General features: G+C 40.4%; 3 protein-coding genes and 2 long non-coding RNA genes across 9 annotated transcripts; 3 read left to right on the top strand and 2 right to left on the bottom strand.

The window, feature by feature from the left end:
- Window positions 1–530: 530 nt before the first annotated feature.
- On the bottom strand, window positions 531–24,571 carry LOC114140275 (von Willebrand factor D and EGF domain-containing protein). Of its 3 annotated transcripts, none has more exons than XM_028010037.1 (34): window positions 24,271–24,571; window positions 19,803–19,987; window positions 18,583–18,811; window positions 17,956–18,021; window positions 17,651–17,883; window positions 16,131–16,220; window positions 15,911–16,052; window positions 15,327–15,544; window positions 14,749–14,822; window positions 14,393–14,666; window positions 14,074–14,276; window positions 13,087–13,988; window positions 12,843–12,979; window positions 12,597–12,758; window positions 12,414–12,518; window positions 11,619–11,733; window positions 10,354–10,619; window positions 10,067–10,286; window positions 9,861–9,998; window positions 9,725–9,778; window positions 7,344–7,781; window positions 6,827–6,997; window positions 5,751–6,112; window positions 5,246–5,678; window positions 4,308–4,403; window positions 4,122–4,217; window positions 3,952–4,047; window positions 2,907–3,002; window positions 2,750–2,845; window positions 2,119–2,214; window positions 1,940–2,035; window positions 1,534–1,629; window positions 1,348–1,445; window positions 531–1,109 (listed from the first exon to the last, which is right to left on the bottom strand). In XM_028010037.1, exons 1-34 carry the CDS (start codon window positions 24,356–24,358, stop codon window positions 1,089–1,091), a joined length of 6,192 nt encoding a protein of 2,063 aa, XP_027865838.1. In that variant the 5' UTR covers window positions 24,359–24,571; the 3' UTR covers window positions 531–1,088. The 3 variants fall into 3 exon arrangements, with proteins under 3 accessions (XP_027865838.1, XP_027865839.1, XP_027865840.1); XM_028010038.1 differs by having other exon boundaries at window positions 7,344–7,778; XM_028010039.1 differs by lacking the exon at window positions 9,725–9,778 and having other exon boundaries at window positions 7,344–7,778.
- A 3,272-nt stretch (window positions 24,572–27,843) lies between these two features.
- Window positions 27,844–36,498, top strand: kynu (kynureninase). 3 transcript variants are annotated; one of them, XM_028009952.1, is made up of 15 exons: window positions 27,844–27,991; window positions 28,994–29,146; window positions 30,437–30,625; window positions 30,702–30,822; window positions 30,894–30,976; window positions 32,460–32,521; window positions 32,599–32,670; window positions 33,405–33,479; window positions 33,562–33,708; window positions 33,807–33,905; window positions 33,984–34,057; window positions 34,239–34,291; window positions 34,684–34,769; window positions 34,857–35,087; window positions 36,253–36,498. In XM_028009952.1, the coding sequence occupies exons 3-15, from the start codon at window positions 30,457–30,459 to the stop codon at window positions 36,373–36,375; spliced, it is 1,395 nt and encodes a 464-aa protein (XP_027865753.1). In that variant the 5' UTR covers window positions 27,844–27,991; window positions 28,994–29,146; window positions 30,437–30,456; the 3' UTR covers window positions 36,376–36,498. The 3 variants fall into 3 exon arrangements, 2 of the variants coding, with proteins under 2 accessions (XP_027865753.1, XP_027865752.1); XR_003594517.1 differs by lacking the exons at window positions 27,844–27,991; window positions 28,994–29,146 and adding exons at window positions 29,894–30,091; window positions 35,290–35,409 and having other exon boundaries at window positions 36,253–36,387; XM_028009951.1 differs by lacking the exons at window positions 27,844–27,991; window positions 28,994–29,146 and adding an exon at window positions 29,897–30,091.
- Window positions 36,499–41,488: 4,990 nt separating this feature from the next.
- On the top strand, window positions 41,489–68,631 carry LOC114141201 (uncharacterized). The gene is made up of 15 exons (XM_028011682.1): window positions 41,489–41,572; window positions 42,149–43,476; window positions 43,624–43,887; window positions 45,362–45,400; window positions 53,714–53,809; window positions 55,225–55,518; window positions 55,846–56,301; window positions 56,387–56,650; window positions 56,749–57,000; window positions 57,078–57,326; window positions 57,432–57,689; window positions 57,790–58,092; window positions 58,179–58,448; window positions 65,072–65,155; window positions 65,288–68,631. The coding sequence occupies exons 1-15, from the start codon at window positions 41,489–41,491 to the stop codon at window positions 65,352–65,354; spliced, it is 4,308 nt and encodes a 1,435-aa protein (XP_027867483.1). The 3' UTR covers window positions 65,355–68,631.
- A 2,365-nt stretch (window positions 68,632–70,996) lies between these two features.
- On the bottom strand, window positions 70,997–102,600 carry LOC114141194 (uncharacterized). The gene is made up of 2 exons (XR_003594794.1): window positions 102,288–102,600; window positions 70,997–73,171 (listed from the first exon to the last, which is right to left on the bottom strand). It is a non-coding gene; the product is annotated as an uncharacterized LOC114141194 (long non-coding RNA).
- On the top strand, window positions 77,776–82,951 carry LOC114141195 (uncharacterized). Its single transcript, XR_003594795.1, has 2 exons — window positions 77,776–80,265; window positions 80,392–82,951. It is a non-coding gene; the product is annotated as an uncharacterized LOC114141195 (long non-coding RNA).
- Window positions 102,601–121,896: the final 19,296 nt, after the last annotated feature.

Genomic DNA, 121,896 nt, shown 5'->3' with positions numbered 1-121,896 from the left:
ACATTATGATTTCATTCTCATGTTGTTTCAACCCTTTTTTTCTTGTTTTATTACGACTTTATCCTTGTTTGACTTCTTGTTGCACAACTTTAATCTCATTACTTTATTCTTGTAGGATTATGACTTTATTTTCCTACATAACTAAAATATTTTTCTGGACCATGTATCTCAGAAAACTGGAAAGAGTCCATGAGTTAACTCTTTTTTAAAAATTAAACCTCCTTAAAAACATTTTTGCAAAAAATAAGAAAATCATTTAGATTTTTTGTGGTTTTTCTATTGTGATCCTAAAAAATGCAAATATAAAAATGTTACATTTCTGTTTTGTTTCTAAGCCTTGTTTCAGATGAATAAATCCTTCTGATTTTACTGAAACACTGTTTTCATAATATATCTTCAACTTTTAGCATCTCCACATATTCCTAACTTCAGACCCACAATGCATCAGTTTTAGACTTTAAAGGTAATTTTATTAATATAGCATATTTTCACCAACAAGGCAATTCAAACCCATTTGAAGCCACACAGTGTAATAATTAAACCATGAAAAAACAAAGACTTTTATTGTGAAAAGTATCTCAGCTTATGCTGAGCTTCATTCATCAGGAACACAATCATGTTTTGGATCAGATCCACAAATTAACACTTTCATTTTAAAGAGAATGCATGAGTTTTATCTTGAAAAGTTACCCTAATCCACAGTCCGCTTTTGCTTTAGTTCAAATAATCTAGAATAAGTTAGTCAGAAGAATTTTCCCCTTGAAATATGGAGTATTTTTTAAGCATATCATTGGATATTTTAACCGATTTGAAAGTTCAAATAGTTCAAATTCCAGGAAATAGACCGATCCAATCAGAAATCCCTATAAAACACTTTTTTATTCTCCTACAAAACATCCAGTAAACAAAGATTTGATGGAAAGCAGCAGATTACAAAGTGATTAAGATATATACATCGAGGATATGTGACAATATAAAACATCCAAATAAATAAATACTGATAGAGAAAGTCAGATTATAGGCGAGGAACCTGAACATGGCTGGTTTCTACAGTAGTCAGAGAGTTTGGATCAATAATCCACTGATCTTCAGCCGCGAGTGACGGGGAGCTGAAACACAAAAATACGCTTCAAAGTAAAATATATGAATACAAAAATAATCTGAAATATCTAAAATATTAGAACATGCTGAAAATCATTCAAGAAATACAAACAGCTCAATAAAACTGACTATTTTCATATCTAATTTTGATCAAATTAATTATTAGGCTGTATTATTTTTTTCACTTTATTAATTTAAATTTTAGTTTCTTTTTTAAAGCGTTACCCAGCATGCTGTGCTCCTTACCCTCTGTGAACACCGAGCCCCGGCGAACCCGGCCCTGCAGGCGCAGACGTTTGGCCGAACGCAGTGGCTGCCGAACAAACATGGTGTCTCACAGCGAGCTGAGGGTGAAAATAGGTCAAGTCTCGGTCAGAACCGGAGAAACGCCAACGTTCCCCACATGCAGCAGCAGCAGCAGCTCGTACTCACGGATCTGACAGAGAAATCCCTGCCAGCCTGGCGGACAGTGGCAGGCGTTGGGACCGACACACTCCCCTCCGTTCAGACACGTCTGCAGGCAGCTGGCTGGCAGGAAAACTCATCATCAGTTCAGCATCAAACGCTTTCATTGGAGCAGCAGAACTAGCTTTATTCTTAAATTTCAATCAGGAGGCTGAATAAATTAATTCCAGTGGCCACAAATGGCCCCCACACCACAGTTTGGACACCCACTAGAACACAGCATTTTCATCAATTCAACTCAAACTCTTAACTATCCTATCAGAAGCTCACAAAGCCATGACATCATCACCTTCTGATGCTGAAGAAGGGGAGTAACGGGTAATTTAATCTGATTTCAGTCAGATTTCCAGAGTTTCCTGCTGCGTTTTCTTACGTTTGTCGCATCTCTTCCCTCGCCAGCCGGACGGACAGTCGCACACGTCTGGGCCGACGCACCTGCCGCCGTTCATGCACACAGGGTCACACACACCTGGCGGACAGCAGACAGGTAACCGAATGTGGAAATCATGTTTTCCAGATAATTTAAAGAGAAATTTGAGAGCAAAGACGGACTTTTCTCGCAGCGTTCCCCGGAGAATCCCTGCAGGCAGGAGCAGAGGTTGTTCCTCCTGCACACGCCGCCATTTTTACAGGGCGGACTGCAGACGGCTGAGAGAGAGAGATTATTATAGATTAAGATTAAACTATAAAACATCCAGCTGGGGTGCAGAACAGGATTAGGGCCACTGAAAAAAAGAATGCTGACTTTAATCTCAGAATTCTACATTTTAAAAACTTTTTCAAAATGTTGACATTTTTCTGACTTTTTTCTGAGAATGCAGACTTTTTTTTTCCAGTAATTACTTTAATGTTAAACTTCTGACTTTTTTACATTTTTTTCAGAATTCAGACTGTAACCTGAGAAATTTGATGTAAATCTTGGATTTTTTACTTTAATCTGACTTTAATCTCAGAAATCTGATGTTAATCTAATATTTCTGACTTTATTATTCTTACATTCTAACAACATAACTGGCATACCTAAGAATATTTGGTTATTTATTTGGATTTTGACAGGTCGATACATAATTAGAAAAAAAAGTCAGAGTTTTGGGATTAAAGTCAGAACTCTTTTAATTTTTAATAATTTTTTTTCATAATCCTGTTTGGTATGAAGTTGCGTTTTCCGGAGGTTTATATTTACCGTTCTGACACTGCGCTCCGTAGAAACCGCGGGGACACTCGCAGGCGTTGGGCCGAGAACACGCTCCTCCGTTCAGACAGACGGGCGAACATAGAGCTAGAGAAAACAGACAGGTTACCTGCTGGCTGGTTCCCGCCCTAAGACATCAGGGACTCACCTGTCTCACAGGACGGTCCGGTCCACTCTGGAGGACACCTACACTCGTCTGGGGACACACACTGGCCTCCGTTGTGGCAGTGACGGCTGCAGACCACTGCGGTAAACGTTAAGAACATCATCAGACCAGATTCAGGTCTGAGTTTTGGATTAGGGGAAGCAAATAATGGCTTATTAGATCAAAATTAGTTCTAATAATGTCTGCTTAGACTTTCTTTTAGTGTTGTAGTTTGGCCTCCATCCACCAGAGGGCGCCTCTGGTCATCCTTAAGTGGAGCCAGTTGGTACAGAAATAAAGATGGCAGGGCCATACCAGAATGGGAAACAGAGTCCAGTTTGAGGTGCAAAATGGACTTTATGCGTTTCTGTTTTGACATATAAACACTCAATAAGCTCTTTAAGTTTCACATGACTCATTCAGCCGAGCTGCAACGTCTCATATAAAATGGCTGATTTGCTACGAAGGCGAGGATGTGATGAGAGAAAAGCAGATGGCATAACAGAGTTTATTTTTCTCTTAATCAAGGATTAGACAATAATTATTTCTATAAATACTAATATTTTCCATATTCTTACTTTCTTTCTTCCACATTTATCCAGATTGTCCAGGAACCTGAATACTGGATTAGAAAATGTCAGCCGTCTTTTGAAAGTTGAGGTAAGGATCTACATGCTCATTTTCAGAGTTTTTGTTTTGGTAGCTGTGCTAACTGCTAATGAAATGCCAAACTGTGAACTTTAAACCATTTTCTCTGTTTTAAAATGGTGAAAATGGTTTATTTTTAACCCAGTTTTGTTTTTGTATGAACTTACATCATAGTTTTATAAGAAAAACTAAATGGTAAAACTGTGATTCTCCCATTTAAACAATTCAGAGGAGACATTTATTGCAAATGAAATAAAACAAAAGCTGAACATTTTGAAGTAGAGAAGATCTTTAACTTGATCTAAACCCAGACCAACAAACTGGATGGCCTTAAATCTTAATAGTTACCAAACCACAAATGAAACTCTTTGTAGAAACTTTATGAATATTCTGGACTCACTGGTTTCACATCGGGGACCAACGAACCCATACGGACAGGAACAAGTCTGCAGTCCCACACAGCTGCCTCCATTTTCACATGGAAACCTGCACAGAGCTGTGCAGACAGGAAGCTCTTACGTTTCTAATAAATGTCCAGGTATCTGACTGTTAAAGCAACTTCATGTTCACCTGCTTCACAAATCTCTCCATGGAAACCTCCGGGACACTCACACACACCTGGAGCAATGCAAACCCCGCCGTTCACACACTCCGGGTCACAAATCGCTGATGAAAAACATTTAAAAAAATCCAACAGTTAAAACAAAACTTAGATCTGAACAAAAATAAAATGGTTCTTCCACAGTTTTCATCTACCTGTCTGGCAGTTTGAGCCTGTATAGCCTGGTTTGCAGCGGCATGTGTTGGGTGCGGCACACTCCATGCTTCTGCCACATGTGTGCCTGCAAACAGCTTAAAAACCAAAAGGGGGCGCCACTGAGAAGGTAATCATGAGTAGAAGTAGAAGGATTTGTGGTTCAACACAAGATGCTAGCAAAGTTACTGTGAGACGTGCTAACTGAGTTCATCACAGATACTCATTCTGCAGCGCTTCATGCACAAGTCGGCCATGTTGGATTTGGAAATCGGGGATTTGGTCAGACTTCGAACATCAGATGTAGTTGCAATTATTTATACAAATTAAATGAATTGCATTATTGGATACCCAGATAGATTCTGAGAACAGAACTAATTAAAGCATTTAGGACGAAGTTGTGCATTTTATCAAGGGTATAGTCAAAGTTTGACAACATCCTGATGTGTAACTCTTGGATTTTTTGAGATGGAGTCAGTCTCTTGGGTTAAAGGTTAGACCAAACTTGGACTTTTTTCCAATCATAGTAAAGGACTGATGGATACATAAGTTCTTCAGTTTGGTCAAAGTCAAGCATTTGCATCAGTGGCGTGTCAAACTTTAAATCTGCATATAAGATATTGCTAGTAAATAAGGAGTGCCATATTCATGTTTTTGAGCAAATTGGGATATTTTAGTCTCATTTTTAAAAATTTTGCAATATTTTAGTCTAAAATTGTCTCAATGCTGCCATCTTTGGGTTGAACAGTGGTTACTGCAGTTGAATATTCCTGTTGGTTACAATGGTAAAACTGTGCTGATGCTCTGAGTTCAGGTGTAAAACCATCTCAGTAAAAATAACAAGAAAGTCGCTATATTTATTGGCAACAGTGATTTTTTTGTGCTCATTCCCACACTTGGTCACACACCACAACATTTGCTCTCTTGGGTTTAGCCTTACCCCGACATGCGTGTCCATCTCCAATGTATCCTGCAGGACACGTCCCACAGCGGAAGCCCCCGCCCACCGCCGGCTCGCACTGGACCCCAGGAAAGCAAGGCTTACTGGAGCAGGCTGTCACATGACTGTTGGCTGTTATGTCGCTCCTTATTTTGAGATGATTGGACGTAGGTTTATGTGGTGTGAAGATGAAGACTGCCTGGACAAGAGGTGTAGGAGTTGGTGCTGGGGGTGCTTGTGGACTCTCGGGTAGCGGATCAAATTCGTCTCCATCTGCGGAGAACTCTGATTCGGACAGAGTGTAGGACAGAGCTGTGAGGGCGGCGGTGAGAGGCAGCGCAGGCTTTGGAGGCGTCCAGGACTTGAGCTGTGGCTGAACTCCCTGTGGTGGCGTCACTTTAAGGGCTGTGGCTCGCTCAGACTTCTGGGTTATCTAAGGACGATGTTGTGGAGTTTAATACTCAGACTCACATCAGCTAATCTTTTAGAAAACAATTCAACTCACCTTGGGACCCGACTCTCTAAAGGTTCCAGTTCTTGACCTGGTGAATGTCCTGGTGACAGATCTGGAGATGGCAATCTCGTGAGTGGAGTGGGGATTGAATAAAGCATTGGACGATGTCCTTGGAGTGTCCCTGGAGGAAGAGGACACAGCTTCCCTTCTCCCTGTTCCACCGCCTCTCTGTGATGATAAATGCTGACGTGGTGGATTGTCTTGTGTGGCCACTGATAAAAGTGGACGCCTGATAGATTGCCTGGATGGGAAGCTTGGCAGGTGGATGTGAAGTTGGGAAGGTTTGGCTTTGCTTACATGCAAATATCGGCTGGATTTACCAAACATCTGCTGCTCAGGGAGGACATTGGATGCTGAGGAAAGACAGGTCAAATCAGTGCCTTTCTGCAAATATTCTCTTTGAATTTCTTCTCTGCTTGTGCTTTTGAAGTTCAAGTACCAGAAATATAATCAGACTTGCTGTGTTCATAATTGTCAAAGATTTTCATCAAACAGTTGAGGGATCAGGCCTTTTATCCATTCTGCCATAAAACTGAGAATGTTTCCAAAACAGAGCTTGTATTTAATCAGTGCTGCCACAAATTCAATAAAAACAAAGCCATTCAAGCGATTTATGCCTTGTTAGAGGTTTGAGGCATCTGCAGAAACACCCAAAATTGCTTTGAGACATTCCAGATAAAACAAGATCCACAGTAAAGGGATTAAAGCTGGAATCAAACTGTCTGCTCAGAGTTCCCTGGTCTCCCTGAAGAGCAACAGCATTAAGCAATCTGCTGTTGAAACTTTGTGGCCGGGTGGTTAGTACATTAAGGCAGTCTCTAACCACTCACAGTGATTTATGTGCTGCAATAAATGACATTTTTTAAATGAAAGAAAACAGAGAACATTGGGAAAATCAGACAATACAAAAGACCTCAAAAGCAGCAAATAACCTCTGAATGGATTCAGATTACTAAATAATTTCAAACATGCACAGAACTGTCAAAGGGGTAAAATGTAAATTTATTATTAAAAATTCCCAAAATGTATAGATTAGTTTGGGAACTTGAGGGAAATGCATCGCGTACCTTCCTTGGGGGTCTTCATGCAGATGCGACCATTGCCGTGAAGTCCAGGGGGGCAGCGACCGCAGACGTAGCCAACGTGTGGAGGCCTGCGGTTGATGCATTGGACCCCAGGGAAGCACGGCCTGCTGGCACATGTTGCTGAGACGAGGACAGCTGGAGACCGAACCGGACCTGTGGTCAGGAGAAAGACTGCATTATCACCTGCTCAGGTCCTTCAGCAAAATTTAGAGATAAACATTTTCTCTGGACAACATCTGAATTATATGGTGCGTAATTTAATGCTTGATGACATACAATCATTAGCCACTTCATTAGGTACCTCTTACTAGACCATTTTCTTGCCTTATGGGTTTCAAGAATATATACTGCTCAAAAAAATAAAGGGAACACTTTAAGTGTGAAACACCTGTTTAAGTGTTCCCTTTATTTTTTTGAGCAGTGTATTATTCCTCCATCGTGTAAACAATGAAACATTAAACATCTTCCTGATATGTAAAGTTTTTATTCTTCCATTTACCTGATTCTGATGTTTTAGTGGAAGTATTCCCGACTTCATTCCTGACTGTTGACTGGTCCAGCATCTCTTGCTTGGCTGTACTCTCTAAGTTGTCCTCAAAAGTGTTGCTGATGGTTTTGGATGAAACCGAAGGACCTGTTTGAGGTCTTCTTGGTTGGCCACCTATGTTTTGGGAAGCATTTGCTGCCACACTCTTGTTGATTTCCGCAGTCCTGACCTTTAAGTTGGGGGTAATTCCTGGGATATTCCTCAAATAGGTGGACTCTGCTTTGGCCCCAGTTCTTGGCGTCTCTTTGCCCACCTCTGGCTTCAAAGAGGTGGAGGCTCTGTGGAGAGAGTCCGTCTTTGTTGGGACTCGCAGCAGAACATCTGGTATCTTGTAAACAGTTGTAAGAGGAAAAGGTGTTGGGATGATGGCATCCGGCCTAAAGACTGCTGCTTGAGGGGAAAAAGAAGAAATTCACCTTGATAACTTCCAAGGACCTTTTTATGTAATGCTTGCTGTAGACAGTTTGCAGAAATGGAGCAATAAGATGATTTGAGACACAAGAAAGTTTTTAACAGGCCAGATCTTTAGAAAGAAAGAAGTTTGTTTAAAAGTCTCAACATTGATCATTCCTTGCGGCTTATCAACACATTTAGAGCCGCGAGTGAATTTGATTTATGACGACAGGTTTTAGACGAGGCATCAAGTCAAACTCATAAATCTGATGTGTCCTGACTTAACGCTGCTAAATGTTCTGGTCACTAACTCAGTGCATTTTCAGCATGTGTCAGAATGTTTTTCATGTTAAACTAATTGGTTAGCATACTGGAAGAGCTAACTGTTTTATTACCCCATTTTTACAAGAAGTTTGCTTGGTTGCAGTCTTACTGTGCTTTTTTTGGGCAGTTCTGATTTTCAAAGTCAAAACATGCATAAAATTGGACAATATTCAAGCTCATCTGATGCCTAAAGTTGCAAATCTTTGGCACTAAAAAAGGAAGCAAGAAAGTCAAACCAAAGTGTCCAAGTCAAAATTGACCATTTGTGGTTTGGCCAGTCTTTTTCCTAAAGGATTGTTTCGGTTGCATCTCTGCAGAAGCAGCAATATTCATACTATCCCAACCAACCTGTTCATTTGTGAAAAAGTAATTGCTTCCTAAACCTAATGATCGGGTTTGTTTGGTAACACCTGCTGCACGTTACCCAAACCTTTTTAAAAGTTCTACTTTCATCTCTTCAGGCCTTTGTGTTTTGGGTCAGCACTGGTTCTGGCCTTCGAACTCTACCATGGAGCCCTGGTCTCTCTTGCTTATTATTTAATCATGAACTCTGACCTTGGCTGAGGCCTGCAAAGCTTTAGCTGTTGCTCTATGACCTCCTGGATGAGTCGTTGATGAGCTTTTGCAGTATTTTTGGTAGGTTGGACTCTGGGAGGTTTTCTGTATGTGTGAACCACAGTGGTTCTGTGGAGTCCCTCTACCTCAGAAACTATTTCCAGACTAATGGATATCAATCTGATTTTCTCATCTGATTTTACATTTCTTTAGGTCTTGTCATGATGTGTTGCTTTCTGAGATCTTTTAGCCTACTTCATGCTGTCAGACAAGTTCTGTCTAAGAGATTTGTTGTTGTTGTTGTTACTTTTTAACATAAATCCATGTCTGTTTGGATTGTCATTTTTCTTAAATGTTTTTTTGGGGTTTTTGGTTCTGATGTCAATAGAGTATTTTTGGGAGATTTAAAATGCAAAAGCAGAAAAAAATAAATGAGAACACTGTACATGTGACGACAGAGAGACTAAGCTTAGCTGGAAGCAAGTGAGCAAAGCATCTGCATCAGCTACAATCAGACATCTGCTTTCCATTCACTACAAGCACTGTATCCCTGCTGAGGGCTCATCAGAGACTCTGCTGCGCTCCATTTATGTACCTGAAGTTTCCTCTCAGAAGACCAGACTCCAAGTTTTTCCCTCAATGGAAATAAATTCAGGAAAAGAGAAGCAAGCATAAACCAACATCACAGTCTTCATGATCAAATACAATTAATTTAGTAAAGAAACTGTGAACTGTGATAGTTTCATGTGGTTCCACAACCTCTGAACAGCTTTATTGGATAAGCTCGGTGTTTATCATTCTGCACAGATTCTATTTAAAACTTTGATTCAGAGGAAACATAAAACCATGGCAGGTAGCAGTTTCCTCTGCTCCTAAATTGGAATAGGATAAATTGGATTGATTATATATTTGTCTTGTGTAATACCTTGAAACGGCATTTGTTGTGTATTTGTACCATTAACATAAACCAAAGGCTATTGTGATTAGCTTTGCAGCTATTTGGGATGGTGGAGATTTGTCATTGTTTGGGCTTTTGTTGCAGAAAGACAAAAAGTTCCTACCAAAAGACAAGGATCCAGGGAAAATGTTCAACTCATGTTGGGCCTTTGTAGTTCCTGACAAGAAAAAATTGACTGTCCCAGATCCAAACCATCAACTTGTCTGGTACATATCACCCTGTTGGAGGAGTCCTCTTACCTGTACAAGTCGTTCCATTTCCCAGCATGCCTTTGGGGCATGGACCACAGCTAAAGGAGCCGATGCTGTTGATGCACTGGACTCCAGGAAAGCATGGATTCCTCTCACACTCATTGATGTCCTCCAGGCATGTTAAACCTGTGAAAGGCAACGTGATGAAGCGACTGCAGAGACGTCCCTGGATCGTGTCTGGTGTCCGTTCTTACCTCTCAGTCCAGCAGGACATTCACATCTGTAGCTGCTGGCGGTGCGGATGCACCTACCGGCTGAACATGGAGACGACAAACACTGATCCATGTCTTCGCCACAGAGTTCGCCCTGTTTACCCTCAGGACAAACACAAAGGTACTTCCCACTGCCAGCCGGAAAACTGACGTCCGTCACGCAGGTCCCTCCGTTCAGGCAACCGCATGGCACCACATCAACCTGGGTGACACAAAATGAGTTGACAAAGAATTGATTGTATGAATACAGCTGTTACCTTCAACTTTACCTGCGCCGTGAAGGTGCTCTGGGCGTTGCACTCATCAGAGAGCGTGAAACTGAAGGACTGATGAACTTCTTCCTTCAGGAGAACCAAAGGGACCCTCCAGATGAGGAGGCCAGCAGGAGACAGCGCAGCCCCCTCCGGTCCGTCCTCCAGCTGAAACAGGATCGCCGAGCCCTCTGGGTCAGACGCCGCAAACTGGAAGACGAAATTCTCTCCGGCAAATGTCCGCAGGCTGCTCTGAGGCCGGTGGAAAGATGGAGGCTTGTTTACTGGAAAACAGACAGAGACCTGACCGTTATCCAGTTGTATATCAAAGCAACACCTCTGGTTATCCCCACCTTCTCATTTACTGTTCTCCAACTAGAAAGATTTGATGACAGAAGCTTCCTGTGTTCAGAGAGGCTCTTTACAACCAGGCCCTTCCTGGATGAATCATTGTAAACATGCAAGTTCAGACTTGCAAAAAATTATTCCAACTACATGTGCAAAATGTTCTAGGAATGTCCTATTTTTTTAAATTCTGTACCCATCTTTGGTTTATCTCCCCAACTGATCATTGTTTCGTTACAATTGAAAGTGATTTCTCGTGACTTTAAGGCTTCAATGGAAATCCGACAAACCGGCTTCTTTTAACAGCTGCGTTAAATGTTTTTATTGTTAGTTGGAAAAACTAGACAAGACAGTCAATATGCATAAAAATCTTTAGAAAGACTTGATCGTCCTTTACAGAATATGTCAAACATTGACATTTGGTACCAACAGAACCAAGAAACTGAACCCAACCAAGTCATCAGTCACTCTGAAAGACTGTAGTTTGGTGTTGATCTCATGCTAAGCTCTGTGAAAAGGCCAATTGTTGTATTTGATTTGTGTGCAAGTCTCTAAAATCTGCTGGGACTTTAATTAGTCATGTTGAAGTACTTTATTCCTGTTGCTTTCCATTTTGATCTGGTTCTGATCTTACTGGCTTTACTCTTGATTCAGTTGGACATTTCCTGCAGGGTAGCCTCACTACTTCAGGATGATAGTCCCTCAGTGCTGCTCTGTGGATAAAACATGTGATTTACCCCCACTCCTCACCCAGGAGTGGTTAAACGACGGGTCAGAACATGCTGGGGAGACTCCTTTGATCTGCTAAAGGAGACAAACAGGATCCCAGCTGGACTCCTGGTGTGGTAGCAGCCTAAAGGAATCCTGCTAATTCACTCACTTCAATGCAGTTTTTCCTACTTCCTCACCTTGCATCAGCTGCAAGGAAATGTTTATACCTTGGTTTACAGACCAGGTGAATTTGGAGGTGTCAGGATGACACACGAGGCAGGGGCTGCTGGGGTTGACGCTTCCGGCTGCAAAACACATCCCGTCTATGTTACACGTCTTCTCCTAGAACCATAAAACACGAGGAAACAGATTTAACAGTTTTAATGGGATTCCACATTAGTTGTAGGAAATTGACTCTATTTACGCTTCATGAGCTATTTAATTAATCCCAGCCTCTCAAACAGCTGCAACTCTTTTTGATGCATGTCTGCGGCTGTTTGTGTTTTAACTCATTGCAATCCAGTAAAACGGTGTTCCCAGTAACAGGGAGACCCAAAGATCCCAGGTTGGGATTTGAATCCAAAACCACCTGATATATCGGTATCAACTGAAATTGGAATTTACTTTTTAAAGATCAGTGATCATCCAGAAAACTCCAGTCAGTGCACATAGCACTCCACTCTAACAGGGCTGTTTATGGAGAAAATACTCACACCCCTTATTAAATAATGGGTTAGCCCGGATTTACCAATTTTCTTTAGTTCTAAGGTCAGCTTAACTAGCTCCACACCCTGAACTGATCACAAAAATATTATTGTTTCAAATAGACTTCAAAATGATCAGCCCCTTTCATCCTGTGATCTTCCATGACCCGTCCATCACGAGTAGTGATCAACTGAAAGGTCTTGACTTGGATGGCTGGTTGAAACTGACCCACCAATATTACAGCCCTGATGCACCTTCGGTCATCAACTCCTACCCGGTATGAACTGTAGGTGAAAAACATTTGGTAAAGAAGTTACCTTTAACTTACAGAGTCCAGAGTGCGATGCCTCACAGACCTGGCAAACACTGTCATAAATCGTCAGCATCTTTGCCTGGCTGTACTGGAATCCATCATTGGTCACCTGGAATCCAAAAAAAGCCAATATAAGTATATTTTTTGAAGGATGGAAAACAAAAAGAGCTGCAGGTAAATGTAATGCCTTAATGTCCCATCGTGCATATGGCTTGTCGTCCATCATGAAGTCCTCTGTACTGATAGCTGCACTGCTCAGTGATGGAACAGCACAGTCTAAAGCCTTGGAGCTGAGAAAAGTTGCCTTTGTCCTCTGCTGCTCCTCTGGAACCCAACCGTTGTTCATGAACTGTAGAGGAAGCTCAGAAAAATGAGCAACAATGATCCTGTGTTGACGGCTGTTGGTTCGACATGCAACACTGCTTTGGCTCACCTTTAGTCTTGTGGTGAGGCAGCTCAGGTCAGCAGAGTCGATGAAGCCGAGGCCAAACACTCGAACACTGCGACAGTCAAAGGTTCGGATGTCACATAGTCCACTGTTTTCCAAATCGGTTATCTCAATAGGCTGACCTGTTGGAAGACGCGAAATATTTCCTAAAATCAGCACTTTTCTGGGGTTTTCATCATTGACATAATTCACACACACTAGAAAACTTGCAAAGACAACAGAGACTTACTGATGGCAAGACTGCAGTCATGGTTGCTGTAACTTGGATAACATTGGCATCCCCACTCGGTACACTCTCCATTTCCGTTGCACAAGTTCGGGCAGCGCAATGCCATCACCACTTCCCCTGAAGTACCTGGTGGAGTATGAACCTCCATGGCTCGCTGGGTGCGGTTGTCCAGCAGCTGCTTCTCACATTCGTTTTCCAGAAACGGCAGTAGAGCTTCATCCCAACCCAGGTCATCCTTTAGCTGCAGGTCCATCATACAGAGATCCACTGCTTCAACAAGATGGCGTCCCAGCAGACCTCCACACATGACACCAACGGTGGAGTTGACCAAGGCCATCTGGCAAACCTCCAGGGCTTTGGCTGAGGTCAGTCCAGTTGGTGTGGGCCACTGGGGTTGAACCTTTGGTCTAGCTTCTGCCAGGTGATCTTCAGGAAAAAAGTAGGCAAAATTTTCCAAATCTGTTTGGCTCAGGCTCTGAGCAGCGAAGATGGGCTGAAAATCAAAGGAAGCTTGTCTCTTTGGCCTGTCTGGTGAAAGCAGAAGATCTTCTCGCAACTCACCATCCAGTTCAAAATCATCCCCATGTTGATTTCTCTGTCCATTAATCCATAAGTGCCTTCCCTCCAGAGGATGACTACTCAAAGCAGACACTTCCAGGATGCTTTCGTCTCTTTTGGGACTCCTGATGTATTCCACTGTTGTATCCATGGAAGGAAAAACAGATGTGTAATCCACATTATCGTATGCAGAGCAGTCAGAGTGAGATAAAGGGCTCTGAACCATCCCTCTGCTATATTGTTGAGATGGAGTATACTCTTTGTGGCATTGACAGAAAGGACGCCTGGCCTTTTGCACGATCGGAGGCGGTGTATTGTCAAATAAACTCTCACCAGGAGCTATCCTAACATGAAAGAAGTAAAACCATTATATCAAATAACTTTAGAGACATCAGTCAAGAAAAAAGATCGTAAGCTTAAATTGCTGACCTCCAGTCCTCAATGAAGCGGTCCAAGTCATCAGGACCATAAAAGCCTCCATTGGAACCATGGAAGTCATTGTTTCTGTTGTGGTCGAAGGTCCCACACAATCCTTGAGTGTTGCTGAAGTCGATGCTTGGAGCTCGGACAGACAAGCTCATCCCCCAGTCGCTTACATCTGCCCTGACGAAGGCCCCGGAGGGAAACATCAACTATGACAGAAGAGTCATAGCCAACACTAAGTTAATATGGATTCAACTAAAGAAAATATCCATCATTCAAGCACAAAAGAAGCAAAAACACAGTGGTAAAATGTCCAGATACCTACGGTGACCTTCTTTCCCTGATGGGATTCCAGGATCCTAACCCGACTCCCCTCCTCACCAATGTTCTTTACAATAAGCTGAGGTCGGGTTTCTTGAAGCTGGCCATTGCACATGTCAACGATTGCTATGTCATTCCCCTCTTGCACAGCAACACCACAATTGCAGGCAACCGAGTAGTGTCTGCTGCCGCAGTCCCACTGGCGAGAATGGACCTGAAACCTCCTGGCAAGACTTCGGTACAGAAGAAAGGTACCAGTCTGGTGGTTCTCATAACGCCTGGAGGTAGCAGATTTAAGACAGGGACATACATTTAATAGGATTGATCTGTTTCTAGGGCCTCTTTTGAGGTTTTAATTACCTGCGATCGAGTGTGATGACATGTGGATCAGTCAAAGAGTAACACATAGAGGTGGGAATGTCTTGGACCATGACCTGGAGGAAGAGCAGATGAAGGCAGACACACGTCTAAACCTCAAGGTTTGATTTCAGTAAACTTATTGTAAATGCTTCGATGATTGTTTTGGACTAAAATAAAGTTTCATGAAATGTTTGCTGACCCTTCCTATAACATGAAAACCTCCACTTTATTCTTTTGAAAACATTAATGAATGGCGATTTGAAAAACTGACACCAACATGAAGATGGGGTTGCGCTATTGGAGAACTTTCCTTGAACACGCATCAATGTCCTTAAAATTTTATAAAATCGCCACACTGTCACTATCTCCTTCAAGCCTGTCACACTCCTTACAGTGTTGGAGGCCACAAACTCAACAACCATGCCTGCAATTTATTAGAGCCAATGGAAATTTGGAGGTGACAGTTAGGCTAACATGTACCTGGTGAGGACACACTAAACGAACAAGCAACCTCTGAACCTCAGTAGGATTTTAATTGCAAGACCCTCCTCACATCGTCACTGGAAACATGAGTTCACCTCCAGAGATGTTGGGGTATAGCTCCTCCAGAGTCTCGGAGCACCAGGTCCAGGCAAAACGGAGACCAGGCTCAGTCGATTTCCGTCGCGTGTGAAATCCGTCACAGCGGTGAGGACAAATGTTGCGCTGCCACAGGTGCCGTCCCTGCAGGTTTCTGGCTGGATTTCCACCTGGCAGGCCGACAACACCACATTGGGGACCTCATGCCTCAGGCTCTCTGTGGATGTCAACACCGAGTTGAGTTAGCATTAGCAGACGGATGTCCACTGAACTGTAATCACAGCTTCTCAGCAGACTTTGATGTGATGATTTACAGGATCGTTGAGAATAACAAAAACGAGTACCAAGGAGTATTATATGTTCACATTCATTATTTACTGTCATTGTCATTGTGATCTCTGCTTTGTTGTTATTTAAAACAAAGATCATCCAATTAAAACCACATTAAGGTTGACTGTAGGGCTACATTTGGTTACTCCTACTGCTGGGACTTTTATTCACTGCCAGAATTTGGATTTTGCATCCTTTGCTTTCCTCAGCTTCGTGTTAGTTGATGTGAAAACAGTTTTCCAGCAGACCTGACCTGGATTGTGGACACTCAGAGCCAGAGGGACTCCACACTGGCGGCCAAGGTTAGAGCTGAAGCAGGGAATGGGGACTGTGCTGTGGACGCTCACTTCATGCTCCATGTTGTTCTCTGCTATGTGAAGAGAGTCTGGAGAAAACTGAGGAAAAGTAAAGAGTTTAGCTGCTGGAGAACAGTTGGTTTAATCATTAAGAACATGGGAAAATTTGAGTTTTACCTTTAATCCTGCGTAGAAACTTTCACTTTCCTTTGCAGAGGATCTGGTGTTGTTGGCACTAACTTTGAAAATTGACACACTACATGAGAACTGCAAAGAAAGCAAAAAAAGATTTGTAGGAGAAATAAGACAAACGGTGAAAACTTGGTGTTGAAAAATTCCTCCAGGAAATGAAAACTGGATGTTTGGAAATCAGTGACAGTGAATGTTGGAAACAGGAAACTGAGCATTAGGTCTAGTCAAAGCTGCTTTGAGGCTGCTCCAGCTGGAAGATGTATGTGTAACGACCTCCTTCATCCTTTCTGCTCAGATTGAGTTTTACAAGAAACAAGTCAGCGTCTTTAAAGACTTAAAACATGGCTAATGGTTCAGTCCTACAGATCTGACCTCCGCTGTTTGTTTGAAAGGCTTCAAATAAAGTTGGTAGAAAAGGAAAAGTCAGTCAGCCCAACAGATGAAAGGAATCTTTAAAAAGAAAAAATCTAAATCTGCTTTTTTGTTTACAGATTTTTAATTCCCTCCATTTTGCATTTAAATTTCCTTTCTGATTCTCTTTCTCCTTGTCATTTTTTTACTTCATTAACTTTTCATATCCTTTTTTCATGCTTGTGTAAATTTGTTTTCTTTTTTCTTACATACTATAATTTCTGCACTTTTCTTTCCAAATCCTCTTGTTTATTCCATTTTATTTTTTCCTTTTCAGTTTTGCCTTACTTTTTTAATGTCTTTTTTTCCACTTCCTTTCTTCTGCTCTCTTTCACTCTTTCCTTATTTTGCTCTTTTTTCCTTTTTTCTCTTTTTGCTCTTCCTTTACTGTTTTCTTTTGCTCTTTTTGCTCTTTTGTTCTTGTTTCTTTCTTTTCTTTTCTCTTTCTTCTCCTTTCTTCTACTCCTTTTTGCTGTGTTTTGTTTTATATTTCTTTATTTTGATTTTCTTCTCTCTTATGTATTCAGTTCTCTAATGACGACATGGTTCTGCTGATCTCAGCAGTTTTTTTTCTAAAGTCTTATTAAATAACATCAGAAGCAAAAATGCAGATTAAAATGTTCTACCATAAAAAAAACAAACCATGAGGCCATAAAATCCCTCTCCTCTGTCTGCTTGTTCCTGGTATCCGTGTTTCTGGATTCACTCACTGGAAGCTGTAAACATTTCAGGTGTCTTCATTTCCTGCTCTTTCAGCCATTTTTATTCCATATCTGGTTTGATTGGATGTATGCTAAAGTTTGTCCATTCCAGAGGTGTTCTGCACCGTCTGTGTGTTTCAAAGAGCTTCCCTGGAATCCACTGTGAATGAAACCCATGTGGATCAAGGCTTTCCCAACCTGCTTTTGATTTAACTTCCCCTCCTTACACTTGCTCTCTCCTAACTCAATCTGAGAGACATTCCCTGCCTGCTTTTTTTCTGAGGCTGGTCAAAAAATATTAAAGTAAGTCTGTGTGATCCATATCTGATGCTGAGGCCTTCCACATGTGCTCCTCTACCTCCAGTAATCCCAGTACAATCTGGTGGGAATTACCGTCTCTCCCAGCCTGAAGTGGACGCCGTCCATCTCCACCAGGGAGAAGGGCTTCAGCGTTGACTCCTGCCTGATCTCGGCCTTCATCTTGTGGCCAATGTGTCGGGCCCAAACCACCTGGAAGCCCAGCGTCTGGCTCCAGGGCGGCGGGATGAAGGAGCACCGGAGGTGGACGCTGTGTCCGATGGGCTCTGGGGTGATCACCGGCCGGGAAGGCAAAGACGGAACCAAAACTGGGGACAGATGTACACATTTTAAGATATTTTGAATAAATATGAATGGCTTTAGTTTCCCGTAAGTCCTACCTTTGCATTGTCCGTTAACTTCCACTTCTCCTGGCAAACAGACTCTGGATCCCGATTCTGGAGCAACTGAAACAAGAGTTTAACCAGATATATTGTCATCACCATAGTCAAGCTCTTAGGAAAAAACACACACATTGGGATTTTTGGCAATAAGCTAATGTTTTTTAAAAACAACTCAAAAAAATCTTAAGTCGCATTCCACTGCAATGTTGCCTAGCAACCCCAGCCTAGGCCAGCCCGTTACCTAGCAACCCAAGCTTAGTTCCAGCTGGTTTTACCGCTGTACAATGGCTGCTGGAAAATACAAGTATTTTGTTGTTGACTTACTATTCAGAAACCATTTGCTGCACTTTTACTGTTTGTGCAGGAGGCTCTACTAAAGCTTTTCAAAGATGAAGGATTGTATAATTGCAGCCATTTTCACGTGTGAGTGTAAACACTGAGTTTTGAGAGCGCGACCAGCAGCAGCTTATTTGGATTTAAAGTTACAAAGGCCCTAAAGCAGCTCTTTCTGAAAGAAGCTCACAATAGGCAGAACTGACCAGATTAAAATGTCATTATCTAAGAATAATTTCAAGGAAGCATGACAGGTCATCTTTAAGAAAACAGAAACCTCCTGGTGTTCACCTTTAGCGCAGTATCCCATGCAGCCCTGCGTCGGCTGCAGGTGGTAGACCAGGAAGTCGCCGCAGTTCCTCACCGTGATGGGGATGCGGAAAAGGCAGCAGTCTTTGGCGCTGCCGTGGAAGAACTGCCATGTGGCGCAGGCGGAGAGCTGGCGGACTTGGCCGGGTCGCGGCAGAGACTTGTCCTTCAGCGACAGCCAGATTGGAGCCTGGGTACCACAGCGGTTCATCTGCAGGTGGAGAATCGAGAACCAGTCATTATCCACAGGAGGAGTTTGTTATTCCCTGCAGCTGGGCTGAAGGTGCTTATTAAACCAGTCTGCTGATTTTAATAAGCACCATGAGAAAGTTCAGGTGATGGAACCAGCCTCCCCTTCTACACTGAAGTTGGACTTTTACCAAGACTTGTGCAAAAGTCCTTCAGTGTTACATCAGACTGAGGTGAAACGATCTTTTATCCCACAATGGGTTAATTGAGCACAAATGACTCTCAAATGGTTTATTTTGAATAATATTGATACATTACAAGGCATTTATTTCACTGAATATTCCTACTATGTCAGTTTAGAGCTTGGTAAACTTTTAAAACTAATGAGTTGTTGATTTTCTTCCTTATGCATGTTGGTAGATTTCTGCCTCCATATTTTGCGTCAGGGTGGAAACAGGCTGGTTATCCTGCGAGGAAACCACCGAGACATTTAGAGGTCAGTCTGAGGAGAGAGGCTGCCTCCCTGTCTGTTACTAACATAGCAGGTTAGTGTTTCGATATGCACCATCTTCAGCACTTCGATCCAGGCTTGGTCCTCAGACAGGAAGGAGAAGCCTTTCTTATGAAAGGTGTATTCCAGTCAACATGTTAGATCGGTTGGGGTGTTGCACTTTAGCATTATCTTCTGCTAAATATTGTCTTTGTGTGACGCTTTAGTGTTAGGTAATACTATATAGCATGTTGGTGTAGCGCTTTAGCATTAGCTTCCACTATATATGATGTTGGCATATAGTGTTTTAGGATTTCCAGAAGTAATGTTTATGATTAGTTCTTTAGGTTTATCACAGCTAACGTTTTAGTTAGCTGTGATAAACCCCTGTTGGTATGATCAGATCAACACAATCTAATTTCAGTCTGTTTACAGTTTAGAAATAGAAACAAATGACACTTATGAGTTTACACATCTTAAGGCCCACTGCTGGAGTCTTCAGCATTGCCTGCTATTCTCCAACCTCAATGCAGCTGGTTGGCATCTCTGCCGGCTTGTTGTTGATCCGGAATCGGTACCAGCCGGCCAACAGTGAGTGGTCACAGATCAGGTCCTGGATGGCCGTGTTCTGGATCTCTGTGGAGTCGAAGTCGGTGCTGCGGTAGGGGCTGCGTAAGATCCGATGTCCTCCAGGGTAACACTCCGGAGCTGTGAAGAAGGATGACGAAATGCTGTAAACTTTCTCATGACTGGGTTTGCTTTTCTACTTTGAGTCAGTGTCATTCCACCTAAAATCCCTAACTTGAGCCTTGCAGACTCCAGTCTGAGACCATAATTAGGTCAGGTCTTTATCTACAGCTGTTTTCTGCAGAACGGACCTTTAGGTGGTAGACAAAACAAAACCAGCCCGTGGGAATCGGCACATGGATTTGCAACTCTTTGGTTTTATTGAGACTTTTATTCTCTCTCGTCTGTGACTTCATCTGGCTTGTTTTCTTACACGATTGAACATCTGGTCTCTAAATGTCAGTTAAATTAAATCCTGCTGAGAACGTTGGGAAAAGCCAGCATGTGAAGAAACTCAATGTGACCGGATGCATTTCTTCAAAGTATTGCAGATATGTTTCATATTTACCTCCAAATATCAGAGGAATCCCAAGTTTTACATAATAAAATACCGGTTTAGAAAACATTTTTGGCTTTTAAATCAGTGGATTTTAGCTAAATGCCTTCAATAAAAAATAAATAAATTCATTTTATTACATTAAGTACTTCATGTTTCTTATTCACATTCACTTAAACACTGGGACAGAGTATTAGGGTCAGGCTGGGATTTTACGAGTCATTACGAGAAAAAAGTTGTACTACAAAATCGACATAACGAAAACAAACATATAATATATATAAAATAGTCTTATGACAAAGTCAAAATAATACAAGAATAAACAAATTGTTGTAATTATAGGGGAATAGCCATATTATGAGAAAAAAGTTGTACAACTTGTAATTATACAAGAATTAAGTCAAAATTATACGAGAATAAAGTTGTATGTTTTAGCAACCTGTTCCCCTCCTCACCTGTGGAGGCGCTGCAACAGGAACCACTGAAGGAAACAACATAAAAACCTCGAAGAGACTCAGCACAACTCCCTTCTTCTCAAAATTTAAACACAAATGGAGTAACGTCATATTTTAGCAGTTGAAGGATTTCTTTTATTTTTTGCAAAAGACCACAATCAGACCAGATGTTTGTTTTGGTTGTATTTACCCAGAATGCTCTGCGCTGTAGTCCACTTCCTGGTTTTGGAGCAATCTCCGCTCCGCTTGATGTTCACATGCATTGAAACCGCACCAAACTTCACTTCAACCGAACCAAGACCGAGATTTGTAGGCGGACCAGAGTTGGATTACGCCTTCACACTTCCCCAAAGGAACCGGACTTTCTAGGCAAACGGACCGGAGTCGGTTAAAGCAGATTAAACAGGACTTGTAGTATTTCTGTTGTGTTGTACACTCAGAAAATGGTTCATTACGATTTCAGGCACCCAGAAGAGACGGTCCAATCTGGACTTCATTTGGTCCACATGCAGAATTGAGATGGTTTCAAATTACAAACAGCTGGTGCGTTTAAAACAGGCATGAGAGGGAAAATTATCCAATTAGGAGAGGAGTGATGCGTTCCCAAACTTTTAAGGAATCATTCCACAATTTGAAGATGCACTAGGCTGCTTAATAAACATCATATTGAGTGTTTGCTTGATGTAGTCTTTTCTTGGGAAGCACATCACTTCAAAAAGTTTCTAGTGAAAATATCTTGGTACCAATAGCTTCTCAGGAAGATGCAGGAGCGTGTTTAAAGTCAATAATGCCTTTTTATTGATGAAAAAGCACTAGTTCCCTTGGCAGATTATTTCACTTTTGACTAGTTCTAAGATTTTGCAGTGATAGATGCTTTTTGATATATTTTTAAACAATAAACTTAGTTGTTTTCTTAAACTTTTCCATTTGATCTATGAAATCTCTGAAGAGTAAAAACTTGCAATAATAAAACAGCACAAAATCCACATGATCTGGTTTTAAACGCCAACCTTCACTAAAGACGTACTCCAAGCACATTTTTGCGAATATAAAATGTGTCATGTTCCTTTTAAATAAGGGTTTGCACAACAAATTAACAACTACACATTTCACCTCGTAAAACTCAGTAGTTAAAGGAAAACGGAGACAGGTTTGCTGGTTTTAGTAACAGGAAGGACCTTTTCACCTCCTCAGGTGATCTCAGTTCCCAGGAATAACATTCCTCTCCTGGATTGCCTCAGGAACGGACGCTCAGTCCAACGGGGGATGACTAACACGGCGTTAAGGTGAAGACGAACCTGCTAATGTTGTGGATTTGTTGTCAAAGCAGCGATCTTTGCTCTGGAGCTGAAACAGACTTTGCTTCCTCTGAACAAACATTCAGGACGTCTCGAACAGTTACAGCCGATCCTCCTGTTGACAGCTTCTTGAAAGCAAATGCTTTTGTTTACATTGTCGCCTGTTTGAGCGCACGACCCGTCTGGGAGCTCCTCTGAAGAGGCGCGAGGTCAGAGGTCATCCAAACAGCCTCGTCTTCAGGGAGGATGATGGTCGACTAGACTGCAGCGGCTGGCTAAACCCCTGGATTAGAACGTTTATAGAACTGATGAATAGGCGGAGAGAAACAGGATTAGGGCTGAGAGGAAAAAACAGTCAACTTTTTTGGACCATCTGGAGATCAGCTGATACCTAAACGAGCTTATTTTATTTTAAATATTCTGAAAGAATCAAAGCAACACTGCAAGTATGATTTAATGAGGGAGTAAGATAACATGATGGAAAGCTCAAAAAGTTGATTTTACACAAAATGCAAGAATAAAATGTGAATATTTGGAGTAAGATTATTTACCTGCTTTATACCTGCACCATTCTGTTTCTACTGTGGTTTGTGTTGAATCATAACACAATCTAAACCACCTTCTTTCAGTTTGTCACAGTAAATGGGACCATAAATCTCCAGGGATTTGAACTAAAGCTGAACAGATTGCATGAATGAAGCGACTGTTTTCAAATAAACCTTCCAGATCCTTTTCAAAGAAAACATATTTGAACAAGAAAGTGGAAATCTATTCACCCAAAACATTTCTCTTTGGCTACATTCACACAACAGTTCTTGATTCTCACTTCTGATTTTGAAGAACTACATTGTTCATACGACGAACTTTTAAAGTTGTTGAGCAGCTGGAGCTGATAGTATGATCACAAAATCAGAAAAAGACAAAGAAAGATGAGGAAAAATGAAAGTGTGGGCATTGCTAGGTTCAGCCATTGTTTATGTCCTGATTTACAGCGTCTGGCTTATTCTGGTGCAGATTTATGACGCATGAAAAGTCAGATAAAATGTGACGAGCATTCTGACTGCAAGTGGCACAAATCAGATTGTTTGAAGAAATCATATAGACGTTACATTTGCAGCGTCAATGTAGCTGCGAAAAAGGTGAAATCATTTTTTTTAATGTGCAATTTTATTCTACATCACTCAGTCCTAGTCTGTGTTGTGCAGGAAACTCAATACAGTTCAAGGTAAAATACTTAATGAAGATTAAAAAAATCAAATATCTGTTGTTGGTGAGCTCCAAAGTATCACTCCACCACCATGTTGGTGGCAGACTGGAGTTAAAAAATGAACTCTGGTCCTAAAACTCTCTCTGTTCAGTTGAAGTGAACTCTGGAACGGTTCAAATGGAGATGTGAACGCCAAGCGGCCCTGAGACCACAACAAAAACAGAAAGTGGACTACAGCGCATGGCATTCTGGGTAAAAACAACCAAAACAAGCGCGCTAGTCTAGCGCTAGCAGGAGAAATGGCTTGTAGTCTTTTACCAGAAACAACCACTAAAATCTGATGCCACTCCATTTTTGTTTACATTTGATGAAGGAAGTTGCGCTCAGAGGTTTTAATGTCGTTTCCTTGCGTGGTTCTTGGTGCAGCGCCCCCACAGGCGAGGAGGGGAACAGGTTGCTCACAGGATTTGGTTGGCGTGATTGAATGCAGTGAGGAAGAGAACCACAGCAGCTGGAACTGGAGTAACTGATAATCTACTGGACAGTCAGTAAAGCATTTACATTTTTATCAGACAAGCTGCTAGTGAGCTGATGAGTCCCAAACATCCGGCTGCAGTCCTGCTTGTCTGAGCTTCATGGACAGTTATTGTTACTCCAGCTCATCCTGCTGTGCTCTCCACATGTTTGGTGTTGTTGCCCCTTAGTGTCTCATTTTATGACCCAAGGCCCTCTAAAGTCTCCTATAATCAGCTTTGATCTGCTCTCAGATGCCCTGCAGGCCCAGATTTTTAACCTTTTGACAGCAGCTCAACAGCAAGCCTGTTCTGCTCCTAATTCTCGGTGCTATCAGGTTCTGGATCGGATCTGTGAGGCTGCATGCATGCATCGGTTCCTTCTGCTGCACCTACCGTGTTGCGCCAGCGCTCCTAGTTGCAGAGCCCAGAGCAGGACGATGCGTAAACATCCCAGAACCGCAGCAAAGGTGCAACAATCCATGTGTGCAGCGCAAACAGCTGGATCAGTCTCTCTGGCCCATTGGAAGCAGAGGGGGAGAGGTTGCAAAAATGGCACAAGAGTCTCTGTTAATTAGAGGATGAGAGACTAAACTCTGCGTCCGGCTCTCAGGAGACTGGCTGGGAGATGAAGGAGGAGGAAGAGGAGGCAGGACAGCGCTTGTTGCTGGAGGGAGGGTCTTTGGAGATTCTCCGGGTCGTTCTCCTCCCAGGTTCAGTTTGTGTAAACATGAGGCTCTCGCTGCGTTTCCAGCTGCTTAGAATCACCTCCCATAACATTCACACCCCTTAAAACTTTGCATCACATTATGAACACAATATTTAATTGTTCTGGTCAGATTTTATATGAAAGGGGAACAAAGTAATGCATAATATATTTGTGAACACAGATGCAAGAGTGAGGGTTAAAATATTCGTTTTATTTAAAAACTCTAGAAATTTCCCCTTTGGTTCAGCTGCTTTTGATTTTCTGTAAAGACAAAAATAGAGTTAAATATCTTCAATCCCCGTATAAAAAAAACAAAAACAAAATCTCAAAACAGTTAACAGAAAGATGGACCTGGTGAGCCGATACAAAAGAATAAAAAGGAACAGCAGGGGGCCGACCCAACTGGTACCGTTTACTGAGACATTTGTATCAGAATCTAATTTAAAAAGATTTGGTAACAAGCAAGGAGTCTGCAAACTTCACAACCTAAAGAGTGATTATAGTCTGTCCACTCAACTTTTAAAAAAACTAACAAATCTTATCATTTTAAATCAATATTAACTCTAATGTTAAGTAGATCTAACTTTTAAACTCTTTTCTGATTTAAGTGGCTCTTTGGACCTTCCACAAAGGCTCTTAACTTTATTCTATGTAAAATGTATTCTTTTATTCTTTTTTGTTTTTAACCAAACGCAGGTTTATTTACCATCCACATTTTTAGCTAAATTTGATGTTTATTTTAAATTCTAAAGAATAAATAAAATGGTGGTCCTTTAAAACTGTGACAACATTTCAAATAGTCCATATTTATCTAAAAGTACGAGTCTTTTTTTCAAAAAGCTGTCTGACTAAACTACATAAACGGTTCTGGTGTCAAAGTAAGAAAAGCCAAAATATTTGACTGTTCCTCATCCAGTCCGGATCGGTCCGTTGGTTCTGCCTGGCTGCCGAACAGCTTTGCAGAAACATGAGGATAAAATTGAATTTGCTGTTGTTTAGTTTCTTGTTCCTTTGTATACGTTGGGTTTTCCATTCAGTAAAAGTCTTAAACAACAGGAAGTCATCTCATGTGATTGGAGGCGGTTTGTGACTGAGCCGATGTCCCTGCAGGAGGGTTGGGGGTGGGTTAGCCTCCTGACCGGGGTAAATATCAGGTGCTGGAGGCCACAGAGAGGAGAGAAAACACATACCTTTCCACTAAATAAAAGACCGGAGTGGAGCAGCAGGTGTGCTGGACTCGCCGTTCCTCTGAGAGATCCGTGAGAAACAACCTGCAAACTCTAAAAACAACAAGAAAATGGAATAATTCTGCTGATTTTCATGAAAATAATTCACATTATGACAAACAGTTCCAGAATAACCCTTCCTTTACTTCTGTTTCAAATGGTATAATTAGCATGTTTTATGTAAATATATAAAATAAGCTCATAAATCAGATTTTTAAAGACATGCTACATCTATTAGCATGTCGGGGTGTCTCAAGCTTTAATTTGAAAATTCTCACATTGATAAAGTTGAGCTTCTGGTTTTATCAGTAACAAACTGCCGACTCAGCATTTTGCAGAATAAAAGGCATTCATAAAAATGTAAAAATATATGTAAAGTCAAAAATCAAGATTCCTTTCATAATTCCTTTATGAGATGTTTTAAATGATGTGACGTCTGCGTTTATGCTGCAGTTTGCTTTTCTGAAACACATTTGCGGCAAAGAAAAGCTTATTGGACAAATCATTATAATTTAATTACATTTTATTCTCTTGTCCCTTGAATCTTCAGAGGTCAGCAGACAGAACGTTTTCTACCTCCTGGTTTGACTTCAGCGCCCAGAGAAGCGTCCGTTGTTGCCTCCTGACTGCTTCCAGATGTCCCACATCCTCGTTTTACTGCAGGAACAAGAGCGAGCGGCATGTCAGCTGCTGGGGAGCCGCAAACATCTTGCAGCCACATTGTTCCTTCAGTCTGAGTCACAACATGTCCTCCTGCTAATGGAAGCAAAATAAGACGAATGCAGCAGGAGGCAGGCGTGTTAGTTTGAGGCTCAAGACACTTCGACCATTTTCTAGGCAAGTTTTCAAACTTTAAGCACCAAACTTTGGAGTTAAAACAGTTTCAGTATCATTTATGACTCATAATGTCTTGTAGTACTCGACATTCTAACAAATTTAATTTAAAAAATCCCAACTTAAACTTAAACATATAAGACAGTGTGTGATTGAGCCATTAGGAATAATAAATAATCATTATTTAAATGCAAATTAAATGCTTCAACACAATATACAAAGAAAGTTAGAAAAAAATGATCTAAAACGTTTTCTCTGGCATTCAGCAAATAGTAATAAGTTTGGTCATTATAACTGACCTAAAACAAGAAAGATTCAGTCTGATTTAAGAAAAACAAATCTTTATTTGATGTATGGAAATATCTGGTTTCAACTGTAAATAACACTTTGTACGGTTAATCAAACGTTACATTGGACTTGAAGCATTTTAAGGTCAGTTTTCAAACTTTTCCAGGATCAAACTTTGGAGTTCAAACACAAAGTAAAAAATAAAATTTTATTCGCTATTACTTAATCTAAATTAGTACATACCTGCCAACGTTTGGATTTGGGAATACGGTAAACTTTTTAAGCTTTCCACTGCTACTCTCAGCAACAACAGTACGGGAAAGCGGCAACAGGACAGGACAGATCAAACCCTTTAAACACTGGACAGAAATCTCCACTTTTCAAAAAACAGTCAGTTCAATGCTTCAACTATAAACCTTAAGCTTCATCCATCATTACTGAAAAATCCCCAATTAATAACAACCCAAAGCCTGGTGGGGGGAAAATATAGCCGGTTGACACACCAGTCTGAAAAAACACTGGGGGAAACCTGACTTCCATTTATCTTTCTAGTTCAAAGCAGGAACATTGTCTGTCTCCAGTCTGTCTCTGGGCTGCTACTGGTCCGATCCCAGAGCCAGGAGCCGTTTCCATCCGCAGACTGACCCAACCAGTGGCAAGTAATGGTATAATACGGGAAATTTACTGCAAAATACTAATAGGAGATCACGACGGGAAATAGCGCGGTAAAATACGGTATTACGGTAGACTTGACGGGTTTCTATGAATGTAACCCAAACATTAACAGAGTATGGTCACTAAAAACATTTAATTAAAACTGTTGTGTTTCTCGGTAGCGCCAGTAGGGGGCACGCTTTACCGTCGGCTTGCGCGTACGTGCGTGAAGAGAGAGCAACGTCTGAGATCAGCAACAGAGAGCTCGCGGACAAAATTAAGGGATAACGAAAGAAAAAATAAAATTTTACAGTGTGTAAGAAATGAATGTTGGATGGTGTAACATCGTTAAAGAACTGCGGATATTAACGGAGGTTGAAAAGTGTCGCTTACTCTGGAAACTCCGGTGAGTCAAGATAATGGCGACGGTGGAAAAGTGTCGGTTATATTTTAACCCAAAAATGTAACCGACATTTTTGACGGTTACAAAAATGGCGGCTAACCTTAGCTTACCTCAGCTAAGCTAACTGCTAGCTGTTTTAACAGTTGGAATACGTGATAACAAAAGATGCGACTAGGTTAGTTAGCTAAGGTAACTAGTTAAATTAACCACCTGCTAGCTGACACTTTCTTATAACGGTTAAACAAGTCGGTTAAAACCCAGTAGGATTGTTTAGGAAAATTTTTAATATGTAATTCATGGTGTTATGTAGTTTAAAGGTGTTCATAAGGCTAATTATATAAAATATGGACTGCGTGACAATAAGATGTGCTGGAAAAGTTTTAAAACTTACCTGGAAAATGCTTGAAAATTGCTTGATATTCAAACGTCACAGTTTTGTAATATAATTGTAGTCTAATATTTGATTAAATTTTAAAAGTGTTATTTACAGTTGAAACCAGATATTTTCATACACATAAAACGATTTTTTGCTCCCTTTCTGAAATGAAATCAGACTAAACTGAAATGCCAGAAAAAGTTTTTTAGATTTCTTTCTGACTTTTTTTTTGTGTATTGTGTTTAAGCATTTAATTTGAGCAGGAAGGTCACTTACTTTACAATTTCTTTGAATATTTAATGACTATTTATTATTCCTAATAGCTCAATGACTTATTAATCGTTTTATATTTTATACATGAAATTATATATAAATTATGGGATTTTTTCTTTTGTTAAATTAGTGTTTTGTTGTCAGTCCAGTCAAATGTATAGGGTATTATAGAAACAATTCAAAACATAAAATGTAGTTATATTTTAATTTACTTTGCCTCCGTTGTAGAAGGTTGAGTGCTACAGCAAGACATTAATAAAAAACAGTAATAAATTACATTGAAACTTGGGATTTTAGTTAATTTCTGTTGTTTGAACTCCAAAGTTTAGAGTTTTTTGTTGTTTTATTTGTTGAAGCCCTAGAACTGACGTTTGGATGTGATGGTGAGCCAGACCGATGGACGACACACTGAAGATTCCTGCTGGTTGACCGGCCAGCTGCTTCAGGGAACTTCTGTGAACTCTTCTTTGAGTTTTTTGTGAACTCTTACCTACCTGGTTGGTGCAGAGGTGGGTAGAGCAGCCAAAAATGGTACTCGAGTAAGAGTAGCACTACTTCAACATATTTTTACTTTAGTAAAAGTAGAAAGTATCCGACCAAGAAATGACTCATGTAAGAGTAAAAACATTGGGTTAAAAGACTACTGAAGTACTGAGTTACTGACCAAAACATTAATCCTTTGATAGTCTTTTTGCTAAGTGATTTTTGTTTCTTTATTGCCAAAACATGATGTAGGATATTATTGTAGGACGGTGACGATTTGATACAGATTATGTTTATAACAACTGAAGGCAACATACTTATTTATTTATGTTAAAACATAAAACTGCCCCTTTAAAGTATTAGTGAAGACAATTTGCATATCCTCTTCTGCCCTCTGGTGGAGAAGGGCTAAACTTCTTTCAAGAGAATTGTACTGGTGTTTATTAGTTGCACATTTAAAGATTGATGAATACTGATTTTATTAAATTAATCCTACCCAGATTAAAAAGAAAACTGGATGAAAATAATGTGTCCAGCCTCATGAATGCAGTTTTGTTTGTCCCTTTGTGCCTTAAGCTCCATAAAGACCAGCTTTCCCAGTTTGTAAATGGGAACAAATCCCTGCTGTCTGGCTGAGATCCGGTGAAACTACTGGCTGTTTCTGCAACAGCAGCTGCAATGATTGGCTCTTTATGAGGAAGTTCACCCTGTTCTCTTCAAATTTCACACTTAAAACTGAAACCACATGAAAGAGGAAGCAGTTTTTTTCATAAGTATCCGTTACGGGGCTAAAATGTGATCCAGGCGTTTTGTTGAAGTGGTTAGCTGCTATCTGGAGCTGGAGGTCAGTTCATTGATGCAATGATTAACCTGAGAGTGAGCACAGAGAGGTTAAAGAGCGTCTCCGAGGGTTCAGTCAGCCTCTGTCCTGCCAGCAGAAAAGAAACTCGTCCATAACCCACCGAGCCGCAGTGAGTTACAACTTTCTCTTTAAAGAGTGCAGACAGAAAACTTGATTTGTGTTGCAGCATTCAGGGAAATAAGAGAAAAATAAGAAAAACGTAATGTAGATAAAAATTGATAACACAAGATCTTACAGAAGCAAAGAAACGAGCAGTTTATGCATTTATAAACTGGAACTAGAACTATTTTCATCAATAATAATTATTATATTATGTTGCTCAAAAGTCTCTTGTTATTGTTATCTTAAGACACTTCACCACAATTAGTAAGATTTAATTGTATTTGCAGTGATGTTGAAATCTTTTAATGCATCAGGTCACATCACCCACTGCTTCTCTTGGTTCACCTCTTAGGGTTTTCTGCTCCCTCACCAATGGACGACATTTTTGACCTCAGTCCCACAGCGGCGGTGAAACGAGTGTCCGCCTTGCTGGACTGCAGTCCAACTTCAGAGAAAGTAGCCGATTACTTTGACAAACACGACAAACTGCGGCACCTCAGAGAAAACTTCCTGGTGCCCAAAATCGCAGATTTGCCTCCCAGTGAGTAGAAAATATTTCAGTAGAGATGTGCTGGCCTGAAGGTGGACTGTGGTGATGATTCAGTTTGACTCTGCAGCTGATCTCTCTCTGGTGGACGGGAGCCAAGAATGCATCTACCTGTGTGGAAACTCGTTGGGTCTGCAACCCAAAAATGCACGGAAATATCTGGAGGAGGAGCTGGACAACTGGGCTAAGATGTTAGTTTGTTTCATTATTAGCTTTGTTAGTAAAGTATTTTATTCACATTCTCTTGCTGTCCTTTAAACAGAGCTATTCATGGTCACACTGTCGGCTCCAGGCCTTGGGCCTGGGCGGAAAACAATCTAGAAGACTTCATGGCCAATATTGTTGGTGAGTTCAGAGAAATTACAAAAAACCTCCAAATACACTGAAACAAGTTAGGAAGAAATGAAGATGGAAGCACAGAACAACAATTTAAAGTGACCACCTTCAGTAAAAAGAAATAAATATTATTGGGAGGAAAAGCAAAGTGTTATCCTTAATACAACCATTGCATTTCCTTTACTTTACTGTCCTTGAACTTCAAATGTACTTATAAAGTATCCAGATAAAACAAAAATACACTAGCTTATAAGATTACTACCATCAGTGACTGGGACACGCAATCCGCTAATATCAGAGCTAAATGTTTGTTTGCCGGTTTGGCATTTTTACTAACTTTTGCAGTATTTATGACATTTATCTGGATACATTTTAAAGCGCCAATTTACACAAATGTTTTATGAAGTTTTAGTTGAATAAAGTTGGAGATATACAGTATCTTTAAATTTTGGTTGATGACCTTCAAGTTGAATAAAATTGGTGTCAAAAGTTTGTGCAGCAAAAATTTTAAATCTATTAATAAATGTTACCAGAGGTCATGGAAGGTCAACCATCTGACATCAATGAACTCGGCTACATTTGTGCTGGTTAACTTTTGCTTTGCAGATATAACTGAAAGTTTGAAGGTCAACAGGTCATGCAGGTCATCAGAGGTCACTCTTACAAAATCAAGCAAATTTGTTGTCAATCATTTTGGTATGTGCAGAAAATGTTTTAGTTTGTGCTGCTTTTGCATTAAGAATATTGATGATGGGTTCTGGAAACTTTTTATTAGCAGCATGAGAGAAAATTTGTCCAGTAAAAACATTTGACACAAGTTCATGAGATTTGAAGAAGGTGAGGGAGGCAGATCTAAGAATGTCAGGAAGTTTGGTAAAAATATTTAGTGTTGGGTTTTTTCAGAAAGTACAATGAAGGAAGAAACAATTTCAATCAATCAATAAGTTAATTCATTCGATTGAACAAATTCAGTCAATGTACAAACACAAACTCTTACAACAATAACTCAACATGAGTGAAAAGGGAGCAGGAAGAAGAAGATCTTGTAAAAACGTTTCCCTTTCTCAATCATTACAAAATATATTTTGTCTTTTTTATGTTTCTTTTCCCAAAGTTCTTAAAGACACATTTAGGTTTAGTGTGAAAGTAAGGATGTTTGTGTTTAGTTCCACAAACATCTTGGCCAAATTTCAGACAACAATGAATTCTGGATAACTTCCAAAGAGCAGCACTGACTTCAAAGTGATCTAAAGCTGCATCTTCTGCACATTAAGCTGTGAAGCTTCAGGCAAGTTTTGTTAGTTACATCTGTGCCTCCGGTCTGAAGGTCAGTGACCAGACTGACCCTGAACTCACTGACTGACCAGATCAGTTTAAACCAGTAGATTTACCCAGACCTTTCTAAATGTTTACAACATTGAATGTGTTGACAGCACCTTGATTATCTAAGCTTACCAACTTGAACTAATAAGAAGGTTTTGTTTCATACCAGGAGCTAAAAGTGGGGAAGTAGCGCTGATGAACGGCCTGACGGTCAATCTGCATCTCCTAATGGTAACGCCTTGCAGAAATGTGTCTAAAGTAAAGGGTTCAGTGGAAAAATTGAGTCATCTGATGGTGTCACTCTGCAGCTGTCCTTCTACAAACCGACTCCAACTAGATACAAAATCCTTCTGGAGAGCAAAGCCTTCCCTTCGGATCATGTGAGTATGTCTGTAACCCTCCTTTGTTAGCTTCTGTCCTGTTACATTAAATCAAATACAATAAAATCCCCAAACAAACTACAGTAATGAGCAGTTGACAGCAGGTAACAGTGGTGTAGAAATTGCCCAAGTTGAAAGTCTTCAGTGACCAAAATGAGATTTTCTCTCCGGTCAAAGACACAAAACTGATATTATTGTGATTTTTTTTTACTTTGCCTTGCCAACAATAAATTAAAGGAGTAATATTAGTATTATATTTTGCTTTAATGTTTATAGGTATTTAACTTGATCATAAAATTGTTTTCTTTTTTGTTTCTCTATAAAATGTTTTAGTTAATTTCCAGCAACAAAAATGAGAATTTTCTTGTAAAAACTTTGCTGTGATTAGCTGAAGATAATAGATGTTTGTGCCCAAGTATGTTTGAATAAAAAGTTGTTGGATGTTTGTGGCATGACTGAGTATTTTTCTTGGTCATTTTTAGGAAAATTAAAAAAATTCTGTAGAAACTTTCTGAGATTAATTTCAAAATTTCTTCTACAAACCAACTCGTAGCTTGTTTTCTTCTTCTAAATCTTTTTAGTTTTAGAGCTAAGAAATGTAATTAATCTAAAAATTTCAATATTTTTGGCAGAAATGTTCATTTTTCTATCTACAATGGCCCTAATACACCATTGTAGTTTTTTTAAGCTGGACTTTCAAACTCTTCATGGTGAAATGTTTCTCCTGTTCTCAGTACGCCATCGAGTCTCAGATCCGCCTGCGAGGATTTCCACCCGAGAGCAGCATGCTGATGCTGTCTCCCAGACCAGTGCGTCCACAACACCTCACACCAGCATCCAATCGATTTAGACCTGAGTTCCCACAAATGTGATATTTTTCTCTGTCTTCAGGGTGAAGACACTCTGAGAACTGAGGACATCCTGGACGTCATCAAGAAAGAAGGCGACGTCATCGCCATGGTGATGTTGCCCGGGGTTCAGTACTACACTGGTCAGCTGTTTGACATGCACGCCATCACGAAGGCTGGCCACAAAAAGGTATCAGGAAGATAAAAAAAATGTTCCCATCACATTTAATTAGGATATTAGAGGTATGAAATCAAAAGTTAACTGACTGATATGTTGTGTGTCATCAGGGCTGTTTTGTTGGATTTGACTGCGCCCATGCAGTGGGAAACGCAGATCTGAAGCTGCATGAGTGGGATGTTGACTTTGCCTGCTGGTGCTCTTATAAGGTCTGCTGAAGAGAACCTGAATCAGACAGAAATGTAAGAAAGGAAACTGTTAATGATGATTGTGTTGTTGCTCTACAGTATCTGAACTCAGGTGCTGGCGGCCTCGCCGGGGCGTTCATTCACGAAAAACATAAAGACACCATCAAACCGGCGTGAGTAACACAACTGTTTTAAAACAAACAAATTTCTGTTTCATTTATCCCAGAAGTTGATTTTTGTGTTAAACAACCAAACTTTAAAGTACAAATTAAGTTTAAGCTGCTTATTACCCCATTGGCCAATTAGAATAAAGGGGGCCTGTCACTTTAATTGTTTAATTTGTGTCTCCTTCAGGCTGTTAGGATGGTGGGGTCATGACCTGGCAACTCGCTTTAGGATGACCAACGGTAAACTTTCCACTTTATCTAATGAGAGTTTATATAAAATGTGGCTTTTTGCTCCCATCTTGTGGCCAGTTTTGGTATTTCATGAAGTGTTGATGAATGTGGGAGGAAAATCCTATTTCATTCAATAAAAATTGCTATTCAGGCTATAAAATAGTTGTACTGAAGATAATTAGGGCCACTGGAAAAAAAAAACTATACTGACTTTAAACTAAAAATTTAGACTTTTTTCTCTGATTTTACTTTTAATTTCAGGTTTGTGAGTTTAATCTCTGAATTCAGATTTGTTTAAGTTTCTTAGGCTAAAGTCAGAATACTTATTATTTTTCTGTGGCCCTAATCCTCTTCCATCAGTATTGTGTTACATGTACGTTTCTACTGTTTTCTGCTCCCAGTGATGGAGCTGCAGCCTGGAGTGAGCGGCTTCAGGCTCTCAAATCAACCCATTCTTCTTGTCTGCCCTCTACAGGCCAGCTTAGAAGTAATAAACTTTACAAGACTTATTTCATAGATTCATGTCTTGAGATAAAAACTAGCTGTTTTTAAAGTCGCCTATAAAATGTTCCAGCTGTTTAACATGGCGAGCATGCAGTCGCTGCGGAGGAAGTCTGTACTCCTGACCGGGTACCTGGAGTACCTGATGAAGGAGTTCTACACAGAGGACCCGGCCCAGCCTCACAAAGCTTACGTCCGAATCCTCACGCCCTCTGACCCCCAGCAGAGAGGCTGCCAGCTGTCTCTCTCCTTCTCCATCCCGATCCGGAGAGTCTTCCAGGAGCTGGAGAAGAGAGGAGTCGCTGTAAGCACCTCGCCTTGACGCTATTTGTTTGTTTTTACCTCAGAGTGGCCATCTTTCTATTATTCCTATCTCAGTTTCATACAGTAGGGGCTCCTGCTCTTTTTCCAGCCGTTACAACTGTTTAATCTGTTGCTAACGTGTCGTAACGTGTTTTTCCGAACTGCCTTTAAACACAACATGAGCGCTAAGATTCTCCTGCCAGTTTTACACCAGCGGTCAGCGACGGAGACAAGCTGCTGTGCAGAGCGACACGCCGGCGTGTTAGAAACATGGCAGCAGATCAGCAGTAGGGAAAGAACTTTGCAGTTTATTACCAAACAGAGTAAGTTGAGTTATGCTGCTGGATGTTAACTAAATGATTGATTAATTAGTCCATGCCAATAAGCTTCATGTTAAGCTTGTTAACAAGAATAGATGGTAATTTTGTTGTCCATGTTCAGAGTTGGGTCGTACTAGTTACAGTTACTGGAATAACTTTTTTGGGGGGTAAGATAGGTGTAGTTCTACTGCACTGTATTGGTTATTTGCTTGTATGAGAACAATATTATGAACTATTGCTACTCTTACAACAGCGTATTAGGGCCATTATAGACCAAAGAAAGGTTAAAAGTAATCATTTTCTAGAATGATTTTCAGATTAATCTCAAAATTTGAGCTTTTTATCTGCAAATGTTTTGACTTTTCAAACTCAAAAAATTTCAGTGTTTGTTTAAGAAAATTTCTGAGGTTAATTAAACTAAATTTTCATAAGAAATTTCCTAGCATTTTTCTAGAAAATTTCCAAAATTAAATTTATTGGCAGAAATGTACTCCTTTTTTTCTATCTACAATGGCTGTAGCATGCATCGTACTTCCTGAGTAGCTTGATTTATCATAAAAAATAAACTTAAGAGATTGGAAATATTAGTTTCTTAGATTTCTGAGACATTTGAAGTAATGAATATGTGAAACTTAGCATAATTAATCAGTATTTTTAACATGTCACTGTTTACATAATTGTTTTTTGTATTAATACACATGGCTGTTTTATTTGAAAGATTACATAAACCTTTATATATTCATATTACTGTAAATATAAATCCTGTTTACTGTGCAGTAAACAGATAAAAATAAGATAAATTCCTCTTATTTTTTAAAATCTGAAGCTAAATTTTTCCTGTTGCAGTGTGACATGAGGGAGCCCAGCGTGCTGCGAGTGGCTCCGGTGCCGCTCTATAACTCCTTCAGGGACGTGCATCGCTTCATCGAAACACTGGGAAAAGCTCTGGCTGCCAGCAGCAGCGGCTAGACCCACAATGAGAAGAAAACAACTTCAGCAACCTCATCAAGCCCTGTGTGCTGCAACGGCCTGTCGATATGCAACCATCTTGTCAATGACGGATGAAAATGTCATTAAACAAATTATAAAACACCTGAGTCTGCTCCGATTGGTCAATCAATGAGTACAAAAGAGAATCACTGGCTGATAGGAGGGACATAGGTTCAGTTTCTCTCCTACTTAAACATGTTTAAGCTTTTACGTCTTATATTGAGGTGAATCTCTCATTTATTTACATTTATATACAAAAACTGAACCATTAGCTTGAGTATAATTAATAGTAGGCTGGATATGAAGTAGCTATTAGTCTGACTGTGAGCTTTTTGCTGGACTTTTATCAGTCACTAGTACCACCATGTTAGCTTACCTGTTGGGAGCCACCTTGATTTCGACCAATCAAGAAGCCAGACTGATTAGTCATTACCCTGACTAGCAGTACGTAGTTGTTGCTGAAACTATGTACCTTACTCTGAATAGTTATTATCCATTCCATTCGCCTGACTTTGAGTAGGTGTTAGCCATTTATTAGACTGACTAGTTAATGTCACTAAGTTTTCCTCTTGCTCAGATGTGATAGATAAAAAGACAAAAGTATTATTTTGATTATTTTATCCATTAGCATTAACTAATATTTTACCTTGATTCTTTTTACCATTAACCTGAAGCTTAATTTTGAAAAACGCTGTTCTAAACTTGAATTACTTCCTGATCCGTCCATCCACGAGGAGGATTTTCTTTAACAGTTTCACTTTCGTTTAGTGTGAGAAATTGGAAATCCGATGACGGTTTGGTTTGTTATCCAATTTTTAATTTTGGTTCAATACACGGAAAAGCTAAATTCTTTAGTTTTTTTGTTCCAAACGAAGAAACACGCCTGTAGGTCCACGGTCCTAGATTAACGACAGTCCGTATTTCAACGAGGAACTGCGGAACAATGAGTATTTTGTCGTTATTGCAAATAACATAGAGGTAAGATTTGAAGCTATTTTTAATGGATTTCAGTTTGCTCATGTGTTGAGGTGCAGTGTTTAGACTTCTTCCTTAAAAGCAGCTATTTTAACTTGTGATAGTTCTTTAAGTTACACGGAAGTTTAATCGGACTGAGTGTAGAAGTAGTTTTTCAGGAGATATCTGTATAAGTGGTTCTGCTTATTTACTAATGAATGACAGCCTGCGATGAGAAGTAGATGTTTATTTTGTATTTGTTTTCCTTTCGTTAGGTGAAATAAACCTGAAACAGTTCTAGTAAAATGAATCGTGTTTTGACACGTGGCTTGTTTAACTGCCATTTCAACCCCGTGTGAATATGGCAAGCCGTTTTAACATAAATTTGGTTTCGTCTGACTATCCGTAATTACATTCTAGACATCTAAAAATGCATCTTGACTAGACAAAACTACATTTTGACTATCCGGAATAGTAATTCAAGATGTCTGCATTTACATTCTGACTAGTAAGAATAATAATTCAAGATATCTTCAATTACATTTTGACGAGTCAAAATTCCTTTCAAGATGTCTCAAATTACGACACTGGATCCGTCAATTGACGGGACACATCCGTATTTACAATTTAAGATGTCTTGAACTTAATTATGACTAGTGAATATTACAATTTTAGATATCTGAATTAAGAATAGCGCGGAAGACCCTTTGTTCTGTCCAAACAGTTACCTGCAGAATTTTATGTTTCCTGCACAAAATTGTCAGTAAATGCCACAAAGTAGAAAGAGCTCGGCAATGTTGGATATGTGGAGAATGCAAAACTTCAACAACTATAAGACTGCTTCTCAAATCTGCAAAGAATTTCCTGTTTATTTATTTCCGACAAACCAAATTCACTTGAAAACAGCTTTGAAAAGCTAAAATTGCCTTTGTCAAAGCATTTTCAACATGAAAATTGTGCATTTTCAAACATCTTTTAAAGTTTTTTCTATTTTTTATTGTTTTATTAAAATTTCAAGTTGCTACTTTAGTCAGGGACATTTTCACTATACAGAATACATATTCAAGATATATCTTGAATAGAAATGCTATGCAATTCAAGATATCTCTAATTAATTCAGAGATATCTTAAAAGAAATTCTTACTAGTCAAAATTACAATTTAAGATATCTTTAATTTAGCTTTGTCTAGTCATTTTTTGCTTTTAAGATATCTATAATTTAGTTTCCACTAGTCAAAACTATATATCTGCTATCCAAATTAAGATATTTTGAATTATGTTGTCATTCGAGATATCTTTAGTTAGAATTATGATTAGTCAAAATTAAAATTGAGATATCTTGAATTTACTTTATAACTAGTCGTAATTTAATTGTAGATATTTGAAATGTGTGTTTCGGTTGGTTTGGATTTTCTTGTTGGCAAATATTAAAGGAAAACCAATACAGGAGAGTTATTTGTCTTTTAAAATATGTTTCAAAATGACTGAGGACGTTTTTACATTTGATTGAATTTTGAGTCAGCTATATCAGATGTAATGGATACTCGGACTTAAAACTCTTGTGTTCTTACACTATATCAACAACCATACACATACACTCATACATGGACATTTTCAAAATTATCTTTTGGAAATATTCAGACTTTGTATCTTTAAATGTAAATATTTTTTGTGACTGTAGTGTTTGTAAATTCTATGTGTATTTATATGCTTTAATATGTTTTATTTATGTATAATATGCTTTAAGTCAGTGGTGTTTGATAAAAACAGAATTTCATTTAATGTGTTTAAGCCAATATTAGAGTTTTTGGGGAATGTTACTAGTTTACATTAAGTGATTATTTTAAAAAAAATAGAAAAATATAATTAACCCTCCTATTATGTTTGTTTCTGAGGTACAGCAAAAATGTTCCTGGGTCAATTTGACCCTGGGAGTGTTTAATCATGCTATAGTGTCAGAAACCAAAAAATTCCTCCAAAACATTTTTGTATCTGCTTACTAACTCCAGTACTAACCATTTCAATCAATATTTGTGCAGTGATGTTTTTTTATTTATCAGAAATTAAGGATCAATAACGACAACCTGCTCATTTACTCATTTGGACATAAAAATGTCATTTAAATTTTTTATGTCCACTGAAAAAAAACATAGACACAAAAAAACAATAATTTCCTTGAAATTAATCTTTGGTACAAAATTTTAATATTACATTTTGATTTTTTTTTTTCAATGTGTATCTTTATTAATGAACTTGAGACACACATACTGTTCAGGGTCAAATTGACCCACTGATTAAAATCAAGATAAATGAGTCATGCAGAGAGTTTTTATGTTTTCCTCCACTTCTGCTGAGTGTCACTCAGTGTGGGTGGAGTTTTTCCACGGGAACTGAAAAGGTTCACGTCAAAAGTTGTATGAACACCTGCTTTCTTGCAGTTTCCTAGTGAAGTAAAGAGAATAGTGAGAAAGTGGGCTTGTGTGCGTCCACATTTGCATAGGTGTGTGTGGCGGCGTGTGTGTGTGTGTGGTGAAATATGGTTCATAGCTGCAAGGAAATATATAGAATTGGACATTTTTAAATATTTTTTCTGCACTTCAACTTGACTACCTGGTCAAAAAGTAGACGCAGGGGGTTGTTACAAATGTGTAAAATGAATACATCTTTAATTTATATGTAGAGTGCACCTATTAAGACAAATAGACAAATAGAAAAAGTTTCATGCAAAACTTTTATTTTAAACTTTAAAACGGGTTAGTTTGAACTGCAACATAACAGGAGGGTTAAATACATATCACTGAATTAGGAATGTTGTTTACTTGTGGGATGAACTACAAGAAATGTTCACTTTGTTGTTTCAGTAGCTTTCAAAGGAGCAGACTAGTTTATGGGGACCTTAAACATAATGAATGTGCTGTTTGTGTTCATGTATGCTGCCTTAACTAAAAACCTCTTTAAACTGTGTTTTTATTTTTTTTCAGATCAGTGAAGTTGGCTTTTTGTGAAAACAAACCTCTGAAGTTATGGCTTGCACAAAACAGTCAGCCTTGGAATATGTTAAGAATGCTAGACCTCACCTTGTTGGAGAATTAAAGAGTCTCTCAGTGATTCTTGAGAACTTGTATCAGCAAAAAGTTCTCATTGATGAAGAGGTCAGCAAGATAAAGGCAGAGAAAGATGACTATGATAGAACCAGAGCATTACTGGACTCAGTCATTAGAAAAGGTGAAGAAGCCTGTTACAGGTTTCTAAGGATTATTGACCAGACGAGGAGGAGAACCTTAGAGAGACCAACTCCTCTTTTCAAGAACAGTCATGAAGCTTCAACTGAGGCTACAAAGTTTGACCTGCACCACTGGATCAACTGCTTTCCTTTCAAAGAAGATCCAGAAATGCAGCAAAACTACATACGAGGTAATTAAAACTACAAATAAGTAGCAACACGTCAGAAAGCATAAAAACTGCAATTGATGTATCAAACTGGGAGTAAAAGGATTTTATTTTCTTTAGGTTTTAATAGGTGTTTCATTTAGAGCCAAATGTTTTGGAACTGATTTTGCAGCCTTAGGTGAAAATCTCTGTGCTTGGAAGCGTGTGAGAGCAACTTGTTATCTATCTTCTGACACAAGATCATGTAGATTACATCAAGAGGGTCTGACTACATAAAGTTGTTGGGAACATCAAAAGGATCATTCAATACACGTGTGTAATTCAGCCTTTGAAAGTTATACTAGTTAAAATTTTTGGGAAGAAGGTACCGCCCCTTTAATATTCACATAAGCTTAATATTTTTGATAACTTTTAATCCTCTATCCCCTAAGGGCCCCAGGGCTCAATCCTAGGACCCCTCTTATTCAATATCTATATTCTCCCCCTAGAGCAGGTTATAACAGGAAATATGATCAGCTACCATAGCTGTGCAGATGATACACAGCTCTACATTACAATGTCACCAGGAGACTCAGAGCCCATCCAATCACTGAAAAAATGCCTAGAACAGATACATGTGTTGATGTGCCAAAACTTTCTCCAGCTGAACAGAAACAAAACTGAAGTTATTATCTTTGGATCTAAAGAAGAATGAGCAAGAGTTATTACAACTAAAAACCAATGGTCAGGCCCGAAACCTGGAGTAGTGATGGACTCTGACCTCAATCCTCAGAGCCACAGAAAGACAGTTACAAAGTCAGCCTTCTATCACCTGAAGAACCAGGAATATATGGTACATCATCCCAGTTCTAAACTCCCTACACTGGCTGCCTGTAGCTCAGAGGATAGACTTTAAAGTACTGTTGTTAGTTTATATATCACTGAAGGGCATAGCACTCAATATATTAAAGATCTTCTGTTGTTGTACCAACGTACCAGACCTCTCAGGTCTTCTGGTTCTAGTTCTGCTCTGCATCCCCAGAACCAAACATGGAGAAACAGCATTCAGCTTCTATGCATCGCAAATCTGGAGCAAATTTCCAGAAAATTGCAAAGCTGCTGAAATACAGTGTGTTGGAAATGTTATGTATCAGTACCAACTTGTTGCCTCCATCTCCGATGAAGATTCCCATGTCTAACGGTGTGAAGGATGCATTGAAAATGCGCCAGCAAGAAATGTATTCCTGATGTTTGTGTTAGACTCTGTAAACAATATGAAAAACAGGAGGGAATGTTGGAAAAATTAGTATCTAAGTTCATTTAAATTATGAATTTAACTGAAAGGTTATGTTTTCATATTATTTTTCTTTTGAGACCCTTTTTCTTTTAATGATACATTTTTAACTGTTCTTTGGATGTTTGCTTGAAGATTAGAAAAGCTGCACAGTCTGATGGTTTTATCAAACTGCCTGTCAGAGACAGTAAGGAGCTGGATTACATGTTTTACTTTGATATGAGGGAATTAACCAACATCCCACCAATCACGAGTTTGGAGGATCTTCTTTTCACTGCATGCAGTGAACCAGATGAGGGCAAAGATGAAGTCTTACATGATATAAAGAGCAACTCTGATAACGTTACAGTCATTTTAGATGGAGTCACAGATTTCTCTACATCGGTTGTGAAAAAACTTGTAGACAAAGATTTCTTACCTGATGCTAAAATCATCATTACCTGCAGACCAGAAGATGAGGAATACCTCTGTCCTGAAGACTGGCTCAGAGTGGAGGTGAAAGGCTTCAGTGAGGAAACAATAAAGACATATTTGTCTTCAACTCTGGGTGAAGCTCACAGGAAGGTCCTGAGTAACGTGGAGCTGTTGACTCTTTGTCATGTTCCAATGTATGCGCTGATGGTGGCTGCCAGCTTTTCATCTAAAGACTCTCTGCAGCCCAGAACTGTGACTGAAATATACATCAATATTGTTCGATTTGGTCTTCAGATGAACAGCAACAAAACCAGGATCAGGAACCTCAATCAGTTCATCAAAACCAAGAGAAACGGAATCCTGTCTCTGGCCGAAGCTGCTTTTAATGCAACCGAAAGAAAAGCTGTGAACCTGGAAGAACTTTCTGAGGAGATTACTCAGAACTCTGAAGACAGATGCATCTTTTCCTTTCTGAAAGTACTGTATGTAAAAGTTCCTCCTACTGAAACCATAACTTTGTATGCTTTCCTCCATTACACCATGCAGGAGTTTTTTGCAGCTCTGTGGCTTTTGGAGAATCCTGATAAGATCAGGGATGTTTTCCAGCAGTGCCTCACTGAGGAAAATAAACACATGAAGCATCTGATCCCGTTCATGTGCCGTTTGTTGAATGACAAGAGTCCACGTTTGATGAGCTGTTTGATTCCAGCTGAGGAGATCAAGGAAACATCTAGATGGTTCTTCAAAGAGATAATTGACACATTTTTCCATCAGGCTGTCGCTAATATCAGTGAGCTTCATGTAGACACATTGTTCGTATACCAGTGTTTGTTTGAGTCACAGAGCTCCGAAGTCTGCATTTCCTTTCTGGACAAACTGGACTTCCATCTTGACCTCAGTGGAGAGAATCTGGACCCTTATTCCTGCTGTGCTGTGGCCTATGTGGTCACTCAGTCAAAGGAAAGGAAAATAAGTCTGAACCTTCAGGATGTGACAGTCACAACACAAGGAATGAGACATCTGTTTGGATGTCTTCAAAATGTTCAATGGTATGACTCAGCATGTTTTGTTTCATATTCACTGCCCATGATAAGGACATATACTGTTACAAAATGTATTCCAGATTAGTTTTGTAACACAATGCTAATATTGTATTACTTTTTTGTATAGTGACTGAGTTTTTCTTTAAACTACAGGGTTTACCCTCTGCCTCAGCAGTTGTGGACTGTTGTCTTTCTCAGTGAAGGGCTGACAGAATATATGACATTATTGCATCGCTGTGGAAACCAGCTGTATCTTCCAGTTGAAGGTAAAAAGCTGCTGTTTGATAGAGCTGTGAAGGTTATGCAGAAGTCAGCTACAAAGGTCAATGTCTGCCTCCAGTGGACCCAAAGAGGTCATGTCTGCCAGAGTCTGTGTGAATCCCTGCTACAGGCTCTGCCATACACACATGATCTCAGGTAAGAAACATTATTTTTGTACATTAGGAGTGGGCTACGAAACCCTGGTGCAGTCCAAGCAGATGTTTGGTATTTTAAATGAGGAGAAATTGACTTATCCTGTTATCTTGAAGACATTTCACCTCTCATCTTATAGACTTCTTCAGTTCTGACAGTTGTTTTGGAAGTATCAGGGTTATATAGTGTCATCACAAACATTCACACTGACAGGGCGACACAGGTCACTAACAAAACCATTAATATCACTATTGAGACGATCAAGGTACCATGGATCTGCCTCTAAGACCTCTATTCAATTTCCTGTTAGTGCCGTTGACTGATGATCCTATCTAGTCCTCAGTGTCGTTAAGATGTGCGCTGTTTTATTTAGATGTCTCAAGGTGTGAGTCTCTGTGAAATGGAGCATAAGGGCTGCACTGTGGGTGTTAGCAAGGTGGGGAACCTGAGGTCAGGTGCTCTGGTCAAGGTTAACTTTTTTCATGTAAAAAAAGGGAGTGGAAAAAAACATTTTTAGGGAGCAGTTTGGATCGTTAGTGGTAACAACACCTGACCTGTCTCCATATTAAGGGTTTAGATCTATGAAAGCTTCATCAACTCAAGAGTCAGTTAATACATTCAGAGAGAGGGAGGCACACCTGGCTGAATAACTAACTGACCATTGTAAGTGGGTGGGGACAAAGTTTGATGGCGGTTTGATTCTTCAGCAGCTCATGCTTTTACTGATAAACCAGCCCTTTTATTCCTTTGATTGGGGGAAAAACACCACTATGTGTTTGGTTTGCTCACAAAACTGGTGTTTGTAATTCTTTTCTTGTCTTCTCAAGGCAGGCAAAGGCTCCCATACAACTAAATAAATCTAGACTCCAAACACCATTAAAATGCTGATAGTTATAAATATAAAAAATCCCACTTTAGGTTTGTTTTTTATCAGTCCATAGTGGTTGTATTCAATAGCATAACAGTGATGTGATTAGGAACAGGTGAGGGATTAGACAACCTCAGGATTTAATTCTGGTAGTTCCTGTATGGGAAGCAGTGCTAGTGGAACAGTGGCTGTAGTTGATGCTGTTTCATGGTCTAGAGAGAAACTGCTGTCTTTGCAAACGGGAAAGAAACCAGCATAAACAGCGAATCAATCAGGTGAGTTCCGGGGCACATCTGAAAGTGTCGCTCCTGTTGTTCATGAGATGAACTGAAGTTTTGGTCGTTTCTCTCATGTTTGGTTTTAGTTTAGATGTTTTAGTTGAAAAACTCAAATCCTAAAATCCCAGAGATGATAATAACTCAGAGATCTGAAGCACAAGATGAGAGTTTGTGTTGAGAGTCAGTAACAGCTGCTCTGATCAAACATGTTGATGAACATGTAATTTCATCACATAGAAGACAGACAAGATGGAGTCCATCAGTAGTATGTGGTTGTATTGATGCAGCTCAGATCAAATCATCACTAAATGTTTCCTTCTTGTTGTTCCAGCTTTGATCCTCGAAGCTCAGTACGTCATGAACAAACCAGGTTGTTAGTGAATCTGTTGTGTGCAGCAGCAGAGAGAGAACAGCAGACGGGAGAGAAGATGCTGGAGATGCTAGCATCAGTCTGCAGATATGAAACATTCCCTTTATATTATAGTGGTAAACCTCAGAGTGACTTCCTGCTGGATCTGTACTCCCAGATGAAGGACAGAGAGACAAAATCAGGTCTGAGTCTCCTTCCATCATTACAGTCAGTTTTCCAGTCAGCTCCTTTATTCTGGACCATAAAGCTGTCAGAGAGAAAGACCTCCATCCTCCTGGAAGTGATGAAACTCCAATCAGAGAAGAAACTAGTGATACTGACAGACTGCTCACATGGAGAGAGTGAAGTGAGGAGTTTCCTGCAGTGTCTGCCTTTTATCTTACAGCTCAGGTACAGTCACTTTATTTCACTCTGATTGAATTATTCAATAACCTTTCAGTTTTCACTAAATGTCTTTAGTATTTAATATTCATCATCAACATGGGGATGTTTTTTATGTTGTGATATTTCTTACATGTTATATTCACACATTTTTACTTTATTCACATGGAGTTTTAATCCAGTTCCTTTATAAATGGATCCATTTTATGAGAAAACGTTTAGGATCCTGAGCTGTTTCTTGTTGTTTTGGGGTTTTATTTATTGATTCTAGTTTAATTATTATTCTCTGTTAGTCTGTTTCTTTCATTAGATCGGCCTTGTTTCTGTTGTGATCTAGTTCAGTATTTCTTAGTGATTGTAATGTGTCACGTTTATATCTTGTGTCTAGCACTGTAGTTTTATTATGTTCCTTTTATATAGTCCTTCTGTAGTGTCAGATTAATTTCCTAGTTCCCTGTCACTTTTTCTCTCACTCTGTCTCTCTCTCTCTCTCTTCACATCTGCACCCCATTTCTAATCAGCCATTTGTTCCTTGTTGTAGTAATCAGGTTCCCCAGTAAACCTTGTACCCATTCTCAGTCACTCCTTTCTGGTTCTTCCCGTTTTCTCCCTGTTGATTTCCTGCCATTCTTTAACCCTGGGTTCCTGTTTTTCTGTTCCTCTGACTCCCTTTGTCCATGTGATTATTTGATTATCTTTCGTAAGTTTTTTGTTCTTCATTTGTAGTAAAAACTTCATCATCACCTCATAGTAATGGCCAAATGATCTCTCATGAAGCAATGAAGCTTTCCTGCCCAAAGGTTTATGACTAGTTGCTTCATTCATTGCTCACTAGTGACATTTGCTGTTGGACTAAAGCTGTGGTGGCCTTTTCACTCAAATCTTACTTAAAAAATATTAGAATGTAGTCGGGTATGCAATAGTCACAATAACATTTTTTTTTTTTACCCCTCCAGGGGGTCTTTTTTGGGCTCTAGTGTCCCTTATGTGATAGTAGGCTGACAGGAAACAGGGAAGGAGAGGGGGGAAGACATGCGGCAAATGTCGTCGGGTCCGGGAGTCGAACCCGCGACGACCGCGACGAGGACTCAAGGCCTCCAAATACGGGTTGCGCTAACCGCTACGCCACCACGGCACGCCCTCAATAACATTTTTATATAACCCATGTTGGGTCTATTGGACCCAATAGAGCTTTGGAACTGATGTCACTGCGTGTGACGTCAGTTCCAAAGCTCTATTTAACTTAGCTGTGATCTTCCTGCAGCTAAGCTTGTTTTCTTTTATCTTATGGACTGAGTTGACAATAAAGATATTTGTTTTAGTATCTTAGAAGTGCAGTGATTGTTGGGGCAGACAAAGTGTTTTGTGTTTGTGACTTCCTGAAAAACTACAATTATTCTGACTTTATTTTCTGGGACTTCTGTTTCTGATCTTCAATAGTTACGAACAGAAAGAATTTTAACATCCCAGTAACTTTCAGTCTGTTTCTGTTGTGTCAAAATGAAGAGTCTTTGTTGATCAAACCACATGTTTTTTATTTCTATAACATTTCTGGAGGTGAGGGTCAATTATTTTTATTTAAACAGTACCCTATTGTGAGCGGTCATTTCAGAGTACTCCCAGATTGGGGAGGTTTTACTCTTTTTTGTTGTTTCCATGTCAGCATCTGCTGATGAAAAATACTCTTCTCAAATGCCAGTACCAAATTATCTGCAACAACCTACAAAGCATCAAGGCTCATGACGCTTTTATTTTGAAAACCGACTTTGAAGCAGTTAGGTGTCCAATGCAATGGGAGGCATCGTTTGTTGGTCAGGTGACTTTCAGCGAGAACACATTGAAGCGGGGCTTCATTTGACACAACTCTTTGAACTCGCTGGAAGCCTGGATTCAGATGGTCCATCACTGTCTCTGCTTCACTGCAACAAACAACCGTCACAAAAACATTCTCATTCCAGAACTTTCTGGTTCTTTCTTTTATTTTCAGTCTTAAATCCTTATAGATCTGTGGTCACTTTGTTAAACTGAGGTCCTGTTCTGTTTAAAAACTTGAATGAAAATACATTTTGTCAAGCATAGCCGCCATGGAGAAGCTAATTGAACACCTGCAGCTAAAAATAGATGACCTGGGGAACTGTGGTCGGCGTAAAAATCTAAAAATTATTAACTTACCAGAGAAAGTAGAGGGTGGCACTCTGCCTGTGGACTTTCTCCAAAAAAAATGTTACCTGATCATCCAGCATTGGAGATCGAACCTGCCCACAGGGCCCTGGATAAGCCGCCACGGAGTATCCTGGTTCGTTTCCTGCGATATTCGCACAGAGAGGCTGTTCTTAATGCAGCAAAGAAGAAGCGCGACATCTGCCATGGTGGCTCTCAACTGAGATTCTACCCTGATCTGTCCGCGGACGTCCTGAGGAGGAGGAGATAATTTGGTGCTGCGGTGACCCACTGCGACAAATGCCGTGGATTTGCCTATCCGGCTCGCCTCCGATGCCTTCATGAGGGCGAATCCGTTTTTTCGATACGCCTGAGGCTGCATTTCTGGACTCTCTTAAATGAGGTATTATTTTTATTATTCATTCTTTTCCCCTGCTTTGTTTAGAAAAAATGGAGGAGGACGGACTTTTTATCCATGCTGAGACCCATAGAACATTATTTTTTCCTTCTTTTTGAATTTACCATGTTGGGACGCTTCTCGGTGTGGTTCATTATTTTGGCCTGGACCATGGATGGTGCTTTGAGCATCGGTTGTTGCTGTGATCGAACCGTAAAAATGGGGAGTTTTATGCCGTTTTTTTTAAATAACTGACATTTTTTGGGGTTCTTTTTTTTTGTCGTTTGGGGACAGGATGGGGGGCGGGGGGGAGTGAATGCTGCTGCTTGCAGATTTGGTATTTTATTTATTTTATCTTGTGTTAAATGTCAGGAGCCTAAATATGTCTTTTCTATACATACATGGATGCCTATGCACAGACTAACCTGTTCAAATATGACTCCCAGTGTTAAAGAGTTGTTTTCTGCCCTTACAGTTTGTATGTATGGTTCTCTTAAGATCGTTACCTGGAATGTACAGGGACTGGGTCATGTGATCAAGAGGAAGAAGGTTTTGACTTACCTGAAACAAACCAAACTTGATATAGCACTATTACAGGAAACTAGGTTATCTGTTTCAGAACATTTGAAACTTAAAAGGGACTGGATGGGTAATGTATATTTTTCCTGCCATTCACAAAATAAGAAGGGTTCAGCCATTCTTATACACAAGAATCTTCCTTTTATTCTGGAGCATGAGGAGAAGGATTCAGAGGGGAGATTTATTCTAATCAAGGGCTGGATACATGGACAACATATAACTATTCTCAATGTTTATGCTCCTAATGACGACTTGCCTCAATTTATGTCACGAATGATTTTATTGTCTAATCATCATTGTAAAGAAATCGGTTTCTTGGCTGGTGACTTTAATTGCGCAATGAACGCATCTCTGGACAGATCTTCCTCTGCAAAACTGCCAAACCCGAAAGCTTCAGCTGTCCTAAAAAACTTGTGCACAGATACTGGTTTGATAGATATTTGGCGACATTTAAATCCTAAAGCAAGGAACTATACGTTTTATTCACATCCCCATAACACTTACTCCAGATTGGACTATTTTTTTTATCCCCAAGTCGCTTTTACATTCGGTTTGAAGCTGTAACATAGACCCCATACTTTTGTCGGATCATGCACCAGTATTTTTAGGTGTTGATCCATTATTTCGTATCCCTAGAACTTTCACTTGGAAATTCAATACATCCTTTTTAGATAATAAATCCTTTTGCAACTTCGTCCGGAGTAACCTATTGCAGTTCTGGCTCGACAACAAAAACTCTCCTGTATCTTCTGCTATAATCTGGGATGCAGCAAAAGCTACTTTGCGCCGTCATCTTATATCTTATTACTCTCACCAAAAAGTGGCTCTAGTAGAGAAGAGAAAAAACCTCGAAAAAGAGATGATCCGACTGGAGCAAATACACAAGCAATCACCAACATTGTCAAATTTAAAGGCACTAATGGCTGTTAAGTCTGAGCTTAATATAGACTACACCCGTCAGGGTCAGAAAATGCTACTTTATACTAAACAGAACCACTATGAATTTGGTAATAAGTCCAGTCGCATGCTTTCCCATTTATTGAAAAATCAAGATGATAGTCGCTTAATTAATACGATAAGAATGCAGAACAAGGACATCACATATGACCCAATAATTATTAACAGCACTTTCTGGGATTGTTATATCTCTATACAACATGGACATGGCTGACCCGGAAGATATCTCCTCCTATCTGAGCAGTGTATCTCTACCTTCTGTTACGGGAGAGGACCGTGCCTTCTTAGATGCTGCTATTACTCCGGAGGAAGTTTGGGCTGCAATTAAATCTTTGCCAAACAGAAAATGTCCTGGACCTGGTGGGTTTCCATTGGAATTTTTTAAGTTATTTTGGCCAGAGATTCAACCAATATTCATGCCCGCTGTTAATGACATTTTGAAAAATGGCATCTCCCCCTCATGGAGACAGGTCTCCATCAGTCTTCTTTTAAAAGAAGGTAAAAGTCCCCTGGATTGTTCCTCCTATAGACCTATTAGTTTGCTTAAAGTTGATTATAAAATTGTGGCAAAAGTATTGACCCGGAGATTGGAAAAAATCCTCCCTAAAATAAACCCAGATCAAGCAGGGTTTATAAAAATGAGATATGGCACAGATAATATACGACGCATTCTTAATGTTGTTCAGTACCTTAATACTCACAAAGAGCCAGCAGTAATTGTTTCCGTCGACGCCGAGAAGGCTTTTGATCGAGTTGAATGGCAGGTTCTTTTTCAAGTGCTACATAAATTCGGTCTGGGCCCAAATTTCATCAATCTGGTTAAAAGCTTTTATTCAGACCCAACAGCCTCAGTTAACACAAATGGCTTGATGTCTGAGCCCTTCAAGATACATAGGGGTTGTAGGCAGGGACGCCCCCTTTCACCTTTATTATTTACATTGTTGATTGAACCTCTAGCCGAGATTATCAGGACTAATCCGGATGTATCTGGAATCAATATAGGCGGTAGAAATCATGTAATTTCATTATTCGCAGATGATGTACTTCTGTATATGTGCAATCCTTAAAAATCAATTCCAGCTATCCTGGAGTCTGTGGCTACGTTCAGTGCTTTGTCAGGATATAAAATCAACTTAGGAAAATCTGTCGCCACCCCTTTCAACATCCCCCCAGAAAGATTTATGCAACCTCCTTTTCAAATGTCTATGAGAGGCTTCAAGTATCTGGGTATTTTTGTTACACCTGATCTGAATAATCTTTTTGAAACTAATTACTCACCTTTAATTCAGAAGATAAAAATGATTTCATAAAATTGGCTCCCCTGCCAACCTCTTTATTAGCGAGAATCAATACTATAAAAATGAACATTCTTCCGAGACTGAACTATTTATATCAAAATCTTCCCTGCTATTTATCCTCTGCACACTTCAAATCACTAAACTCACATTTATCTCGCTTTGTCTGGAACAAGAAACACCCAAGAGTCAAGTTTTCTATATTAACTAAGCCAAAACATCTTGGAGGTTTATCGTTACCATCCCTTCAGCTTTATTATTGGTCAGCACAACTTAAAATCATATCAAATTAGTTTATGAATAGAAAGAACTCTTTATGGTTAGATCTGGAATCCCGATCTTGTCTCCCCTTCAAACTTAATTCTCTTTTCTTTAGAAGTGGTATAGACCAAATAGTCCATCAAAACAGTAACTTCATTGTTTATAATACTTTGCTGGCCTGGTGAGATGTGAAAAAATATCTAAATATTTCCCCCACCCTCTCTTCTTGGTCATTGTTAACTTTGAACCCAGATTTATCAGCAGAAATTAGGAGCATTGGTTTGTCTGAATGGTCATCTAAGGGACTGTCAAATATTATGGACATACTGGACTCTGACTATTAAACCCTTTGAACAAATTAAAGCCAATTTCAATATTTCTAATAGTGATTTCTATAAATACCTACGGATCCGTCATTTTGTGAGCTCTCTCTGGAGGACAGGAAAATTAACCACAAAACTGTCAGAGTTAGAGAATATAATTGTCATGACCAAATGTCCTAAAGGACTTATCTCTAAGATATATAGTTTATTATCTGACTCTGACTGCTCAGGTTATGATGCTATGAGGCTGGTGTGGGAACATGACGTAGGGCTGACGTTCAGTCTAGCAGATTGGGAGGAAATCTGTAATGGGGTCTTCCCCAACTGCACCTGGGTTTCTATACATGAGCAGAACTTTAAATTCTTCTACCAAACTTATTATACATCCGTTTGCCTTCGGAGGATGTTTCCTGATGCTTCAGATCTTTGTCATAAAAACAAATACATAGGGGCATATTTATTCATTTATCTTGGTCTTGCAATGGTATTCAAATCTTCTGGAAAGCCGTTCATCTGATGATACAAGAGGTCATTGGTAAACAGTTCTCACTAACTCCCTCCTTCTGTCTTTTTAATCATGCTTCAGACTCTTTACTTACTCTTTACTCTTTACAACATTTACTTGTAATCCTCTTATTTCTGGCTAAGAAATGTATATTACTGAGATGGTCAGCACCACAGGCCCCTACAGTTGATATGTGGATATCACATATTTCTGCTAATGTCTCAGTCGAAAAATTGACCCATGATCTTCATCAAAAGTCGGACAAATTCTGGAGGATCTGGAACCCACTGCAATCTTTCTTACAGAGAATGTAATTATTTATTTAATTTTTAATCTTTTTTTCTTCTTCTCAATTTTACATTCAATATATCCTTCATTTGGTTGTCCGACCTTTTCGACTACTTTGAACCATGCCTGGGAATGTCTGTCTGTATTTTGTGTATGTAGGTTGTATGTAATGCTCCTTGGTGATTTGGTTGGGTTGTTTTTGTTTACTTTTGTTGATGTTCAAATAAAGTTATGAAAAAAAAAGTTTAAAAAAAAGCAATTTGTCATAAAAGGTGATTTATTAGCTTAATGTTTTGATTTAGTTATTGCTTAATAACCTATCAGTTCTATCCGTAGAGAGGATGCTCTGAGGTAGCAGTATATGAAAAACAAGACAGGATCTGAAACCTTAACATGAAAACATTTAAACATTATAAATCCAGTCTGAACTCAACAGCTCCTAACAGCTCATGTCTCAGAACCAGAAATTAATGTCTATAAATGAAATGTTTCTGCGTTGATCAGATGATAATACAAGTTCCTGGCCTGAACCTTCATGCACATGGACCAATGTGCAAACCGCTGAAATGAAACAGCAGATTAATTATTTTCATGTTAGGAGGTCTCATGTAAACCACATAACTGTGTTTCCACTAAAAGAAGCTGAACTAGAAGCTACAGGCTGGTTTGATTATGATCAGGAGATAAATTCAGAGAAAAACAGAAAAACTCTGTTGGGTCAGATTATCATCATCCTACTAGAGATTATCTCTGAATCAGATTGAAAAGAGTTAATTTGAAATCATCTGAGGTTTTCAATGTTCACTATGATGAAAGGTCAAAGTTTAACAGTCATACTTACTGTAGTTTTATCAGTGACCTTTCTGGAGACTTTTATAATTCTGGATGTGTTATTTTTTGTCTAACTTGTTTGTAAATCTGTTAATAAAACAAAGTGAACATTATAATTTGCCTTACTGCTCTATGGATCATATTTTTCCTATCTGAATTTCAGTTTAAACATTTGGTTCTAGACGTTGCATCTGATTGTAAAAACTGACTGTGTTCACATGAACAGTTCAAGATGTTAGCTTAGATGAGATGGCTCTGATCAAATCATCACTAAATGTTTCCTTCTTGTTGTTCCAGCTTTGAACCTCAGATCTCAGAACTTCATGAAGAAACCAGGTTGTTAGTGAATCTGTTCTGTGCAGCAGCAGAGAGAGAACAGCAGACAGGAGAGAAGATGCTGGAGATGTTAGCATCAGTCTGCAGATATAAAACATTCCCTATAGTGGAAGTAGATATGGAAGAAGATTATAAACCTCAGAGTGACTTCCTGCTGGATCTGTACTCCCAGATGAAGGACAGAGAGACTAAATCAGGTCTGAGTCTCCTTCCATCATTACAGTCAGTTTTCCATTCAGCTCCTTTATTCTGGACCATAAAGCTGTCAGAGAGAAAGACCTCCATCCTCCTGGAAGTGATGAAACTCCAACCAGAGAAGAAACCAGTGATGCTGACAGACTGCTCACATGGAGAGAGTGAAGTGAGGAGTTTCCTGCAGTGTCTGCCTTTTATCTCACAGCTCTGGTACAGTCACTTTATTTTATATTACTGGTATTCAAAATAACCATTGTCTGTAAATGATTTAATCTTTGGATTATTTTTAATATTAGAACAAAGTTAAAATAATCCAGTTATGTTTATTCATTGTCCGATATTATTAATGTTCTCCATATTTTGTCACATTGTTTAAATCTGTTTCATAGTTCAGAGGAAAATCTGTTCTGTTGATGTTAATATATTTGTTTTATAGTTTTATTTACTGATTATCTTTGTGTTTAATATTTATAAACATGAGTTCAGTTCAATCTACTTTAGTTTAATTTCCCAGTAAACCACCAGGATGTGAACTAATGTTTATGAGTTTCTAGATGTTGTTAGTTCAGCTTCAGGTTTGTCATTTTCTTCTTGCTCCAGCAGAACTGACTCCAGTCAGGATGAAGGTTGAGTGTTTTCAGGTTCCTCCTCCAGTCCATCCTGTCTAACTCCTCCCTCACGTTTCCAGTCCACAGAACAGCAACATGAACCATTACTGGTCTAACTGGTCTGAATGAAGGTCTCTGGTTGAACAAATGGTTCCCAGAGAACAATGAGGGAGAAACATTGAGCTGCAGCAGTTTGTGTCTCCAGCTGCAGATGTTGAGCAGCAGAACAGAGATTGATGTGTTAGATGAGGATCAAGGTGAAGCTTTAGCTCCTGTTGTTCATGAGATGAACTGAAGTTTTGGTCGTTTCTCTCATGTTTGGTTTTAGTTTAGATGTTTTAGTTGAAAAACTCAAATCCTAAAATCCCAGAGATGATGATAACTCAGAGATCTGAAGCACAAGATGAGAGTTTGTGTTGAGAGTCAGTAACAGCTGCTCTGATCAAACATGTTGATGAACATGTAATTTCATCACATAGAAGACAGACAAGATGGAGTCCATCAGTAGTGTGTGGTTGTATTGATGCAGCTCTGATCAAATCATCACTAAATGTTTCCTTCTTGTTGTTCCAGCTTTGATCCTCGAAGCTCAGTACGTCATGAACAAACCAGGTTGTTAGTGAATCTGTTGTGTGCAGCAGCAGAGAGAGAACAGCAGACGGGAGAGAAGATGCTGGAGATGCTAGCATCAGTCTGCAGATATGAAACATTCCCTTTATATTATAGTGGTAAACCTCAGAGTGACTTCCTGCTGGATCTGTACTCCCAGATGAAGGACAGAGAGACAAAATCAGGTCTGAGTCTCCTTCCATCATTACAGTCAGTTTTCCAGTCAGCTCCTTTATTCTGGACCATAAAGCTGTCAGAGAGAAAGACCTCCATCCTCCTGGAAGTGATGAAACTCCAATCAGAGAAGAAACTAGTGATACTGACAGACTGCTCACATGGAGAGAGTGAAGTGAGGAGTTTCCTGCAGTGTCTGCCTTTTATCTTACAGCTCAGGTACAGTCATTTTATTTAATCTAATTTAAATTTGTTATGAAAATGAATATCGTGAATATTTTGTGAAAGTTAACAGTTTTCCATATGTAATATTTACATCAATCTTTATCCATATGTACATAAATACACTCCATTCTGATTTAATTGGTAGTGTGTATAACTTCTCCTTTGTAACCAGATTAAAAAAGGTTAAGAAAGTAACTTCTTCCTACATGAAGTCAACCACAAATCATATGTGCCTTGGTCATCCACATGCCTAGTAACAACCAAGATTGAATTCATGCAGCTAAGATCAAACCATCACTAAATGTCTCCTTGTTGTTCCAGGTTTGATCCTCTGAGCTCAGATCTTCATGAACAAACCAGGTTCTTAGTGAATCTGTTCTGTGCAGCGGCAGAGAGAGAACAGCAGACGGGAGAGAAGATGCTGGAGATGTTAGCATCAGTCTGCAGATATAAAACATTCCCTTTAGATGACAGATGCATGGCTAATTTTGAATATGGATACAGAAAATATCAGAGTGACTTCCTGCTGGATCTGTACTCCCAGATGAAGGACAGAGAGACTAAATCAGGTCTGAGTCTCCTTCCATCATTACAGTCAGTTTTCCAGTCAGCTCCTGAAGTCTGGACCATCAAGCTGTCAGAGAGAAAGACCTCCATCCTCCTGGAAGTGATGAAACTCCAACCAGAGAAGAAACCAGTGGAGGTGACAGACTGCTCACATGGAGAGAGTGAAGTGAGGAGTTTCCTGCAGTTTCTGCCTTTTATCTTACAGCTCAGGTACAGTCAGGTGTCATCGTAGAGAATGTATTTCCCTGTATTTCACAACTTATTATTTTTTTGCAATTTTCTCTCTCTCTTTCAGTTCTCCTCCAGGGTTTTTCCAGAGTGTTTGTTCATCTCTATCAGTGAGATCGAGAGAGGAGATCCATCAGCTGGTTTCTCTATTGCAGCTTCAGAACTTCAACCTGCTGCTAACAGGAGTTTTACCCAGGAAAACCTGCAGCTCTGTGGGGAAAGTTCTCCCCCTGGTTGGATCTAAAGTGGATCTGATCCTCACAGACAGCCGGATGTCCGTCAGAGGAGCCGCTGTCCTCTTTAGATCTACAACACAGCTCCACAGTCTGAGGCAGGAACCTGAAGAACAACGTCTCTTTCTCACTTCTTATCTGCTGTTGAACCATCAGTTCTTGATGTCCATCATCTCTGTTCTTCTCTCTGATCCAGACTCTCCAGCAGTCTGGTCTTGTTCTTCTCTCAGTGGGTGAGAAGAGGCAGAGTGGCTTTTCCTCTGGTCCTAGAAGAGCTTTCTGTGGTTTCCACCAAAGCTCAGCCACAGAGAGTCTTGCTGAAGGTCGGCAGCAGTTTGGCGTCTCTGCTGAGGTTCTGGACAGTGGGACGGTTGGACCTGACCGAGTCCGGACTCCCTGTTCAGAGTCTCCTCAGTCTGCTGTTTCACGATGGTCCTCTCACACTCAGGTGAACGTCTTCATCATGTCTATCAGAAAGTAAACAGATCAGAAACACAGTAAGAGGTTAATCTGTGATCTCTGCAGACTGAGTGAAGAGAGACTCCAGCAGCTTCTGGTTCTCCTCCACGAGGTTCAGGACCAGAACCTGACGTCGTCCCTCTTGAATAAGGTCGGTGGAGACCTGAGCTCCTGCCAGTTGAGCTGGGAGCTTCTTCACTTCCTGCTGCAACAGCCGACAAGTCAGACCATCACCGTGAACCTGAAGAAGAACCGATTCTTGGAGGAGAGAGCTGCTGAGCTGCTGCCCTTCCTGCACAGGATGGTGATTCAAAGGTGGAGCTTTTGTTTTCTAAGAAATATTTGGTCTGATCTTCCATCAGCAGCCTGTGGTTCCTGGAAGTAACAGAGTGTTGTGGCAAATCCTCTCTCTGCTTTCAGGCCCAGTCCCAGCTTTGTTAGGACTTCCATCAGGGAGATCTTCAGGACTCATCCCAGTCACATGATATCCTGGTTGCTGAGGTCACTGGATCTTGTGATCAACCTGAACTGCACAGAGCTGGACTCAAAGGACTGCGACGCTCTGCTGTTCATCCTCAGACACAGCGACGGAGTGAAACTGAAGCTGCTGTGGAGCTCCATCCCAGCAGAGGGAATCCAGTCCATCCTCTCTGTGCTGCACAGAGTTTCTGATCTCAGGTCAGACATCAGAACCTGCTCCTCAGGCCTCCTTCCCACGATGAACCATTCCCTCCTGGTCATGACCTGGTCGGTTTTCTTTCTTCTCTCTTCCCACCAGTGTGGACAGGAATCTCCTGCTGAGGTTCATCCACTGCTGCGCCGCCTCCGACAGCCAGCAGGGGGCAGCATCGGGCCTGCTGAGGACTCTACGGCACAGGTTGGATCTGTCCTGCTCCTCCTGCGTGGCGCTACCAGAAGAGGATCAGACGGAGCCTCTGAGGTTGACGGCCGCCGACTGCGGGGCCGTCTCCACCGTCCTGAGACACAGCAGCAGGGACACGCAGCTGGACCTGAGAGACTGCGAGGTGGAGGACAGCGGGCTGGACCTGCTGTTTCCTGTCCTGGACGGAGTCCGTCTCAGGTCAGTATGAGAGCCGCCGACGCCGAAGCAGGGAGAAGTTTGTTGACCTTCACGTTGATGTTGTTTGGCTTGTCTTTCCCGTTTAGAGTCAACAAGACGGTCCCGGTCCAGCTTCTGTCTCTGCTTGCCGCGAACAATCAGAGGGACACCGCGAGACGAGCAACGTCCCTGTGCAGAGCCCTGGGAGGAGAACTGGACCTGAGTCACAGGCCACTGGATCAGAGGCTCTGTGGAGCTCTGGCTCTGATGCTGGACTACTCTGAAGATCTAACAGAGCTGGACCTCAGCCACTGCCAGCTGACAGACCAGCTGCTGCTCCAACTCATCACACATCTGCACAAAGTCCACAACCTGGAGTAAGTTTCCCAGACTGTTGCTTCTGTCAGACACAGAGATTACATTTTTATTCCTTTTTGGGAGTCGGAGGTTTTTTTACTCAGAATTCTCTCAGTATCAAGGTGAGACCCAACAGATTTACTTTCACAACTAGAGCCTTGTGGCTTTGGCTATGATTTGAAACTTCATGAAGTTTATTTTAAATTTAATGAACTTGGTCTAGAAAGGGGAAAGGGGAAAGTGGAAGGGTTTAAATGGAAAGAAGAGAGAAGAGTAGGGGAGAGACAGAAGGATAGAGAGAATACAAGTCTGCTTCTCCATCTGCAGAAGGAGAAAACAATAGAAGAGAGAAACAATAGTGACAAACAACATAAGAAAATGACAAGGTACAAGTTAATTCAAGATCTATCTAGCAGTAACCACAGTGTATCTGAGAACTCCTGATTTCAAAGACCTATTTTATATTAGTTTGTGAAATAATTTTTATAGGTATCTCCTGGTGTCATTTAAACTCAACGGACCAAAAACATGTGACCGCACGAACAGGAAATCAGCCAACACAGAATAACCAGAGTTCACTTTTTTATGTCTTTAGCGCTAGAAAAGAATGAGACGCTTACCCTTACGGGCTAATTTGTAGTAAAATGAATGTGACCGAATTTACACAGCATCTGATCAAAAACGGAAGAATCATTGGTTATATCTAAAAACATGCCCAGTGGTTGCCTGATGTCGTACGTCAGCTAAGTTGCTATTTCTCCAAAGGCTTTTGTGTAAAAGTGAAGAATTCCATGTGTGTAACAAACTGTGTCTGCGTGTCCTTGATAAGCGTCTCAACACTCCCCAAGTATACCTATAAAGAGAAGTGCTGGGCCAAGTGTGTGTGGTAAGCCACAGCCTTTGCCCACCAGGGCCAAAGGGAGATATCAGGAAGTAATTGAAAGGTTCCCTCAAGTATGAAGCTCCAGGTCCATCACTGCATGGACAACCATTGAGGTGGAGAAACCTACATTGCTGCCAGTGCAGCGTTAGCTTGGTGAAAACCAGCCCTTTGTTCTACACTTTGCTTTGTACAGATGATTTGGATCCTTGGGTGTTTAGAAACTGTTGATCTCTAGAGGCATGTTGAGATTTCACATTTTACCCAATTGCTAACATTTGCAAGTGATGTATATAATGTTCTTATTTTTCATCATGAAATTTTCCCACAGTAAATTTCCTGTGGGTAAACAAAACAAAGAGAGGTGCTGGGCCAAACAAGATGGCTGTTAATGTTGATTCAATATTTGGAATAGTCGCCTACATGGACTTGGTTGGACTGAGAAATTTGGGAAGATAAAAATGTTGCAAAGAATGTCAGAATTCTCATGAATCTTTTGCTTATGTGATTATTAATAGTAGTTCTGAATAATTTATTATTTAAACTATATAACAATAAAAATCTTTAATCGGGGCACCAACTCCAGCATGTCTGCAGTCATAAGTCACTCAGTGTCGCGAAGGCAGGAATTCAGATCACTGGCAGAAGAAACTCTTCACACAACAAGGAATCTCATCAGAATCTCTGGTGATTTTTGTAAGGAAAAACCAAATAAAGGATCCTTCTCAACAGGCAATGGAGAGGTCACTGCAGCAGGCTTCTGTAGGTAGACGTATCGAGAGTTTTCTCGTCTCTTTAGGAATGCAGAAATGCAGAGTTTGCTTGCTAGCCGTTCTCCAACGCACACTTCAAAGGTTTTGTAATAAATTCTCTTCCTCACTTGCAGGTTAGAAGAAATAGAGCCAGAGTTTTTGTAGGCTAAGTTCAAACACAAGTTATTGGGATTCTTGCTTTTTAGTTGGTACAAGTTCTTATCTGATTAAGTGTCATCAGATACTTGAGGAGAGTTTGGAAGTTATCTTTCCATCACAAAAGATGTTTAAATAGTAGATCTGATCAGTTAGTGAACAAAAATGGTTTCCAACATCTGTAAGGACTACCATCACCTCAGGGAGACTTATTGTATTTTTCTACAAACATTGCTTCCTCACTTCCCCTATGATTGTGCCATCACCTTTCTTCAAGGGGCCCAGGACATCCAAAGGTTATTCTTATCCACTTTTTTATCTGTGAAGACCAGATCATGCAGGGCCACGTAAAGGAGGGCCTCCAGGCAGGAATCATTTCTCCCTCCTTCTCTCCTGCTGGAGTTGGTGGCATTTCTAACTAGGAAAGAAGGATGGTTCATTTGGCCCTTGCATTTACTACAGAGGGCGACTGTGGCTGTATGGTGGAGTAGTCGTCTTGTGAACGGAAGGTTGTAGGTTCGATTCTAGCTTCCTCCTGCCACATGTCGATGTGCCTCCGGGCACATCGACATGTGGCAGATCTGCGTATTGGTGTATGAATGTGTGTGTTTGTGAGTGCGAATGGGTGAATGTGACTCTAGTGTAAAGTGCTTTGAGTGGTGACAATGACTGGAAAAACGCTATATAAGTTCAGTCCATTTACTATTTACAGAGGTCTTAATAACATTGCCATTAAGATTCATTATCCTGTCCCACTCACAAACACAGCTTGTCAATGCATTCAGGGCTCTGAATGCCATCATCGCTAAATTAGGTCTAAGGAATGCTTAAAATGTGGTTTGTATTAGGATGAAATAGAAAATGCCTTCAATATATAGTATTTCTATGTGTCCTATATGCTGATGATTGCAAGCTACTGATCTTCATGTACTGGTGCCACTTGGCCGTCTGATCACCACCAGCAGGGAAGGCGGGTCCAGTCTCTTGCCCAAGGACACAATGACACAGGTGGGCAGAGCAGTGACTGAACTGGCAACCTGCCATCATTTCCATTGTCTGCGATTAAGTTAGCATCAGAGGAATGGAGACATTTGAAGCAAAGAAACCTTTCACAAGAATCTGCAGTACCTTAAGACAGATAAAAGATTCTTCCCCAGGCAAGACAACTGGGCTCCCTATTTCTATTATATACATTATCTAATGGGCCTGTGACCAAAAATGTGAAATCTGGTGCACATTTTGCATGAAGGCTTTATGATTGCAATCATTCACTCCACTGGGGTGATTGATTCTTCTCTAGTCAGTCTGACAGTAACCTGGTTAGAGGTTGAGAACAGGATCATGGAGGTCAGCCAACAGGAGGTGTTCCTCAGGTTTCTCCTTCCCACCATCTACTTCTCTCTCACCATTTAACCACAGAGGTATTGAAGCCTTTCTGTGTTTCAAGATTTCTATGTTTCCAGACACCTGGTGGTGTTGAGACCCTCAAGGTTTTCCAGTCACACTTCTGGTAGAGGAACATGGCCAGGGATGTCAAGAAATTAGTCTCAGTCTGTTCCCAGCTTTCCATCCTGCTCAAGGTTTCTCTGCCTTCTTCCTGTTCCCCACTGGAATTCGTCACAGGTTTACCCACTTCCAACACCATGTCCCACCATACTCACCATTATTCACTGCTTTTCCAATATCACTCATCTGATTCCGCTAGTGAAGCTTGGGCACATGTAAGAGTGTGACGTCTCCTTCCCTTTACATGTAGGGAGCTGTCCATCATATGTAGTCATTTGATTCTCAGGTACACTGGAAGTAGTTTCATCCAGGATCTGCTTGGCCTCAGTCTCTCCTGGTTATGAAAGCAGTCATTCTTCATGTTTCCGGGATGGTGGAGGTCACTGCTCTGTCCAGTGTCACTTTCTTGCTTGTTCTTCCCCAATTAGCCTTTATGCCCTGGTCTTCTGTTCTTTTCTTTATTGGACTCTCTGCTCACTCTATGTCTATGTGCTGGAGCTATGCCATTGGTCATGGGGGCTGTCTGCTTATGTCCTTGAGTCTTATTTCATGGATCGAAGTGGATCATAGGAGCACCTCCCCACGTTAGCTCCTTTGCTCTATGAGTTCTTGCCCCTCAGCCTTCTCTCAGCACAGTCTCTGTACTGTTTATTGCCCCTTTGCTAATCAATGTGGCAGCTGATCATCATGCCAGTTCATCTTGTTTTACAAACACTAACAGAGTTATTTGGAATCAATCTCCTTTCCTCTGACGTTTCCTCTGTCCCTGCAGTTTTGCAGCTGACTATTCATTGTGGTCTCTCTTTGTAAAGAAATCAGAAATTAATTCTAGTGGCAGAATGACTTTCTCTCACTAGTCAGTTATAGTGAGATAGGAATTGAGTGGAATTGAGGAGGAATCTCATTGCTAGGCTAGTGCAACGTCAACCCAGCCACAACCATCACCAGGCCCAGCTCCATTGTCACCTAACCAAGATATGAGTGACTTCATCTCAAGAAGGGATCCTATCCACCTCCTTCCCCCAGCACATGCAAATAACAGTATTTACATCACCCTGGAAACCACTCATCTTTGCCAATTGCTTGGACAATAGCAGCAAACCCAGCCTGACCCTCTATGAAACAATACATATGACCATGGCTTTCAGGTACCTGCACTTCTCTCATCCCACCTCTCCAAGCCAAGTATTACCTGCAGGCCATTCACATTCCCGTAAGGTTCACTCTGCCTGAGCAGCAGAGGAAGGTTCCTCACAATGAACCTGTTGGTGTTCAAGCATGCTCCTCCCAAAACAGCTCTGCTCCATCACAAACACTTCAGGTTGGTAGCCTTTCTACTAAAGTGAAACTACACCCTAGAGAGACTACTCACCTAAATAATCACACAAAAACTTTCCCCCTACAATCTGTTCAACTCTTCCCTCTTTAAGCTGCAGGTGTGAGGTTTGTTACCCTGAGTGGAAGCGGAAAATAACCCAGTACTTGGAGGAACTAACCCTCACCTGGTTTCACAGACATCCCTGTATTCACACTGTCCTTCAACAAATAGTTATTTCTCATAAAAAACTTGAAGTCTTTAATAATAGCTTAAAGGTTGAAATGTAAAAAAACAAGAACCTTATTTCAAATAATTGTTAATTCCAAGTCTCTGCTCTCCCTAAGATCCATTTCCAGGCTGGACCAGATGGGTCCCCACCCTCAATGAGATCTGCTCCAGGATTCCTGAATCAACACCAAATCCAATTCCAGTACTAAGCTCTAACATAACAAATGTGGCGAAAGTGGAACCCTGCGAATTAGCAAGGAATGATAAATCATTTATTATTGTCCTAGAAGTTTCTTCAGGAGTCGTGGAGATTTGACTCACAAATTTCCTTGAAGTTCTGCCTGTCAATGCATCTGATGTAATTTAAATGGTTACGTTGTTTGTTGTGTGAGTAATTTATCTTCAGGTGTTAAGCACCAATTAATAAACCACTGATAAACAAAACAGTTTTGCCAAATCACTACTGTACAACTAGAGGACAATGCCCAATCTGTTGTTAAGGAGCTAAATGTTAGCAAACAAATCTTTTAACAGATAAATAGAGACAACCAATGGCTTTAATCTCTGTCAGTCTGGTCCTGGTGCTCCTCACATGACTGAGACTTTGCTTTTCAAAGTGTTTTATGTCAACCATCTAAATACAGACAGTGGAACAACTGCAGTGCTGGTTTTCAATGGATCTCAGTGCCTCATTGCACATGATGTCAATATGACATATTAGTGAAGCGACTGCAGAGTTTGTGTCAGGTTTAAACAACTATTGAGAGATTAAACAAACACAAGAAAGACAAGAGAGTTAGATTCTTTTGTCCTCGCGAGGAGAACAGCCAGAGATGTTTTCAGTCACACATCTCCTCCGTTCTGACAACATATGTGTCCGTTCTCCCTTTTCATCGCCGTTAGGATCCCTGTTACAGAGAGCGTCTGAAAGGGGCGGGGAAAACACTTCAGTCACACGATTGCAACGCAAACGCGAGTCACTAACCAAACACACGGTATCTACACACTAGATTATTGTGTTCCAGACACAGGATAACACAGAGCAAGTTGTACGTCTTCACAGTTTTCTAGCCACCCAACAGGTCAAGGATGCAGAGGTTTCTGCTGAGCGATAACCTGTTGGAAACGGTTTCTCTGCTCTTCCTCAGAGAGGCTTTCTGAGAAAGGAATCAAAGTAATTCAACAACACAGAAACTTTCTTTATGCTAAGATGAAACAAATCAAGGCATATAAGACAAGAACATTATCAAGGCACATGAAACAACAAATGTTTGATAATAATAAATACAATTTACCTAACAGTTTGGTATGACTCCTTGGTGCAGAATGTTGTATTGAATTGTACTTAAGGAATAGGGAGTTTTAATGAAGAGATATCATGCCATCAGAGTGGACAGGAGTCACGGGGGTACCCCTAGGTTACATTCTGGGACCTCTCTTAGTCAATATCTCCATTCTATCGCTGGGGATAATACAGAATATAATATGAGCTACTATCAATATGCTAGCTAATTGATGCTATCATCTGGTGAGATGTACTTTACAATCTGACCAGATGACTCCAAACCTGGTGACATGCAATGAGCAGAGGGGAGAGATTAGGATATTCTTCTTCCAGCCACTGGGGACATTGTTAAGTCTGTCTGCAGGATTATTATGTGAAACATACTGGCAGATAAACGGTAGTCATGTTATACAGAAGGACAGTTTCATCAGGAGTTTGCTGCTTTCCTCTGTGATTCAGATTTACTGATTGATCATCAACATGTTTAGATAATGTTCTGTGTTGTGTTTGTGTTTCAGTCTGAGTCACAATCAGATCACCGATCTCTCCACTGATGGGTTACTCCACCTCTTCTTCATCAACCCGTCCATTGATTGTGTGAGGTGAGCAAGAATTTCTCAGAGCTCCATGTTTGGAGGAGTTTATCCTCAGAGGATCCTGGGCTGATCTCTGAGTATTGAAAGCCATGTTGGTGTTTCTGAAATTGTTTGATATCTGCTTTGCTCTTTTTCTAGACTGAACAACAACAACATCATCAACAAAACTCCTTTTATGGGGAACAAGACGTTTGAAATCTGGTGAAGCAGCTGTGAGTCAGCTGGTCATGTGACCAACAGGATCCTAATTCCTCTGGTTTAATCCAAAACTCTCCCTTCACTGGTAGAGTGTGACCTGTAAATGGAGACCTTAGTCCTCAATGTGGCTTTCACTGGGTTCTCTCCTGGCCTGATGACCTTTGACCCATGTTTTCCTCCCTTCTCATAATAAACTTTCCTTTTCAGCAACCGCTAAATAAAGGCCCCAGGAGGGAAATAATACTGGACACTGCCTGGTAACACTGGTTAGTGTTCAGCAGTGGGGAGCATCTTAGATAAGATAAGATTGATTATGTCATTGTCATCAACAGATTCCAAATGATGTTTGTTGATATGCATTCATGTTTTGGGGTTTGATGTATTGATGCTAGATTTATCATCACTCTCCTTTTTATGTCGTTAGTAATGGAATCACTAAGGAAGGTTTTATGAAAGTAAATCAGAGATGAAGCAGAAATAGGTTCTGATGAGTGCGTATGTATCTCTGTTGATGTATTAGATTGTGTTTCTCCACTTTCCTTGCTGTTCCTCTTTTCCTTCTCATCTGTTTCTAATGAGTCAGCTGTTCCTTGTTCAATAATCCAATATATCTAGAAAGCATTCTCAGTCACTCCTTGCTGCTTGTTCTAGTTAAATTATGTTACTGTTCACTATGTTGCTGTTTGTCTCCCTGGATTCCTGGTTGTTGTTGTTGTTGTGCTGTCATTGGCAGTGTATTGATTTGGTTTTTATCATTTATTTCTCATTAAACTTGAAGAACTACTCACTGCCTTCCTGTGTTAGACTCTGTCATCATTGGATAACATCATCCCAGTGTCTCTCTAGATCTCAGGAACCATCCAGTGCCGGCAGATTAGTGAGTAAAACCAGTGCGGTTGTTGAACTGGAAATGTTGAAATGTATTTAGCTTCCTGCACATGTATGTTGCTCAGCTTCAATCAGTTGACAGGTAGATGATATACAGAAAGCTTGATCTAGGAGTGGTTCTCTAATTATCAGGAGAAAGATGTTTTTCATATGGTTGTGTTAGAAATGTGATTAACAATCAAAAAGATGAATAAGGAACTAAAAACCAAACCAAAACATAATTTGACATACGTTTAAGAAGATACTTAATGTGATACTGTAAGTGTAATCAATATATGTGGCAGATTCTATGTTAGTTATATCACCATGTATTTAGTGATGTTGATGTACAAGCAGACAGTAGGATATCAATGTATATTGTAATGAAATATCAGTGGAGCCATAATGAACTATGATGTTGTTAGACAATGTAAGAGGTAATAGAACATCATCTTTACACAATGTCTATTCAATGTTACACATTGTAATGTCTATGTTAATGTACAAGTTTTATTGTAATCTACTTTAACCCACAAAAGGTTTTACTCACTCAGCAAATGTCTTTGAAATAATTCAGTCCAGGTCGGAGGATTGTTGTGAATATTGGAGTCATTTAATAGGAATTAGTGCCGTACAGGATAGTTATGCTAATGTCAGGATTTGTCATCTAAGGAGTGTCAGTGGACAACAAGAGTAAAGTTAGACTGTTGAATGTAATCAGTAAGTACTTTGTATCAATGTGTAATGTTTTAGAATGTAAAATAAGTTCAATGTTTCCAGAAACCGAGTCTCTGTCGCCCAGTGTGACCTGAACATGCGACCATGTGCTTGTGCTCTGTTCAGTGGACCTGCAGCGGCAGTGAGACGTTCCAGTGAAGGAAGAGTTGCTGCTTTCACAGGACAGCGAATCTCCACTGGGTGATGGTGGGTTAGTGCTTTGGTATGACGTATGTATATGAAATGGAGTATCTTCAAATCACGTATAATTAGCAGCTCTGGATAATGTAAGACTAGATGTAGTATAAATGAAAGTCAGTCCAATATGTAGCAAATGTAATATGTTTTAAAATGAAGTATATCAGCAGGTTTAAGGTGAATAATTCAATATAATATGTCTTATCTCAGATTAACATGAGAGTAAAAGGTGCCATCATGTGGGCAAATGAAATCACTATACAATAGTGACATGTGTTTGTTAGGGGATAGAAGGAAGCGAATCTTCGTATCTGTTCCACGTATACATGTAAAACTCAGCATGAAGGGAGTTTAGTGTGTTTAGTGTAGCATTTGTATCACACATGATAGGATATTACTGGTAGTGAAATATGTCTCTGTGAAGAATTATTTGGTAGCATAAGTGTGTAGTTATTTCAAAGTAAAATCACTGTTTTAAAGGTGTAAAAGTGAAATCCCTAAGCTCAGTCATGAGATGAATAGATCTGTCAGAACAGAAGTGTTCTTAGATGTTACAGTTTCTGGATTGTAGCTGAAACCAATGTAGAAGTTAGAGAGTAGATTTTCTGAGGGATCTGTTGAGGTAATAATGTCTTTAAATCAGCATGTCAGGGCAAAAGAGGGAAGCTTCATGTTAAGGTCCATTGATGAAGTAAATATGTCAGGTTTTGCTCTGTTAAGGAAGTTACTGGTGAAATGACTGGGATGTATTTCAAAAGGTGTCGGAGTCTGAATAGTACAGAGTTCCTCTATTTAGTAATATGTGTGAGGTTTTCTAGGAACACAAGCAGAAGACAAAATAATGTTTCAAGTATCTTTTATGAAGATTGTGCTTAGAATCTCTTTTTCAAACTATTGTGTTAGTATCCATCATGACATGTCTCCCAATACAAATGTAGGATTGAGTCAACTTATCTTAACTTAGAGTGTAGCCAGAATCTATCTAACTGTATTTTGCTGTAACTTTGAAGAATTTAAACTAGAAGTTGTGTTAAACCAAAGTTAGATGAATAGAATAAATGTTGGATGTCATTAGCAATAAAAGAGATCATATTAAATAGAAGTGACCCCCCCCCCCACAGAAAATCTCAAAGTGATGCTAAGATGAGGTTTAACAGCATAATTCTTAGTGCTAAAGTCAAATTTGTTAGCAAAGGTTTAATCTGAGCTTAGTGAGACATTCTACACAGTAGAACAGGGATTATCCCAGTATGTTATGGTGCTGAAAGCAGTTATGAAGATCAAGCACAGAAAAACAGGGGAATAATTCAATGTTTATTTGTTTGTAAGGGAATCAAAGAATGATGGACAGAAAAAGGGCAAAGACGTGGCATATTGACCATATGTAGGAAACTGCATACAGTCTTCATAACCCAGCATAAAGTGTTCTAGTTACTGTTAAACATGTGGTCTAGTCATTATGAAGACATAATGAGGAAAGAATGGATAGTTTTATGAACAGTTAAAAAAGAGAAACCCAATTATTTTATCTAATGTCATGAAATGTAAGAAGGGATGGTGCTAATAATGTCACCTTCAATGAATGTAGGAACTTTCCATGATGCTTAGTGAGTGCAGCAGGATGGGTCCTAAATGTCTCATTCCTGAGATCATGTGGCAGGATGTGAGGCTGGTGTAGGTCCTCCAGTCATCAGGTTGTGTTGATGCTGCAGCTGCTGCAGCTGATCAGCTGTAATGCACCTCAGCTGTGTTGAAGAGGACAAAAGGCAACAGGAAGCAGAGGAAGGTCAGTAGTTGGTATGTTGCTTGTAGTAGCAGCAGCAGCAGCAGTTGTTGGTGTTGCTGTAGCTGAAACCAGGTAAGTAGGTGAATGTTGCTCTCTGTTTAGTAGGTAAGCAGTTCCCAAGGATCCTGATGCAGCAGAGATTTCCTTCAACTTGGGGGATTTGCTGCATGTAGACATCATGGAGAGTGATATCAGAAACCTGGTATCCTGTTATCAGGTAAGTGGTTGGAAAGTCTGAGCATGTCGTAGCATGTGTGCCAGGTAGCCTCTGTTCTTAGCTGTCTCTATGTTGTTGCTTTGTCCTTAGTTTGTTCCAGACAGACGTGATGGGATTTCCAAGGATGTGTCTTGTGCCAAAGTGGAATGAGGTTTGAGGTAACTAGTCAGATGTGGTATTCCGGCCATGTTGGTGTCTTCAGTCAATCATTCATTCATTCACACCAAGATATTTTGTGAATTTGACATGGTGAAATGCAATGTACCTAGGGGGTTGTTCCTAGGGATATTAAGGATATAATGTTGTTCACATGTCAATATTCAGGGCATGGGTGTCAAACTCCAGTCCTCCAGAGTCTCTCTCTCTCCTGCACCACCTGAATAGAATAATGAGGTAATGGAGGCTCTGCAGAACTGAGCTACACAAGCAGGTCAGAAGCCATGTCATTCCAGTGTTTTGTGACTGCAGGATGTTGATATATGCTGTCCAAGACTGGTAAATTTTAGTAGCAATGAAGATAATCTAAATATAATTATTGGAAGTATGTTCTTCAGTCAAAGAAGCATGATGTCCTCCTCATTCTAACATGGAATAGCGATGTGTCTCCTCAGATGACCTCCAACACAGCTAGGAAGCATTGAGGTCAGTTGTAAGGTGATATGTGTTCACAATCAATGTTTCCTCAACATCCCTGGAGGTTGGCTCTGCCAGTCCATCATCATCTTTAATAATGTAGCGGTGTATATCAGTCCTCCCTAAATAACCTTATCAATGTGTGTTTTTCCACAGGTTGGAAGAGGCAGGTGTGCAGAGCAATTGGATGCTGTTCCTGAATTCTCCAGCTAATGTGTTCATTTCAGGTTTCCAGGTCCAGCATCATGAAGACCTTTACCTGTGAAGCATCCGTCATGGGCTGCAAGGTGTGTTGCGGCAAACACGAGACAATCTGTTTTCATCACCATTATTGTCTCCACATGGTAAGTAGAGCTGTCATTGCTAGAATATGTTGGTCCCACCGGTCGAGGAGAGCGAGGCAGTGCCTAGTATATACTAAGTGTAGAGGGGGTTCTACGGTTGGGGGAATGCGAAGAGGGCGGCGGGACATGTAGAGACCTACACAGTGTAGGATCCCGTGCACCCCAACAGCCATGGTCCTCTGGCTGTTGGGGTGCGCGGGATCCTACACTGTGTAGGTCTCTACATGTCCCGCCGCCCTCTTCGCATTCCCCCAACCGTAGAACCCCCTCTACACCTAGTATTCCCTAGGCACTGCCTCGCTCTCCTCGACCGGTGGGCATAAGGGCATAAGGGCATAAGCCTGAGAAGAGAAATGAATGATTGACTGGACCGCCCATGTCTCAGTCTGCCATAATGAGCCAGTAGTTGCCTAAATAAAGAGACGACACCAGCAGTGCTGGGTCGGCTCTGGGCTCCTGGCATCACATGAACATGATGCAGCTGAGAACGTTGCTCCTTCAGTGAAAGCTGACACACTGAACATCTACTGATGTAGCTACACTGTGGAGACCAAGAGGGTCACTTATAAAACCAACATCGCTGCAATAACAAGGATGATCACATAACTCACTGCATGATGTTGCACATGTACAAATGGAAACAACCCTGAGGATAAAACACATGTTGGTCTCTGTTTGGAGAGCCACTGAACCACACAACAGATCCCACCAGTCCATCTAGAGTCGGAGGTTTCCAGAGACTGACTGCATTTTGATATTATGACTAATTGTCCTAAGACTAGATTACAATCAGTCCTCTATCAGTTTCAACCCTACTTCTTACATCCAATATCTCTATTTAAATACTGAAAAGGCCTGAAACTGATGAGAAAACATCCACTATTTCATCATCACCTTCTTCTGACATCTACATGTACATCTATGCTTATTTGAAATATTTACTCCATATATTCTTTCGTTTCTGTCTCCTTTTCCTCCCCAAATTATCTTTTCCACATAGAGAACATATTAACATCCAGTACTAGTGTGCAGCTGACATTGCTAATGAAGACGTGTTCTTTCTACTACACCTAGATCCTGTCTAACTTTCCACTATAGCATTAGCTTCTGCTACATAGTGTAGCTTTAGCAGAAACTCTTGATTCACTGTTTCAGGTTTACATTACTAACTTATTACATAAAACTATCCAACAGTGACATTAGCTCCACTTACTGACTCATTCTTTCAGCTAGCATTACTAGCTATTATTGCTCTTTCCATCATTAAACACATTCACATACACAAAGAGAGATCTTGAAACATGCAGAGCTGTGAAACCACACAGAGGTAGAAGCTGAGACCTACTAAAGATTCGGCTTCATTCTGGACTGAGAACACGAAGCAGCTGCAGCTCCTTCTCCACTTGGTGTGTTTCCCATTTGAACCCTGGCTACAGGAGATGAACAGCACCACACTTTACATCACAAAGGAAAATTAATAGTGACCAGCTACAGAAAGAAACATCACTTGCTGCTCTTCCATGAACTCTGCTGCAACATTGATACACAGTGAAGTGCAGAGGGGAAACGGTGAACCTCAAACTGGACCGGATCGGTTCTGTGTGGCTCAGTTGGTTGGAGGTAAAGTTGAAGCTGGGAGAGTTTCATCACACTGGCCACGAGCAGCTGAGTTCAGGATTTGGTTTCCATGACATAGAAACTACACATAATGATGAGATCAGCCTCCCAATACATGACACACAGGATGTGGAGTGAGAAACCAGAACCTTCTTAGAATGGCAGCTGATTTCCAGACCAACTGGATCCATTCATTATGACCCTTAAGGTCATGAAGAGTTGAAAAGACATGAAGAGCTTTGAGTGCGATGGCGACTCGGTGTTTCTTCTCCTGCCTTCTGTATTATCACTGAGAAGGAATGTTTGTAAGAACTCTGTGACCTTTGAACCTCAACTACTAATACTGTTACACATTTCCTTAAATACCTCCGATTCTGCACACAACACATTGATTTCCCATCATTTCGCTCTGTTACATTTTAGATCTGGAATATTGTCGCTAAACATTTGATTACCCATAATAAGACATACTAACATCCAGCTGGTCGTCTACCTGCATATACCTGATTGACTGAAGCAAATTCAACGACACTACTGGGGAGAGAAATCATTGACATGACAATGGCTCCTAACAGATGCACCATTACGTATTTGAGAAGCACAAGTGGTGCTTCCTGCACAGCTCATAGAGATACTGACAGTGGGTTCTGGATGGTGAACCAACAACTGAACACTTGTCTGTTCCAGGAGCCATTGTAAAGCTCACCAAACACGCTGGAATTCTGCTTGGGTTGCTAGGTAACACGGAGAACTCCACTGGAGTTGCTAGGTAACAGCACAGTGTGAATGAGGGATCAGGAGAATTTGGAAGCGAATCCTTTTCCTATGGAGAGAAAAGAGTCACTTATTGCCTACAACCAAGCAGGTGTCTCTTTAAATCGTTTGCCTGTGTTTTACTCTCCTACATGATCTTCTAATCACATTTTACATCCAATATCCACTTTAACATAGAAACATTATGACTGAATAGGAGTCTAAGAACTTCCTTTCCTTTCGTGGTCTGATTAGCCGTCCTCACTGTTCACTGATTTGTTAGCAAAAACATCCATAGCAACGGTTGAGCCTCTCCGAAGCTCCTTGGCAACACAAAGCTGAGCAGAACCAACGCCGCGCTGAGCGCCTTGGCCTACATTTGGCACTTCGGCCGTTTATGACGTCGGTTCTGTATCCGTGAGCAACCATTGATCTCCTTTTCCTCCCCGATCCGTGGAAGCGTCACGTTACACGGCCGGCGCCCCTCAGAGTTACGTCACCCTGTCGTTTTATAAAACGGATGACAGCAAAGACAAACCAAAAATAACCCAGCGGCGACCTTCGGCTCCCCAACGAGGAAGAGGAGGGTGAGAAAGAGCTGTGACCTTCAACTGCGCCGCTGGAACCAGTTCAGATCCCAGTAGACTGAGTGAACTCAACGGGTTTACGTTTGTGACGGTCCCACCTGAACACTGTCAACAGAGAAGAACCACAGTTTCTACTGCAGATATTATTACAGACTTTCAATAACAAACATAAACTTATAGAAATGATGACATTGTTTCACTAATACAATAGTTCTATTGGTAAATTAGTTGACCTATAATAAATTATTCCTCTATGTTGAGGAGTTTTACTGATCTGACAAAATCTCCTATACGTTTCTGACTAGTTAATTCTTCCTCATTTCAACTACATGACAGAACGTCACTTGATACGATTTGGTGTTTTTACAGTACAGACACATCATGTCATATATAGACTTAGAGAAAACTGGCCGAGTGCAACTATTTCAACCTTTTCATCAGATAATATCTGTCCAATGGGATTCTGTATATTTACTACATATATTCTAAAAACATTAAATAACCCTTGTGCTGCTAAATATGTCCTGTAACACATTGCTGTTTATCTTTTCCTCTTCACTGTTTCTCTGACTCACCAACATCTCACTGCAGATACTGGTGACTTCGTAGGAAAACTGTTAAAAGCAGAAAAGATAGATTTCATCCAGTTTGTGGTGAGAAAATACTGAAATACAGTCAAATGACCTAAATATCACAAATATTATGGAAAGCTACTCAATAACCAGCATTGAATAATAAAGGTTTAAAATGAAGTTGCATTTCCACCAATCCGCCACTAGAGGGCAGAAGAAGACCAGGAAACAAAACATCAGCGACAGCATCGACCAGGGAGCAAAAGAGAAATCATTGTGACCTTTAACCTCTATGAGGAGCCCTTCAGAAGAGCTGCATCAGGTCAAAGGTCACTCTCAAACACTCCAGAAGGAATCCAGCTCACATCTGTAAACAACTGGACTAAAGAGAAACAAAACTTATGACTTTGATGGACTTACAATCACTTGACATGTTTGATTATTATATTATAATTATTACAATGATGAAGAACCAGAACCGGATCAACAAACTCCAACCGCTGATCCAGGATCAGACATACAGTAGAGAGTCTCTGCTGATCAGCTGATCGACCTCCATTCATCCTCCTCTTCCTCACACAAACACACACACACACACACACACACACACTCCTCCACCATCGGTTCTCTGGTCGGTTCTGGATCCCTGAGGGACGCGGCTGCCTGCTGTGAGCAGAGGAACCGGGCCAGAGGGTGTGTGTGTGTGTGTGTGACTACTCTCAGACGTCATGACAAAATGACCACAAACATTTCAGAAAAACATTGAACACTTTTGGATTCTTTTATAAAATAATCATTTCCTATTTGATTTGATCTTTTTTACCAGAGTTTCCAGTTGGTTCTTTTTTTTTTTTTACTAATTACAATTAAATGCTAAAAAAACCCAAACTTCTTCCACCTTTTACGTTGCAGAAAGTTAAATGTTCCCTAGTCGTACATCTCTTCTGAATTGTTTACCTAAATCTCTAGTTTAACTTTAAACACATTGAGATTTTAGTCTGATTACAGCTGATCACTAAATAACGTTCAATTTCATGTTACAATTAAAATGACAGAACTAAACTTCATCTGGCTGATTTTAAATCAACACAAGTTTCAGATGGTAACACATTTTCTATGCACACGTCTAAAATCTGTATTTTTGTTCATACAAATTCACATTCATTAAAATAAATAGATGCACGTTTCATTCATAAAGAAACTTCAACAATAAGACAATGACATGATAATCACACGACTACATTTCACTTTTTGATAACTTCCTAAATTGTTCCAACAATTCTTTACATCAAATTGCAGAAAGTTAATAAATGAGCATTCTGATGAATAATAACTAAAAGCCATCAGAGAATAATTATGGTAACTATAATAGGGGGACATTTCTCTCGTTAAGTCAGTTAATCGTTTCTTTTAATACAAACTTTTTTCTACAGATTTCAACACTTTTATCTACTATTTTAAAATGAGCAAAATATAGTAATTTCTATCCGTTACATACTAAAATAAGCTGGTTTAACTACCTACACTTGAATCTATGAATCATATCATTTTTACAGCGTTTCCACTACAGATGAAGGTTTCGGATTCGTCTCTCTATATATCTAGAATTTCACATTTTTATTCTCCTAATATATAAAATGTTGATTATGTGAGGCTGAAAACTGATACAGAACCAACCAACCGGCCTCCTCTGGTTTATTTCACATGAATCAAGTTGTGCTGGTTTTAGTCTCTCTAAATATCACATGTGAAAACCTGACATGTGTAATATGTGAAATACTTGTAAAGATTGTCTTTTTTTGCAGTGTAAAGGTGAAACATTTCTACCTTCCAACTACTTTTACTGAGATGTCTGGTTGAACACTTGGAATATGGATAAATCACAGATTATTTCATCACTACTACACTGCAAAAATATTAACCAATATTTCATCTACAACTTACTTACTGCAAACATCTTCCATTCAAAGCTTCTTTACGGACGTAGAGCTGATCGTTTCAGGTGAATAATCTCTTCAAACTAGGATTTTGTTTTTTAACACATTTTCCATTTTGAGTCGTGAAATCATCTGCCTGTGAAATTTGTACTTTTTAATAATTTTTACATAATTAATTATCAGAAAAAAGCCACTATATCTTCCTAAAAATTACATTTAAGTTTGTTTTGCTTTTTTCCTATAAAATACATAAAACTACTTACTAAAACTTTTGTCTTTTGTTGATATAAAGATAAACCAGGCACATAATTCTACTGTTGACATTTAATTACTTTAATTAATTTAATTTAAATAATTAAATAATATTTACTTTTTTGAATATCATGAAACATAATAATTTATTATCATATTAAGCAATTATTGAGTGACATGAAGCTAATATGTGTTGCTGAAAAGTTTGGTCTTATTTGGAATTTATTCAGAATAAAACCTTTTTCTATCTTTGGTGTTTCTGCAGCGTCTCCATCTTATTTCTGAAAACCTGATCAAACTTCTCCCAACATGGCGCCCACAGCTCCACTTTCTGGCTCCCTTCCTCCTCCTCCTCTTCTTCTTCTCTGGTGTAATTACGGTTTTACGGTTTCCTCCGCCGCTCACATCAGCTTTTGTCTTTTTAGGTTTGTTCCTCATTAATAATTCACACAAAGAGACTCAGAATTTACTGCAATTTGCTGCTGCTGCTGGATCCCAGTTATTGTTTTGCAGCTTTGTAGTCCTGAATGTAATTTGGCTTCACATCGCTGCTGAGGAAGAGGAGGGAGGAGGAGGAAGATGTTTGGTCCAGCCAGTCAAACACTGTCGCTGCAAAACGCCGGGCGCTCTGGGTTTCCTCTTCTTCTTCTCTGTTTCTTTGGGATGCCGTTTGTTCGTATTTGCGTCCATGTTTTATTCTGTTTGCGTTGCGGCAGACGGACGCTGAATTATTGAGAGCGGGCCGAGCGACACGGCAGAAACTTTGGGACGATTCGTTTTGGTTCTGATCGCATCCAAATGTTTCAGGGAAACTGAAAAGAGTTCGTCCTCCAGAGGAAAACGTGTGAGCAGGTTTTCACATTTCAAAAAGCAAAAACATCAGAAAGGAAATGAAGCTACAGCTCAAAGACAAAATCCTTAAAACTTCAACAAACCTGGCAACGAGCTGAGCTAATTTCATCAAAATGAATGAAAGATTTTAAATTATTCCAGATATTTCCTTCAAAAAATGACCATCACTTCATTGTGATGATATTCCACAAACAAAAAATCACATAAAAAACAGATATAAGGAGAAAAAGCAACAAACAGGAGAGTGTATTTCTATAGAAAGTTCAGTGGAAGGACAAATTATATAGTAGAAAATGAACTAATAGGAGTATATTAGAGAATTTTGCAGCTGTTCACCAGTCATTGAAGATTTCCACAGGAAATAGAATCCTACATCCTGACTCTACATTTAAATGGAAAGTTCAGTGGAGGGAAAAAATACTATTTGAAGTTAGTAAATAAGACTATAGGATTCCACAGCTACCACAGTAAGGACACATTTCCACAACAAGAGTGAGAGGAAGAAAAGGTACAAGATGCTGAATTTTTAGCATTTCGATAGAAAGTTTGGTGGAAGAAAAACATGTGGTCAGAGATGAGTAAATAAGACATTTAAAAAGAATTGAAACTTTTCCTGAAAACAGTCAGTGAATACTTCCACATGAAAGATGATCAAGTCATTCATTCCAATAAATGATACATCACTTCCTAGAACATAAATGGAAAGTTGAGTGGAAGAAAACAAGTAGTAGGGCAAATAAGACTATTAACAAGGATTTTACATTTGTCCAGTAAACAGTAAGTGCATCCTTTCTAAAGAAACCTGGAAACAAAATAATAATCGAGTGATGTATGTACTGTATTCTATGACCTCAATGGAAAATTCAGTGGAGGGAGAAACTGTTATAAGAAACTCACTTAGAATTTGACTGTTGAACTCCAAACAGTCACAGAACCTTTCTGCATTTAATAACTCACAATCTTTTGAGTTTTTTCCTATAACATTTCTGAATTTCATTTCTACATTTTTATTTCTTTTCCAAGAACGTTTTACATTTTTTACACTAACATTTCTTATTTTCTTCCTCTCAATCTGCAAAGGTGAACTTTAAAAATGTCTAACAATTCAAGAGATTACTTTGGATTTATTTAGTGAAAAACCTCAACATTTTTTATCCCTTTAAATTTCTTTCCACTCATTTTAATCAGTGGAAGTGGTTGCCAGGTTTGTTTCAGTTTTAAGGATTTTCACCACCAACCAAGTGACACAGACAGAGAAAAAGTTGTAGAGATTAGAGATGTTTGGTGATTCTGACCCATTTCTGAGCGACTGTCTCATGACCGCAGCGTGTTGTCCTGCTGTCCCCCCCCTCTCTCTCTCTCTCTCTCTTCTTCTCTCTCTCTTCTCTCTCTCTGTCTCTCTCTTCTTCTCTCTCTCTCTTCACTCTCTCTCTCTTCTCTCTTTTTCTCTCTCTCTTTTCCTGGCATCTCCAGGGAAACGAATCTCCGAAGGAAACAAACTCCTTTCTGGCATCTGGCCGCCGCAGGGAAGGAGAGATTGTCAGAGCGCATTTCTTCGCCGTTTGTGTTTTGTTTACTCCTCTCTTCCTCTCCTCCACATCATTAGGTAAACGGAGGAGAAGAAGAAGAAGAAGAAGAAGAAGTGGCAGCATCATCCCCACTGCAGAACTATTCCACCTGAAGCCGTTCTTTGGAAACTACCGAAATGATTCTCGTGTTTTGATCTGGTCACCTTCCCTCCAACATGGCTGCCAACAAGCAGCAGAGGAAGTCAGTGACGCGTTTGCTCCAGAGGAAGAGGAGGAGGAGGAAGATGCCTGGCAGGCTGAGGATTCATGTGAGCCTCTGATGGAACGATGGAGACTCACTGACCTCTGACCTGAGGAAGAGGAACAACTCTTCCTCACTCTGAAAGACTTCGAACGTCTGTGACTAAATGGAGGTCCGGGGGCCGCTGGTTGGATGAACAATTGATTGGTTGGATGGATGGATGGATGGATGGATGGTTGGATGCAGTCGTGGAGGAATGGCGTCTCCTTAAGCCCCTCCCCCTTCCACACTCCAACAAATTAAAATTCACAAAACTTCCTGGTTTTTGTGTAGCAATAATAAATTGCCACATGATTCAGCAACAACTAAAGGAAACTTCCTCCATGTTGAAAACTTGTTAGCAACTGAAGATGCTTTTTATGTTGCAACCCTTTTCTGATGCTGCCCTGGGCAACCGCCCATATCACAAGCCGCCATTAAAATCTCGACAACTTAGAGTTGCTGTTGACATCTGGAACATTGCCCAACATTTGATTTAAAATGAACGATTCTGTTATTGGTGTTCTTAGGATCTAAAGCAACTTTTACTGCCTTGTTGCTGAAACATGCAACACAAATCAACTTGATTGATTTTTTTATGGTAACATACCAACAACGTCAGAGAAGTTTGTTGGTCAACATGTCCGTCAATTTCAACTTTTCCCTACAGAAAACAAACATAAAGATCTTCGTTGCTTTCAGAGATGGCAACTAACAACACAGGTTGCCGTGTGGCAAAATGCATAAAGCAACTGAGCAACTCGTCTTTCTGCAACGGCAGATAAGAACGAGGGTCAACAACCCGTCAGCCAGGAACCTGGAGTTCCCCCAATCAAAAGTTCCATTAACTGGGAGCACTGGGAGCTAATTGAGAGCAGGATGGGGCAACATGAGGCTGCGTGGGATCAGAAGACGGAGAAAACAGAGAACATATAACAAGAGTACAGCGACCTTTGACCTGCTTTAGGAGAGAGAGAGAGAGAGAGAGAAAAAACATCCACAAGTTTACATGACTGACGATTCACTGCTTCACACGTCCGTCCATCCAACCATCCATCCAACCAACCAAACCATCCATCCGTCCAGCAGCTAATTGACAGCAGGTTACTTTGAGATGAGTCTCTCTTGGATAATAAAATGGAAAACTCTGCAACCAACAGCAAAGGACAGGAAAGCACCCAGACTCCGGTGACCTTTGACCTGCTTTAAGAGAGAGAAACATCCAGAAATCTGCATTTCTAACGATTTATGATTCCCCGCGCCATGAAAGCGTGTTCATTATGTCTGCACACCATTTCCTGATGGCTGTGGAAGATTTCCTCCTAATCCGTGTCCGCGGCGCCGTAAGCATCGGCACGGCGACGCCTGGGCCAACTTTTGTTCCCAGTAATCCCCCCAACCCCAGCAGGGGAGGTCAGGTCTGTCAAAATGTGGCAGTGATCACAGAAACCCCCCCAGCGCCTCATTCGCCTTAATAAGGAATTAAAAATGCATGAAATCCTGAACCTTGGATCTCAGAGGGAGAAGTGTCAACAACTCTGAGATGAAGAGTTTCTGAAACGAGGGTGGAATGGAGAGCAGAACGTTATCCGGGTTTGGACCAGAAACATCTGACCAATCCAGGAAGATTTATCCGTCTGAGCAGAGAACTTCAGGTTTGACTCTGAATCTGATTCTGCTGTTGGGATGAGACTGGAGGAAACAACACACCAAGACCACGACTCAGCATTCTGAGGCCATGACTCGCCATTCAGAGGCCATGACTCGGCATTCAGAGGTCAAGACTCAGCATTCAGAGGTCAAGACTCGGCATTCAGAGGTCAAGACTCGGCATTCAGAGGTCAAGACTCGGCATTCAGAGGTCAAGACTCGGCATTCAGAGGTAAAGACTCGGCATTCAGAGGTCAAGACTCGGCATTCAGAGGCCATGACTCGGCATTCAGAGGTCAAGACTCAGCATTCAGAGGCCATGACTCGGCATTCAGAGGTCAAGACTCGGCATTCAGAGGCCATGACTCGGCATTCAGAGGTCAAGACTCAGCATTCAGAGGCCATGACTCAGCATTCAGAGGCCATGACTCGGCATTCAGAGGTCAAGACTCAGCATTCAGAGGCCATGACTCAGCATTCAGAGGCCATGACTCGGAATTTCCAGAAACAAGAGAATATTGCTGAGAGATATCAGCAGCGCATCCATCCATCCATATAAAAACTTTAAAAAATGATAAAATAAACTCTTTCCTAAGGATTGAATTTAAATGTCTGTTGACTCTTTATGATTTAATTTTCTGTTTCTGTTCATAAATCGAGTGACTTTGTTTGGTAAATGCCTTTAGTCGCCATTTGTTGTGAGCTGATGTCTCACAAACAAACTACTAAATACTTTGACATCAACCAAACTACAGATAGAAATCACTTCTTTGACTTTTAAAAACTTCCTAACCTTACCCGCTAACGGATGGCGCCGCGGAGCGGCCATCTTTCAGCGCGCCGGACAGCTTGACCGGTGGAGCGACCTCCGGATGACGGATGGCGCGCAGCCGGAAACCGCCGCCTGTATCAGGCAGCGTTCACACCCCAACACAGATTCCTATCAAACTGTATTGGATCCAGTAATTTCCTTTTCCAAGACGAATGGACGGAGATAGTGAGGAGAGGATGGAGGTTATCCTCTGCAACTCTCAGCTGATTATTATTTATGATGCGTTTGGCGTTTCTGGGTTGTTCTGATCCATCCTGGTTATTAATCTCACTGGTCAGGATGTTCACTGCTAATAAACGATCACTTATTCAATATAAAAATAAATTCTATTAATGGAAACAAGCCAATTTAAACCAAAACTCTTTTCTAGAACAGCTTTTTGGTGCTAGGATGAGGTTTTTCTTTCTAAATTGGTTTATTTCACAAAACTGCAATGGCAGCTGGATGTCTCCACTGGCGCAAACCATGAAGAAGAAGACAGGAACTTCCTCATCCTGTCGCCAAAATAAGTTTTTCTGAAATTGCCTGTGAAGCAAAATTCTTGTAAAAATGTGAAATTGCGCCATTTGATGGTAAATAGAAAGTGAGATTACACTTTGTAAATCCCGTCGTCACGTCAAACTGTTGGTCAATGTTTCATTGATTATGTTTCAAGAGTCACTCTAACCATCTGGGTTTTTAGTCCACATTTAAAGGAACTCTGTGTTTCGGGTGTTCTTCAGTTTTCTGGAAGTTTGTTCCAGATTTGTGGAGCGTAGAAGCCGAATGAATGCTCTCTCATCACGGAAACAAACTTACTGAAGTGTCATTTAAAACACGTCTTGATTCTTGGAAACACTGCAGTTGCAAACTCGTGTTTTTCCGACATTAGCATGAAATTGAGAAAGTTTTTCGCGCCGCGTCGGACTGAGGCGTTCGCTGAGCAGCATATGTTGCGTTTTCTCTCTCTCCGTGTGAACATGTGTGCAGAAATCCCACGGCCGCCGACACACGCAGACGCCGCTGAAAGCCGTGTCAGGTAATTTCACACTCTCACAGGCGTGCAGTGATGGCGGCATCCCCCGAGCTAACTCATTACCTGTCTGCTCCGGCACAGGATGCACCTTCTGGAGGCGCTGGCAGTAAACAGGTGGAGGTTCGGGGGGGAGTTTGTTCTGCTAAACGCGGCGGTGAAAAGCAAACCGAAGCGGTTCGTTCTCCTCCCGAGGGGCTTCTCGGGGTGAGAACGACAAACCCGGGCATCGTCACATGGAGGCTAACCGGCGCAGGCAGCTGCGCTCACCTTGTAGCGACGACAGCTGAGCGGCAAACCGGATGGGGGTCGAGGTTCACCTTCTGCAGGCTGAGGGACGGGAACCAGGGCCAGAGCCCCGCCAGCTGCCTCCGTCTCTCTGCCCCCACCCAACCTCCTCTGACACCGCCGCACCCCTGGAACCTCGCCGCCACGCGGGAGCTGTCAGGGGGCGGACCTGCCAGGACGCATCTGGCTGACAGGCGACTGGGAAGGTGCACTGCGAGCGCACGTCACAATCGATAACTCCCGCCGAGAGGGACGGAGCGCGGGGCGCGCACCTCCTCTCTGCTTTTATTTTTATAGAAAACACGGCGCTGGGAGGCTTGTCACCTAACAACACATGCTTGCTCCGGGTGTTTGTGTGTTTGTTTTGAGAAAATACATATGCGGCGTGTGCAGGAGTGCATGCATGCATGAAGAGCGGGCTCTGGAGGTGTGATGCGCGATGAGATAAACTGCAGGTCAGCGATCAGAGAGAGGGAGGAGGACGGAGAACAGAATGAGAGGAAGCAGCTGAGCGGAAGGATGGAGTTTGATTTTGGATAAAAAGAAGGAAGCAACGAGGAAAAGCTGCGAGGTAAAACGATGTCGGCCCCGAGGCGTGAAACAAATCAATCGATGAACAAAGAAGCGGGAAGAACAAAACACGACAAGAAAGAAGATCAAGTTAAATTACAGATAATACGAGTATGTTTAAAGAGAAAAAAAAGGCCTGGAAAACAAATAAAAACCAAACACAGAAAATGAGAAATCATTACTATTATAAATAAACTGTAAATCTATGACTATATTATCATCTGGAAAATAAATCCGCAGTTTTTCTCCATGTGTTTACGTACAATAGTGTGTTAATGTGAAAAGTAAAAGGGCCGAGAACACAACCTGGAGGGATTTATATTTACATTCAACTTTGAAACATTAATCTGGCATTAAATACATAAAATATAAAGTATTTTGTACTTTTTATAGAATAAATATCATAAAATGATATATTTTGGACAAACATTTGCACACAGGTGGTTCCATACAAAACAAACATTTCTAAATAGTTTTTTTTTTAAGAAGATAATTTTACCTCTGCTTGTTTATATTTCGATTTGTTTAAAATCACATTGGTGGCATTGTGAGGATTCCATACAGAGTTGTAATTTTTACTTAATAAATAGAAACAACCAAACTTTTTAAAGTATATCAACACCTACTAAAAATGATCTATTTTGAAGAAAAAAAGAAACTTTTTGAGAAAATTGTGGTTCCATACAAAATGCATATTTTTCTTCTTTTTTAAAAGAAAATATTTCAACTGCTGGTTTAAATTTAGATTGAATTTGAAAAATAAATTGTTGGAATTTCATCATGATCAACATACTTTTTAATAATGACATATTTGGGATATTGCCACAAAATATGGCACACAGGTGGTCCCATACAAATAAACATTTCTTAGTAGTTTTTCTTTAAGGAATATCTAGATCTGCTTGTTTATATTTAGATTCAAGTTTGATAAAAAAAAAAAAACAATTGTTGCCATTTCATATAGGGTTGTACATCATATAAATATAAAAAAGATATATTTGTTATATCTTTGGATAATGTCACAAAATCATGGCACACAGTTGGTTCCATATAAATGCACATTTTTTAAGAATGTCTTTGGAAGGGATGCTTATATCTGCTTGATTATATATTTAGGTTCCACTTTTAACAATTTGTGGCATTGTTGGGGTTCCATACAGGGTTGCACTTTTTATTAGACATCTATTTCAAAAACCCTATTATGTGTAAAATCTTATATTTAGATTAATCGCTGCCCTGCAACTCAAACCGTTGCAGATCTCAGATTATCAATGGGAGTTTGTGTCGCAGAGGAGGAGGAAGGTGATCAATTGTCTTGGCACTTACAGTCAACAGCCGAGCCGCGGCCGACGCGCCACGAGATCCGTTACGATGTCTTCCCAGAAAGCAGGCTGACGGAGGAGCGAGCGGCCGCCGAGACGACGAGTTCCTGGCACGTACGTGTGGCCGTAAACAGATATAACAAGTTCCCTTTGTCGTAAGATGAGAGAATGTCAATGGGGCCCGACACCGAGACACCCGACCGCCGATCAATCGATAGCTGACATTACACCTCAGCATGTCAGGCCTCCTCAGTCAGGAGTATTAAAGGTTTGCATTACAAATGAGCTCCTTTTCTCCTCCCTCCACTGTAATTCATCTTTATTGGACAGCCGTTCGCATCAGACTCTAACGAACCTCTTCGTTTCTTTCAGAGAAGTGGATTCTGCTGCCGTTTGAATCAAAAGACGACTTTCGGCTGCGTCGCCTCCGGACGCGTTTAGGTCCAGTTTCATTTAGGCTGCAGAAGTGCTGACAGGTTCTTCTAACCCGGCTTTGATGCCTCACTGAAGCTCATTTATCCAACTGGTATCAGTTCAGAAAATTGAACTGGAAGTTTTTGGAAGCAACTTCAACACATTAATATAACAAAGAAAAACTTTACAATCAAAATGTTGCTAACAAATCTGCTACATACTCACTGAACTAATTTAACAACAGATTAACATTAGTATGAAAAACCTGCTGAGAAACGTGACAATAAAACTCAGAGTACATAAAACCCTCCTGGTTGCTATGGAGATTCCCGCCTTTTCTTTGAGGCAGCGACTCCGATAAAGAAAGAAACGAAGGCCAAAAATCTAATGGTGGACGTCAAAACGGTTTACGTTTGTGTTTTACCATTAGCTTCTGTTGGTATTAAAGTACAATACATACAATGCTAGCATGGTGCTTTAGCATTAGGCTCTGCTAAACATAATGTTGGTATAATGGTTTAACTATTGTGAAACTAATGTTTATGGTTACTTTTCTAGAGTTAGCATGGCTAGCTTTTCAGTTAGCATTGCCTACCTCTACAGTTACATATGATTCTTCTATTAAAAATAAGGTGTTTATTTCCAATGCAGACTTATTGATCTATTTCTGCCTTAAAAAACCATCAGTTTTAACAACATTCTCCGTCGGAAGATCCGTAATCATGAAACATAGATGTTATTACCGATGCTGCTCGGACTACGACTCCTGAGTAAATCTAGTGGATAGAGGGAGTTGGTGAAAGCTAGCTGGAGCCGTTTCAACCCACAGCAGAAAAAGGCAACATTTTGAAAGTGTGTCTTTTTGGTATGTAGACAGAAAGAACCGGCATTCTGGACCCAAACACGTCAGCCCGTATTGTTGCGGCGCTCTGTTTACCTTGAGGCCCTCGACGCTCTTGGTTTTTGCGTGGCCACCTGTCACCGGGCGCTCATTTATAACTCAGACGTGTTCCTCGGCCTTCCAAACAATGCCAGAACTGTGAAACTTTCTGTTATATTTACACCGTGGGGAAATCTAAATATTTGAACCAGTGTTTAATGGCGGGGGATTGTGCGCTCCATCATATCGTACACAAGCTCGATTGTTACCTTGGAAGAATCGCAGAGCTGTATTTACTTTGGGCTCCTGTGAGTGATATCTGCATCGAAGCTGTTTGCCATATTAGTGAGCTAAGACCTGAGGCTCTCCAGCTGAACTATCGCCACTGTGTACACAATTTAGATTAAAACCCTGTTTATATTGCAAAAGAGGTGTATTTTGTAAGCCCTTTACCCCCATCCTGCTGCGTATTTAATCAGGAAATATTTCCTGTGGAGGCTGGTATGTCCTAATTCGTATCCCGGCTTCCACCTTTAGTGTTTGGGTTCATGGCTCTTCAAAGCATCGAATCTTACTTTTAACGTCAGAAACTAACATATATAATGAGGAAATAAAGCACCAAAAATCCAGTAAAATTATTATAATTCTGTTTCATTAACTGAAGACTTTTTAAGACCTTTTCATGAGACCATGAATGAAATTTAAGACCTGTATAACAACAGAAATGATAAAGTGCACAGTTTTTTTGCAAGTAAGCTAGCTAGCTAGGGTTTATTAGCAGCTAGTTAGCAGTAGGCACAATTACCTTGAATCTGAATGTAACGACTCAAAGTTTTGCCTGAAAAAGTCCAAGAAGAAAAATAACAATAACATCAATTAGTTTAGATAAAATGTAAGAGATGTATAATACAGAAATTATAAAAGAAAATTGCATATTTTATATGACAGTGCAAAGCGTTTTTGCACAGAAGCTAGCTAGCAAGGGTTTGTTAGCAGCTAGTTAGCGGTAGCCACAATGACCTTTATTAAGATTGTAATGAATCACACTTTTGGCTGACAGGAAAGTCCAAGAAGACAAATTTCATAATGAACAAAAATCAAATAGTCAAGTTAAAGTTTAAGACCTGTGATTCGGCTATTTAAGGACAATTACTTATTTTCTAATGAATTTAAGGGATTTTAAGGAACTATACATTCTGGTGTTCGATCTGATTGATCAGAGCTCATAAAACTCCATAAAGGGAGGATGTCTGAATCCCAGCAGCTACTGGTCTGGGAACTGGTCCTCACCCAGAGCAGATCAGAGTTTAAACTGAGAAGCGGTTCAGTAAATCTCTAAAACCTTAAATAAACGGCTTCCGACACAAATCTAAACTCTTAAAGCCTTTCCGCAGATAATCTAACGACCTCTAATCTACGAGGCATCAACTCCTCAACTTCAGATTAACTCCCAGGCCTTTGACTCGCCGCTGATGCTGACTGGCATGGCGGCTCACAGTCTCCAGCAGCGCTGACCGCCTGACGTCGCCGTGGCGACTCTCCGCTGTCACCCGGTCTGGATTTAGAGATCTGTGAAAGGAGGCAATTTCAGATTATCGCGTCCCGATCGGCGTTGTCGTTAATCTCCCCGAGCGGCGTCCGTATGCAACTTTAATTTGGGCACTTGAAGCTGCGGAGGGGATAAAGATAGCTTTTGAAGATTGCTTTTCATGTTGGCTGCGCACATCTGAGCGTTTAAGTGTAGCAGAAAGAGATCCGGACGCTTTTTTTTACTTATTTTTGTGGCAGAAACATAAAAAAATGGGAGTCAGTCAGCTTGAAGAGGCTGGAAAACGGCGGCGTTGGAGCCAATTTGCTGCTGTTGTTTCACAGTAAAGAGATAAACAGTTTCTGACTATCAGAGCTGCTTCCATATTTATACTTTAAGAATATCAGAAATACAGTAAGAGCTACTTTTTTCATGATTTTTTTATAGTTTCACTGTTGTTGTGATTTATGTGGGGTTTTGTTTTTATTTCTCAACTAATGCAACTTATATATTCCAGAACTTCCAGTACATTATAAACATTAAACAGTTTTAGAACCGAAAAAACTAAAAATGTGTCTTTTCTTACAAACAGCAGCTAATAAAATTGGGATGTTTTCCCTTCATCATAAGGGAGAAAACTATGAAACATGAAGGAATTTATGGGAATGTGTTGAAAAAACCTGTTCTGAATGAAAGACGTCACCAAAGGTGCCAAATTTAAAAAGAAAAAGGTTTACACAAAACATTTTCATTTCATTCTTTTGAGCCAAATCCTCATTAGATAATGAGATTTCCGTTGGCTCAGTCCTTTCAGAATGAGCCGTTTTTGGGGCTCCTGTCACTTTAAATCCAAATAAAATCCACACAGATGCAAAGTTATACTGCTGTACATCTTTGAGAAGCATAAGTGGAGCCTCCTGCACGACCACCAAGCAAGTGGTTTCAACAACAAGTCAACAACAAAACACTTGTCTTTTCCAGCAGCCATTGTACACTCATACAACGAGAAAACCAAAACATATTGGAGCTCAGCCTGGGTTGCTAGGTAACGGATGTAACGCTGGATCGGTTGCTAGGTAACGGGCGGAACTCTGGATCGGTTGCTGGGTAACGGTGCAACTGTGAAATGTGCCTGGGAGAATTTAAAATTCAAATTCAAAGAAACTTTATTGATCCCAAAGGGAAATGAAATTCAACATTTTGATTTTTGATTTGATTTTGATCAAAATCCTTCAAATGATTTTGAAACGGCCCTTTTTCCAGACACCAAAAAACATCAAACTACTGCAAAAACAATGGTGAGATGATGTTTTTTCTCTTTTTTAGAGCGTTGGGCTGCAGTAGAACCCAAATGGGAGAATAAAGATGAGAACTTTCTGTAATAGGTCCCTTTGAGGAAAAAATATGAATTTCCATCAACGCCTCCAAAACTAGGGTACATGAAGCAACCCAGCGGAGGAACCCAGGAGGGCCCCCAGCTTCATCCATCCCTGCCTCCATGTTCCACAGCATCTGTAGTTAAACGGCTCTCCTCCAGACCAACAGCTCACCCGGGCCGCTTCACAAACGCTGCGGCGCTCTGCAGCGACCGCCGCCGCTCGTTACAGGCCGACGCGTCGCTCCGATCGTTGCGGCAAAGCGTCCCCGCGGCCTCAGAAACACGCGGCTCTCTGTGACTTATGAGCGTGGACCGGGTCCAAGCGCCTGCGGCCTTCCTGTTTATTTGTAGCGACGGCGCAGGTCGGCGGCGGCGGATCCAGCTGAGCTCGTGTAAACACTCGCCCCGAGAGCGGCGCTGAAAGTGGCTATTTTTCTCCAGTGAGAGTTTTTAAAACAATTTTACTGCTTCATTGTTTTTACCCAGAACCAGCCTCTTAAAAACGTCGGACAATCCGGCGATGCGACCCCTGGAGTGCTTTGTGTACGCGCTCTGACTAAACAGTCCTGTGTTTTATATCTCCTCTCGCTGCGACTCGTATAAACTAGTGAACTTTCCGTCCAACGGCTCCCTGACGCTCCTCTAACTTCAAGATGTTCAGGAGCCAAACTGCACTTTACTGCAGGCCTCAGAGGTCCTCAGCTTTCTGCGCTAAAAGCTGCAAAATGATATTAAAATGATGTTAAAGGTTCGGGGATTACTTACAAATTCATATCCAGCAGCATTAAAAAGCATTTCCTCTTGCAGAAAACATTCCCACATATAATCGCTGGGAAAAAACTACAAAAACAAACATTTAAACTCAAACAACAATAAAATTTACCACAAAAACTACTCAAATTATTACAACTTCATCTCTTTGAATCTCCTGAGGATTTTTCTCCTATCATATAGTAAATTATTGCATTTTGAATGCATGTGCACTGCAAAAACTTTCATTTTTACCAAGTATTTGTGTCTAGTTTCTAGTGCAAACATTTTAGTGCTGTCACAAATTATTTCACATACAGAAGACAAAAAATTAAGCAGTGAACTAATAATTTTGAATCAATATTAAGGATTTATTTGCATAAAAAAAGCTCTCATATCTTGCTGAAAATGTCTTTTTAAGTTAATTTTCTTTTATTTAAATGTACGCAGATATTTGCATTAGAAACTAGACTAAAAATATCTGGTAATATTTTGTGTTTTTGCAGTGTATACTGTAAAAATAAGACTTTATTTAAAAGATCTCATGAACTAAATTTCTCTTTTCTCAGTAAAATGTTCCTAATAAAACATTTCAGCTTGAATTATGGGATGTTTTTCAGACATCGGAGGTTTTAAAAGCATCAAAAGAAACTTTTCAGCCGAGCTGCTCATGATTTTAATCAGGATGAGTTTCTGATAACCAGCGTTCAGCCTGAACCGTCTTCCTGTCACTCTGGACCTGCAGCGTCTTCATCCGGACGCGTCTCCGGCCCAGTTTATGTAAAATGGCCGCCGTTCTGTTTGTCAACGTGACACCGGGCCGATCCCAGGGGAAAATCCGCTCATTCGCTGCGACAGAACCGGGACGGCGGCGACCGCGGCGGCGTGGAGTTCTGGGGAAACGCGGGCAGCGGTTTGAGTGTTGCCACCATGTGATAGCTTCTCCAGGCTGCCTGTGAACTTTGACCCCGCTCCCAGAGAGGGGAGGGGGGCAGCGGGATCCAGGCCAGGGGTCAGAGAAATGTCCCAACAGCAAAGTCTAACCCAGTTTCGCCGCGGCGGACAAACAGAAGCAAACAGTTCGGCTCGCGTGTTCTGCAAAGTCGAAAGGCCAAAACAGTGAAGATGGCCGACTTTTTCCAAAGCGCCGCGGCGTTTCCGTAGGCGGCGGCGGCGGCGTGGGCGCTCAGCCCCAAACACGTCGCTCTGATCTGCACAAACTGCTGCTAAACTTTACACTGCAAAAACACAACAGATAGGAGACGATGACGCCTGAAACATAAAGATTATTTCACTTCCAACAAAACATTTTTCTTCTTTTAGAAGTGAAATAATCTGCCAGAGGAACTAAAACCTTTTCATTAAAATCAATAACTATTGACTTAAAATAAACTTACTAGTTACTTCTACGTCAGTTTTACTGTATTGTTGATGTTTCTGTTTGATCATACAAAACAATGCAGTTACTGTAAAAATGACTTTTATTGACACTAAATCAAACTTTAATCACAGTAAATTCATGATTAAATGGAACCATGTTGGATTTTTTCAGCTAATTTTCTCTAATTTAAAACATTTCAGTGAGAAAAACAAAAATCTTTTCTGTATCCAATGCATTCAATTCTGTATCTAATTCATATTACCATTAATATTTTACAGCTTTGTAAAACATTTGATTTTGAGTTTTTGTAGTGTACATGCAGAATATAAGAGAAAAATCCTCCGATGCTAAAAGAGATATTTTTAATTTACTCAAAATAAAATAAATATTTTATAAATATAAATACTATTTTAAACTGATTGTGTGTTAAATATCTTTGAGCTTTAATGTTTGTTTTTGTGCTTTTTTATGAAAACATTAATATAAGTGAATGTTTTTATGGCCTGTTTGTTGTTTTTCTGTGAATCCTTGATGATTTACTTGTTTAAATAAAATGTGTTTCATCTTCCTTACCTGTGTCTTTTATTATTTATTCTATTTTTTGTTGTCAGTTTTCATGTTTTGCTGACATTAAGTCTTTTAAATTTGTTTCCTGTCATTTTCTGCCTTTTTAACACCGTTAACGTTTTTTAATCACATGTTGTTCATCAGTGTCTTTCTAACCGTTTGAAGCCAATTAGTTTCTTCGTTTAGGATCTTGTGTCTGTCTGGAACCGTGTTGCTGTTTTCTGTTGCTTTCTATCTTTTTGTGACATTTTGTTACTTTGCATCTGATTCTAATCTGCAGTTTTTCTGAGTTTCCATGTTAATTTTCAGACGTTTGTTGTGAGACTTTTGTGTCTTTCCGTTGTTCATTTGTGTCTCCTTGCTGCCATGTTGCAGGTTTCTAGATACTTTCTGTAATTTTGCATCTTTGTTTTTACTCGTTTCCTGTATTTTCAGAAATCGTGTGATTTTGTGGAGACTTTGTGTCTTTTTTTTACTCACTTTGTAACACTTGGTATCCTCTCTGTGACTTTTCATAGTTTCTCTTCTTCTCTTGTTAGTTTGTGTTTCTGTAGATTCGTTTTTGTGTTTTTTGTTGGCACGACTGTTTTCCTATGTTGTCGTTTTCACATCCTGACTCATTTTTGTGTCGATTATTTAACATGTTTTCTCTTTTATGACAGTTTTTACACTTTGTGGACTTGCTGAGTGATTTTCTTGGACCTTCTGCATAATTTTGAAGCCACTTTGACTGAAGTGTCATTACTGATTATTCTTTATAACCGTTCTTGTCTTTTTAGACCTATGTTGTTACCCGAATCACCATTTTATTTTACTGTGATGTCTTGTTGTTTTTGTTTTATAACAATATTGTTTAGTTTTGAAGCGATTTGACATTCTATTTTCTTCTTCTGTTACTTTTTTTTGGACATATTTTATCTTTTGTTGCTGTTTTTTGTTTCTTTTTACACATTTTTAGTCTTGCTGGATGTTTTATAGGCAACTTGATTCTGTGTCGTTAGTTTGTTTATTCTTTATAGTAATTTTTGTCTTTTTAAGCCTTTTTTTTACCCTTATAAGCATCACTTTGTTTGGTTTTGTATCAATTTTATCTTGTTTCATATTTCCATATTTAAATGCTGTTAATTTGCCTCTTTTTGCAGACATTCTGCCTCATTTTTACTCATTTTTTCTTTATCTCTCCGTTTCCCTTTGCGTTTTCTCAACATCTTTCTGAGAAGACAAATAGCCTGATCCAATAAATCAGGTAATTTCAAAAATATCCAATCTCTTCAAACCAAATCCTTTTCAAATGAAAAGTATGTGGAGCAGTTTGTGGCGCCTGCTGACCTCTGTGTGTGAGTACGTCAGTGGAAACAACATCCTGGACGCACAAGCAGACACGAAACTGGCCTGTAGCGCCGAGAACAAGATCTCCTCTCAAAGACTCGCTGCCAGTTTGAAGTCGGACTCTGAGGCAAATCAGAGATCTTATCGGGTTTGAAGTCGAGAACACCCGCTTCTCCGTTCACCTCCGAGCGATTCTCCCCCCAAGAGAAACAAAACAACAACAAGGTCCTGAGGAAGAGGAGCGGAGGAAGAGGAGCTAAACGTCTGGGAGGCAGAGCTGGTCTCAGATCAGAGGAGCGTCAGTGACCACATTAAGGATGATGCTGCTGCAGATCTCCCTCAGACCTGATCACGCTCCGTCTCTTCGCCTCCAAGCCTTTTTACATCACTGGAAACATGTCAGCAGCCATAAAACGCAGGAATCTGAGGCGCTTCAAGCTAATGGCTAGTCGGAGATAAAGATGGAGGACTCTGACCCGACCGTATCATTTTAACTTTGGCTTTTAATTACAATAATTAGGCTCTCAAAATCAAAAATTCAAACACAACCTTTAAACTCCTGTTCTTTATTTTAATCTATTACAGAAATTAGCTTTACTGCATCAAACTACATTAATGCTGATTCATCTTGCTGAGCCGTTTTATAAGAGCCATCAGTTTTTTATTGTGTACAAAAGCTGAGAGTGAAGGTTTTTTATTTTTTATTTTACTGTTTTCTAAACTAAATTCTGCTCCTGATTCGGTGAAATCAATAAACTTTCTCTCCTCTATTTTTATTAAGATAATTTGTTCTTTTTATCTTATTTTTTATTTTTACTTCAATCAGCCAAACTTTTGTAATTTCAAGATTAGTTGGTTGCATTTTTGTTAGCAAATTGTTGATCAATTGATGTCTCTTTGTAGATACTCTCTCTTTTTAGGCCCTTGAAAACTCTGGTTTCCAACCAACAGATGGTTGGATGGTTGGTTGAACCATCTGTTCAACCAACCATCTGTTCAACCAACCAACCAACCAACCAACCAACCAACCATCTGTTCAACCAACCAACCAACCAACCAATAAAGCAACCATCTATCTAAATCAACCAACCTTATGTCCATCTGCTCATCCTTTCCTGCCATATCATCTCATATTTTTGTGTTTTTTCTTGCTGTTTTTTTTTACTCTTTGCTTTAAAGAAGCAAATTTAACACCAACCAGCGACTCTTTATGCTAACATTGTGGTTAAATTTCCACAAGCGTTCCTGATTATTTCTAAACTAAACATCTTCAGCCCATTTTCCTGCTGTCCTTCGTTGCGTGAATTTGCATCCGCGATGCGGCTTATTTGCTTTACAGACGTATGAAGACGAATGAAAACCAACAGAAGGCATAGTTTCAAAGCTGGACGTTGTTTGATTCATGCAGACAGGAGCCTGCTGGAGACTCTCTGGAAATGTGGCGGGAAGTCAAGCGAGCCGAGATAAGGGTTGTATAGAGCAGCGGGGGGAGAAACAGTCGAACAGGAACTGCTGGACGCACGGCTAGAGACAAATATTTCATCAGCAAAGTTCCCACATCCAAACTCTAGTGAACACACCCCGCCCTGTGTGTGTGTTTGCCTCGCCTTGACACTGGTAAATATGTGTTTTCCTCTGCTGCGATTGGAGATTGACTGCATAAAATGACTCATTGTGGCGTCTAAAAAGCAAATCTGTTGCTGAGCTTATTGACAATGCGGGCCGAGACGGGAGGATAAATAAAGAGACACAGGGAGGAAATGAAGGCGGCTGCCCAATCATGACGCCTGCTTAAGACCTCTGAGTGCTACTTTACTGTTGCAATATTTTGACTGAAATCTTAATGCAATGAGGATTAAAGGGATTACAACATAATCTTGAGTAATCCAAAACGCCACGGACGGAGGAGCACTTGTAATAACGGTGTAAAACCCGTCCGGAGGTCTGACAACATTGTCAGTCACAGCGAGGATTAAATATTTGCGGGAAAAACTTTCGACTAATGCCCGCAAACCGTCGCCGGTGGAGAAAGGCCCGGCTGCCGGCAGGCAATTTGGTAATTTAAGAGACATATAGCACCTCGGTAAGTGCGGGCCGGCCCGCTGCCAGGACAAAGCCCGGCTTTTTAAGCAGATTTACTCCTCCAATTTTTGTTTTTGATCAATGCTCAGGCAGGTTCATTACACTTGGAAAGCAGATGGGGGGCGGCTTGAGGAATGAAAACGTTCCCACAACCACGAATCAATTCTTATTAGGTTTACTGAAATGTCATCAACGTGTCCATTAGCTTTTCCATTAATTTATATTTTCTCCTCAGGAGAAGCTTGTATATTTTAAGGATTATGTAAAGCATCAGCAGAAATTATCTTTTGAGCTAAATAACCCACATTCATCGACTTGAACCTGCCTTTAATTACAAGCCTTCACTCAATAACGGCCGTTTGCGAGACACATTAGTGGGATTTGATGCCGACCTTCCCTGGATGCGTCCTGAAATTCCCCCGCTGCTTGATTGAAGTCGTATTGACGCCGAACTCCTCTCGAACAAACCAAACCCTTAATTTGAATGAATAAAAACAAATTGAGTGGGAGAGACGCTTTTAGGGAGGAGAGGCGGCATTAAGAAAGCAGGAATTTGTGTCAAGGAAGAGGAAGCAGAGACGCTAACAGGGTGACAGAACGAGGAGAGCGGCCATCACGAAGGCATCGCAGCGGCGAACCGCCAAACTCACAAACACACATCACTCAGGAAATAATCGGAAATGCTTCCTTTCCTTTACAAGACCACAACCATCTCCATACGTCAGCTTTCTAAAGCAACAGAGAATCTTTAAAGAGTTTATTTGGTTCTGATACATATTTAATAACCAGTTTGAGCCTCTTCTGGTCATTGTAACTTTCTGTTATTTATGCTCTTCTGTATCTCATCTTGGTTTTTTTTTCCTTGTCTTCATAACATTTTTTTGTACTTTGTAAAACATTTTTGGAAAATGTTTAGATTTTGTGTCTTTTTGTATCATTTTTTGATGATTTTGTGTCTTTTTGTAGCATTTATGTGTCATTTCTGGTTATTTCATAGCTATATTTATTACTCTTTTGTAGCAATTTGTGGTTATCTGTATGTTTTTGTAATTTTGTAGTAATATGACACAGATTAAATATTTACCTTATTGTTCTGATCACCATTTAACCATTTTCAGTTATCAATCTTGCAATCTCATCTTTAAATAAACATAATTACCTAAGATTATTTTCTGATCAGTTATTATAAATGCTTGTCGTCAGTCAGACAATCACAGAGTTCGTTGTGGAAATACAAACTTTTCTTTCAAGCCATATTTCAAACTGATGCATATTCAGGCCGTTGCTGCAGGAGGTCATGAAGCTTCGCCGCTTTAATCGCCAACATCGACTTTTGGACTTTGAAATGTCAGGTTGCATATTCTGATGGAAATGTTTCCCTTCACACTTAATTTGGTGCGTTTCAAGTCAAAATGTGGTTTTGATTTTTCTTTTTTTAAAAGGATGTACGGAGGTCAATAAATGTCAGCCGGCTCTTCAAAAAGTTGAAATGTTTCACTCAAAAAATTCCAGCCTGCTGTCAGTCAACTCCACCTTTTGGCCTTTGTGGTGTTGAAGGGGAACGTTTCCAGGACGGCGTCTCTGACTCATCCTCCTACTGCTCGGCCGTATGTGGGTGCGACATTTGACCCCAGACCGCCGCCGCCGCCCGTCCTGCAGCAGCAGACGACTGGAACGGTTCCAGTTTTCAGTAAGAAACTCCTCACCTTAATGCAGGATTAGATTGTTATTCTGCAAACACACTAAATGATTTGCTCTGATTTAAAAACTTTAAATAAAAAAATACTTCATAAGTCAACAGTAGCATTTTGTTTATGAACATGAAGCTGATTTATATTTAGGTTCTCAAACTGGTTAAGTTGCTAAATTCATTTTTTAACGTTTGTAGTTTTTTGTAGAAATTCTGTAACTTTCTGAGGTAAATTTGTCTTTTTGTTGCCATTTTATATCTTTATGATGTGACTTTGTTTATTTTTTCCATGTTATGTTAGTCACTGTAACGTTTTGTGCTTCATTAAATTAATGTTTTATGTTACTTTTTGAATCACTCTGGAGTTTTTTCTCCTGTGAGTTTTGTATCTTTATTTTTTGCAGTTTTATTGAGTCGTGTAATTTATTTCACACATTGTTGTCAGTTTTCTGTGTTACATTTTGGCCAGTTTGTGTCTAGATATATAAATACCATAAATAGTTTCTGTCATATTTGTAAATTTTCTGTTCTTTATTTTTTCTATTTTCTGTGTAAGATTAGTTTAGTTTTATGATGAGTTCTAATAAATGTGGAAGATGTAGAAAAACAATAGTTGTTTCTTATTAGATTGGTTTAAAACTGAGGTCTTCAACATGAGGGTCGCCACCTCTAGGAGGGTCATGGCGGTACTGCTGAGGGGTCGTCAGATTTCTGACTTTTTATGCTTTTATTTTTAAAATTCAAACACAATATGTTCAAAATTATTAAAAGGAGGCAGAGGATTTTGTATTTTAGACATGAATTCACAGTTTGCTACACAAGGGTTGTCAAATTTCTGACTTTTTATATATTTTCTATTTTAAAAAAATTTAAACACATTGCTAAAGGGAGGCACTAAATATTGTATTTCAATCATGTTTCATAGTTTTAGTGAATAAAAGTGTTAAAAGTTTAGCATTTTATGCAACATGACATTTTGTTCATGGTTCATCAGGCCATTGGCTCTTTATCCAAACTCAAGTTTAAAATAAAAATGCTACATAGGAGAAGCTGTGTGTTATTTGTGCTGAATAGACAGTATTATTACATATTAGTAGAATTACAAATGGTGGTTTTTGCACCATCTCTCAGGCTGAAAAGCGTTGACAACCTTTAGACTTCTGCTCTAAATGAATCCTCAGAAACATGTGCTGCCCCCCAGTGCAGACTGCCGTCAACAGCAGCCGGCTTTAACTCTCAGATAACAGGCTGGACATGTGCCTCAGTCAGCAACAACACCACCAGCTCCGCGCTTCTCCAAGAAAAGGAAGGGAAAAAAGCTGCCATGCGGCTCAGACAGTTTATTTTTCCTGCCTATAAGCCATAATGAGGTTGTGCCCTGGGGAATCAGTCGAGCGGAAGGTTATTAATGCCTCAAAAAGGGAGGAAAAAACAGAAAAAAAATCCTCTGCACCTTCTGCGGCCGCGGCGAGAAGGCAGGGAGAGACTGTCAAACAATTAAAGTGAAGTGAATTCCCTGAGACGGAAGAAAAACGGACAGCAGCGTCCGGCAGGAGGAGAAAACCGTCTCCTGACCTGCGAAGTGCAGGAGTTCAGATCAAACAGGGCGGAGGATCATTACTGTACATTCATCTGTCTCTAATCAGCCGGCTGTAATATCTGACCGGCTCCCACTGGGAGACGCGGCTCCTCTCCTGTTAACTGGACCCTGATTGGAGCCGGGCGCCGAGAAAAAAACAGGTGAACGTGTGTTTATGCTCTAATGTCAGGATTCAAACTCCAGCTGCATGATTTCACCGCTCAGAACAGCACTTTAATTATTTTTCTGTCCAATTTGTGCGTGAAGCTGCTTTGCTGCACATCATGTCAGAGATGTTCCTTTTCTGCTGCCTTCCTCCTCACAGCTGAATGTCTAATGAGGGCAGAAAAAGAAACAGCCTTCTCCAAAAGGAAGAATGTCTTCTGTAAGGTTGGAGAAACTTTTCCACATGTGCCTATTAATTATGCTAATGCCGGATGGCTCCTAATTTACACCTAAATCCAACGTTTCAGCGCCGTGGCAACGACTGCTGCAGAAAACACAGAGAGGAAAACAGAAGCTGCCGAGGTTTTGGCAGATCGACCTGATCGACCTAAAATACAACCAGAGAAGATTTAATAAAACATGGAGAGAAATTTAACTGAGATACTGAGGAAAATACACAATGATGGACGGATGGCTGAACAGACGGACGGATGGACGGATGGATGGATGGATGGATGGATGGATGGATGGATGGATGGATCATCTGTTTATCCAACCAATGAATGGATGGATGAACTTCCTGTTCAGGTGTTCGGAGCTAAAAAGTCGACTTCCTGTCAGTGAGCGTTTTTCTTCCACAGGTAAAATGTTATCAGTTCAGGCAGACGATGCCTTGCTCAGCGGCACTAGGACCCTGAGGACTCGTTTAATTTGTCCTTCAGTGAATAACTAGAAGCTGAAATCCAATTTTCCATCTGGAGTCCCTCCAGGCAGCGTCTGTGTGCCACACATCTTGGTCTCCATTCAGTCTAACCCACATGGCCGCGTTACTTCCTCCCCTCTCGGCCTCCATTGTTTCTCCGCCGCCACCGCTGCACCTCGCTGTCTCTCCTCACCTTTGTGTCTCCGTCTCCCGGTTGACCGTCACGTTGGCGGGTCGCGTTCAGCCGTGACCCGGCCCGGCTCGTCAGGGGAAGCTCAACAAACGCGGCTCCCGCAGGAGAACTCGGAGAGGTGGCGCTCCCTGCAGCAGCTGGAGGATTTAAAATCCAATATTTAGCTTTTCTTTCACAGCTACGGCGCCATCTTGCTGTCGCTCATCAGGAAACAACTTCTGTTTCATTTTTCACCAAATGCAAAGCAGAAAACTGGAATCATGTAACTAGAATTATTCAATCTAAACTTTATAAACCTAAAACTGAAATGAACAACTTGAAGGAACAAGAATGAAGCTTAAGCCAGAAAGACCAAGAGAAAGTTGTTAGTTTAGAAGGAAATCCACCTAAACCAACAAGACTTAGAATGGCCCAGTCAAAGTCCAGACCACAAAGAGATCTCACCCACACTAACAGTACCAATGCTGGATAAGTTTGAGTACCTGAGGTCAACTATCCAGTTAGCAACCCAAATCGATGGATTAGAGACTGCTGGGTCTCTAATCAACATTCCAGGAACGTCTGGCTGCTTGGTAGGAAAACGCAGGAAGCTTTTACAGAAGTTTACAGCCGTAAACTAGGCCAAAGACAGAATTTCCTCTGAAGTTAATTCTGTCCTGACTCTTCTTGTTTTCTGGATCCTTACTGGGGCTTTGCTCGTCACACCCATCAGCTCTGAAATGCTGACAATCCGCTCATTAATTTGAACGGTGCAGCCAGGTCTGAAGCGCGAGAAGCCCTCAGCCATTTCCCTAATGGTGTGCGAGCCGGCTGACTGGGGCGGAGCTGGGAATGGCGCTGGAGGTGCTGGCCATGATGGCTAACCACCGCACCATCCTCCTCTCCTCTCCTCACCCCAAACGGCTCCGCCTGTCACAGTCCGACATCAGGGTTCACTGGTCTGTCAACATTTACCAGCAGATAAAGACAGAGAGGGGGAATTTCTCCGCCCTGGAGAGCTCATCGCCGAGAAGAGTGTGTGGAAAGACGCGGAGCGAGTACTTATGTGTCTTTTCTCAATGACAGCAGCCAAACAGAAAACACTCAAGCGGGCCGAGTACATCAGAGCCCACCGGACGCCCGTGAAGCGGCTCGTTGGTGAAAAGAGACGACTGAGCAAATAGGACTCAACGCGGCCTACAACAAGCTTCGCTAGCTTAAACTTATCTGAGAGGAGAAAATAAAAAAGCAGGACAAAGATTTGGGATTCAACAACCTCACCAACTAATGGAGATCAAGGGGATTTCTCCACAAAACAAGGCGGCGGCTCTTTGAAACGGTCACAGCACTGAGCCAGTGATCCACCTAGGCTCTTTTAAATTATCCGTGTTTGTAGGGAAATTTGTTTGCTAATTGGGCCACAGATGACAAAGATGTCTGCAAAGTTCCTCTGAAGCTCGTCAGGAAAAAACACAAATATCTGCTTCAAACGGCACTTTTCTCCTCCGCCCCGCTGTCAATGGAGCAACTCAAAGGGAACAGCTTGTTAATGTACAGTTAGATATATTTATTAAACTGCCATTGATCTATAAAGGAGGAGATTTACCTCAGAAGTCAGAGTTAATCTGACGCTTCTGAGTCTTTAATCTGAGGTATTTCAACTGATTTTTTAATAACAAATCCCTCCCACAGAGACAACGCCCATCATCTGCTGGATGATTTCTGGACAAAACGCAGATTATCATCTCTGGTTTCTTTAAAAATTATACGCAAATTATGTAAAAGCATCGTTTTAAAAACATTTTGAAACACTTTTTCATACAAATGCTAATGAAAACTTACTTAATGACTAAGTAAAAGGACGAAATTAGAATTAAGTAAGAAAAATCCAGAAAATGCTGAGTCAGTGGTTGCTATGGTGATTCCCGCCTTTTTTGCTTTAAAGCATGAAACAAGTTTTACAGCCATTCTAAAAAAAACTCTTATCACAGATATACAAATAAAAACAAACTTAATCAATTAAAGGAAGAAAAAAGAGTTAAGTAAAAAACAAACTCAGAAAATGCTGAGTCACTGGTTGCTATGGTGATTCCTGCCTTCTCAGCAGGAAAACGAGAAATTAACCCTTTAAACAAAGAGCCGCTGAGGGGAAAAAATACGAATGTATCAAGATGATTCTGAAACCGTGAGGAGTACAAGCTTCCGGTGGATATATATTTAGATTTTTATGAATTTACAAAGTTTCATGGAGGAGATATCACAGGTTAAAACGACAATTTCATACCAATATTGAGAGGAAAACGTATAATGGCAGCGAATGGAGGTGTGTGTGTGAGCGTCCTACAGCCGTCACACACACACTGGGTAACAGTGGAGAAAATCAGCAACATTTTGATGTATATACTGTACATGTGGAGAAGAAATGTGATTTAAATGTACATTTTTTGAACTTTTAAATTTAAGAATGTGTGACATCATCACAGTTAACTAAACATTCTGATGAATCTAAAGAAAATCATCAAACTTCAAACTGTGGTCACGTAAAAACCATGAAAGGTAAAACAACTCAAATTTCACCAGATATAGATCAGCTTCCTGTGAACCAATAAAACTTTGAATGAAGGTTCTACTGCGCAGTAATGCAGAGTTATAGAGCTCCAAATGGGCTGCATTTCTTCGTTCCTTTTCCCAAATTTCTTCTGTCATATATTTGAAAAAATATGTTGATTATAATATATTGATACCAGAAGTCAACACAACGTGTTCCTGATCGAGCAACACATTTTATAGTGTTTTATTCAGGCTATTTCTAATGTTATTGTATTTTAAAACTTAAAAGGATATAAAAAACAAATCAAAATCCCTAAAACTATGACCTAAAGACTTTTGTTTTGTAATAATCTGCAAGAGATTAATATTAAATAGTAAAACCAGACAAACACCAAAGAACCAAAAATGTTTTTTTGGGATTTAAGATAAAGTGAAATCCTTCACAAACTAATAAAATCAGATATGATTTCTGTTCTGAAACGCTGCTAAATAATTCAACTTTTTACTGTCAAACATAAATGTAGAGTCTGACAGAATAACATGAACACTTGACGCGTTGCATAATTACTCATGTTTAAAACTTTTCAGTTGAATGTTTAAAATTTGATTATTTCCGTATTTTGATCTAAAATTTACATCTTTTAAATCTGAACGTTTTAATAATGGAGGTTTTTCTGCTGTTCAACTTTTCATCAGAAGCATTTTCAAATTTTTAAACCAAAGTTAACTTGAGCATCAACATGGTTATAATACTTTAAGGCTTCACCTTCAGTTCGGACTTTAATTAGGACATTAATGAAATATGTTTGTAGGTTTTTCCAGAGAATAAATATTTTTAGAGGTGGCGAATGAAAGGCTTTTTTAAACACGTCACCTCTGCATCTTGTTAACAAGATTTCCCTCAGATTGTTTCCTAAATGTCATCTGTTGTCACAGCGAAGCTCCTCACACACTTACGGCACACGGAGGAGGCATGTGAGGCGCAGGTCACATGATCCGACTCGTCTCCCCATCATCTTCTGGTTCCCACATACGTGTCACCTGTCGATGCGATTAGAGCCGTCCGCGGGCCGGGCGATGCGTCCTGACTGAGGAAGACAAAAAGGCATCAGTCATCGGCGGTTTGCCGCAGTGTCACGGTCGCTTTGATGTCACGGAGCTGACGTGAGTCGAGCCTGGTTCTTCAGCCTGCAGCCAGGACAAGACAAAGAGCATCAGACGTCCAGGTTGATCCCACCGAGGGCCAGGCAACGAGGCAACGAGGCAACGAGGCAACGAGGCAGGGAGTTTGGACAACGGGCTTCATCGCATTACAACACGATCGGCGAGAAAATCAGCAGCATGATGTCATCGATTTGAGTTCCTGTTCAGGGTTAGAGCGTCGAGGTTTGGGATTTATGAAACCGATAAACAGACACAGCAGTTAGGAGAAGGAGCAACCAGGAATTAGTCAGATTCAACCAAAAATTAGCCCATTATCCAGATAATTTGGTCCGTTATAAAAATTATCCAGAGGTGGGCAGAGAATCCAAAGTTTACTATTAATAATAATAGTATTTAATATTTAAAATATTTAAAAATTACACAATCTGATATAACAAAATAAAAAGATAAGTGAAAATCTTTGTATTTTTAGGATGAAAATGGCAATAATTCATATAAGTAACAGAAAATAACAAAATCAGGCAAAGAACATTTTTCCAAATGATTTTCTGTCAATATAAAACTTATGAAACTTTAACAGAAACTGCAGGTGTGAGTCTGTTTTGGTTAGTTTTTCACTCAGTGGGTAGAAAATCCAGAAATTTCACTCAAGTAAGAGTAGAAATACTTCATAATAAAATTACTGAATGAAAAGAAAAAAGTACAGCGTAGTAAAAAACTGATTCTCTTCTCGTATCGTGAGAAATTTGATCTGAATTTAAGACAGTAATGTCCGGACAAAATGAGCTTGTGGACCGCATATGGCCCGGGAGCCTCCAGTTGATCACCGCATTCAGATTTTGACCATACCTGTCCTCTTCATTCTGCCGTTTTCTCCCCAGATGGTTCGGTGAAGCTAACCATCTGGTGCGTCAGGTTACCGCAGACCAGCACCGAGTTATTTCAGGCTTTGTGTCACAGCTCTACCTTTGAACGCCGTCCAAAAACACGCAGGTTTCAGCCTTAAAAAAACAAACAAAAAGCCCTTTTACTGCCATCTAAACACAAGTTTGATGGAGCGGCTGAGACGGAGCGGATCCTCCCAGCTCGCCGGGTAAAAACTCTGCTGGAATGTGACGGAGGAACCAGGTTGGGTTTCATGAGCAGGTGTCTGTTGTTTTTCTCACGCTGTTTCACCACCTGTTCATCTCAACTCCTTCCTGGGATTTTTCCCCTCTGCGAAGGTCTTGGGAAAACATTACAGCTTTAAGCTTTCAGATAACACTGAATAAAAAGACACATCCACCTTTTTTCTACATCTCTGTCTGAAGTTAAATCAAACCAAACTTCTCTTGTTTTCAGTCAGAATCACCAAATTTATGTCAATTTCTTACAATGAGATTTATCTATTAGTCTCTTCACTAATGAATGATTACTGTCTCTTTAAACAATGAGGGATACCCCAGGTGATGATGTCACGGCTTTGGAAACTTCTGACTGATGCTTTAAGTTGCTGTGTTTATCTGTTCAAACTATGCATAGATCTCATGTGACGTCACACGTCCAGGAACTTGGCAGGTATCCGTAACGGTCATGACAGTTGCTATGGAGTTGGTATGACAACAATAAACAAGCCACAAGCGCAGAACTAGCTCTCAGCTCGATCCCATATAAGTTATGAACAATAAGTACATCACAATTTTTGAGTACTCTACTTTCTTTTTGCTTTGTTTTGAAGTCATGGTTCACCTGTGCTGTCTGCTTGCCTACCAAGATGGCGGTTCAGTGTCAAGAATGGGAATGTCCAACTATCACAATGTTAAGAGACAGGTTCTGGTCCGAAATGCGCAAATCGACCCCACTGATGGAATCATTATTCAGAGTGAAGCATTTCCTGCGCCATGGCCTGAAAGGCCGCTCAGAAAGGAAGAAGCCATTATTCCACAAACCCAACCAGAAATTAGTCTGAATAATTTGTTTTATCCAACCACAAATTAGAGAAACATGTCCTGATCCAGGGGCTGAAAGGCCGCGCAGTGAGGAAGAAGCCGTTCCTCCAAAGAGAAAACTAAAAATCCAGATTACATTTTCTAAAAGTCCACATTGACAAAGATCTTCGTTTTTGGAGAGATGCCCTCTCTGATGAAACTGAAATGTAAAGTTAGGCCATAAGAACCATTGGTACGTTTGGAGGAAAAACAAAGACGCTTGTATCACCCTTTAAAATGTCAAGTATGGTGGTGGCAGCATCATGCTGTGGGGCCGTTTTAGGGCAGGAGGAACTGGTGCACTACATGGGAAAAGAACATTATGTGGACGTATTGAAGCAACATCAACATCCTGTCAAAGTCGTTATTAAGTGATTTAAAGACAACAAAGTCAATGTTCTGGTGTGGCCTACTCAAAGTAAAGGTTGTGAGCAGATTTGAAAGCTGAGCCAATTCCACCAGTTCTGTCAGGAGGAAATGGACCAGAACTCCAGCAGCTATAAGACTGAGGAAGGAAACGGAAAAATGTTTGACCCAAGTTACACAGGTCAAAGGTGAAATGTTACCAAATACTCTGGAAGTTTATGTAAACTTTTGATTTGATAGATATTCCTAAATCAATCGATCATTACTGGGACTTTTACCAAACAGAAATCATTCTGGTGATCCTAATTGTCACGTCTTTCCAAATCAAAGCCAAACCGACTCGAAAGGATCTTTGAAAAACCTCATAAACAAAGTAAACAGAATAGTTTTCCATTTACCACAAACTGTTAAAAAAATTCTGTAATCAATTAAGACATTTATTTTCTACAGAGGAAAAAAAAAACACATTTTAGTCAATTTTCTTAACTTTAACAGGTTAAGGCTCTAATTATTAATTTTAGTTTAAATCTTCCAAAAACAACATTTTCTTTCCACCAAAACCACTTAAAATAAATAATTTTAAGTTGTTTAAAATAAAAAGATTAAAGTAAATAGAGTATTTTATCATCAAACTTCTGGTTTCAACTGTATATTAAAGGTCTTTGGGTAAAACCAGCTGACCCAATGTTCTGGAATTCTGCTGGGGTTGCTTGGTGATGGGCGGAACTCTGCTTGGGTTGCTAGGTGACGGGCGGAACTCTGCTGGGGTTGCTAGGTAACAGGGCACTCCCCGCTGATTTGCGACGTTCTATTTGTGAAGATTTTGAAACAAGTCAGTTTCCAGATACCAAAAAACGTTTATTTATTGCCAGAAATCAGCTTGTTTGTATTAAGCACTTCAGGTGTTGATAGAATTAGGACAAACTCAAACGGAAATACATTTTGCATAAAGTAAAACCATTATTTCTACCCTAAATATGGTCAAATTAGGAAATAAAAACACGATAAAGTCCCCCAACTCTAAGAGTCCAGTTAAAGATTGACATAAAAGCTTTATTAGGTGTGAGTAACGGTAGAAGATGGAGGTTTTGGGTGGAAAGTAAAACTGGGAACAAAGAGTTTGCTAGCATGTCAGCCAGCGTTGCCCCTCTGCGCCTCGACACCAGTTTCCGTGTTGCAGGCTCGGCATTACACTTGTCAATGAGTTTTTGTGCGCGGGCCATGCACCGCTGCCCCGCGTCTCCTTTCTAAAAGGCGCCGGCTCGTGCTTGAACGCTCACTGTGTCCACGCCTGGTGCCCTAATCCAGGGCCTGCTCTTCCTTTAAGCAGGGAGTTAACTTAATCCCTCTCATTTAGGCAGCTGCACCAGCAGGAACTACGGAGGACGGGGCAAGAAAGTTCAAACTGTGACACTTTCAGCTGCTGCCTCCGCACCTCCCTGGTTCCACAGGCGCTCCGTCTCGGCCCGGTGTTTTAATGCGGCTGTGAATAATGCATGGGACGGGAAGGAGAGGGGAGCAGAGTGAAACCGGGGAACGGTGCTTGGCTAAACGTTCTTTAGCATCTTGAACAAACTCTGGAAGTTTTATTGGGATTTCATGGGACAGATCGACACAAAGTAGAGCGTAATTTGAAGGGGAAAGGAAAGCAAACATGGCTGCCAATAGGTTTTACCGGTACATTAGTCATTTTTAACTTATCAGTATCTGACTAAGTACAACCGGACCAATTTCCTAACAGCTCCTGGAAGTCCTGCTCTTTCAGAGCGGCTTCTTTCTTCTTAGTGCAGATCTGGTGCTTCACAACGCAAATAAATAAAAAATATTCCCAGCATCATCATTTGATTGTTCCCTTTCAGAGTGAAGAAAGGTTCTTCTTTGTGGCTTCGTCCTCAGTTCATTCTCAGGTGCTGCGTCCAAAAGAAACAATTTAAACAAGTCCGCCTCAGCGGACAAAGTGCTGAAAAGCAGCAGAGATATTCATGTGTACTCTGGCAGAGAGCGTCCTGACCGGACCGTCGCTCCGTCCGCAGTCAGGAAAACGAAGCGGGAAACGCCGACTTGTCTTCAGGAAAACATCCCCGAGGTGCTCGTCACTCCTCGAACTTCTTTGTTTTTGGATGGACCCATTGTTCCTCGGATCTGGAAACATTTTATTTCGATGACAAACGGTGAGTCTTTGCCGTCTCTGGAATGTTTTTACAGGACAGTTTGAGCCGGAGGAAAATGTTGCGACTAAAGAAAACACCGGGAGCAGCTGTGGAGTCGAGGCAGAAGGTTTGAACCGTGACGCAAGACTTTTAAAAGCTGTTTGTGTTGAAATGACTTCAGATTTTAAAATGTATAATAATGAGATAAAGAGCAACTTTCTAACTGATAAACTGGATCATCAAGAACTTCAAGGTTCAATTGAACAAAAAATATTTCAATCTCATCCAAGTCCAAAACCATTTTCAAAACCTTAGTCCTGTTTCACTGCTGCCTCAATTTGACATTTTACTTCCCAGCTTTAGCTCAAGTTGCAAGTTTCAGTTTCCTGTGATTCATCTGTGCTTCGCAATGTAGGCAAATGTCAAAATTTAAAATCAAAAACTAAACTAAACATTCAAACATAACCACAAACAGGAGCAAACATCCCTGTTTCTACTGCGGTTGGCCCTCCAAACCACAAGGTGTCGCTGTTGTACTCACTGGTAGTCCACTCAAAAGATTTTAAGTATAACTAAACCTCAGATAAAATGTTTTCATTCTGCATTAGTTTTGCCTAACAGATTTGTTGCTAGTTGCGTTTTCTTTTTAAAGTTGCCAGAGAAGTCTTAAACATAGCAGTTGCTAAATTGTGAAGAGTAATTTGAAAAGTCGTGACCCCTTCTCCTCCTCCCCCACACTAGGCCACGCCCCTCTGCGTCTGTTGGCTCCGCCCACAATTTGCCACAGGCTCATGCTTTCCCGGAGGAATTAGCTACATTTTTAATTTGTTCTGAGCCTCAGACAGGGAATATGAAATGGATTTTTATTTAAACCTGTTTAGATGAAAACGCCCCAAAATTTCTACAGATATTTTTGAATGTGATTTTCATTTCACTTTATTTGCCGCCTGTGTGCAACTTTTCTATTTCTACAACAGGTTTGTGCTCCGGTTTTACATTTTTAAGTTTATGAATTTGGTGAATTCTTTTTTTTTATTCATTTCTTACAATTTTCGATGCATTTCGGTTCTGCAGCTTTACTTTGCTAAACTTTGTAATAATTTTCAATTACCTAAAGTTCTTTTTACCCCCAACTCTCAAAGTTAACAGAAATAAATCTAAAAATTGTCTAAAGTTTCTTTTCCTCTTCTCTACCAAACTGTTTCCAAAAGAAATAAATAAAATGACTCCTAGATTTCCCTTGAGCTTAAAATGAAATCAACATTTTCTGACACGCAACATTTTATGTTTTGTTTTCCGATGAAACGACTCCAGGTTACATTTTTTAATTTTCAGACGCCAAAACTTTCAGACGAATCCGCTCGATCGATCCGATTACCGCTCCCTGGGGAACTCTTCTTCTGTGCAGGAGGACTTCAGTCATGGCGGTTGTTTTGTGTCTTCCTCTCTCGTTGTTGGCAGTGCTTATGTAATAACAGATGGAAGCTAGAAATTAACACGTCTTGCCTCTCGTTTTTTCCCCTCCTATCTCCATTTATTTTTAATGCGGCGAGCACGAGCCCGCTCTCCTGTCGTCTGTCTCTCGCCGTGAGTGTGTGTGCGTGACCTCGGTGAGCCGGCGGCACCTGTCAGGAGCGCGTCGCACCGCGGTTTGCGTGCCTAATTAGCACACAAGGAATTCGGTGGCACGAGGCGTGCAGCGTCAGAGGGAAGAGACGAGTGTGGGGTGCAATTAGGATTTGTTGGCATGCACCGAACACGAAGACAAGGAGGAGGAAGAGGAGGAGAGGTTGGGGTTTGTTGTTGGTGTGGGAGGGGAAGGTTGCATGTGGGGCTCCGTACTTCTTTCATCTCTTCAAAAGATGCACAATCCACAAATTTTAACTTCAAACAGCGATAATATCTTTTATTTCAGGGTATTTATGTCTCCTTCACAAATCTGTGAAAACGTAATTATGATTGGTCCACATCAACAAAGTTGTTTTAAAATTGTTTTTTTAAAACTGCAAAGACCTTTTGTCTTCAACGGACATTAAAGTTTGGTTTCAAACCTCAACGGAGCAGCAGGTGGAAAAAATGTTTCTACAAACCCAGTTTCTAAACTCCACATTTTATCCAAAAAGCTCAGAAGCAGAAACTTTTGTGGGTTTTTTTGGCATCTGGACAAACTTTGAACAAAATCTAAACTGCTCAGACTTGTTTAGAAACCAATAACCCCAAAACAACCAACAACATGATAAATTTGGTCATTTGGGTGCTGAGATTAGATTAGGCTAGATTAGATTTCCACCTGGTAGTGCAGTAGACTCTGTTTGATTGGGACAAAATTGCAGCATTTGTTACATTTTCGAGGGTCATACGGAGGATGATTGACAGCGCTAAGCCCCGCCTCCTGGTTCTGATTGGTTGTTTCTACTTAGAAGAAGGCAGAGGAGCTCGATTTTCTTCAGTTTCATATGAATTTGTGATGATATAGAGACAATTTTAACAAACATGTAAAAATGTATATTTTATAAGTTACATACTGCATCTTTAAAAGTGGAAAAAGCCTTTAAAGTTCTGTTTTACTTCACATCCAACCCAAACACTTACAAAGTTTAAAAGTATTCCTTTAAATAATTTGGTTTCTTCCCTCTTTCTGAGAAAGGTTTCTGTCCTCGACTTTCTGCTCCTTCAGTCAGACTTTCTTCCAAACCAAACAGAAAAAAACACAACTGAAGAAGCAACAGAAAGAATTTAAAGGTGACATCTTTTAGCTTCAAGTTGCTGCTTGATCTCAACAATGGCTGCAGACTTTGTTGGGGCATTGATTGGTCATTACAGATTCATCAAAGCAACAAAAAGAGCGTTTGAGGCGGGGGGAGAAAGCGACGGAGGCGGCGGCTGCTGGAAGCGATTGTGACGAGGTCCGACATCCCGCCCGCATGACTTATTTATCAACGCGGCGGCGGCGGTTTTCATGGTAAGATCGGAGTCTGCTGGGAAGTTCAAACGAGCGGAGGGAACTTCAAGAAGCAGCCGGGACCTCAATTTGACGAGACGGCATCAAAAAGATCCCGATAGCCATTGTGCAAACAACACGAAAAGGGAGCAAATGCCTCTTTAATATTTCCAAAAGAATATAAAACGTCATGAAAACGGTGATGAATATGAGAAGGAACAAGAAAGAGCCGTCTCTTGTTTTTAATCTAATGGGCGCGGCGGCGATGCGGCCATGTGGCCCTGGCTTTAATAATTTAACAGACATCAGGACGGCACCTGCTGGGAGCCCAAATCATCGCCACGGCTTTGAACAAAACCGCTGTGACATTATGGCATCTGGCTTTGCAGCGCACAAATACAGACAGAGAAGAAGAAAATCATTGCATTGGCGGCGCTGAACACGGCCCGGGGCTACGGAGTAATGAGCACGTCTCCGCGGAGGCTCCGCCGCCGAGTCACTTTCTGAAAATGGTTTCTTGTCTTAATAAATCCTAAATGTGTCATTTAGCTGTAAAACAGGAACAACAAAGCAGGCGACATCAACGCCCGTCTCTCTTCTTCTTCTTCTTGTAAAAATGATTTAATAATCAAAGCGCCTCCACAGGTAAACCAACATCTCTTCTCCATTTCCTTTCCCTCTTTCTCAAATGGTTCAAGGTCGCAAAGATTCAACAAACATCAACCAGCAAAATGTTTACAGTTTGGTCAACATTTGATTCTGTAAATAATCCAACATGACTCTAAAAAGGAAAGTTAGTGCCAAAGAAATATGGTTTTGTTGGTTTCTACAAGGATCTCTTGAGTAAAGTAAACAATTTCAATCTGTACGGTGGCCCTGAAGTCCAAACCACTTCAACAATTCACTAAAACAACGAAAAAATAAAACACCAAGAGTGAGGATTCTAATTGTTTTCTCTTTGGAAAAGTTTAGAAATTGTGTATTTAACTTTTTGTGTGTGTTTTAAGGTGCTTCGTTATGTTTTGCTGTAATGTTTGTAAAATGTTAAAATTTAGTTGAATTTTATGTTTTGATTTTGTTTGTGTCTTAAGGTAATTCATAATGTCTTTTTCTAAGTTGTGTTTAGTTAATGTCGTGTTTTGTTGAGAACCAGTGTCCATGTTTCATCAACACAGTAGAAGAATGCAGCAACAAGATGGCGGACGGTGATGTTAAGGCTCCAGCTAAAGAACCAAGTATTTGTTGGTGTCTGACTAGAACCACATTGGCGTTGGGGAACCTTGTGAAAACAACCAATCAGAAGGTCGACCACAGGAACACAGGCCAATGGAGAAACACCCAACCAGCTCGAACTAAACCAGAACTAACCAGGTGGAATGGGACTGGACAGTGGAGAAAAGGTTTTAGACAATATTGTGTTTTTGACCCAAATTTAACCTTCATGTTTGGTGCTGGGACATTATGATGAAAGAAATGAAGAAAATAGTCCAAAATGTTGTTAAATCTAGATAATCGCCAATAGATTCACAATGAACATGTGATAAATGTGTTGAATTTCTTTAGTTGGGAGAATGATGTGTTGTTTTTTAGATGTTTGTCCTACTTCATGCTGTCAGTCAGGTTCCAGTTAAGTGATTTATTCCACAAGTCAGTGAGTTCTCAAGCTGGTTTGGCTGATCAAACTGAACCAGATTAGATTATCTTTCTGTGACATTACTTGGACGTAATTGCAACAAATTGTAAAGAAGTTAAAGTCCATTTCGGTGAATCATAATCCTGGTGAAACACCAACAAGTCAATGAAACTTGACTTTCTGAAGGTGATGAAAGTGTTTAAATAGGGCTCTTTATGAACAGTTCAGTATAACTGGTCAGTTCAGTGTGTTTTGTGATGTTCAGTAGCTGGATAACGGCTAAATGCCTGAAAAAGCACAAAAAACCCATCTAAACAAAGTCAGCTTGGATAAAAATCATCTCCCTGGTCTCAGTTTCATTTGACACAAACTTATGTGAGCAGTTTTAATTTTTTATTTCTGCATCCTGCTCCTGCACCAGTTGTCCGCGGGCCGTTGCTGTCTCTGCCCATGTCTGCCATCCTGAAATGTGTGAGCGGAGGGGGGAAGACGAGCCCAGCCAAGAGGCCTGCAGGCCGCAGCCCTCTCTCCGGACCCCCAAACCCGGGTCAGGCTCCTCAGGAGGAGGATCGCCCCGCTACCGGATCGAGGAGGAAGGAGGGAGGAAGCTCCCCCGGTGTCTTGTGTAATCAACATTTAGAGGAACAGCTGGAAGGAGAGGGAGGAGGAGGAGGAGGAGGAGGAGGAATGTTTGTTGTGGACTTTCTCACGTTCTGTCGTTTCGTGCGGTCGGTGTGCGATCCCGACGGGCCGCGGCGCTTGGAGCGGGTTCATCATCGGGGTCTTTGCTTACAAATAGAGAAACGGCTCCTCTGGGGGAAACGTGAAATCTCAGACTCCAAAGGAAGAAAGATCAGAAGACGGACGATATTTACAAAAGAAGTTTGGGTTGTATGATTTATTTTTCCTTGTGGTCTGTAGTAGATGCAGTGATGCTTTACTGTTAAAGGGACCAATTCGATAAATGATTGTTCTTTGTTGCATTTATGTTTGAAATAACCTACAATGTGATCCACATTTCCACTGAAACATCTCAACAATTTCTTGTTATCAAGTCCAAACTGCCGGAGTTTTTCTATCCATCAATGCTTGTGTCTTAATGTTCAGTAAGGATGATAGACTCAGTTCATGTTGGAGAAAAAATGTTCAGCTGCTGAGTTAAACAACAATGTTCTCCTCCTGGCCTGTGGGGGCGCTGCACCAAGAAAACAAGTTATTTCCCATGCTAGCGCTAGCCTAGCATGTTTGTTTTGGTTGTATTTACCCAGAATGCCTGGCGCTGTAGACCACTTCCTGCTTCTGGAGCGGTATCCGGCCCGCTTGGCGTTCACATATTCAACAGTTCACTTCAACTGAGACTAAGGTTTAAAGAACCAGGTTTTTTAAATTCTAGAAAAAATATCAATGACTAAATTAACGGAGACAACAGTCAAATTAAAAATCTTTCTGAGTGGTTTTGAATTAAATTTCCTCCTTTATTGCTTTGTGACACACTGACACACAAACTCGAGGCCTGCAGCAGAGAAACACACCTGACCCGATTACCTCAAAGTTTTCCTATTGGATTCACTTTTTCTGTTTTGGATCTTTCATGATATGCAGGATTAATAAAAAAAAAGTTTACTTTTGAGCAGGTACAAGAAAATGTAATGAATATTGAGCCAACCAGTACCAGTTTTGGCCCCCACGGCAAACAGTTTGTACACCCCTGAATTACGTAAACTGTTTTATGTAAATTCGGAGCATACTTTATATTTTATATCAATTCTTAAACTTAATTCTTCACATACAGCTTGAACTCGGACTGGACAATAAGTTAATAATATAGTTCATGATAGACACGTGATCAATATCAATACAATGTTCAACTGACTCATTGTATTGTATTGTTGCTGAGTAACAAGCATTTTCAAGTTCCCCCTAACTCCGGTTGCCTAGCAACAACCTGCTGAGTCATTTCTGCTTGAAAACAAACTGGATAAAACTGGAACGTCCACGCCATCGGTGTGGCTGCAATTCAGATATTTAAAACAAAAAACCAATCAATAATTATCAATATCACCTGATATGAAACGATTCCATTCCGTTTCACCCTAATTGGAACTAAACGTCATTAAAAAGGACAGGACTGTCGACCGCTGATGCTAATTCTGATAGATAACGACGACGTCTCCAAAGGCTCCTCACGACACAAAGTAAAACTAATACAGAGATATTCCTTACGTCTATTAATAAGCCAATGTTTGGCCTTACGCGTTGTGTGTTTGGGCCTCTAAATTCTGGAATTGTCTCTGGCGTTTCACAACATCTGTATGGACCATCTGACTAATTACAGCGGCGTACGATCCCGTCTGGATCCGGAAAAACCTGCAGAGACCCCCCTCTCCCCCGAACGTGGCCTTCCGGTCAGGAAGAGGACGAATCCTCATTGTTCTTCAGCAGAGACGATAATTTTCTATAATTTCCAGCATCTAAACAGAGAAAACCCGCGTGAGAAAACAAAGCGGCGACCCCGCCTCCTCTTCGGGGAGAAAAGCCCGTCTAAAAACGGCGCGTGCAGCTGGCGAGCCGCGCGCTTTTCACCACGCGCAGTTTACTCCTGCTAAATGTATGGAATCAGACTCGCACTAAAAACTACAATTACAGGTGATATACAGATTGAAATCACAGGGGCTGTTTTTTTTGTTGAGGAAAATTGTCCTAATGAGCGGTTTGTCGATTTGTGGGGTGGAAGGGTTGGAGCCGGTGTTGGAGGAGATTGTAAAAGTCTTCCTGAGTGTGTGTTGGGGCGGCGGCGGAGGGATGGGGGACGCATAAACAGCTGCACCTGCTGCTGCTGCGCGGCGCACTGCCACAGTTAATGATATCGGATGATATCATTAGGCAAAGTGCTCATAAACAGATGTTGGAGGCGCTGCCTAAACAGTGTCAGGCGAGTCGGTTTGCATCTCCGTGAGCGTATTATTTATGTAGACGTTTAAGTTTGTTATGTTAATAACCCCTCTGTTAGCATGCAGGAGGTGGAGCAGCAGGAGAAACACAAAGATGACACCGCTGGGCGCCTGTTGAGGCAGCGCAGAGTTAAAATACACCTCCGAGGAACGAGTCGGGTCAAGGACGATGAATTATCCAAGATTGTGTTTAGATTGTGGCACAGTCCTGCAGGTCGTGACCTCAAAGAGACAATGTGTTTCACCAAAAACACTGATATCTGGGAAAACTAATTCATTTTTATGCAGTTTGGCCTTTTATCTGGTGTCCATTTTGTTAGCTTGAGACTAAAACAACTCGATATATTTGATCGGCAACCAATGAGAAAGATTTAAGCATCAGAAATAATATTTCAAAAAGGTTTGCACCAATCCACGTTTTTCACTACCGATATCTGACGTTTAGCATCAGCTGATATTTGACACACTCAAAGAAATGAGTCGCTGACTTAACATAATTTTTTATGTCAACAGGTTCCACATTATTGTATTATGTTGAAAGCAAAACAGATGTAGCAATCTGAGATATTTTTACATGTTTTTTAAGTTAACTAATTATTTTCTAGTTAACTAAATTCAGGTTTGTCGACAGCTTCCACACAAATGAATTAAGTCGGCTTAACTTCATTTTGTTCTTTTTTATTACATTATTTTAACCAAGTTAACTTTGAAAAGAGCATAAACTAACAACAAACTTTCAACTTTAAACATGTTGTATTTGAAAAAAACAGAATAGAATAATTTGTGATAATTTTAACCCATACATTAAAACTTTATTTTTACTTTAAAGTTACATACTGCAGCTTTAAGGAAACAAATGTGAACTGTGGGAGGAAGCTGGAGTACCCGGAGAAAAGCATCCCTCATTCCAGAAACCACATCTTCCCCAGACTTTCCTGGTTTGTTTTTGAAATATCCCATCAGCCTCAGTTTTACCACGCTCCTACACGTGTTAACAGATTTAGGGAAAAGGTTAGCGTTCTGTTATTCTGCTCAGGCGTTGCCATTTCACCTCCTCCTCCCCTTCACCTCCCTGACAGGGGAGGGGAGCGCGCGCCCATTTCTCTGGCACCATTATCCTCATTTGTCCTGTCAAGAGAATGACAGGCCGGTTGACTCTTCCCCAGATACGACCATTAGGTAACGCTCTGTCATCTGACAGCGAGGCATTCTGCCGCTCCCTAAAAACCCCCTAATTATTTCCTTCGCCAGAGACAGGCGGCGCCGGCAGCGGCGGCGTTGGGTAGGTAATTTTTAACCTTTCACGCGCACCTGGGGAACCCTCCTCCGGGGAGCCAAGGTGCCTGTGTGGCATTCAGTCATCAAAACATGACCTTTTATGGCCGTTCGGAGAGCAGTTGGCACCGGGTGCCACGCGCCGGCTAATGCTAATGTTGATGACTAATTTATGCATCAGCCGAGCGCATCTGCAGCGCGTGGAGGTGGGGGGGTGTCATGGCTGCAGAACAAGCAGAGGTGAGAGGCGTTTTGAGGTGAGGGGCGGGGCTTGTGGGACGTCTGGGAATCGTGGCTAATTATGTTGCAGGGAATACATTCGGCGTGACCAGTGAGCCTTTTTAGAATTTGTCGAGAGCAAACTGACTAACGTGGCTGACCTTTACGCTTTTTTTTTTAAAAAAAAAAAACCCAAATTACAGGAGTCCAGAGAGCATGCAAGATGTGTGCATATTCAATGACCTAATTGGCTTTTTTCTTGTTCCAACCATCAGGGCGGCAGGAATCCTTCAAGTCGTTTAGCATCAGTTTGACAAATAAAAACCTGCAGATCCTTTTAACGTTTTCCTCACCTATGGCAGGCAGATTTGACATTTTACCACCAAGTTATCAGAAGAAAAATAAAAATTATTTATACATTTGATTGATGCAGAATCTCAATAACTCTTCATACTTTTAAAAAATCTGAGCAAATTCAAACTTTTCCTGATAAATTGGAAAGAAATGTTTGACTAGATGCATAAAATTGATTGAAAAGAGAACAAATCCAGAGCGAGGTCATCATGCTTCATGCATGAAAGGGTTAAAGGTTTATTGTTCTTGCAGGAATATGGATGAGTGAGGATCAGCGACCGCATGGAGGACAGAAAGAGACACTAATGTTGAGAATAAAAAACAAAACAAAAAGACGCAGCCTGGGGCTTTTACACTTCGTTTATAATCTTCCCCAAATTCCTGCTAGTCCATAAATTGTTATTATCACCGAGCGCTTGGCGAGGCGGAGAGGCCTGAACGCGGCTAATCGGATCAAAAGTAAGTGATGGCGCTATTCTGCTTGAAAAACACCATTTGTAAGAACCGGGCCTGCTTGTCCCGTCTTCGTTTGCGTATTCACGGCGAGCCGGCGGAGGACAGGAAGCCCCCCTCCCTCTTCCCGTAGTTAGTCTGGAGAAAGGTCAGAGAAAAGTGTTTCCCTCGGAGCGCCGCGCAGCAATAAACTACTGGTAAACACAAAGCAAGACGGATTCAGGCTGCCGCCGCCATTAGTGATTTATACTAATCCGTTTCTTCCTCAGCCCGCCGTTAAGCTCGGAAATTACACGTTCCGTCACGAGGAGCCGCTCTCACCTGAGTATTGGATTACCGCAACAAAATATGAATAATTAATACTGAGAAATAGGTTCCTGGCAACAGGAATAGCTGCAATTTAATAATGAGTATTACGTTTCAACCTCCTGCGCTGACGCCGTTTCATCTTCTCTGCTATCTCCACTGAGGGAGTCGCTGACTCCTCTTCCTCATCTCTACACGCTTTACTTGGTCCACAAACTGCAACGTTTCCTCAGATTTCTTTAGTTTTTGTAAAGTATTTCAACCACATGTTTTAACTTGGGAAATGTGTATTCAGAATTTCTTCCTGCATTTCTTTACATTGATTAAAATCAACTTTAAAATCAACTTTAAAATACTTCATTTCTCCCAGAGAGAAATCAAACTACCTCCACATTTAGATTTGTAGCAGGCAGGTCTGCAACCGATCTAAAGAGGCCTCTGACTGAAGACCGTTGCTATCATCACATGCTAACAGCTTAATATCAACAGCAGAGATGATATTCCACAGTAACATGTCCTGGATGACACCAAGCTGTGCTAATACACTACATTTGATTATCCCCTACTCCAACATCATGGTTATAAAATGTGGTAAAGTTCAAGGCGTGCAAGAAGCAGGACAAGACATTTCTGCAATTCTAACTGAACACCAGAAAAATCAGTAAGCTCAAAACTACAATCACTCACAGTGAGTGATTATCCCCTACTCCAACATCACAGTGATCACTGAGATGTTGGAGTAGGGGATAAGATCCTTGTCCATTATGAGGGATGGAAGAGATGGTTTGAACTTCCCTCTTATCTCTCTGCATCAATGAAGCCTCCTTTTCAACTCCTAAGGGATTTGGGGTCAAAGTTCAAACCTTTCAAATCCCAAATTTGAAACTAAAACATTGTAAACTTAACATTTGGACTTAGAAAAACTAAGTATGAGAAAATGACAACACATTTTAGGCAAAGTTTTGATGCATTCTGGAACATTTTATGCTATGTGCTATTTTAAATTAAAACTAATAAAAATGAGGGGGAAAATTTTTTTCTTTTTTGATGTTTTTAAAATTTCAAAACGCTGTCAGCTCCCGGTCAGAAAGACTCATTTAGTTCAGATTCCATGAGATGATATTCAGAAAGATTTTTTATTGATTGACTTTAGTTGCCTCTGTTAAGAAATCTTTGTTTAAAGTCTATAATGTCTGCCCAGGTGAACCAATCAGGGGTGTTAATTATAACCTGTCAAACGACCGACGGGCTTCAAATCTTCCGGTCATTTAAAAAAATAACTGGTCAAATATGGAAAATATTCTGTTACCACGACGTCTGGGTGTATGTTACAGTCTTGAGCAGCGGTGGGTGGTATTTTGGGAATAATTTTAATTATTTTAATGAAGTATTTCACCATTTTTAAATAATTTTAATCTTAATTAACTTTACAGCTTTAAAATGCTAAATTTGAAATTAAAAAATTAGGGCAATAAGGGCATAAGACGAGAAATTTAAGGCAAAATTTTGATGCTGTTAATAAATCCTGCAGTTTTATACACAAAATGAATTAAGTCCTCACAGCATAATACTGCCACCACCTTGTTTCACTATATCAATGGTGCGTTACTATATATATTTGTGTAAATTTGAGCAGAATTCGGGTTTTTATTTGTGATAATGGTAACATGTGAAGGGTGTGATTACTTTTCCTGGGTTCCTCCTGTTTGTTCCTCCAATAAGCCGGCGATAAATAAATGAGAAAAACCCACCCAGGGGTGATCAGACGGCCACAAACCCCTGTCATCTGTCTCCTGGAGCTGCCAGGCAGAACAGGGGAGGAGAAGAAGAAGAAGAAAGAGAGGAAGAGGAGGAGGAGAGCCAGGATTTCTTCTTCATCTTCCTCTCCCTTCCTCTCTGGCTCGGCATTATTCTGTCAGAGGTGAGACAGAAGAAGAACAGGCTCGTTTTCGCCTTGCCAGACGACCGACGGCGATCTGCCATTTGCTCAAAAAGAAAAAAAAAAAAAGGCGGATATTCCATACATCCATCTTTATTTAATGAGAGAATACACGAGGACGGAAGGAAGGGAAGGAGACGGAGAGAGGGGGGAAAACTTTGCTACATATGGAGCGCTTCTTACAACTAATCAGCAGACTGTTGGTGATTGGGGCCGCGGGCGCCAGGTTGGCTCGAGCCGGAGTTAGCACAGTGCCCAGGTCTTTGCTGCAGGCTGCACAGGTTGGCCTCAACTCTGCTGGGGAGCAGATGGCGAGCCAAAGCTTGTAGTCACACTTACCTTCCCCACTAAATCCCTAATCCCTCCGTGGACGCTCCTCCAAGGCAGGTTTTTGGAGGCAGAAATAGGGGTTACAATCTGGACCGGCGCGCCGCCTGCCAAAACACTCACAACACAGAAATGCAAATTAACTTATTTGTGTTGTCCGCCGGCCAAGGCGCCGCTTCTTTTGCGAGTAATTAAGATACCTTGAAAAATGTTTGTAGAAGATCAATAATTTGAAATAGATAAATAATGCGGTTCTGAAGCGGAGTGAGAAGTTTAAAAAAAAAGGAAAACGTCCTCCTGAATCGGCCGGGGTGACACGCCAAACGCTCTGCAGATGTTAAAGCTAAACATCCATCAGAGAGCAGCAGCTGATGCATTACAAACACAAGGCAGGGAGCTGCTTTTATTAAGTTTAGCCTCATGTTTGGCTTCGACTTTATTGGATTATGTCAGTTTACTGAAAACATTTAGGCAGAAGACATTTCTTCTTGACTTTTAATCATGCTTTTCTTTAAAAAGAATGAATAAACGTTTTTGTTCAGGACATGACAAGAAAGAAAAAACAATTTCAGGTGAAAAGGTTATTTATTTACACGAAAGTTTGGACACCCCTGATTCAGGTGAGAGCACTAAGTAACTAGCTGAACAGGTAAGAGAGAAAGCAATTATAGATCCCACCCTCACCGACGATGACTACAGTTGCTGTTAGCTGTTAGTTTGTTAGCATAATGTGCTAAATCTAAAATGTACACATGATATATAAAAGAAAAGTGGACGACATGTCAACTTTTTTACTAAATGTGAACAACTATATAAGGTAGAAAGGAATCACATTTAACAGATTAGTGAAAAGGTTAAATTAAAGGAAAAATATGTTATGCTAGCTTGACTATGACAATCTTAAGATGTAGACGTGCTGCAGAATTTTTGGTTGTTTGTAAAAAAAAAAAGCCTTTTTTGCCACAGCAAACATTTCCCAATGCTGTGGGAAATGTTTGTTTATGCATTGGTGTTGAATCTTGTTGTAAGTCTGCTGCCATGGCAACGAGTCTCTAACATAGCTGACACAGACAGTGAGAAAAAAAGTGGTTTTGAGTTGTTCTTTAACGTTCTTTCCCCCTTTTCAGCAGGACACTGCTCTGAATTCATCATACCTGTAACTCCAGGTGTCATTTTGACAACGCTAATGTTCGAATCGTCTTTTTTCCCTCCAACGTTGAGTGAAAGCGTAAAAATTCTGCATGTAAATAGTAATATGCAAGACAGAATGCCGAGTCTGGAAATGCAGGTTAGGTTTTATTACAGGTTGTGTGATTTTCCATTTACTTTAAATATTCTGCAGATCTTTAATTCTGTATTTAGTGACAGAAACTGCAGCTCTTTCCTCGTCTTGCTGATGCAAACAGTTTTCTTTCCAGCAGCGTTGTACTGTAAGTCCGAGAGGACCAGAAAGGCCTCTGGGACCAACCAGGCGGATCAAACGACCTCCCGAGTATCGGACCAGATGTCCGTACTGGGTCGGGTTCAGATGGTCCCAGCGAGAAGCGAGGGAAAGGTCAGAGTCACACAGTGGGTTAAACTGGACCCATCATGGAACTGGCTCCGGCTGTAGCGCCGCGCCGCTCATCGGCAGGGATTATTTCAATTAAAGCTCATGCTGGCTGATCGCGGGATTACATCAGGGTTTAGAGTGGCAGGACACATCTGAACACAGCACATGGTCAGCCAGGCAGCTCCAGGGATTATACTGCTCCAGAATGACAGAAACCGAGCCACACGGACCGGGAGCGTTCGCAACCACAACACAAACCTGAGCCATTGTTACTCACAGATAAACCTTTTAAAATTTGTTTTTTTTTTTAGTTTGAATATTTACAAAAAACTTTTAAAAAATCTATTTTTTCCAATTAAAATGTAATTTCTTGTCTTAGATTTTATATTTAATATGTTTTTGCGATTAATACTAAACAGAAAGGCACTGAGCGTGAACATTCAATAAATAAAATAGCACAGTTCTTGTAGTCAACTCAAGTTAATTTAAATTTTTTATTTATAAACCATTTTTATTTGTTTCTGTATTCTACTTTATAGTCATAATATTATAAATTCATTTTAAAGTAATTCAAACATTACGTTTTAAAGCTCTACAGTAGCTATCACAGCAGAAGCTAAAGCTAATGTTAGTTAAAAACTGTTGCATAAGCACTAAACAGATCAGCTTAGTTGGGAAATATCCACATTATATAACGTAAAAACTTTAATAAAATAATTTAGAGATATGTATTTTGACTATTTTTTGTGACATTGCAGTTTTCTAGAGACCTACATTTATGAATTTGTACAAGCTAGGTCTTGCTATCAAGCTAGCTGAGGCTAATTTCCTTTTAGCTAAATCAACTTTTAAAATTCTTGATATTTCAGTAATTAAATATCCATTTCCATAAATTTTATGCTTTCATAGATTCATGAGGAACATAACCGGCGCATCACTCAGAAAATTAATAAATCGCTCATGTTCTAG

Source organism: Xiphophorus couchianus, chromosome 24, assembly GCF_001444195.1.
Source record: "Xiphophorus couchianus chromosome 24, X_couchianus-1.0, whole genome shotgun sequence".
Taxonomy (NCBI): domain Eukaryota; kingdom Metazoa; phylum Chordata; class Actinopteri; order Cyprinodontiformes; family Poeciliidae; genus Xiphophorus; species Xiphophorus couchianus.
This window is presented reverse-complemented; position numbering and strand designations above follow the sequence as displayed.

Excerpts from the sequence above, each read along its gene's own strand:
- kynu (XM_028009952.1), top strand. The coding sequence starts at position 30,457 with ATGGACGACATTTTTGACCTCAGTCCCACAGCGGCGGTGAAACGAGTG. Across the intron at positions 32,671-33,404 it reads AAGCCTTCCCTTCGGATCAT|TACGCCATCGAGTCTCAGAT; the intron begins GTGAGTATGTCT and ends TCCTGTTCTCAG. Across the intron at positions 34,058-34,238 it reads AAAGACACCATCAAACCGGC|GCTGTTAGGATGGTGGGGTC; the intron begins GTGAGTAACACA and ends TGTCTCCTTCAG.
- LOC114141201 (XM_028011682.1), top strand. The coding sequence starts at position 41,489 with ATGGACTCTGACCTCAATCCTCAGAGCCACAGAAAGACAGTTACAAAG. Across the intron at positions 43,888-45,361 it reads CCATACACACATGATCTCAG|CTTTGATCCTCGAAGCTCAG; the intron begins GTAAGAAACATT and ends TTGTTGTTCCAG. Across the intron at positions 53,810-55,224 it reads TCAGTCTGCAGATATAAAAC|ATTCCCTTTATATTATAGTG; the intron begins ATTCCCTATAGT and ends CAGATATGAAAC.
- LOC114140275 (XM_028010037.1), bottom strand. The coding sequence starts at position 24,358 with ATGGATTGTTGCACCTTTGCTGCGGTTCTGGGATGTTTACGCATCGTC. Across the intron at positions 18,812-19,802 it reads TGCCAACCAGCTGCATTGAG|ATGAACCGCTGTGGTACCCA; the intron begins GTTGGAGAATAG and ends CTCCACCTGCAG. Across the intron at positions 13,989-14,073 it reads CGCTTCATTGAGGACTGGAG|GATAGCTCCTGGTGAGAGTT; the intron begins GTCAGCAATTTA and ends CTTTCATGTTAG.